The following is a 144,179-nucleotide window of genomic DNA, read 5'->3' on the forward strand; positions in this document are numbered from 1 at the left end:
AGCTCTTTTGTGTTCTGCATAGCCTCACAGAGGCGTCCTGGCTTGACAGCCTCCGTTTCCTCTCCTGTCAGAGAATGGTGATAATGCCCACCTACTGGCCTTTTTTGGTTAAGACTGAGAGAAGCCAGGGGATAGAAGATGGTTCAGTGTGTAAAGTATTTGCTTCACGCAAATGTGACTTGATTTTGGATCCGCAGAACTCATGTAAAGATCCAGACACAGTGGTACTAATTGGTAAACCCAGTGTTGCCAGACTCATAAAAGCTAAATCCTGGAGCTCCCTGGCCAGTCAGTGCAGCAGCATCAGTGAGCTGGAGGCTCACCTCAAAAAATAAGATGGGGAGCAGCAGAGGAAGCCATCCAATGTTGACCTCTGGTTTACATATGTGTGTTCTCATGTGTACACACACACACACATGCACACACACGCACACACATACACATATACACTGAACACACACCAAATAGAGGCCATGTGACAGTTCACTTTGTAATTCCAGCAGCCAAGGGGTGATACAGGGAAATCTCATTCACTAGGTCAGGCTGTGCTATAGAAGGAGATTACATCTTAAAAAGAAAGAAAGAAAGAAAGAAAGAAAGAAAGAAAGAAAGAAAGAAAGAAAGAAAGAAGGAAGAAAAGAAAGAAAAAAAAACTATGCTTGCAAATGGATGGTCTGGGCCAAAATATTATTACTGCCAAATTAGGGATGACTCTACTACTGAGTTAGGGATGACTCTACTTGTAAGCACATCCAAATGTCATTTGTTCATTTTCTTGTTTTTGATGACATTAATGACCAGGAAGCAGAAATACAGCAGTGGACAAGGAAGACAGAAGTGTCTGCTCTTGTCCTCTGGTCGCTGAGATGGACAAACAAAAGATATACATCTAGGAAGTGTGAATGGAAGGAAGAAACTACAGGGTAGGAGGGGAGCTGAGGCTAGGGATGTTCTAATGGAAGTGGTCCTAAAAGATTCCCCAGGGAGGGAAGAGGGCCACGTGGAAAGAGTGCAAAAGGCAGGGATGGGTGTGTGTCTTAGTCAGGGCTTCTTTTCCTGCACAGACATCATGACCAAGAAGCAAGTTGGGGAGGAAAGGGTTTATTCAGCTTATACTTCTATATCATTGTTCATCACCAAAGGAAGTCAGGACTGGAACCCAAGCAGGTCAGGAAGCAGGAGCTGATGCAGAGGCCATGGAGGGATCTTACTTAACTAGCTTGCTTCCCCTGGCTTGCTCAGCCTGCTTTCTTATAGAACCCAGGACCACCCGCCCAGGGATGGCACCACCCACAATGGGCTGGGTCTTCCCACCCTTGATCACTAATTGAGAAAATGCCTTACAGCTGGATCTCATGGAGGCATTTCCTCAAAAGGGGGATCTCCTTTCTCTGTGATAACTCCAGCTTGTATCAAGTTGACACAAAACCAGCCAACACAACCCCTATCAGCACGTCACAGATCTTACCCATGTTACTTACCATCTCTCTAGTGCTCATCTGTGACAGAGCAGTGATTACGAGCACCTTAGAGCAATGATTTCTCTGGGTGCTCTGCCTGCATGTATGTCTGTACACCACTGTGTATCTTCTGGAATGACAGAAGAAGGTATTGGATCATCCAGAACCGGATTTACAGCAGTGTGGCTGTGAACCCTTCTGCTGGTGCTGGGAATTGAACTGGGGTTCCCTGGAAGGGCAGCCAATGCTCTCAACTGTGGAGCCATCTCTCCAGCCCTGTGATTTCTATTTCAGTTACCACTGTATTCTCAGTGCCTAGAATCACACACTGTGTATTAATAGTAGATGCTCAAAGACGACAGTTTCCACATTTCCTGCTGAGCCTGAACAGGGGAGGTGGGAACAAAGGAAGTGAGCAGAGTAAGCTGAAGACTGCGCTATTCTGTTCAGCTTTACTACACTTGCACAAAGAACAGAGAACACCCATCAAAGCAAACCGCCGAAACTGGGAGGCACTGGGCATCTTAGAACAGAGAGCCCCAGCAGAAAGAGTGTGCATCGAACGAGAGAAAGGAAGAGAGGCAGGCAGAAGCTGCCCCTGTGGCATATGGTGGTCTCACACGGTGGCTCCTGCCATCTCCCCTGTGATTGGTTGTGATCAGTCCTAAGTGTTATTCTGCCTGATGAGGGGGTGTGTACCGGGGTGATGGCATCTCGTGTATCTTGGACTTGGCTTCTGTGCCCTGCGATGTTTGTTACATTAGCTCAGCCTCCTCCTCCAAGTTCCACACAGAACAAGCAGCTCTTATATCTTAGAAATGAAGTGACAGGAAGGGAGTAAGGAATGAGGTTGGCAAAGTGGAGTATTTCCCAGTGGAGCATCAGCAGGAAGCAGGGATTAGACTGTGTGTGTGTGTGTGTGTGTGTGTGTGTGAGAGAGAGAGGGGGGGGGGGAGGGAGGGAGGAGAGAGAGAGAGAGAGAGAGAGAGAGAGAGAGAGAGAGAGAGAGAGAGAGAGGTATTCAGGTACCCTAGTGTATGTACTTATGTATATAAACCAGACCCCTTCCTCTCTAGTGTTGAGGTTTCAAACACATGCAGCTGCTCCCAGCTTTTCATGTGGGTGCTGGAAAGCCAAATTCAATTCTTGGGCAGCAAGCACTTTACCCATTGACCCATCTCCCTAGTTCTTGTCTGTTTTTATTTGTTTATTTGTTTGTTTGTTTTTCACCTCAAATTGTGTGTGTGTGTGCACATGGGTGATATGTCAGGGGAGAAGGGGAGTACCATGGCATCCATGTAAGGGTCAGAGGACAGCTTTGTGGAGTTGTCTCTCTCCTTTTGTCATATGGTCTTCAGGTTAACAGGCTTGGTGGCAAGCATCGTTATCCACACACCTACCTGAATAGCCCTCAGTTTTGGTTTTTTGACAGATCATCATTGATTTCCATTTTGGGGAAAAGTCATATTGCCTTCATTCCCCCATAAATAATCCTGTGAACTTTTCTTTGGGCTCTTTCAAAACCCAGTTTTCCCCACCCCACAGCATCTGTTTTAGAACTGTGCCTGGCAGCCTACAGAGTGTGTAGAGTTGAAAAAGAGACCCTTTCTGGAGGACGGAGCTTTCTCGGCACATGGTGTGGGGGGAAAGAAGGCGTGTTGCCTGTGGGCCAGGACGAAGCCTCTAATCCCTGAAACTGGAGCTCAGTGCCGCTTGGCTCCTTGGCTGGCACTGTGAATAGTGTGAACTCATCTGTTTAGCACTGCACAGGGTCTTTTTTGCCTTCATCCACAAGCATCGGGGGAATGAAGTCCGAAGGCTGGCCGAAGCCAGAGAGGGATGCTAAGTGGAACTGTTTGAGAAATGGCTCCCACCTAAATTTCCTTCCAAAGCAGTGGGTTTTCAGTGTGAAAGTAAATTCTTGCCACAGGAAGAAGCCAGTTCCCAGCCCAGCCCACCGGGGAGCTGACCGGGCAGAAGGAAGCAGATATAAGGATGGAGAAGACTTGGTGTGGCAAATGGGAAAAGGAGCTGCTTGTGGGTATAAATGACTGGCAGTAGAAATTTTGCAGAACACATTGGAGTGGCCGACCTCCCTAGATAGCGGTTGGTATAGCCTTTCTTATTCAAAATCTGAACTTTGAGAAATTACAGATGTAGAGACAGAGCATTCTGCACAATTAACCACAAGAACTGGGATAAAAGAAGAAATGATCTGAACCCACATCAGGGTGAGCAGAGGAGGTGGGAGACGCAGCAAGCCAGTCATGGGGACGGACAATCAACCCACCCATTAGTTCCTTAGTCTGAAGGGCGTGGAACTCACAAGAGAATCCAGCTGCAGCTGCCCAGAGCCTACAGTAAATTTTAGGCCGTTCTCAGTACTCAATATAAGACCCAGCCATTCTCAATTAACCTTTGTCTTATCTTCAGAAATGTAAATTAAAGAACACTTCCCGGCATTTTCATAGCAGAATCTGAGTAGGGAAGAGCCCTGTAAGGACTGTCGCAGGATCCGGTTCAAAGTGGACAAAAGGACTCTGCCGGGACTATCCTGGCCTCTCCCAGTGCTACAGGGCTACAGTTCCAGGAGATCTAGGGATGGCTGGCTAGGGTGGCTTCTTGGAGTCGTCTAGGAGATGGTTTCTACCAGTGGCCTTCAGTATAGCACCTGGTATCGTGATCAGCTACTGCACTCCTGTGTGCATACAGCAGATGGCTGGGGCCCATGCCCAGGAGCTCTGTCCTTGTCTCTTGGCCAACACACTCTGCACATTATGTCTTAGCCCCATTACCACACTGTGCATGCAGCAGTTGAGGTGCTGAAAGGCAGGGTCTCGAACAATTTAAGTAAAGCTATTTTGATTTTGGCCAAGGAGAAGCTAAACAGATTTTCAGTTATTTCTACTGGTACGATTTGTCCTGGCCTCTCAGATTTTTTTCCTTTAAAAAATATTTATTTACTTATTTATTTGGGGCGTTTTGTTGGAGTTTGGTTTGCTAAGGCAGGGTTCCTTGAACTCTTTGATCTTCCTGCCTCCAACTCTCAAGTGCTGAGATTCTGGGGCTGTTCCACCATGCCCAGATCCCTCTCCATCTCAGCATCACCAAGAGCCTTGGTCCTCTTTTTCAGAAGAGTGTAAGTCTTAACTCTGCCTCCCTCCCTTTCCAGGTCCCCATTCACCATTGCTGAGGTGTGGTTGCTGTCTGTTCTTTACAATGTTCCTGCTGATGTCACTGAGTCCTTATTCATGTGCATTGTGGAGATCTGTGTTCTTAACTGTAGCTTCCCAGTGTCTCTTTTGGCAGTATCTTAATCATAAAAGTAGGTAAAACCCATGCAGGTTTGCCTTTCTTCTTTATTCCACGAGAGGGGGTTCCCTGGCGCTTTTGACTCTTAGATGTTCCTAGAACTCAGTTCTGAGACTAAGTGCTGCCCTCCCCCCTCCCCTTCCACAGGTAACCTGATGGAGGCATTTTCTCAGTTAGGGTTCCTCTTCCTAGATGACCCTGGCTATGTCAAGCTGACTGGAAAAAAAAAAATCTAACCAGGACAAGTATGGTATTGTTTTGTGTACCCGATTATGTCACTCAGTCCCCCTCCCCCACACCGTCAGAACATTTTCTTTTTAAGGAGGAGTAATGTTCCATTCTACACAGCACATACTCAGCCTCAGCCAGAGGCCAATAAGCAAAGTATGCGCAGCCAGTGCGTTGCTGCTGACCCCCTTGCACCAGTGGACGTTTGGGTCTTCTCCCCTTGGCCCTCGTGAATAATGAACTCTGGCTTCCACACTCTCTTCTACTACTACGTTAAACATATCCAGAAGTGCAGTGAGAATGAAGCTCCCTTTGCCACAATAGAGGGAAAACCATCTGCCTCCACTGCAGCTCCTTTGGAAGCAGCTTGCTGGTGTGAAGTTATTTTGCATACAATTAGCTGTCAGCTCCCAGCTCTCAACTCTATTTAAGGCTTTGCTTTAAAGTTTGACTTTTTTTTTTTTTTTTTTTTTTTTTTAGGCCTTTAGAAGTTTTTATTATCAAAATTCAGAAATGTCCCCATTCATCTCTCCAAAACGTTCTATTCTTGAACAAGGGTATCCTAAAAAGTCACACTAATATGCATATGTGAGTGATTATTCTCCTTAAGTAGCTTCAGGTTTGAGAACTAAAGAGCTTTGCCCCGTGGTATGGGAAATGGGTATGAGAACAGTGGGTGAGCCGGACGACCTTTGCCAGTGATTCCTCTCCCTATGGGGCACACACATGAGCTATTTTCCAATCTCTCTCTCTCTCCCCCTCCCTCCCCCTCCCCCTCTCCCCCTCCCTCCCTCCCTCCTCTCAGGTCCTCCCTCTGTCTCAAAACTTGCATAAAACCAGTAAGCAAACACAGTGGGTATTGTTATTCAGGTAACCTTGGATTTTTTTTTCTCTGCATTATTGTCTGAAAAAGAGAAAACACTTGTGAATATCTGCATTTTAGCTATTAATAAAACAAATTACTTCTAGCACACCTCACAAATGGTGGCCCACAGTGGCGTGGGCACTCTGTTTGACTGAACAGAAGGAAGGGCTGTATGAGAAACTAGAGCCATGGGCTGGGGGATGGTTCAGTGAGTCATGGACGTGCTACAAAAGTATGAAGACCCAGGTTTGGGCCCCCAGAACCCACAGAAAGCTAGATGCAGCAGTTCTTGTCTTTAACCCAGTGTTCCTGCGGTGATACGGAAGGAGAGACAGGAGAATCCCAGGAAGCTCACAAGTCAGTTAGCCTGGCTGCTCAACTGCAAACAACAAAGACAGCCTGTTCCAAACAAGGTAGAAAGTGAGGACCCACACCAGGGCTGTCCTCTACCTCCATAGCACATACATACATACCTGTACACACACACACACACACACACACACACACACGGCACATACAAAAATAAATGTGAATGATCATAAAAATCAATGTTGACACATAGAAATAACAAAGGGCTAAAATGGGTAGAGAACGGAGAGGGATGGAGGGAAAGAGGGAGGGAAGGAAAGAGAAAAAGAAAAAGAAGAGGAAGAAGAGGAGAGAGCCCTAAGTACCTAGTTTTTCTGTATATTTTCTGCTTCTTGTTTTAAGTGACATCCAACACCCAAAGTCCTGGTTATAATTCCCCATCACGGCTGTGGGAATAATGGCTATAAGGGAGGTCGTCTGGTGCACCGTGGCCTAGCATCTTCCCAAAAGCGTGCTTTTTGGAAGGATTAGCTGAGGAGCAGAAACCCTTCCCTATAGCGAACAGTCCCTTCCTGTGGTCCAGATATGAAGAGAGCTGAAGGGAAAGCAGCGCCACCTTTGCCTGTTTGTATTTCCTTGATGGCAAGTTCATCTTCTTCAGGATTCAGCTGCTCCAGCCTTCCAACACCAACCGATCCTGTCCTGGAGTTGGTTTGCTTGTCAATTCGGCACAAACTAGAGCTATTTGGGAAGAGAAACATCAGTTGAGAAAATGCCTCCATCAGATTTCTTATAGGCAAGTCTGTGGGGCATTGTCTTGATTAACGGTTGGTGTGTGTGGGTTCAGAGTACTGTGGGCAACACCATCCCTGAGCTGGTGGTCCTGGGGTGTGTAAAAAAGCAGACGGAGGAAACTGTGAGCAATAAATCAGTAAACAGCACTCCTCCATGGCTTCCTCTTCAGTTCCTGCCTCCAGGTTCCTGCCCTGACTTCCATCAGTAATGGACTATTAGACAAAATAAACCTTTTCACCCCTAAGGTGCATGCGGTCAATGTGTTATCATAGCAATTAAAACCCTAAGACAGAAGACAAATGGGTTTCTCCAGGCCTTCAGTACCTGCTTGGGATTTCTGAGGCATCTAGCTTCATGAACAGATCAGCTATTGGGTCCTCAGCATCTGCAGGGTTCTGACAGCCATTGTCGGACTACACAGCCCATATGCCAATCCAATAAAACCCCTTTGTGGTATATTCTATGTGCTCTGTTCCTGTGGAGAACACTGACTGACACTAAACTGAGAGAAGCCATCTAAATTGAGTCCTTCAGTGCCACCTCCTCATAGAGAGAGGGAACATTGGTTCAGGACCTGTTCCAGCTGGTCCAGGCGGGTGTGTACCCAATCTCCCGATGCCTAGCTTACTGGGTCACTCAGCTCCGCAGCCAGAACTCAGATTTTTACCTTAGTCGTTAATTTCATTCTCAGAAAGCACTCAAGAGAATTTAGACAAAGGACTTAATCCCTTACCTTCCTAAGCCATTTGCCTAGAGTCCCCAGTAAGAATCCCACAATTAAAGCCCTCCCTCCGCATGCTCCAGGAAAGCTAACCAATTAAGACACGGGAGAGAACTAGACAGGGTCTCTGACAGCCCTAACAGAGGGGTGGAAAAGTTTTGGGAAAAGGACCAGGAAGGAAGGTTGCTAGGGAGACATCCAGTCAGCCTCACCCTTTGCACAGCAGAAGAAAGGCAGAGGTTGTAGGCCCTGCCGTCTTGAGCAGTATGGCCGAGTCTCCCACCCCCATCCCCCACTTGCCATGCCCCACCTCTCAGTTGTCTCTTATATACTCTGTTTGCTCCCTTGCTCTGTTCTGCTCCCCATAGTCCTTCTGTTCATGTCTATTTGTCTGTCTCCTCGGGAGATTAAGTCACAGACAGGGAAACCGTACTGTAGAGTCAGAACTGCCCGTGATCTAAAATCAGCAGTCCCGGAGGTTGTTAATGTAACATTGTTGCGTTTGGACAGAGTCCTGTAAACAAACTATCAGTTATCAAACTCCACAGATAAGACTTCAAACTCAAAGTTGGATGTGTAGCAGCTGTCCTGTCTGTCATGTTCCTGTCCTAATTGCCAAGTGACTCTGAGTTTGAGCCTCTGCTGCACACGCCCAGTGGGAAGTCCACCTTCCTGATCCTGCCTTCACCTCGTCTGGCTCTCTGGAGCTCTTGCCGTGTTCTGAGCTATGGCCCAGAGTGGAGTCCTCAGGGCCCAGCAACGGACCATTGCACCAGGCCTGCCTGGCTGTGCGAAGACAAATGGATCTGCCTTGTCAAGCCCAGTTTTAGAGAGCTTGGCTGGGGCTCAGATCTCAGTTCTGGGAGCTCAGCTTCCTTGTTTGCCTTGCTGAGTCCTGCTGGTTCCCCGGGGGCCCTGGCTGGTACCAATTTCTCCCAGATGGCCCCAGCCTCTGTCCACTTTCATCTTAGCAGCTCCCTGCTTGTCTTTCTAGCCCATCCTACCAGGCAAAAACACCTTTTTCCTTCCTTTATGTTAGGAATAAAAATTTCTCCTAGCCCATGGCAAAAAGTAAAAAGTTGATCTTACAAAAGAAATCTTCATTCTGCCAAAAGGCCACTAAAGGCTAGGAACTTTCTCCAGAAAAAAAATCAGGAGACGGGGATGAGGGTGTGTGGTGGTGGTGGGGGGTGTGGGGATAGTGAGACCTACAGTGAGAACAAGTCACAAAACAATGCTCAATAAAGTGCACTGTCATTCAGGGAGACGTGAGACACCTCTCAGAGAACTTCTTCTGCATAGTAAATTCCCAGGAGACAGACAGAAAATAGAACCCGTGTGTGCTTCTGACAGGACTGGTTTCCACCCAGCATCTAAGATCCCTGAGAGGTTCTGCATCAGAGCATGGCTGTTAATGGCAACCAGCTGTGGTCTTTGCCTCTGTGCATGGACCAGTTTGTGAATGGAAGGACCGAGAGACCTGGAATGTGGTGGCAAAGATACGGGCTGAAAGGGAACATGGACAGTTAGTACGGCACAGTTACTATTGTCCCAATCACCCTCCAAGCTGGCTAAGGAGCCTGCAAAGTGATAAGGGGCAAAGTGTCTCGGTGCCCTTGCTTTCTTCGTGGTTTAGACTAACAGCAGCAAGAAAAGGATCCATGTCAACAGAAAGCCCTGCCCCTGAGCACTGTGCCCCGCTCCCCACACGGCTTCTGGAGCAGACTGAGTTGGGCTGAGAAACAGGCTGTGGAGTAGTGAAGGCACATTAACATTAACTTTAAGCACGCACAGAGATAAAAGTGGCAATTTAGAGCTAAGACTCCTCGTACAGAATCGAGGCTACAATGACTTCTCCCTCCCTTAGTCTTCTTTCACCTCTGCTGGGTGGTGACCTGTGACACTAGCCTGGTGACAAAGACAGGATCTGGTGGTCTAAAGGTACTGCAGGGTAGGAGCGGGGTCTCAGAATCATCCCATCATAGATAGGCATGGGGCCCAGAGCCTGTTTAAGAAATGGCCCTGCAACCCAAAGGTGAAGAGGAACTCAATAGAAAATTCAGTATTGGAACTTGGAAGGCCTTGGTTTCAGACTCCCACCGTAGTGTTTTCCCTACACTAGAACCCCGCCCCCATCACTGAACTGTACCCTAGACTGGGTCTCTGAAGTCTGTGCAGAAGGAGTGGATAGAACCCAGGGACCTTTCTTGGCTTGGGCTACATTGGGTCTGTAAGAATCTAGTGTGGAGCCCTGAGGGGGTCACTTCTGGTGAAGCACCTTGCCCCTTCCTCAGGACAATGAATCTACACAGGCCTCTGTTTTGGTTGGCTTTTCATTGAAACTTCAAGACCAAGAGTAACTTGAGGAGGAAAGGTTTTTGGGGGTGGGAGGGCTTACACGCCCCAATCATGATCCATCACGAAGGGAGTGAGGGCAGAAACCCAAGGCAGGAACCTAGAGGTAGAAACTGAAGCAGAGGCCTTAGGAGAACTCCCGCTTCCTGATTATCTCTCCATGGCTTCTGCAGTTTTTCTGCACCTGAGGACCCAGTCAGTGCCCCAGGACCTTCCATATCAATTGTCTATCAAGAAGAACTGACATATTTGCTTACAGGCCAACCTAATGGAGGTAGTTTCTCATCCACGGTTCTCTTTTCTCAGACAATTTTTCCTAGTGTCATGTTAAACAAAACACAAAAAACCAACACCACCACCACCACCACCACCACAACAACAACAACAAAAACCAAAACAAAACAACAACAACAACAAAAACCAAGACCCTCAAGACACCCATGGAGCTTCCTCTCTAGCTGCACTGCCAGCCCTCTCTTCCTAAGTCAGCCTCTCAGAGATGCCCTGCCTCCAGTGACTCACTCTTAGAGTTGGAGGGTGTACCCATGATCATTTAAATCAAATGCTAGGGAAACTGAAGCCTGGAGAGACCAGCCTAAGATCACATATATCATATCTGGGAGCCACTGGTCTGAGATTCGAACCCAGGACCCTTCCCCTTTCCTCCCTAGCTCACCATCTGATGAAGAGTCAGAATATTCTGCACAGAATCCCTCCTAGAGCAGTGGCTCTCAATCTTCCTTAGGCTGTGACCCTTGAATACAGTTCCTCATGATTTGGTGACCTCCCCCCCCCACCATAAAACTATTTTCTTCACTATTCCAAAACTGTAACTTTGTTAGTGTTATGAATCGCAATGCAAATATATGATATACAGGATATCTGATATTCAACCCCTGTAAAGGCTCGTTTGATCTCAAAGAGATAGTGGCCTACAGGTGGAAGGACCTGTGAACTACATGCTTTAGCACCCCCTGGAAGACAGCTTCAAATCCAGGTGTGGAGTCCCAGACGGTCTGTGTCAGAGTGGGTGTGGATGGCACCCCTGAAATAGCTTCTCACACACCACTGCCTTTGCTAACCCCTGGGCCCATGTCACCCATGTATAGAGTGTTGCATATAATTTGTTACTAATAATACAGTGCCCGATTGAAAGGATTATTTACTTCTTGAATAGAGCAGCTACAATAGCCCAGCTCACACATTTGCATAACAATCAGCTCCCTCAGCAGACCAGAAAGAGCCTTTAGAAACAGCCAGAGCTTGTGTTTTTTGCATTTTAGTTCTGGTGTTGGAGACAAGGTCTCATGTAGTTCAGGCTAACCTTAAACTCTCTTGCTGTTGCTTCCTGAATCCTCGGATTTCAAGTATGAGCCACCCCGCACAGTGAGTCTCCGTTGGCTTTGTTTTCTTTCAAACTTTTTCTTTACTGTTAGCTATGTGTTTCTATGTTTGCTATTGTATGTGTAATGGAGGTGCCTGCAGAGGCCAGAAGAGGGCACCAGACTTTCTTGGAGCTGTTACTGGTGGCTCTGAACTGCTTGATGTTTGTGCTGGGAACCAAACTCTGAAAGAGCAGAAAACACTTCTTTCTGGTAAGCCACACCGCCCCCCAGGCTCCTGACATTTCTGTTTTGTTTCTTGTGCATTCTAAGAAGTACTTTAACAGCGACCTGACCCTTGTCTGTAGGGCTGTCCTCTGAGGGCACCTAGGAAGAGCCCTTAAGCTTGCCAGCTCAGGAGACCATGCAAAGATGGGATTGGTCCGTGCTGCACGGTCACAAGGTCTGCTCTTGATTCCTCTCAGTTTTACTCCCTCAGGTGTAAACTGGGAATGCGAAATCTCCATGTGGTTGCTATGGCGATTAGATTACTCTGGAGTGTGTACAGTGGGCATGGACTGCCACAGGGCACCTGGGCCCTGCTGCTCTTGGAGCTAGCTGGAAAGGAAGGACCAGAAGCGACGTACCATTCCCAGTCACAGTGGCGGTCTTAGTTTGGGCTTTACTGCTGTGAACAGTCACCATGATGACGACAACTCTTAAAAGGACAACATTTAATTGGAGCTGACTTACAGGTTCAGAGGGTCAGTCCATTGTCATCAAGGCAGGAACATGGCAGCTCCCAGGCAGAAGTGGTGCTGGAAGTTCCACCTCTTGTTCTGAAATCAAACTGGAAGATTGGCTTCCAGGTAGCTAGGACAAAGGTCTTAAAGCCCATGCCCAGAATGACACACTTCCTCCAATAGGGCCCCACCTACTCCAACAAGGCCACATCTTATAATTGTGCCACTCCCTGGGCCAAGTACATTCAAGCCACACAATGGCCCTTTGCTGCCTTTGTCTTCTCGGTGGTGACTTATGGCTGAGGCTGGGCCCTTCTTTTCCTTTTCCCTATTCCATTACAGAAGTTTCTACCTAGCTCTGAGTTGACTTCAGTGACAAACCTGGCAGGGGAGAGCCTGGGATGAAGGAACAGAAGCCACAGCCTCAGCCCATGAGCCCCTTCTGCGGTGAAGGAGAGGAGTGAGCCAGCTCAGTCATTCAGGACTCACTTCGTCCTGCAGTCTTCCCTCCTCTCTTCTGCATTGCTTTCTTACCTGGGACGGAGAGCAACTCTAGTGATGTGCTGGGAACCCAGTGGGCTGGCAAATTCTCCCCTTCCCTGTTCTCCTGTCCTGCTCAACCTGCCCATCTCAGCTTCTCAGTGGGTGGCTCTGCCATTTTAGTGTGCTGATAGGCAAATGTTCACACTCGCAAACAACTAATTTTCTTATTTGCTGCACACTGGCCTCGGTAAGTACCCCAGTCCACATGATGTCTCAGGAGGTGAACCCCCACCCAGGCTGAGGGGCTTTCCTAGTGTGTCAATTCTTCATAAATAATGGTGGAGGCCCAGGGGGAAGCCACTGTCCTTGTTAATCCACCCCTTACATCACTGAACAATAGAGAACCAGATTCTAAACAAGCTAAGAAGCAGAAATAATGAGAGTTCTCAATATCAGATCGATATTCCTCAGAACACTGGGGCAGGGAGTTGACGCTGACCCTGTGGTGGACGCAGAAGAATGGCTTGGTCTGCGTGAGCCCCCTCCCCGCAGCTTTGGTCTCTTAAATAGCATTTGTTCCCTAGTCCTCTTTGTTGTGAAGAAATGCTATGGCTCTCACCCACCAGCAAAGGAGCTTCATTAGCACATTGGAGGCTCACATCAAGGGCAGCTCTGTCATTTGTAGGAATCAGGTTGTCTCTAATGATCCATTCCTCCTGGGGGTGACGTCCTTTGGACACAGACATTTTTCAAGTGGCAGTTTATCTGGAAATGAGAGGGTGACTGTAGAAAGCCTGTGGGATGATTAAAACTGCTTTGGTAGGAGTAGCATGGGGTACATTTACTGATGGTCGGGTTGTCCGTCAGTCTTAACACATCTGTTGTTTAATATCTTGGATAGTTGCAGACACAGGAGGAGGGATAACTCAGATACACAGAGTAATGTATGCCAGCCTTGTAGCTGACTTGGGGCAAGTCACAGAGGCCAACCTTCCTTTAGTAGTCAAAAAGTTCTACCTGAGGTTTGGCTAGCTTGCACCGTCCTTTCGTCTCTCTGTCATTCTCTCCCCTTCCTTCCTTTTTTTCTTCATCATTCCTTCCTTATTTTCTCTGTGTGTGAATGTGTGTATATGTGTGTATGCTTGTGTATGTGTGTATATGTATATATGTGTGTATGTGTGTGCATGTGTGTGTATGTATGTGTATATATGTGTGTATGCTTATGTATGTGTATATGTGCATATATGTGTGTATGTGTGTACATATGTGTGTATGTGTGTATGCTTGTGTATGTGTGTATGTGTATATATGTGTGTATATGTGTATATGCTTGTGTATGTGTGTATGTGTATATATGTGTGTATGTGTGTGTATATGTGTGTATGTATGTGCATATGTGTGTATGTATGTGTATGTATGTGTGTATATGTATATATTTGTGTGTATGTGTGTATGTCTGTCTGTGTGTGTGTGTGTGTGTGTGTGTGTGTATGTGTGTGTGTGTATCAGGGGTAGGGATGCTGTTCTGTGCAGATCAGAGAATAACCTGAGGTATCCTTCCTCAGGTGTCAGCCATTCAGCTTTTCTTGGCAAAGGGTCTCTCACTGACCTGGAACTCACCAAGTAGACTAGGCTAGCTGACACCAGGGACCTGTGTATCTCTGCCTCCCCAGCAATGGACCTAAAAGCATGTGTCACCATACATGGCTTTAAATAAACACACACATATAATATATATTATATTAATTCTTTGAGATGCTATGAAATGTTTAGATCATGTACATCCCCACTCCTCCCCTAAATCCTCCCTGATCCATCCCCTACCTCCTCACTCCCTTCATATATATAAACTTCTCCATCCCACTGACTCCAACTGTGCTGCCCATTTACCCAAGGGGTAGGACCACACACGGAGCTGGGTTGACCTAGGAAGAGCCATATCCTTAAAATAAACTGACTCTCACTTCCCCAGAAGCCACCAGCTGTCAATAGCTCCTCAGTGAGGGTGTAAGCTGATGAACCAGTCTCTCCTCCACCCTGGAATGTGGACTGGATTTTATGCAGATCTTGTGCAGGTGACCACAGCTTCTATGAGATGGTGAATGCAGTGGTCCTGTCATATCCAGAAGACACGTTTTCAGCCTGCTTTCCTGACCTAGCCAGCTCCCCAGCTCCTGGAAGTGTGTTTCTGTTACATTCTCTCTTCCAATATACAGCTACATGGATCTGAGCTGATCTGGCCCAGTCTGATCCTAATGCACCTGGAAAGATAAAGAATCATTCCCCGAGAAGAGACACCATAATCCCCTCACCCCTTGTGATGGTTTGTATATGCTTGGCCCAGAGAGTGGCACTATTTGGAGGTGTGACCCTGTTGGAGTAGGTGTGACCTTGTTGGAGTAGGTGTGTCACTGTGGGCATGGGCTTTAAGATCCTCATCCTAGCTCCCTGGAAGTCAGTCAGTCTTTCACTAGCAGCCTTCAGATGAAGATGTAGAACTCTCAGCTCCTCCTGCACCATGCCTGCCTGGATGCTGCCATGCTCCTGCCTTGATGATAATGAACTGAACTTCTGAACCTGTAAGCCAGCCCCAATTAAATGTTGTCCTTATAGGAGTTGCCTTGGTCATGGTGTCTGTTCACAGCAGAAAAACCCTAACTAAATAAAATTCACACCTTTAATAATGTAGACTTATTGCAAGATGGCTTCCATTGGGTTAAAAGTACTCTGACCCCAAGAATCTTTCTTGAGTGTGGTATTCTGAATAAGAATGGCCCCAAAAGGTTCAAAGATTTGAGTGACTGGTTACCAGGGTGTGGCAGTATTAAGATGTGTGGCCTAGTTGGAGGAAATGTGTTATTAGGGGTGGGCTGTGGGATTTCAAATGTTCAAGCCAGGCCCAGACTCTCTTGCAGCTACCTGCAAATCTGGAGGTAGAACTCTCAGCTCCTCCAGCACCACATTTGCCTGCCTGTTGTCATGCTTCCAGCCATAATGATAATGGACTGAACCTCGAAAACTGTAAGCCAGCCCCAATGAAATGATGTCCTTTATGAGTTGCTATGGTCATGGTGTCTCTTCACAGCAATGGAACACTGACCAAGATGCTGAGTTAGATAAAACTCTGTCTGCTTCCTTGGCAATTTTTTGGTCATTTTGAATGGTTTTATCAATTGATTGATTGATTGATTGATTGATTGATTTTATGTGAGTGCACTGTAGCTGTTTTCAGACACACCAGAAGAATGCATCTGACACCATTACAGATGGTTGCGAGGCACCATGTGGTTGCTGGGAATTGAACTCAGGACCTTTGGAAGAGCAGTCTGTGCTCTTAACCACTGAGCCATCTCTCCAGCCCTTGAATGGTTTTATTTAACAAGTACTTACAGTGCACTTTTATAAATATTTACTCATTGCATCTCATAACAATAACCAATATAGTGACAGTGTTGTAGTGATCACACTGTTTAAGTGGGACAATGAGGCTGAAGAATGGCTTGTTCTATGTGAGTTCCCAGCTTTGGTGTCTGGTTATGAATTACAGAGACATCCTTTAAATAGCTTTTGTTTTCTAGTTCCCCTCGTTTAAATGAATCTGTTTCCTAGCTCGCTCTCTTGTGAAGTGACGCCGTGGCTCTCACCCACCAGCAAAGATGCACGTTAGCACGTTGGAGAGGCTGGACAACTTCTGAGGTCACATGGCTTGTCATTCACACCCAGCTACCCAGTCAGAGATTTCAACTCTTAATGCTAAAAGTATTTACTATGACCTCAAATGGACAAATCATGCCCACTCCATTCAGTCTTTTTCCCTCACCTGGCATGCCTTCTGTGAGGGTTGGGATTCAGTGCCAAGTCACTGTTAGATGTATCAAAGCGTCTGGGAATAACACACGTCAGGTTAAGTTCTGCTTCTGACCAGGGAAGAGGGTTTACTAGCCATTTAATTTCCCTTTATACCAAGATGGGCATTGTTATGATTGAATTGTTACCCCTTTCAAAATTGTATATTGGACTCTGAACTCACAGAATGGGATGTTACTTGAAGGTTAGGTCTTTATAGAGATTATCTAGAAGTGCGATAACAAAGATGGATCCAAAACCAATGTGGTCTATCATAAAAAGAAAAAGTCTGACAGAGATGATCACACAGAAGGGAGATGAAGAGGCATGCAGAGGAGATGCCTTTCAGGCAGGAATAGACCCTTCTCTCAAAGCCCCCAGAAGGAATCATTACCCCCCCAGCATCTTGATTTGGGACATCTAACCTCCAGAACATTGTTGGTCTTCTCTGCTACTTAAGCCACCAATCTGTACGAAATTGTATTGCCATGGCAACCTAACATAGGGTCATAACCTGGACGATGGCAGCAGCCCAGCTTAGGAGCAGCGTGGTGACCTAGGGATGAGGGCTGGCCTTTGATTCTTCTGCTGGTTTCTCTGGCACTTTTTCTCCGCTTCTTCTCAAGCCCCATCTGTAGGCTCCACTCCATCCTGCCCTGACAAGAGGGAGTATAGTCTCTCCCAAGATGGCCTCATCAATGGTTCTGGTGCAGCTTTTGCACTGTTAGGAGTCTCCATCCCAGGCACAAGAGCTTCCCAGGGTGACGTGCAGTCCTGCAGAATATCAGCCTCTGCATCCAATCACCCTGGCTTCACACACCAGGGCCTGTGTTTTTCTTTTTTTTTTTTTTAAACAACTTTATTTTGCAAAACAAAGATAAATGTACAGATTTTAAACATTTTTTGCTTAAAATTATACATTTTTGTCAGTACTGTTTTTTCAGACATTAAAATAAATTTTACATAAAACCATGTGAATATGTTTTTTAGTCAGTAATTGATTTTTTCAAGGGCTTGACAGTATGCATTGAAAACCTACTAGTTGCAATAAGCGTAAAGTACATGCAAAACAAAACGCAACATGGAAATAGTCAAAGTCTTCTTGTTTTGTGAATATATGTATATTTTTTGTTTTCTTTATTTCTTGGACTTCATACAGTCTGTGAGTTGTTTCTGGGGGAGTACAAGCCTCTGGGGTTAGCATCCCACTATCAGTGACTGCATATTATGTCTGTTCTTTTGTGACTGGGTTATCTCACTCAGGATGATCTTCTCTAGATGCAGCCATTTTCTTAAGAATTTGGTTAAGTCATTGTTTCTGGTGGCTGAGTAGTATTCCATTGTGTATATGTACCACAATTTTTGTATCCATTCGTCTTCTGAAGGACATCTGGTTCCTTCCAGCTTCTGGCTATTATAAATAGAGCCGCTATGAACATTGTGGTGCATATATCTTTGTTGTGTATTAAAGTGTCTCTGGGGTATATGCCCAGAAGTGGAATAGCTGGGTCTTCAGGTAGTACTATATCCAATTTTCTGAGGTATCGCCAGACAGATTTCCAGAGTGGTTGTATTAGCTTGCAACCCCACCAACAGTGGAGAAGTGTTCCTCTTTCTCCGCAGCCTCGCCAGCTTCTGCTGTCATCTGAGTTTTGGATCTTGGCCAATCTGACTGGTGTGAGGTGGAATCTTAGGGTTGTTTTGATTTGCATTTCCCTGATGGCTAAGGATGTGGAGTACTTCCTCAGATGTTTCTCGGCCATTCGGTGTTTCTCAACTGAAAATGATTTGTTTAGCTCTGTACCTCATTTTTTAATAGGGTTATTTGATTCTCTGGTGTCTAGCTTTTTGAGTTCCTTGTACACCTTGGATATTAGGCCTCTATCTGATGTGGTGTTGGTAAAGATCTTTTCCCATTCTGTTGGTTGCCGTTTTGTTTTCTTGACGATGTCCTTAGCCTTACAGAAACTTTGCAATCTCATTAAGTCCCATTTGTTAATCTTTGACCTTAGAGCTTGAGCCATTGGTGTTTTGTTCAGGAAATTTTCTCCTGTGCCTATGTGTTCTAAGGTTTTCCCTACTTTCTCATCTAATAGTTTCAGTGTATCTGGTTTAATGTGGAGATCTTTAATCCACTTACACTTGAGCTTTGTACAAGGAGATAAGAACGGGTCTATTTTCATTCTTTTGCATGTTGAGTGCCAGTTGGACCAGCACCATTTGTTGAATAGGCTGTCCTTTTTCCATTGAATGTTTACTGCTCCTTTGTCAAAAATCAGGTGACCATATACATGAGGGCTCATTTCTGGATCTTCTATTCTATTCCATTGATCCACTTGCCTATTTCTGTACCAGTACCATGCAGTTTTCAGCACAATTGCCTTGTAATATAGCTTGAGGTCAGGGATAGTGATTCCCGCAGATGTTTTTTTGTTGTTGAGGATGGATTTCACTATTCTAGGTCTTTTGTTATTCCATATGAAATTGCACATTGATCTTTCCAATTCCATGAAGAACTGGGTTGGAATTTTGATGGGGATTGCATTGAATCTGTAGATTGCTTTTGGTAGGATGGCCATTTTTAAAATGTTGATCTTTCCAATCCATGAGCATGAAAGATCTTTCCATTTTCTGAGATCCTCCTCAATTTCTTTCTTTAGAGGTTTGAAGTTCTTGTCATACAGGTCCTTCACTTCCTTAGTTAGAGTCACACCAAGGTATTTGATAGTTTTTGTAACGATTGTGAAGGGTACCTTTTCCCTAATTTCTTTCTCCACATGTTTGTTCTTTGAGTATAGGAAGGCTACTGATTTGTTTGAGTTAATTTTGTATCCAGCCACTTTGCTGAACTTGTTTATCAGCTGTAGGAGTTCTCTGGTGGAATTTTTGGGGTCACTCAAGTACACTATCATGTCATCGGCAAAGAGTGATGTTTTTATCTCTTCCTTTCCGATTTGTATCCCCTTGATCTCCTTTTGCTGTCTAATTGCTCCAGCCAGGACTTCCAGTACTATGTTGAATAGGTAGGGAGAGAGTGGGCAGCCTTGTCGAGTCCCTCATTTTAGTGGGATTGCTTCAAGTTTCTCGCCATTAAGTTTGATGTTGGCTGTTGGTTTGCTGTATATTGCTTTTATTATGTTTAAATATGGGCCTTGGATTCCTGTTCTTTCCAGGACTTTTAACATGAAAGTGTGTTGCATTTTGTCGAATGCTTTCTCAGCGTCTAGTGCGATGACCATGTGATTTTGGTCTTTAAGTTTGTTTATATGGTGGATTACGTTGATGGATTTCCTTATGTTAAACCATCCCTGCATCCCAGGGATGAAGCCTACTTGGTCATGATGAATGATGGTTTTGATGTGTTCTTGGATTCGGTTTGCAAGGATTTTGTTGAGTATTTTTGCATCAATGTTCATAAGTGAGATTGGTCTGAAGTTTTCTTTCCTTGTAGGGTCTTTGTGTGGCTTAGGTACTAGGGTTATTGTAGCCTCAAAAAATGAGTTGGGTAATATTCCATCTGATTCTATCTTTTGGAATAGTTTGGCGAATATTGGTGTTATATCCCCAATAAATGTCTGATAAAATTCTGCACTGAACCCGTCTGGACCTGGGCTTTTTTTGGTTGGGAGGCTTTTGATGACTTCTTCTATTTCTTTAGGTGTTATAGGGTTATTTAGATGGTTTACTTGGTCCTGGTTAAACTTTGGGACCTTGTATCTGTCTAGGAATTCGTCCATTTCCTCCAGATTTTCCAATTTTGTGGAGTATAAGTTTTTGTAGTAGGATCTGATGATTTCTTGAATTTCCTTAGTTTTAGTATATATGTCACCACTTTCCTTTCTGATTTTGTTAATTTGGATACTCTCTCTTTGCCCTTTAGTTAGTCTGGCTAGGGGTTTATCAATCTTGTTGATTTTCTCAAAGAACCAACTCTTTGTTTTGTTGATTTTTTCAATGGTTCTTTTTGTTTCTATTTGGTCTATTTCTGCCCTAATTTTGATTATTCTTGCCGTCTACTCTTTTTGGGTATATCTGCTTCCTTTTGTTCTAGGGCTTTTAGCTGTGCTGTCAGGTTGCTGATGTGAGCTCTCTCCAGTTTCTTTTTGGAAGCACTTAGGGCTATGAGTTTTCCTCTCAATACTGCTTTCATTGCATCCCATAGGTTTGGGTATGTTGTGTTATCATTTTCGTTGAATTCTAGAAAGTCCTTAATTTCTTTCTTTATTTCTTCTTTGACCCTGCTATCCTTTAACAGAGTGTTGTTTAGTTTCTACGTGTATGTGGGCATTTTGTTGTCTTTGTTTTTGTTAAAGACCAGCCGTAGACCATGGTGATCTGAGAGGATGCATGGGAGTATTTCAATCTTCTTATATCGATGAAGGCTCGTTCTGTGCCCAATTATGTGGTCAATTTTTGAGAAGGTGCCATGGGGTGGTGAGAAGAAGGTGTATTCTTTTACTTTAGGATAGTATGTTCTGTATATATCTATTAATTCTAGTTGGTTCAAAGTCTCTGCTAGTTTTGCAGTGTCCTTGTTCAGTTTCTGTTTCCCTGATCTGTCCATTGGTGAGAGTGGGGTATTAAAGTCTCCCACTATTATTGTGTGGGGTGAAATGTATTTTTTGAGCTTTAGTAGAGTTTCTTTTATGAATGTGGGTGATTTTTTATTTGGAGCATATATGTTAAGGATTGAGAGTTCCTCCTGACAGATTTCCCCGGTAATGAGTAAAAAGTGTCCTTCTTTATCTTTTTTGATAACTTTTGGTTGGAAATTTACTTTATTCGATATTAGAATAGCCACTCCAGCTTGCTTCTTGGAGCTGTTTGCTTGGAAGTTTTTTTCCCACCCTTTTACTCTGAGATAGTGTCTGTCTCTGTCTCTGAGATGAGTTTCCTGTATGCAGCAAAAGGCTGGATTTTGTTTATGTATCCAGTCTGATAGTCTATGTCTCTTTATTGGGGAGTTGAGACCATTTATGTTAATAGATATCAAGGAATAATTGTTTCTGTTTCCTGCCATTTGTGCTTTTTTGGGTTGAGTTGTGTCTGTGTTTTTTTCTTCTTTTAGTTTTCTTGTTTAGGAGTTTTCTTGTTTTTACTAGGCTGTATTTTCCCTCCTTGTATTGGGTTTTCCACCTATAATTCGTTGTAGTGCTGGGTTTGTGGTCAGATATTGTGTGAATTTTGATTTGTCTTGAAATATCTTTGTCTCTCCATCGATGGTGATTGATAGTTTTGCTGGGTATAGCAGCTTGGGCTGGCACTTGTGCTCTCTTAAGGAGTGCATGATGTCTGTCCAGGCTCTTCTAGCTTTCATAGTCTCTGTTGAGAAATCGGGTGTGAGTCTGATTGGTCTGCCTTTATATGTTACCTGACCTTTTTCCCTTACTGCTTTTAGTATTCTTTCTTTACTTTGGGCACTTGATGTTTTTACTATTATGTGTTGGGAGGTATTTCTTTTCTGGTCCAACCTATTTGGAGTTCTGAAGGCTTCTTTTATGCTCGTGGTCATCTCATTCTTGAGGGTAGGGAAGTTTTCTTCTATGATTTTGTTGAAGATATTTACTGTGCCTCTTAGTTGATACTCTTCTCCCTCTTCTATTCCTATTATCCTTAGGTTCGGTCTTCTAATTGTGTCTTGTATTTCCTGGACATTTTGGGTTAGGAGCTTTTTTTTTTTTTGCATCTTCTCTGGCTGTTTTGTCTATGTTTGCAATGTTGTCTTCTGCCCCCGAGATTCTCTCCTCGATCTCTTGTAATCTGTTGGAAATGATTGCTTCTGTGACTCCTGGTTTCTTTTTTTGGTGTTCTGACTCTAGGGTTATCTCTTTTAGCGCTTTCTTTATTGTGTCAATTTCTGTTTTAATTTCCCTCTTCCATTCCTTTATTTCTTTGGTTCTGTTTTCCTCTCGTTCTTTGAGTTCTTTGAGTGTTTTTCTTGTTTCTTCTTTAAAAGCTTCTGAATCTTTTTGCTTTTCCTCCCTTTCTTGTTTAAGTAACTCTATCAGCGTCTTGAGGCATGATTTCAGGTCTGTGTCTTCTTTCTCTGGAGTGTTTGGAATTCCGATGTTTGCTACTATCGGAAAGCTGGGTTCTGGTGTTGCTAGATTGTCTTGGTTTCCTTGGAATATACTCTTTCGCTTTCCTCTTGCCATTTTGTTGTCAGTGATATGTTCTTGCCTTTCCCTTGTATCTGGTCTGTGTCCCTGGTACACTTTCCGTGTGCACTTCGCAGAGATCTCTCTACTCCCCGGCAGCCCAGGTTCCGGGTGGCAGCTGGACCAGGCTCCGCTCTGCGTCCTGAAGTTGCCTCCGGGTGGGAACAGAAGTTCCTAAGATCTGTTCCTGGTCACAGATGCTCAGCCTCTCCGAGCCACCTTTTCGGCTGGCAGGTGGGCCAGGCTCTGCTCTGTGTCCTGAAGTCGTCTCCGGGTGGGAACAGAAGTTCCTAAGATCTGTTCCCGGTCACAGTTGCTCAGCCTGTACGAGCCGCCTTTCCCAGGGCCTGTGTTTTTAATCTATGCAAGCATGGGACAAGTTCTCCAGCCAGATGTCAATTTTCAATTTCTACCCACATTTTGATTTCCTTTGGGGAAAACTGTTTCCTTACTGCTAGATATAATTTTAATAAGACAGTACATGCAGGTAGCCTGTTGCCCAAGGTATGAATCTTGTGATGGTTTGCATATGTTTGACCCAGGGAGTGGCACTATTAGAAGGTGTGGCCTTGTTGGAGAAAGTGTGTCACTTTGGGGGTGGGCTTGAAGACCTTCCTTCTAGCTGCCTGAGGATGCTCAGTCTGTCCCTGGCTTCCTTCGAATGAAGATGTAGAACTCTCAGTTCCTTCTGCACCATGCCTGTCTGGATGCTGCCATGTTCCCGACTTGATGATGAACCTGTAAGTCAGTCCCAGTTAAATGTTGTCCTGATAAGAGTTGCCTTGGTCATGGTGTCTGCTCGCAGCAGTAAAACCCTAAGACAGACCCCAAGTTAGGTCAACCGAGTCTACTTGTTCTTCAGTATCATGTGAATGGAAGCCATGCAGGCAGGCCTGCTTTTTTCTGCCGTGTCTAAGCCCAGTCTGGATGCACAGACTGGATCTTGCTTCCTCTAGTTGTCCATTTGTCCAGTCTGAGCCTTGACCTCAGCTTGTTTGACACTGAGACTGCGTGGTCTGATTGGCTTGATGTCTTGGACTCCAGCCGGTTTTCCACATTTCTCATCTGTGCGGACATTCTGTACCAGATAAGCAGCCACTCTGCCCTATGCCGCTGGGCACCTACCTGTTCTTGCTCACGACTTCCTGCTTCCCAGGGCCTTCCCTTGTCCTCTCCTCTACCAAGAATTTTTGTCTGTTCTCTGAGTTTGGAGACACTCATGGGCTGGGGGAACTACAAAATGGGGGGGGGAGCTGTTGGGGATCCTCTTACTTTTCTTACATATGCAAATAAAATATGTTAAAAGACACAGTAGGTTTTACTCAAAGTTTACAACCCTCTTCCTCGGCCTTTGTGAAGCTGGCTGTTCTTGTATTTCTCTAGTACCTAGCTGTTCAGGGAGTCTAAGAGAGCAGCTATCCACCCCCCTTTGAATCTCCAGCACCCAGTGTATGGCAGGTGCTGCCGCTACTGGGGTACCAGTGAGGAAATCAAGCTCTATCCTCCAGATGTTTAGGGACTAGTACTGCACTCCTTGAACAAACCACCCAGAAATCTTGGGGAAACAAAAACCCCACAGAGTTTGATTATGCAGATTGAGTCTGTGCCTAAACTCTGCATCTCTAACAACAATGACATGGATTTACAGAGTTAGTTCTCAAATGGAGTCAGGCCCCTCTGACTCTGCTTTTTTAAAACCCCAAGCTGGCCTTCAAGATGGTTCAGTGGGTAAACTTGCCACCAAGTGTAAGGATCTGATTCTATTTTCAGGACCCACATGCTGGAAGGAGGAGACTCTCACAAGTTGTTCTTTGATCTCCCCTCCCCACATTGTAAAGTGTGCAGCCCCCCAATTAATAAATAAGTGTAATAAAATATACATTTCAAAAGTTTTAAATAAATAAAGCCTCCTTGCCAAGGTCATGATGAATCAGAATCTCTCCCCTGGGCCCCTTGGCATCTGTTCCTAAGGGTTCCAGTGTGAAGTCAGGAGGAAGCGTCACTTACTTGAAGAGGCAAGTTATGATTGTTTTCTAGGGATGAAGTGACAAATTATCACTCAGTTACTCAAAGCACCTCAGATTCATCCTCTTCCAGCTCTGCAGGCCAGAGCACATGGGGTAGAGTCTTTGAGTCTGCTCCGAAGCATCTCTGATGCTCCTCCCTAACCACACTTCAAGAAGCCACCCTCAGTGTCTAAGAGTGACGGAGAAATAACACATAGTGATCAAGACAGGAAGCAAGTAGTTAGGGTTGTGTTTACCATATTTTGTTTAACCAAAAATTCCGTTGATTGCTGCTGTTTTGTATATATTAGGAAGAATTTTTTATCAAAACAAAACACTAGATGAGATGCATCTTAATTTTAGAGATATTAGAATATATGCAAATTATATATATGAAAATGGATGTGTTTGATGCAGTAAAATATATGATTTGCATTTTGTAATTAAAACTCACAGAAAGTTATGTTTACCAGTATTTATGATATGGACTGACAGGAGCCCTTTGAACCCCTTACTTGGTCACTTCTTAGCTGGTTCTGACTGTGCATGACCCAGAGAGATGTAACACATGGGGATGATGTGCTGTCCATTCTTATCAGTGGACTATTTTTTTATACTCCTATAATTTTTACATTTTATTGTCAGAGATTAGGTAATCTAGCTTTAAATCAATGAACTCCTCATAAAATAGACAAATGGCTTAAAGGTATCTCTTAGTTTGAAGTTAATACAAGCCTAAATGAGCAATCATAAAAAAGAAGCAACCGATATCCCTATTTCTGCTCCAAGTGCCATATCTGCTGGGTTAGACAGTAACGGTGAAAATCCAGCCACATTTGTAGCAGAGGACGGCCTTATCGGGCATCAACAGGTCCTGTGAAGGCTCCATGCCCCATTGTAGGGGAATGCCAGGGTGGGAAGACAGGAGGGAGTGGGTGAGTGGGTTGGGGAGCACCCTCATAGAGGCAAGGGGAAGTGGAGACTGAATAAGGGGTTTCTAGAGGGGAAACTGGGAAAGAGGATAATATTTGAAATGTAAATAAAGAAAATATCCAATAAAAGGGGATTTAAAAAAAAGAAAACAAAATCAGAAACACTTTTTGAAATGTGAGTTTTTATTTACTTTTATTAAGGATAAATGTCACCTTAAGGACCTTGGGGTATATAAAGTAATTGCTGTAATACACATTTGTGATAAATAAATCTACAGACCTGAGTTGAGCAAACCTGCCCATGTTGAAGCTACAGCTACACCTACAATTCTAGGGACCAGAGTTTCTGTCTTAGCAAACTGCTGACCTGCAAGGGGTAGGGGGAGTCTCAGAGACAGGAGGACCACTGGCGCTTGCTGACTCCCACCCCCACAGCAACTGTGAAAATATTTTTAGGTTTAGGGAGTCTCTGCCTCAAATAAATATACAGAGAGCCAGAGAAGACACCCAATCCTGTCTTTCAGACTCCAAGCACATGCACAATACATGCAACCCCTCCCCATCACAGGCACACCAGCACGCACACATAAATAAATAACTACATAAATAATAAATATATATACATAAATAAATAATCTTTTTGTTTGCTTGCTTGTTTTTTTCAAGACAGGCTTTCACTGTATAGCCTGGGATGTCCTGGAACTCATTCTGTAGACTGGGTTGGCCTCGAACTCACAGAGATCCACCTGCCTTCGCCTCCTGAGTGCTGGGATTAAAGGTAGTGCTACACTACCACTTAGTCAGTAAACCATTTTTTTAAAGTCCAGAGCAGATCATCAGTCTGAAGAAATTCCAGAGCTACAGGTAATATTTTCCATTTAAATGTTTTAAAAGATGTCGGTACGTACACATGAGTGCAGATGCCCACAGAGGCCAGAAGGGGGCGTTGGATTTCCTGGAACTGGAGTTACAGGTCGTCGTTGTGAGATGCCTGACATGGGTGCCAGGAACTGAACTCAGGAAGAACTGTGGGTTCTTAACCTCCGAGTCATCTCTCCAGGCCTTGTAAGTCTTTTCTTTCCCTTTCTTCCTTCTTTCTTCTTCCTTTTCTTCCTTCCTTCCTTCTTTCCTTCTCTCTCTCTCTCTCTCTCTCTCTCTCTCTCTCTCTCTCTCTCTCTCTCTCTCTCTCTCTCTCTCTCTCTTTTTCTAATCACCAGTACTCTAATAATCACTGGAAGAAATGCCTTCCCAGTGACTCCATAGGAATGTGTGAGAGCTACTGCAGGAAGCAAACTTGGGTTCACATTTAATCCTGAATACGAATATGTAAGTGGAAAACAAAAGCTGATGTTTAATTAGGATGTAATTATTCATCCATGGTGGGCTCCCAGCATTCAGTCCTGTTTTCATTAGAGGAACATCATCTCCTCATTAGCGACCCAAGTTGTGTCCCAATTTTGCCTACCTAGGGGCTGGTGATTTTTTTTTTCAAGGAGCAACAGCTGCAAGAAAGCACTGCTGTGTGCCCAGGGAGGGGAGACTGACTGGCAAAGAGAAGTGGGTTTTGGGGAGGAAGGCTGTGGGGTGGCAGCCCACAGCACTGAGAACGAGGGAATCTGAAATATTACATTGCATCCGGAATGTGGCCAGTTTGCTTATTAAATTAGTGTCAAAGCTGGGATTAAAAAACATTTTTTTTTTCTAATCTAATACAAAACGTTTTCATTACTCAGCAGCTTCCACAGTGAAGACTTCTCAGAGATCCCCAAGACTGAGTGAGAACGGCCCGTGCGTGCCCTACCTTCTTTTCTGCGGTGTTGGGTGATAGTGTAATTATGTGAGTGTAATTATGTACCTGCTCCCTTCCCACTCGACCGTGACCTCCCTGAGAATTCGAGCATGGCTTGTGGAGAGCTGTGGCCCAGGCCTGTGGAGCACTGGGCACATGCTCAGCTCGGTTAAAAGGACGGGTGATGACTGGGCTGCTGCAGTTCAGGTATTCTAGTGAAAACTATGAACTGTCCCATGAGTCTCAGTGCTGGCCTAGAAAGCTTTCCTTGAAGCAGAGATTTTTTTTTTAATGACATTGGTGCACCCTTGCTGGGGAGGGTGTGGCCTTAGTGTAGGATTTTAATTAGACATATGAATCTGATGGGATCCATGACTTTAGTCATCTTTATAGACTCACAGGGCTAGCAGGATGGCGCAGGGGGTTAAAGGTGCTTGCTGGCAATGATGATCTGACCTTGATCCTTGGGATCACATACTCACACATACACATGCCCACTCACACTCATAGCACACACGCAGGGCCACACAGTCACACACACAGCCACACAGCCACACAGTCACACACACAGCCACACAGCCACACAGTCACACACACAGCCACACAGTCACACACACAGCCACACAGCCACACAGTCACACACACACACACACACACACCTGCATTCATGTGATATCTGGTCTTAGTTCTTGTGGAGAAGAAGGGATGGGTCCAGCTCTGGCTTTGAGGTTATCAACAGTGCCCACCAGAGCACAGTGTGAGACGGCTGCTCCTCACCCCTCTGCCTCTGTTGTGTGCCAACCCTGCTCAGCTTCCCAAGCACAACGTGATCAAAAGTGTATCTGGATGTGAGACCCAACGTGGGAGCCTAACTAGCTGTTTTGGATGTGGAAGGCAGTGGCCAGCAGAAGGGAAATCCTCGGGCAGCCATTTCACTGAGAAGCAATTGGAGATGGTTGAACCCAAGGCAGACAGGAACAAGGCCTTGTGATACCAAAAGAATTGTTGTGAGTGGGAGGCTGTGGAGGGGTGAGCCTGAATCAACAGGTGAATGTTAGCAGGGGTCAATTTCTGCTCTTGTCAAGGAAGAACTGATAGGATCTGATGGAGGAGGCCGATCTCCCTGCCACTGACAGACTAGGATCTGATGGAGGAGGCCGATCTCCCTGCCACTGACAGACTAGGATCTGATGGAGGAGGCTGGTCTCCCTGCCACTGACAGACTAGGATCTGATGGAGGAGGCCGATCTCCCTGCCACTGACAGACAGGAGAGTGCCACCAGCAGCCAGTGAGGTGAGGATTTTAAGAACCTGGGTGTTCTTCTCAGCGTCTGAGTCTCAGGTAGTTCAGTTCCCTTTGAAAGGCATCTCATTTCCCTTGATTTAGCTCCAGCTTTCAGTGACCTTACCCATCCTGTCTGAGCTTTTGCCCTCAAGTTGAAGTCGAGAGCTTGCATAAGTAGGTTCTAAACAAACTGATGAGTTTCTGGGCAAAATCTCCTTGGATAATGCAGTGGGATCTATTCTTCTAAAATATGAAACAGGTAAGCACAATCGCCTTTATTCCTCCCTTGAACATCCCAGGAGCACCACTCTTGAAGATTGCACTGTCAGAGTCAAAGGCTCTGGAATTAATGCAGCACAATTTTCTGCCATTTGTGATAGATTTCTGGCCTTTTTCATGCATATGAAAGTCTCAGGCATGAGCAGAGGCGAGGCTCAAGGGGGAGGGAGGTTATTGCCACAGACTTGCTCCAGCCATTCCCCATTGTCTTCATCCGATCACGGCTTCTTGTTTTGCAGCGAATAATAATAAAATAAAAAAAAACGAGGACGAGCAAGAATGAAAACCATTGATGCCATATTAATGTCCCTTCAGCACGAACCGAATTAAAATGTTCTTCGGTTTCAGACAAAGGAAGAAGGATTTGGTTAAAGGCAAAAGAAAAAATTGCACTGTTTTATAGAAAGCATGTGTTGGAAGTGCTGTAACTTTTCTGGACAAACAAAAGGGCCCACTAGAGCATTCTCTCCGGTGCTGATCTAGCCTTAGGAGCTAGTGCTGCGCTGGCTTTGGGGGAGGGGGAGGGGGAGGAGGATGGCCTTAGAGTCAGGCCATCTGGATGAGATGACCTTGGGGGTAGAATGTGTGATGGGGATGAGCTTGGTTCAGATTCTTGTTTATCTGTCATTTGCACAGTTTGTCTTTCTGATTGGATGCCAATCCCATAAATCTTTCTTGACATGGTTGTGTTTTGATGGGGTATTTTTGCTTTTCGTTTTTGTTTTCTGTATTTTCCCTTCCTTTCCTCCCTCCCTCCTTCCTTCCTTCCTTTTTTCTTCTGTGTGTTTGTGTGTGTGTGTGTGTGTTTGAGCATGAAAACACACACTACAGCATACAGCATGTTAGAGGACAACTTGCAGGAGTCCGATCATGCCTCCATTGTGTGGGGCCCAGGGATTGAACTCAGGTAGTTGGGCTTCACAGCAAGCACCTTCCGCCATTTCTTCAGCCCTGCCTGATTTTGAACTTGCCATTGGGATTTCCTTTCCTCTGCCCACCGCATCACACCTTCTAACCCCAAGGCCATTTGACCCAGACGGTCTGGCCTAAAGCAGCCCCTCCCTCACCCCCACAGTCAGACACCAGGTAACATTCATTTTGCTGCGTCCTTCCACACCATTCCTCAGCTTGTTGACCTCGCCATTGCTCTAATCTTCCTTCTCCCCTTCCCCTCTTCCTTCTTTGGCATTTCCTCTTCCTCTAGCCCCATCTCCCCATTACCTGTGATGTCACTGAATATTGAACCAGGGCCAGCACATCCTCCAGCTCCCACCCCTGCACCTCCTCCCCTCCTCCCTTCCTCCCTTCCTCCCTTCCTCCCTTCCTCCCCTCCTCCCTTCCCCCCTCCTCCCCTCCTCCCTTCCTCCCCTCCTCCCCTCCTCCCCTCCTCCCTTCCTCCCCTCCTCCCTTCCCCCCTCCTCCCCTCCTCCCCTTCTCCCTTCCTCCCCTCCTCCCCTCCTCCCTTCCTCCCCTCCTCCCTTCCCCCTCCTTCCCTCCTCCCTTCCCCCCCTTCTCCCCTCTTCCCCTCCTCCCCTCCTCTCTTCCTCCCTTCCTCCCCTCCTCTCTTCCTCCCTTCTTCCCCTCCTCCCTACCTCTTCTCCTCTCCTCCTCCTCTTCTCCCCTCCTCCCCTCCTCCCTTCTTCTCCTCCTCTCTTCCTCCCTTCTTCCCCTCCTCCCTTCCTCTCCTACTCTCCTCCTCCCTTCTTCCCCTCCTCTCTTCCTCTCCTCCTCCCCTCCTCCCCTCCTCCCTTCTTTCCCTCCTCCCTTCCTCCCCTCCTCTCCTCCTCCCTTCCTCTCCTCCTCCCCTCCTCCTTTCCTCCCCTCCTCCCCTCCTCCCCTCTTCCCCCCTCTCCTCCTCCAGTGTAGCTCCCACATCCATCCTATAATTGCTCTCTGCGTTACACAGTTAACTGTCTCACCCCTGCCTCACCCTTCATGTTTGCCGGGCAAAATGCTAGTCCTGATTAAACCCAATTCACTGTCTACTACTCATCTACAATCACAACTGGGAAAAATACACACCCATATCGATTCGTTTCCTTTACATTTGTGGTCATGAGCCCCAGGGGAGTCCTTCGCGCTGGGGGGAGAGCTCCTCTTCTCACCTACTAGTTCTCTGGCAGGTTGATACCTTCCCCTCTCCCCTCCGCCTCCTTTTCTGGCATCCTCTTTCCACCCTCCGCTGATGTCCATCAATCCGCCTGTACGCCGTCTGCACGGTGCACTGACCTCCTATTTCAAGGAGTGAAGAACCCAAACCTCCATCAAAGGCCAAGCGCTGTGCTTGGAGCACGTCTCTCCCTCCCCTACCCAAAGTCATTGCTTCTGCGCTGACCCCTCTTTTCCTCTGCTTTGTCACTTTCTGCTCTTTGCTGGATCATGCTTATCAGCATGGAAAACACACCATAATATCTCCCATCTTAAAAATAAAGTCATCCCTTGGCCCTCAGCATCCACCCCATCAACAGCTTTCTCTGTGCCTCTACAACAAAGCTCCTTTGAAATTGTAATTACTGTTGCTATCTTCATGGCTTCACCTTCTCTCTCTCTGTCTTTCTGTCTCTTTATCTCTGTCTCTCTCACTCTCTAGTCATATGCTCCTTTCTCCATGGGTGGAAAGGTTGCTAAGGTCCCCCTTGCCAAGCTGAGCACTCAGATCTCAGGATCTCTGTTTGGGACTTCCCCTATACCCTTGGTTCGGTTCATCCTTTTTTTTTTTTTTTTTTTTTTTTTTTTATAGCTCTTCTCTCTCTCTCTCTCTCTCTCTCTCTCTCTCTCTCTCTCTCTCTCTCTCCTTTCTTTTACACTCCATATTTTATTCCCCTCTCGGTCCACCCTTCAACTGTTACACATCTCATACCTCCTCCTCGTCCTTGCCCACTGTCTCCACAAGGCTATGGAGCACTTACAAAAAGGGACCTATCACGACTTCCCTCTGAAAGACCCAACAAGCAGCTGAAAGAGTCAGAGGCAGATATTAGCACCCAACCAATGAACAGAAGCTGCTGATCCCTGTGCTTGAATTAGGGAAAAGCTTGAAGAAGCTGAGGAAAAGAGCGACCCTGTAAGAGGACCAGCAGTCTCAATTAACCTGGACCCCTGAGATCTCTCAGACACTGAATCACCAACCAGGCAGCACACACCAGGTGATAAGAGGTCCCAGAACATACACAGCGGAGGACTGCTGGGTCTGGGTTCAGTCAGAGACGATGCTCCTAACCCTCTGCTCATTCTTTAAATGATTATTCCAATCTGCTCCTAACATGTCTCACTCTCTTGCTCTTCCACCTCATGGGCTGCCTTGTGGGTACTCTTCTGCAGTGTAACTCAGCCAGAGCTCAGTCCTTGCTCCCTCACGGCTTTCCTGTGGGAAACACCATTGACTGATCGCCTATAAACAATGTACCCCATCTCATGGTTCTCAAACATGGGAAGTCCAAGATGGTGGCACCACAGACTCAGTCTCTGGGAAGAAGCAGGTTCTCATAGACTGTGTTTCCCAACTGGGTTAGTTCCTGGTGAGGAGACTGGCTGCTCTCTGAATTCTCTTTTAAGCTTTGATTCCATTTTTGAGAGTGTAATCTTCATGAATTTCTCATTTGCCCCGAATTCTACTCGGTAAAGCCATTGCCTTCAGGTTTAAGATTCCAGGATATAATCAATCCTGTATATCCCTCGAGAGTACACACACAGACTATGATGCCTTGGATGGACTCACTCAGTCTCATAGCTTTAAAGATCATCTCCCAGGTCAGATGTAGTAGCAAACTCCTGTATTCCCAACACTCTGGACTTTGAGACAGGAAGATGGTGAGTTCAAGTCCAGCCTAAGCTACATAGCAAGACCCCATGTCATAAAATAAAAACAAAACAACCCATCCCCTAAGATGATCATTTCTCAGATTATTATCACCAGTCTTGATCCTCTATTCTGTACTCCAAATATAAATACCCAGCCCCTTCCTGGTGTATCTGCATGGCTAGTGGGAATCTCCAACATCACACTTGCAAACTGAGGGTGTGGTTTCCACGCCACCCTTACTCCAGCAAAGCTACTCCCTCCCAAAAACCCCCAGCTCTGTGACGGGTATCACGGTGCCTCCTTTTCTCAGATCTGAACTCTGTGAGTCATTGTTGACCCCTCACATCCACAGTCTGTATTCAATTTAGCAGCAGCCTTTCCCTTTCCACCTTTAAAATACAGATGGTCCTTGTTCATCTCATATTTAGGCAGTCATGTTGGTGAGACTTCATGGGTTAGACATGTCCAAGTCAACAGGGGACAGGCCATGAAGCCTCAACCCTCCAGAAAGAACAACAGGTAGACAAGAAATGCTGAGAGCAGGAAAAATAGTCTTCCCAAGGAATAGCACACCTGTTGGTTATGTCATACCAGTAGTCATTCCCGAAAACATATATAACATGAATGGGCTATATTTAGGTATATATATGTATATACATATCTATGTGTATGTATATATATATTTAGGATATATATGTGTGTGTATATCTACACATAAATAATATATACATGTATATTATTACATATCCTAACTGTATATATGTATATATATACATATACATATACATACATATACACACATATATGTGCATAATATATATTAACTGTAAGCTCTATAAAAATCAAAATAAAAAAGGGATCACATACTTCCAACATACAGTGCATAGGATATAAATTAACATTTCAAAAGGGAGGAAAGGGACCATAATGGGGAAATACTGGGCCAAAGTAAGACTGAAAACCAATGAGGAAAAACTTCAGATCTCCAACTCCTTTTATCTTTCTTGACTGCAACACATTTCTTTCTCTTGGATGGGTTCCACTTGCTGTTAGTAGTTCTCCTTGGCAGGTGTCCCACAGCTCTGACAACCCTAACATCCTGGGGTCTCCAAGGCAATCCAGGCTTCACCTTCACACACACACACACACACACACACACACACACACACACACACACACACAAACACATAAACTCTCTCTCTCTCTGCCTCCATGCAGGAGTATCCCTGACACATGCCTGGCCTCAGAAGATTTTCTTAGCCATGGAGGAAGATTCTATAACTTCTTCCTTCAAAAAGCCACACTTCCAATAAGGTGATACCTCCTAATTGCTACTCCCTATGAGCCTATGGGGGCCATTATCATTCAAACCAACACAGGAACTTGCAGTTTCAGATGGTCCACAACCATCATGGCAGAGAAGACGACAGCAGAGAGGCAGGCAAGACACTGAAGCATTAGCTGAGAGCTTACATCTTGATCTACAGACATGAGGCAGGGACAACTGGACACAGCATGGGCTCTAGAGACCTTAAATCTCATCTCCTAATCCTTCCCAAACAGTTCCACCAGGTATTTAAACATATGAGCCTATGGAGGGGACATTCTTATTTAAGCTATCACAATAAGACAGAGTATATAACATTGTTATAGTCTCTGTCTCCCCTGTTCCCTATCATCATGCACACCACTAATGACCCATACGTCCTAGGTCTGTAGTTTACAAAAGTTATGCTCATCAGCATGGCTTGTAGTGAAACTCTTCAGGACAAAGCTGTACTTGAATACTTCACTCACAACAACAAGTTCTTGTGAGTTGGTATGAAACTATTTTAGGTAGGTGTGTGCCAGAAACAAATGTAAACAGAATATAAATAGAAGCCAAGTTTAGATGACACTCAGTGGCTAGCAGGGGGCCAATGGAATCATTTGGTGCCAAAGGAATCATTTCTCTATGATGATTTGTTACTTTTGGTTACTTTTGCAAGGATGAAATAAATTGACTCCATTTTTGCTCTTGACTTTGAGACTTGGTTTTAGTACAAAGCCTAGGCCGGTCTTGAACTTACAACCTCTCTGTTTCTGAGGCCTTGCAAGCCTCCAGCATGATTTATTTTGATCCTTATCGCACTGTTTTAAACAGAGGACTATATTTTAGTTTTATATCAATGTATTGAATTTTGAAGTTAGGGATTTTTATAACCTTCAAGCATCACACACGTACCATCTTTAGGTTTTGTCCTTCACAAGCCTTTTGTGATTTGTTCAGATGTCACATAACATGCTTAAGCCTTCCGGGTTTGTCCCCATTTTTCAGTCTCTATTTTGGAAACCTGTAGTCATTTTATCTAAAGAGAAAATGTTTTACCGTTCAAAATCTTTTCTTATCAGAAAATTCTCTTTCTTGTTTAGTTTTCCTTACTAGAAATTAAATCAGCACACTTAGAGCATTCTCTGTATACATTTTATTCCCAATCAGTGTTTTCTCTGTACTGTATTTCTTTTTATAATATCATGAAAGCAACATAACAGAAAAATTCACCACCTTTTATTTAAAGAGAGTTGAATCCGAATTACATTTTGAGGTAATATATCAAATTACCATAATCTATCCATACATCGTTAAATGATGCTTTCCTTATTTATTGCAAACCTTAGGCAGACTTTATTACCACTTGATTTTTTAAACTCTTTTACATATTTTTCTTGTCACACAAAGGTCTGAGAGAAAGAATATTAAATTCCAGCAAGAGTTGGCCCAGAGGACGAACTGCATAGAGAGCTACCTTGTGTGAGAAAACAGGCTAAAGGGAGAGAAAATACACAGAACATCTTCCTATGTTAACTCTGTAATCGCAGTTTGGGATATAACAGATATTTGCTCCCCTGGTGCCTTGGGGGATATACAAAAGACCATTTTTAAAGAAATGAAGGCACAAATATAGTCGGACCAGTTCGTCATAGCATGCCCACAGAGGCTGCTGCCGGAAGGGAGGCTGTGTGTGCTACACATACAAAAAGTTAGACTTCCGGAGCAGGCTGGGCAACAGAACAGAAGAGAACAGGACAGGGGCTCTCGGAGGTCATTACCTGGGAATGAAAACAGTACAGAATATGCTTTAGAACATGCTTTGAAATCAAAGGCCAAAGAAGCCTCGTCCCAAGCACAGAACCAGAAAGCACAATGATCCAATTTGTGACAGAGAGGCAACATGAGCTAGGCACCAGGGACCTGGGAAAGAGGACGCTCTCACGTGGAGTCACTTGCTGGCTACTTAAGACGCTGGGCTCCAAAGTCAGGTACTGATGATGGCATTCCATGAGCTCAGTGACTTTTGATGGTTTTGGTGGTCTTGAAGATAATGGTGTTTCACAGACTCTGGCTTTTGGTGGTTTTGGTGGTCTTGAAGCTGTCCCCGTGGAGCTGCCAGAGCTCATCAGAGCTTGTACTGCCTGTGACCACACTGGCCATTGAACAGTGCCAGGAACTAAGTCTCTAACTGCGCTTTATTCAGCAAGTTGGTAACCTAAGGTAACAGCAGGGTATCTTCTTAAACACACATCTCAGCTCCAGCAAGCAGATTATTGGGGAGCAGGGGGCGGGCCAGAAGCACCTGATCCTTTCAGAGCTCAGTCTTGCCTCTCTGCTCAGGTAGTCAGTCATTCACATTTCTGAGACGTGTGATGTCTGTGCTTTTCTTGGTATCTTGCTTTTCTTTGCACTATGCCTCATCCTGAGGATGTCTGGGCTTAGGCACTTCCAGTGCTGACTCTGGATCCAGTACCCACCTTGTACTCCTCCAGAAGTAACTGGTTTGTGTGGCTGGAGGTGAGAAAGTTAACTCTGAACAACAAACTGTTAGTATGTGCATGCTACCATACTAACAACATGTGTGTGCCTATTCTTTTATGCCCTGGGGAGTGGGTATGTCTTTATAATACAGAAAATAAAAGAGTGCCATCTGTGGCTTTTGTCCCATACCTGTGAGAACCTGGTATAGAAAGGTTGTGTAGAGGAAAGTAAATCACATCATGGCAGCCAGGACTCAGAGGCTGGGGAAGGAATGGGAGGGAGGGAGGGAGGGAGGGAGGGAGAGAAGGAGAAAGAGAAAGAGATGGGGAGGAGGAGGGTTGCAGGAAGAAGGGGGAGAGAATATACTTTCTAAAATGTGTTCCCTAGTGACCTACTTCCTCAAATGTCATCTCCAAATTCAGTTGCCTTCTAGTAATGCCATCTAATTATGAGTCCATCAATAGATTAATGCGCTGATAAATGTGATAAAGGTTAACACATGAGCATAATGATGTATATAAACAAAGTTGGACTACGCACTGCCATCTCTACTTTTCTACCCAGGCTCAAGGCACCACTGTCTCTCTCTGACACTCTAGTACCTGTCTCAGCAATGTCAGGGCTGCCAAACCTGTCCTGTACCATATTCAACAAAGACAGAGCCCCACATAGTTGAGGTTGGCCTCAATTTACTGTGCATCTGAGATTGGCCTTGAACTCTCGGTCTTTCCAACTGTATCTTAGTTAGGGGTTTTCTGCTGTGAACAGACACTGTGACCAAGGCAACTCTTGTAAGGACAAGCTATAACTGGGGCTGGCTTACAGGTTCAGTCCACTATCATCAAGGTGGGAGGACGGCAACCTCCAGGCAGATATGGGGCTGGAGGAGCTGAGAGTTCTACATCTTCATTCAAAGCCAGATAGGAGAAAACTGATTCCCAGAAAGCTAGGATGAGGGTCTCAAAGCTCACCTCCACAGCGACACACTTCCTTCAACAAGGCCACACCTCCTAAGAGTGCCACTCCCTGGGCCAACTATATTCAAACCACCACATGGCTGGGATTAAAGACGTCTGCCACCATGCTGAAAATGTAAAGCAGATCATGAGCACTCTTGTCTAAATTCAGATCCTTCCATCACTCGGCATAAATCCTTGGGCTCTCACTGTGGTCAGCTAGGCTCCTTTTCTGCTCAGTTCGGGCAGGGCTTTCTGCTTTCAGCAGCAAAGGCGATTGATCTCCCTCTGTGCTGGCCAATGTGGAACCACAGGCAGCTGTGAACACTTCCCATAAGGCTATAGCAACTGGGAAACTGAATTCAAATTAAAACAGATTTTTATATTTACCTACTATGCATGTGTGAACACACACACTCATGCCTTGGGACGTGAAGGTCAGAGAACAACTTGCAAGAGCTAGTTCTCTCTCTCTTCCCACCACCTTGGTACTAAACATTAAACTCAAGTCCCCTGGCTCGGCAGGACACCTTTACCTATTGAGTCATCCCACTTCTTTTTAAAAAGACGTTTATATTTCATTTTATGTGTGTGTTTGGACATAACTGTATATATGTTCACTGTGTGTGTTCAGGTGCCCAAGGGGACCAGAAGAAGACATCAAGTCTGGACTGGAGTTACAGGTGGTGGTGAGCCACACAGTGTGGATGGTGAGAACCGAACCCAGGTCCTCTGCGAGAACAGTGCTCTTCAGTGCTAAGCCGTCTAAGATGTTAAAATTGGATCCATTATAATTAGTTAAAATTTAAATAGCAACGCGTATCTATTTATATTGGACAGTACAGCTTCCTTCCCTGATTTTGCCTCCTGCCTTCAGCCATGCGGGTGCTCATGAACTTTAGCTGTAGCAGACCCCGAGTGCACACTGCCCTCTCACTTGACAAATACTATGGGGTGTATTCCTAATCCTTCCAACTTTGCCTTCTATCTTTTTCCCATTTATATATGTGTGATTGTGTGCATGTGCAAGAGCATGTATGTACCATAAGAGCACGTGCACGAAGGTCAGAGGACAACTTTTGGTAGTCGACTCTCTCCTTCCAATATGCGTGTTCCAGGGATCTAACTCAGGCCCTTCTACCCACTGAGCCATCCCATGGCCTCTTTTTCCTGTCTCTCATTAGGCTCCAGGCACACTGACCTTCTTGATGATCCTTGAATATTTAAGTATATTGTGCCCAGTGTACTTGGTCTTTTTCTCACTGTCTGGAATGTCTTGTCCTGGTTCTAAAAAAAAATGCCTCTCACTCTGTAATTTTGTTCTGGTCAAATGTCATCTCTTCATAAATGTTTGCTGAACATTCTACCCTCTAAGGCATTGCCTGTGGCTTCTCCATCTTTGTTCTGAAGCTCAGTTTCTTCACCCTGACATTTGTGATTGCCGGACACTGGCTCATCCTCCTTCTGGTCTACTAGCTTATAAACTTCTGAGAGCTGGACATCTGGGTTCACTCACTAGTGTGTATCCTATGCTGAGTTGGGGTTCAGTCACTAGCTGAATGTGCTCATTAGAGAAACAGGCCTTTCCCAAGAGTAAGCATGTAAGCAATGTTGTGTCGAAAAGAGACAGCCATTCAGAAACTCACAAGCATTGACTTGATACTAGTGTTGGGATTGTCTGTGATGGGAAGGAGGCTGCACAAATGCCTAAGGACCAGTGGCAGGCATTTGAACAGGGTGGGGGTGAGCGGGGTGGGGGTGAGCGGGGTGGGGGTGAGCGGGGTGGAGGGGAGCAGGGTGGGGGTGAGCGGGGTGGGGGTGAGCGGGGTGGGGGTGAGCGGGGTGGGGGTGAGCGGGGTGGGGGTGAGCGGGGTGGGGGTGAGCGGGATGGAGGGGAGCGGGGTGGGGGTGAGCGGGGTGGGGGTGAACGGGATGGAGGGGAGCGGGATGGAGGGGAGCGGGGTGGGGGTGAGCGGGGTGGGGGTGAGTGGGATGGGGGTGAGCGGGGTGGGGGTGAGCGGGGTGGGGGTGAGCGGGGTGGGGGTGAGCGGGGTGGGGGTGAGCGGGGTGGGGGTGAGCGGGGTGGGGGTGAGCGGGTTGTGAGTGTTAGCTACAGAGGTCTATACTGAGAACAGGAAGTAAAGGAAGAGAAGACTTCCAGAAGAACAGCCTGTGTTGGGGATGGTTTGGCTGGGCCTTGAGGGAGGCTATGGAGGCCCCAGGCAGACAAGAAGCATCCTCTCCCACCAGATATAAGGTTTCCTGAAACTAAACCACAGCTGCTCACAGCAGGCCATGTGGTCTAAGTCAGATTCTCAGGATCCCTCCCCGGAGCCCTCTCTAGTAGGCAGTGGCCCGTTGACATCAATGTCCTAACTGTGTCACCACACAGCTTGTCTCAGAGTTCTTCCTCTTGTCCACATCTGCTTGCTCTGTGCCCTGTCTCGATTAGTTACAGTTTTTTTCATGACAAGGAGCTTGGAGTCCCTTTAGGCCTTGGATCTAAGTTATGTTCTCCTTTCCAGCTTCACCTATAATAAAGCAGATATTTGATCTCATTTTGGTCTCTGTGTCTGATCCATAGAATATGGAAATATGACTCTCTTGGGGACCTTGACACATATAGATTCCAGTTTAGAATGCAACTTTTTCTTTTTTTTTCCAAAAATTCTTTCCCTCCCTCCCTCTCTCCCTCTCCCTCTCTCTCCCTCTCCCTCTGTCTCCCTCCCTCCCTCTCTCCCCCTTTCTGTCTCACTCCCTCTCTCCCTCTCCCTCCCTCCTCTCCCTCCCTCTCTCTCTCTTCCTTCTCTTCCTTTTCCTCTCTCTCTCCCTTCCTCCCTCTCTCTCTCTCCTTCTCCCTTGCTCTCTCTCTGTCTTTTTCCCTCCCTCCCTCCTCCTCCTTCTGTCTCCTTCCCTCTCTCCCTCCTCCCTTCCCCCCTCTTTCCTCTCTCTCCCTTTCCCTCTCTCTCCCTCCCCCCCTCTCCCTTGCTCTCCCTCTATCTCCCTCCTTTCCCCCTTTCCCCTCTTTCTGTGAAAATTATTTGTATTATGTTCATGTGCATGTGCAGGTGCCCATATATTTGCAGAGGTCAGAACAAGATGTCCAATGTCATCTTGCTCTGATTCTCTTTACCTTATTACTTTTAGACAAAGCCTCTCAGTGAACCAGAAACACCATTTTAGTCTGACTGCCCAGTGAATTCTAGGTATCCACATGGCTCCAATACCTCCCTCAACCTATTTCAATGCTGGGGTTGGAGGGACACTGTCATGAGTGTGGTTTTATGTGTGCTATGAGTTCAAACTCAGGTCCTCAAGCTTGCAGAGTAAGCATTCCTACTCATGAAACCATTTCAGCCCCAAAATGTCACCATTCCTAAAGTCTTCCCGAGTTCTGTGGACTCTCACTCCCTTCTCTAGCCTACTGTTCTTAGTACATAGTTGACAATGAGCTCAAGACACCAGACAGCCACGTGTCAGACAGCTAGTCCCTATAGCTTCCAGCCTCTTCCTTATCTGTTCCCTTAGCTTTCAGCTCAGAAGAGGGACTCAAGGAGTCACTCATAGAACAGATGGCTACAACTTGTGAGACAGGGCAGCATCTGTACTTGGGCAGAGTCCAAAGCCATGTTTTGTAAGGATAATAGAGACCCAGCCTAAAGGCTGGTGTATCCCATGCCCCCATCTTTACCCCTCCACTAGTTACTTGCCTGGCAATATTCAGCTCTCTAGGTAATGCTATTGGGGACCATCAGCTTTGGATGGAGAAAGTCAGCTCTACTACTTAAAATGGAGATGATAGCTCAGTGGGTAAAATGCTTGTTCTGAGAAAATGAGGGCCAGAGTTCAAATTCCCAGATGGGCATGGCTGTGGGTGTCAGTAACCCCAGCTCTGTAGGGCAGAGACAAAAGAATTCTAAGGAGTTCACTGGATAACCAGCTTAGTCAAAAGTAGCCTAGCCATTTTAGTGAGAGACCCTCTGTCAAGGCAACAGGGCAAAGAACAATAGAGAAAGATACTTATGTTCTGCTCAGACCTTTACACATGCATGGACATGCATACCTGTGTGTTCATGTGCTCATGCACATGACTCTGCACACACACACACAAACCTTGTACTATGGATCAAACAGATCAGCTATTACAAGACACATTTTTAGACAGCTGAATAACTTGATTATATATTGTATATTAGAGAATCATTGTGTTGGTTTTGTTGGGGATGATGATTTATATATATATGTGTGTGTGTGTGTGTGTGTGTGTGTGTGTGCGCAAAGTATATATATATATATATATATATATATATATATATATATATATATATATATATATATACACCTATTGTGTATATATCAGAAGTATATGCAGAAGAATTGACTGGTAAACTGATGTAATGCTTGGAATTTGCTTCAAGACTTAAAAATAAAGAGACGAGGGTAAGAGAAGAACAAAGCTAGAATATCAACATAGGCAAGAGGTTTGGGGGGTTCATTGTATTATTCTTGAAGCTGCCTTTGCACATTTGAAAACATTTATCAAACAGAACTCAGTTACTTGTTCTCTCCCCTCATGAATCTGTGAGGGTCACCCTCCACCTGTCGCCCTTTGCTCTATGTGCCAGCTCAGTAGAAACGCATAGACCTGTTAGTGCGACAGCTTCATTAAGAACCCTCAGACTCAACCTTACAGAATGAACTGATGCCAATGTCAGTAAGCTAGAAGAGACAGTTCTGTAAAGGTCAAAGAGATTAGGAGAGTCCAGATGAGGTCTTCTCCTAGACTAGGGCAGGACCTTCATCACAGTGAGAGCATTTCCCCACCACAGAAATAGCCACGTGAAACCATGGTAGATAAAAGCAGGAGCTTGAGGCTCTGGGTTTTGCTGGCTGTGAGTGGAATTTGCCCCCCTCCGAGATCTCACACCAGAGCCCAGGCCACACAGCAGTGGGAGTAATTAAACCAGGAAAGGTCATAGATCCATAATTCATGTCTAAAGGGCTCGATTTAATCATCAGCCGCCTCTCCACTTCTCCACTAGTGTCCACCTCAGTGTGGAGGGGACAAGGGCCACCACCTGAAGGCTGGATCCTCCCCCTAGAACGAATGGGCAGTTTCTGCTGTCAGTCTTTGCTATTCAAGTGCAGGTAAGCTGTTGCCCACAACAGAAGACTTTATCAAGGGCATGCTCTTAAATTTGGGGTCATTCAGTAGACCATAATCAAATCCAAGTGATAATCACACTGCTACCATTTACTGAGCTCTTAATATATGCCAGACCCTGTCCAGGAATTAGCCCAGTTCTAGTAAGTGCACATACAATCTTCATTTTACAGTTCTGGAAATGGAGGTTCAGATGGGTTACAGACATTGAATAAATCAAACAGGATTTGGATCTGCCTCTGAACAGCTCCCAGACCACACATGCTTAACCCCTTGGTGCTTCACCAATTAGAATTGTGTCATTGGAGAAGAGCAGCTTGCTCAACTCTTCTGAAACTTAGAGGAAGATGGAAGTGAGGATTTCTGTCTTGTTTGGAATCCTCTGCTGTTACTCAAGCTGTGGCCACTTGACACAGAGCCGCACCAACACCTCTGAAAGCAAGTTCTGCAGCCTCACAGGTGTCTGTGGCAATTGTCTCCTGGGACCTGGCTTGCTTTATGTCCACCGACTCTACCTGTATCACCTCACCTTCTGGGTCTGTACCTGGAGCACTGAGTGCTGCTTCTGGTCCCCAGGAGTCTTTAGCATTTGTCTTCCTTGTATTGCACGAGGCACCACTTGGCTGTTGCAGGAAAGCTTGTAGCAAACTCCAAAACAGCTCTCCTGGGGTCCAGTTGATACTTTGAGGAGTCAGCTTTGGTGCCACCCAGGTGGCTCATCCTTACTGTGGGCTGGACCCGGGGAAGGTCTGAAGTCACGGAACCTGGTCTTTCAGATCAGAAACATATCCAGAAATGATGGCAAATGTAGTACCTTCCCTAGCATTCTGGAGATCCATTGCCTAGTGCCAACTTGCTATGCAATGTTGAGAAAAGTCAAAGAAGTGGATTTTGGTCTTCACTTGGGCAGGGGAACTAAGAAATAGAACAGGTGTCCTGGGAAGAACATGGAGGTGGCTGCAGGTCCCAAAGTGACTCAGGTGGAAGCAACCAAAGCCATTGGTTCAGGGAAGATGCTTTCCAGGCATGGGGCCTATTGAGCAGCAACATCATGGAAGTTCTCCGGAGGCTTCTAGGGTCAGTGTCAGGACGCCACAGAAGGGCGATAGAGATGGGAGATGTCTGCCAGGCTGTGAAACTGAGCTCTGTAGGAAAAGCTCTAAGATACGCCCATGGTCTTCAAAGCAGCTGTTCTCAGCAAATGAGCAGCTTTAGGAATCCCAGATAGAAGAGAAAGACAGCTCCCACCCCAGCCCCCACCCCCACTCCCACTTCCTGAACTACTACACAATAGGCCAGTGCCCAGCTTTAGATACTTGGTGGCCTCTGCTCCCAATCCTGGCAAGGAAGAATTAGTTAGACTCCAAACCACCACTCCACACTTTGAAATCCTATCTTGGTTGACCTGCCCAGATGAAACTGGTTGAGTACTAGGTAATAGACACTGGTACCCAGCTACCTTTACAGGTTCTTGTCTGGGACAGTTACAACAATAGAAATAGCATACTCTAGGAGAGGCTAACCCAAATGAGGAAAGAAGATGCCAAAGAAGGAAGAAGAGAGCACTGGAGTGAAGGGTCATGTGGAAATATTATCTGGGCTATGGAATGGCCCTAACAGGGTTTGAGGGAGCCCAGGAAAAGCATTGCTCTAGAGCCCTTCACAATTCAGAGGCAGGGTGCTGGTGTGCAGTGGCCCTGAGCCTCCCAGGCCAGCACCTCCCTCTTCAACTCAGTTGCAATTAGAATGGCTTCTGGTAAAACAGATCCTTTTCCTTCGTGGCATGGTCTAGCATTTTAGTCAGATGAATAATGAAAGGCCCCGGCCATTCTCCCTCTTAGCCCCAGGTGGGCACAGCTGTGAAGAAACAATTGGGGTTTTGCAGTTTTCATGCACAAGAATATAAAGAGTTGGATAGAGACAAACCAATCCACCTCCTGATGTGTGGTGGCAGGCCGTCTGACTCTCTGTGGTCTCCCTGGGCTTTGGAACTGTGGCCTGCAGCCAGCCCCATACCTCCCCCCCCTTTCTGCAAGGGTTCTTGGAATCCTTGCCCTTCCCAAACATCTCCTCTGAGAGCTATTTCCTCCTTTCCTGAACTCTGAAACACCTATCCCCTGAACTCTGTTCCTAGGGGATAAGGTGGACTCCATCCACCATCTGGCTTCCTACTTACCAGAGCAGCTCACCCTGAGATAGCTCCCTTAGAGACAGAGACCTCTGTGATGGTCTCAAGAGTTTTGTTTTGTTTTAATTGGATTTTTTAAATTTACATTTCAAATATTATCTCCTTTCTCGGTTTCTCCTCCAGAAATCCCCTTTGCTATCTCCCCTCCCCCTGCTTTTATGAGGGTGTTCACCTACCCACCCACCTCTCCGCCCTGACATTCCTCTACACTGGGGTATCAAGCCTTGGCAGGACCAAGGGCTTCTCCTCTCATTGATGCCCAACAAGGCCATCCTCTGCTACATAGCAGCTGGAGTCATGGGTCCCTCCAGGTGTACTCTTTGGATAGTGGTTTAGTCCCTGGGAGTTCTGGTTGGTTGGTGTTGTTGTCCTTCCTATGGGGTTGTAAACCCCTTCAGCTTTTTCAGTCCTTTCTCTAACTCTGTCACTGGTGCCCTGTTCTCAGTCCCGTGGCTGGTTTCGGGTCTCAGAATTTTTAATCTTGCCCCATTCCACTTTACTAGGGATGCCAGGTTCCCAAAAGCTGAATAGACATCCCTAGGAAAAGCTTCAGAGTATCTGTCAGGTATGTTTAGGAATGTGACTGAGAAAATGTGTGTGCGTGTGCGTGTGCGAGTGTGTGTGTGTGCGAGTGTGTGTGTGTGTGTGTGTGTGTGTGTATACACTTGTGTTAGAGGAAATAATCACTCAGAAAGAAACAAAATACATTCCCGTCAAGCTCAGTGGCTGTTCTTAGCAACAAATACGGCTTCAGTCTCCCACCACGCATCTACCTGGCCTTGACTCTGGCTGTCTCTTCCAGGCTGAGTCAGAGTCCCATTACTACACTAGACAGGATCTTTTGGGTGGTGGGTCACTGCTGAGACCCTTTAAAATACTACCATTGCCCATGGCCAAGGCTACACACTCTTCACCCATGCCTCCGCTCTCTGCCTCTCTCCCAGTCCCACAGACACTTCGTTACTGTGGGAAGATTGAGAATCAAATGTAGCTGGTGACAGCTCTCTCCTGTGTATGCCCCACCCCCTGCTTTCTCTCCCCACATTACCCCCAGGTCTGGGAAGGAAGAGGTTGAGAAGAATGTGTGTGAAGAGAGGGAAAAGATCAGAGAGGTAGAAAGAAGGGGTGTTGGGGGAGGGTGGAGTGGGAAGGAAATTTTGCATTCCTCATTAGCATCGCTAATTGCACAGTAATGACTTTGTGTTATTATCAGAAATTTATCCTGGCAAACAGTCAGCTGCCCCAGCAGACGTGCACTTACCTCACAGCGATGGCTTGACACTCAAGAGATTGAGCAATTTCATCTCAGAAAGGAGAAAAAAAAAAAGTCCTGAGCCCTGCATTCTTCAGTATGTGCTGAGAGGTTCCAAACTGGTGCCTTCAGCTTCCTATGGGGGTATTACTCTGAGGTGGAAAGCCAGACTGGGGCCTCCTCCACAGCAGAGGGAGCCTGGGCATCAAATATCTTGGGGTCTGGGGTCCTGGCAAAAGGGTCTGTTGCCTCCTTTTTTCCAGAAAGCAGTTGTTTTGGCTTGAAACCTCCCCTCACTCTAGCTCAAATTACCTGCAAAACAAGGCAAGGAAAACTGAGAGTGCTCAAAACAATTCCCTTCCAATAAGCGTGCCCTAGTCTGCGTCTGTGAAACTGCTTTGGGAGTCTTCTTACACTCACACCCTCACTCTGCAGTCACAGGATCAGACCAGATGTGTGTCACAAAGGCTATGAAGACTGTAAGACAGATAAATCTTGATTTAAGGAATGCACGGGTTAGAGGTATGAACAGTGCAACTTGTTTAACGCTGTGCCAAAGGAGCACAGTGTGTGTAGTGGGAAAACAAAAGTAGACACTTGAGTCTGCTCCTGAACCTGCGGCCTAGATACCAACTCACAGAAGCCTCCCAGTACTGAGGAAAGGGGAACAGTCTCTACCCTCTTCATTCCGGTCACAAAACAACAGGGGCACCGAGAGGCTTAGTATCTTGCCCATGGTTGCATCAATATTATATCATTCATTGGTTGCAAAGTTCCAGAGCCTAGAGCAGCTGAGGAAGCATAGAAGCATGCAAGGTGGGGTGGGCAGGGCAGGGAAGAGGAGACCACAGCTCAGGAAGCCTGTGGAAGACACTAGGGTGTATGGAGGTGCACAGAGAGAGAGAGAGAGGGAGAGAGGCCAGGTCTGGATGGGCTTGGTGTGCCCTACTGGAGAGATTACTTAGTGGAGAGATTACTGGAGAGATAACTTACTGGGGTTATCACAAAGGACCAAGGAAGTGTGAGGAATTTTGAGGGAGGTTGACATGATCTTGTGATATCTGGTGGCATCTACCATGAGCCAGAGGAAAAGTACCAAAAGCCTAGACTAGGGCAGTGAGGATGCTAAGCAGAATCAGACAAGGCAAGGCTTCCCACTGATTGGCTGAGTGTGCATAGACAAGGGAGATGGAAACATTAGAGATGCTGGGGCTCTCTAGTTCAGATACTGTCTTTCCTTGAGGAGGAAGAAGAGCTCACAAAGTAAAATATATTTACCATGTGTTGGATGAGTTATTCAGAACTAGGAGTTTAAAATGCCCAAGAAGAAGCAAGGAGAGGGAGTCAGACAGAATGAGAGGCCCTTGGGTATGGGCTCTGGAGTGAGATGTTCCAACCAAGACTGGGTTCTAGGCTCGTTACTCAACATCTCTAAGCTTTGGTTAATAGAACTGCTGTGAGATCAATCAAGCAACAAACAGCCTAGACTTGCTTAAGGGCTCAGTGAATATTTGGTGCTATATGTAACATCAGTGTAATGTGTAGGATATAGTTACATTATATTTTACTTATTTCATGTATATGGTGCAAGTGCGCCACAGTGGTCTTATAGAGGTCAGAGGACAATTTGCAGGAGGTTCATTCCTTCCACCACACATGTTCTGGGGATCATACTCATGTTTTAGGCTTATCAGTAAGAATCTACCTGCTGAGCCATCTCACCAGCCCACCGCACTACTGTTGTTAGTAGTATTGCTAAAGGGCATAGCGTATAAGTCCAGCCCTTAGGAAGTGGAGACAGCGCAGGAGGATCAGAAGTTCAAGATCATCCTCAACTATGTACCCAGTTGAAGGCTAGTCTAGGCTAAACAAACAAAACTAGTATTGCTTAACACTAGGAGTTCTATAGGAGAAGGGTCCACTCTGTGCACAGAAATACAAGGAAGAGAGCTGAACCCTGGAGAAAATGGAAGGGTTGAGAGTAGAGACCTGAGCAGGGAAGTTTACAAAGAATCACATCACAGAAGTCTCCTGCTCAATGCAGACATAGGCATTTGTGTACTTCAAAGGTTGAAGAACTCATTTTAAATCAATTTCACCAGTGGCCTCTCTCCACAGCAATCTGGTGTACTCCCTCAGGATAGCAACCTGGAACAGAGCTCAGGAGTCTGCATACAGTGTGGTGTGTTTGAAGGTTGCCATGTTCAGGAAACAGCCAAGACTGTGTCTCAAGTTCTACACACTGGGTCTTAGTGAGGACCTTAGTAAGTCCCAAGAGGACGCAGATGAATAAACTTAAAGACACAGGCATGGGGTCTGGTCCTGTCATTACTTGGCTGTGAATCCAGGGTCTCTATCTCTCTGTCTGTTTCTGTCTCTCTTTCTCTCTCTCTCTCTCTCTCCTGCCCCAGGGCTGTCTGGTAGATGAGATTAAGTAATTAAGTAATAGACCTTACTCTTAGGGCTGCTGTGTGACAGTGTTGTACTAAACACCTCTCATTTTACAAACGAAGTATCAGTAAAGGAAAGAGGGCATCTCCACCAGTCACTATACTCTAGCAAACAGTAGAAACATAAATGCAGCCTGGAGTCTTGGATAGAATAAAGAATGTTATCCCACAGTGTAGAAGGAAGCAAAAATTTGGTAAACAGCTTTGTTCTTTCCGGGGGCTCTGGCCCCTTCATGCCATGGAAGACTTCAAGCCCTTAACTTGCTGTCTGGATTCTATCAAAATCAAGGATTAAGTCTTCCTTTGGCAGGCCTTTTCAAACATGTCACTTTAATTACTTTTGACACTTTATTTGGTTTTCTTTCTTTAGTAGAACAGCCAGAGTCTTGAGATTACAAACTATCTCCAGTCTCATTGGGGAGAATTCCCAACCCCAAGGTTGTAATCTTAGAAAAATCTGACCTAGGCCCGTTCCTGGAAGCTGGACTCTGAGCACAGACACATCCCAGGTGTACTAGACTCTCTAAGAGGGCCTCTGGAAAGCTCCAGCTTTTCCAGAAGTGAAACAGTCAAGTAAGTTTCGAGAAGGTGACCAGCCTAGGTTCCAACTCTGTCCTTTATCAATGATGTTGACTTTCCCCTAAACCAGCACCTGGGGGCAACTGGAATGACTAAGTTCAGAGAGCCCAGATCTTTGCAAAGACACTTGAGACTAAATCTTTCATTCCTCTATATAATTAATTTCTAAATACCTTTTACATGTAAGAAAGTCTGTTTTAAGGTATCATGACCTTTTAAAGGAACCTGAAAAACCTTACAACCCTACTTCTCTCAACATGGAGAAGGAAGAAATACTTCCATGTGCTTGGAAGGTCTGGGTCCAACTCTCTGCCACTCTCCAACTAGGGACTGACTGAATGATCACCTCACCTTGCAGATAGACTATTAGAGCCCACTGATCCTTCCTACTGTGAGAGTTGGAAGAGTTAAATTCCTACTTAGCTGTTTTCATGGACTAGCCTAGCCATGTTAGCCTCTGAACACCATGCCCCCTGGGTGCCCCTTTTATATCTGGGAAAGTACCTCAGAAAGCAGGGCATAGGGAAGGTAGAGAGAATAGAGGGGCGCCTCAAAGCTGCGTTAGATCTCCTGTAGCACTGAGGTACTAGACAAAGCACTGAGCTCCCTTGTGTTTAATTCCCAGTTATCTCTCCCTGCAAGTCAGACTACCCAGCTATGAGTGTCAGATGCTGCCTTTACCTCTCTGGAAGGGCTGGGGGCGGGGGAGGGGAGGATGGGGCTCCCTATTTAGAAATCGCACTGAGATGGAAAGATGATATGACACATCGGTTCATGTCAAAAGAGCTCACTCTTCCGCCTACAGCATTAGCAATTTCCTATCAAGACTCAAATTAAAAAAAATTAGGTGGTCCTCATTTATTTTATTTGTCGGGTAATTCAACTAGACACTGCTGTTGTGAGTAGGGTGGGTGCCTGCCCCAAGGGAAGAGCATGGGGGTGGGGAATGTGCACTTTGGCTATCTGGGGAGAGCATGGCAAGGGCGTAGGAGTGAGAGACCTTCGGTTTCTGCTTCAGATCTCTCATTCTGCTTCAGGCCCCTTTTCTATCCCAGTCTGTAGTTCGAGCAGCGTGGTCGGGGGACCCTACGGTGGGAGAGTAATAGGTAGATGTGAGTTGGGCATATGGAAAACCATCCTCTGCTTCTAGCCTTGATGAGCTCCTTTTCGCAAGGACGCTGAAGTCCAGAAAGAGGCTGTGACTGTCTCAGGCTTTATACTTCCCACATCCCCGTTTGGCATTGGGCCATACTTTTTTGTGCTCCTCTTTTTCTCTTCCCAACCCCTAAACCTGAACTCAGAATGGTCTTTCTCCACAGGGTTACATGGTCTGGCATTTGAGTGACAACCTGGGAGACTGAATCTGGTTTCTTCATATGGGAATGCTTTTAGATATGTTTGGGGGTTGGACTTGTGGATCCAGGCGTCTTAGAGATGCACAGGAGAGCTTTCTTCTGGTTTTGATGCTGGCTACTCATGATAGCGTTAGCAGCTGATGTCGAGGCAGGAAGTGAACAGTTAGGATGAAGCTTGTTGTAGTGTAAGAAAAAAATATTTCTTGGTGTCACTTTCTGAGTGTGTGCCTTTATAGGTATCTGACTTGGTTTCTTTGTATCTCCTACATCCGTCTCTGTGCCTGTCTCTTCTCTCTGGTCAGTGTCTCTGTCGTTTTCCTGCAGTTACTCTGGCACTCCAAATGTTCTAGGAGCCTGGAGCTCAGGCTTCTTCCTGCAGCCCTGTCAGGGCAGAACCTCTTTCGCTCTGTTAGGTTGAGAAATGCCAGAGACGCAGAGCTGCCTGCCGAGTGTGGAGGTTGGATCCGGGAACAATGAGAAATTATCTGTTAATTCTGAGCTCCTGCCACCTGCTCTGCTCCGAATAGGCTCCTCTGCCTTCAGTGGAGAGGCAAATTCCCCCACTCAGTGTAAGCAAAATATTGATTTCCCTGCATCGCAGGTCTGGGCCCTTGGAAAGGTGGTCCCGAGTTTTTTCATTCTCTGCAAAGGCAAAACAAGGCGCTTTGTTCTGCGAATGTCCCCAGGAACTCGAGAGGGGGAGGGAGAAATCGCCGCGGAGTGAGAGTTGCCATAAACACCAGCAGAGAGCAGCTCTCCATTTGTGTTTTACATAAACACAAAACCCCCGCTTGGGAAGCTGCTAATGAGAGTGTTGCCCGGGGCCTCGGAACTTCACTCTCTCCCTGGGGCTGAGATCTACATTGGCGCAGGAGGGGAGGATCTCGGGCGTCTGGGTTCCTCAGGTGGGTGGAAGGCAAGTGGAGGGGCAGAAGCTTACCTGTAATTGGAACAGCAACCCAGCACCACTGGCTGGAAGGTGGTCTGTCCGCGCTGCACAGGGCCCATGGGTCGAGCCTTTCTCAATCCCCTCTTCTCTCGAGACCCCACACTTCTCTATGGCAAGCTCTGGGGACCCGAGTGGAAGCTGTGGACCGGCTGTAATAGCTCCCTCTCCACTATCCCCTAATACAGTGCTCACAGGCTGATTGTACCAACCGAACCTTCAGCACCGCGGACAGAGACACGGCGCTGGTCTGGAGTCGGAAAGCCTCCAGGCTAAGGACAGAAGTCCCTCAGGCTGAGGCCTTTCCCTTGCTACCCTGGGCACTGGCCGCCTGGGGTTTGCAGCTATAAGGGCCAGATGATGAGGCTGATAAGTCGGTTCGTGATGGTGATCGCCTGGAGCTGCCGATCCGAATCTCCTCCCTCCGGCACCTGAGTCACAGCCCAAGCCACCTCCAATTAGCGTGTATTCGTGCACACACCAGCTGCAGGTGTAGGGACTCCGGCTAAAGTTTCTTCCCCTGATCCTACTTCGGGATCACACAATGATGATAGGCAAAGGGCGAGGGTCTCCTGTGATAGGCCCTTAGGGGGCTCGCTCCCCTAACAGTTAGCAATGGCTCCTAGATTTCCAGGCCTGGGTGAAGCATCCCCAAACTAACAGCCACCCTGCTTCTGAGTCTCACTTGAGTTCCTGAGGGGAACTCCTTTTACAGTCTAGCCTATTTAGTTTTCCGTCTTTTTGACCCTTGTTACGTATGCTTCATAGGAAAATATATTATTTCTGGTGGGTTTGGTCTGATGCATGGAGGTGAGTCTGGTGGGAACCGAACTCCTTTCTGAAATGCTCCCCACTCCTATTCGCCAGAAACTTTCTCCTCTAGTTGCCATGGAGAGAGACGGCCGCTGCCTCCAGTCGCCATAGCAACGTGCGGGTGCCTCGGACCGCAAGATTGCGGGGCTCTGAAAGTCTTCTTTACAGTTTCCCTTGCTCTGCCGTCTTGGGGTCTTACATCTCCAAAGCCGAGTCCCAGAAAGTCTGGCTAACGTCTCCCGTCAATTATCCTTACAAGGTCCTCCCGCCGTACAGTCGGGACACTCCTTTTATGTTGTGTGATTTTGATGCCCACTTGTGTGGCATGTGGCAGTTTCCCCAACGTTTTCACAAGCACCAGCACTACCTATATATTCCCAGAGAGCTCACAGAGCACCAGTAATCAGTACACCTCGTTTCCGAAAAGGAAAACTGAGTCCCAGAAAGGCCCAAGGTCACACCCGCCGTGATGGACCAGCTGGCACTGATACTGCATGATGTGGGACAGCGGGGTTGGAACCTGCCCGGACTCAGGCAAGTCCCTGAGTGTGGAGGGGGCGGCCGTGAGGCGCCAGACTTGCCAGCTGCCGTGGGATGCCACGTGAGGGGCGGGGACCCTGCGGGGAAGTGATTAAAAGCAGAGCCGAGCCTCAGGGGGCCGCTGCGGGGAGGGTCTTCTTGGGGCCTCTTTGCCCCGCCCCAGTCCGGCCGCGGCTGGGGTTCGAGCCACTGCTCCTCAGGCCTGAGTGTCCGGGGTATGAGCGGGGTTTGGGGGACCGGAGGGCCTCGGTGCCAGGCGGCGCTCGCGGTCCTGGCCTCTCTGTGCCGGGCCCGGCCGCCCCCTCTCGGGCTGGACGTGGAAACTTGTCAGAGCTTTGAGCTGCAGCCCCCGGAGCAGAGTCCAAGCGCGGCCGACTCAGGTACCGGGAGACCCAGGGACCCCTCCACTCCTGGTTTTTCATCCCGGTGTCCTCTCCTGCCCAAGGCACCAGCCTAAGAGCCCCAAATCCTTAGAAGTCTAGCTCAGAGTCCCAGGCTGGGCCAGTCCCCTGGCTCACCGCCCGCAGGGAGAGATCCCAAGAGGACCGGGAGGAGAGAACCCTTCTCCCGGGTCACGAATTAGGAGAGTCCTGAAATGCGGCATCTTTGGGACCTCAGTTTCCCTTATGTCTCTAAGCTTATCCCAGGGGCTATTGGCCAGGGGTCGGGAGAATGGAGGTGTCCGGGGCACGGAGAAAAGCCTGTGTTCCTGGGGCGGGGAGGGGGGGGGCGGGTAGAGGTTAAGGGTCCAGGGCCCAGGGTCTAGGGTTCAGGGTCCAGGGTCCAGGGTCCTGGGTCTAGGGCCCATCAGTGACTGGGTGAAAGCTGGCTGAACCACTGGGCATGGGAAAAACTTGCGTCTGCAGCTGGCACGCGGTCTTTGTGTCCAGGTCTCTCAGCAGCGAGTGGCTGCCTGCGTCTCGCCAGGGGGGGGGAGTGGTGAGGGGGGCGGGGTGGGGAGAGTGTCGTGGCGTACCCCCCCCCCCGGCACCCCTATAACTCGCTTCCTCGGTCTCTCTCTGACTCACTCGGACTCCGGGCGGGTGTTCAACTGAGCCGGTGCCTCTCACCGACTTTGCCAGGCGGGAACCTCCTGCCCCGGCCGCAACGACCCTGCGCCGGACGCAGCCCGGCGGCCGCCAACTCTAGGCGGCAGCCCGAGCCGAGTCGAGCTCACCCGAGCCGGTGAGTCCTGAGCCCGAGCCCCTCGGGGACCCGGTCCTGCGTGCAGCCGCGACGTCTCGCGGGAGTCGCGACAACAGGGGTGGCGTGTCGCGCCCTGGCGGCGGGAGCCGCGGGAGTGTCCGCGGCGTGGCAGCCGACCGGCCGGGTATGTACCTGCTGCACCAGTCTGCCGCCAAGCTCTCCTGCTGCAGCAGGATCCTTTGTCCCGTAATTAGGAGGGTACGGGACAGAGCAGTACGGGTCGTGTCCCCTCGGAGGGAAGGGCCCCGGGGGGCAGCCGGCGGGCCGGGAGCGAATGCGGCGTGGGGGGTGGGGAGATCCTGCAGAGACCCAGGCGCTGGAGTTCCTTGGAGCTCTGCAGACTCACCACCTTGTCCTAGACTGAGACCCCGACCAGGACTCTAGTGTCTCTGCGCCTGGGTTTAAGTGGGAGTCGCTTCGTGGTTCCATTTGGCTGGCGAGGGAAAGAGAGGTGGGGGGCCGTCAGAGGCAGAATGGTCCTCCTGCACCTCTCCAGGGACAAGTTCCCAGGGACCGGAGGAGGGGTACCCGGGAACAGGTGCTGGTGGGGTGAGCTCCCCGTGGCCTCAGATTCCAGAGCGCCTTTTCCATTTGAGGTTAAAGGTCAAAGATAGAGGTAGAGTCTGGGTTAGGAATAGAGTCTGTGAGGGAGGAGGGAGAGAGGCTAGGGGAGGCTGTGGTGTCCTCCTGGAGGCCGAATCCACCGTCTGTGACTGTAGCCCACCTCACTGTATGAGTCATTAGGGATGCCGCGCTCCCTCTGGCAATCTCTGACAGTGTTTAATCAATGGGTTGACGAATGCAGTAGAAGAGACCAAGATTAGACATAAAGAACTTTTGAGAGTGGGACAGTGATAAAAGTTGGCTCTGCCTCTTTGGGAGTCTCAGAACAGATTAGACAGACATTAGACACTGTTTCTCTGGTGCCTCTCCTACCCCATGACGTTTCCAAAACAGCAGTCCTCTCAAGTCAAGCAGTCACTTTCTACCTCTCCCCATTCCTAAGCTACCTTTCCATCTTTTCTTCAAATGCTCCATCTGCAGTCGAGTCTTCCCTTTGGGCCTCGAAGCTCAGAATATGGAAAGCCAGCATACATCTTTGGAGTTCTGCCTTACTACCTGTCCAGGGCAAAAATGTTGTGATTTGGAGTGTGCTCATGTGTGTGTGTGTGGGGGGGGTGTTGTGAGTGCGTGTCAGCAGGAGAAGCTGGTAGTCTGACTCCAGAAAGATCCATTTAATCTGAATGACGGGGCTGAGGAGAGTGAGAAAGGCTACCAGATGCCTTGAGAGTTGTTTGAGTTGTTACACCTACCCTGGCTCAGGGGAGCCTTAACGTGTTTATTGTATCTGTCACAAACCCCAAGAAATCCTAGGGCCAAGATAGGACAACAGATGCAGGTAGGCAGAGAGGTAAGATCACCACAAGAAAATGGCTTAGCTGGCTCTGGAACTTTGGGGATTTAGGTGAGCTCCATGTCTAGAGGAATGTGGTGTTCAAACCAGGGTGCCAGACCAGACCTCCCACCTCCCAGCCTGCTCCTTGCACCCTGGAGACTCCATCTAGGATCTGATCCTCCAAACAGCAATGATAGGTCTTTTCATCTGCACTTTTATGAGAATGAAAATAATGTATTGCGGGAAGAGTGTGCTCAGCTCCCTTCCCCATCGAATCTCCTTTTCTCAGCTTTAAAGTCCCTGACTCCTGGGATTCCTAGTAATACTCTGAATGTCAACAGTTGAGGCTCAGATTCCCCTACCATTTACACAGACCTGCCCTGCCCATAGGTCAGGGTCTGGGCAAGAAACTGCATCAGAAATCTCCATGAATCAGACTCTGATTTGGAAACATCTGTGCTGAAACTTTCCAACTAAAAGCACCCCGTCCCTTTCTCTAAGAACCCTGAGGATAAAAAGTCTGCTCTCTTCCTTGATGACAGACCCCATACTTGCAAATAGTCACCAACAGGCCTCTCCTTCTGTCATTTTTCTTGTGGAGGTGAACGAACTCTTTACGTAGTTCAAGTTGCAGTAGAAATCTAATTGTGTTCTAGAATGTGCAGGAGCCTGAAACTGACCCAGGCTGGCCCGGTCCTGGAGCTGTAGGCTGTTGTAGCCAGGAGTGGTTGGTTGCTCCCAGCCTACTATGCTAAGATGTATGTGGTGTTTGTTAGTTTTACTAATGATTCTAAAGATGTTCTGTGATTCAACCACCTGGCTTTGAAATTGGCCTTTTGCAGCCCAGAGAATGTCTCTTTCTTTCTTCCTTTTTTTTCTTTTTTCTTCCTGTGTGTGTTGACAAATGAAGTGTACAGTTCTCTAAAGCAGAGTCCCATTTTTTTTTTAATCTGAGGAATCAGACACTCTCTGGCTCCTTCTAGACGGAAGGAATGAACATTGTGTTTCACATTCATGGAAGAAACTTGCTAGCTACCTTAAACAACTAGAGGGATGCCTTTCCATGCCTTAACTTCTCTCTTGATTTTTTTGAGACAGAATCCAGCCCAGACTGGCCTCAAACTCATAAGAACTCTGTATCAACCATCTCAAAGTACAAATAAGCACCCAGAATGCACTTCAAGTGTCTAAAAGTCCAACATCTAACAGTTGCAAAACATTCTAGACGTCTCTGGAAGTTCTCTTTCCTGCTGGCTGTGACAGGGCCAAGTGGGGCTGATTGTTCTAGAGAGCTTCATCCCTTCGAGTTCTGTGCAGAAGCTGTGGTTTCTGTTCCTAATGCTCAAGCATTCCTCTGTCTGCTTGGCCCGTCGAGCTGGGGGTGAGATGTGATCAGGCCAGGCTTCTTTGGGGTGGTCTTGGCTTGAGCTCATCATCACATCTGCTGGTGGGGCCTCTAATTCTGAGCTTCTTAGGGCATACTCGGAGCTGAGCCAGCCGGGCGTCCGGTCCAGACTGCAGATTTAATGACACCTCATCTCTCAGTGCTCTCCTTGGGGCACTGAACTCTTCCCCATGAAATCCCAACAGTCCTCTCCCCTTGCTAGTTGCGGTTGTAAACTGGAGCTGAGAACAGAAGAGGGAGACTGGCTGATTGTACCTCATCTTCACTCCAGCCTGACTTCCCCATGCAAGGGGACCGTGGGTAGACAGGTACAGTGACCATCTGCAATAATAATAATAATAATGATAATAATAATAATAATAATAATAATAATAATAATAATAGCAGCTGAATTAGTGCCAAGGCTCTGTTCACCATAGCATTGTACATTAGCTTCCGACTCCTCTAATGAAGCAGGCACCCAGTCATAAAGCTTTGTGCGGCCATAATTAGCCCCTCATTGTTTCTCCTCATCACTGTTTTTTTTTTTTTCAGGAGCATTAATTCCTTCTCTGTTTGGACTCTGCTAATTATCCCCATTGGTAGGTAGCTCAGCCAGGCTCTCTAAAGAAGAAAAGGAAGCAATGACCTTCTGCTCCCCCCCCCCAACTCTGAATTTAATTATACCCACTTTTAATAAATTTACAAGCCACAGCGCGGCTTATTATTGATGGACCATGTCCGTTAGCCTCAGTAAGGACCAGCTACTGTTCTCTCGATACAAGCTCTCCCCCCACTTCTCTCTCTCTCTCTCTCTCTCTCTCTCTCTCTCTCTCTCTCTCTCACACACACACACACACACACACACACACACACACACAGAGAGAGAGAGAGAGGTATTCCTCAGGGATATCACCGGAGGACATTTCAGGAGCAACTGCTACTTGAAGAAGAAAAGTCAGAATGGAGGTTAGTTACAATCCAATTGCAGGGATCTGCCCGGGTTTAAAAAACCAGACCACAGAGTAGGGAACACCCTCCTCACCCTCTCCAGATTCCAGGTAAGAAATGTCTCCCCGACTCCGTGGTGCAGCTCTTGAGTCTGCAGCACTTCAGCCCCATCTCCAGTCCCTGCAAATGCCTGGTTCTAAAGCCCGGATTTGGGTATCAGAAAGCCCACATTCAACTCAGCTCTCACTTAACACACTGCACCCTTGAGAGAGTGAGTTAGTTCTTGTTACCACACTTCGCCTATCTGTGAGAAGTGAATCTGGATTTCTTCAGGAGCTGTAAAGATTAAATGAGATAATATAAAAGGCACAATGCTTGCTGCATAGAAACGGACAGCAAATACTACCATTAATATTAATGTGAATTCTCTTCCCTCTCTGGAGTCTCTTCCCTCTCTGGACTAAATGTTGTTCTTTCCTTGGTTTTAGACCTCTGCATCCTTATTGTCTGGTTTCTGAACTGTGGTTTATTTATGTCCGCATAATAAAGGATGTGAGGGAAACACACAGCCGGGTACCTATGGTTTTGAGGGCTAGCAGCAACTCCAGGCCCTGGGCCAGGCTTCTCTGATACAGGAGTGAACTGGGAGCTCGTCCTCTCTTTCCTAATCCTCTCTCCAGTTTGTCTTTTCAATTATAGTTTGTTAGCGAGAATGCCTGTGATGGTTACAAAATGGATTTCCCTGACACAGGAACCCATTAGAAAAACCAGAACAATAGCAAGTGATCAGAGTTGCTGATGAATCCTAACACCATGGATGGAGGGAGGAGGAGGGGGCCCAGTCCGTCTTTAGAGAATGAAGTGTCACCATGGATGATAAGCAGGCCCAGGGATGCTAATTAATAACTTATTATTTCTGAATAAGGAAGAAGGGCCACGGGCCATCACCCTACCAGACAGTCTTATTTAAGGTGACCAAGCAGGCCCTACCCTGATGACCTTTGGGGGGGGGGCTCTTCACTTCCCAGGAGGGAAGAGAGACCTGAGGCCACTATGCCACGTGGCTCTCTGATCCAGGGTCTCCCTTCTCTGCCCCAGAGGCCTTGCTGTACACAGCAAACAACTATACTTAATCACATAAAAAAAAAAAATCTTGGGGATGGTAGCACCTTATGTTTGAGGTACATTCTCTGCACTCCAGGACTGTGTTTAGTCCTAGCTTATTTGGTCTTTATAATGATCTAATGGTAGGAAGCACCATTAGAAAGCATTGTAGGTGGCAGGCATTCTGCAGACATCTGCCCAGGTGCCCACCTTGTGAAGTCCAGCTCCCCAGCAAGGATTAGAGCCACATGCCATTGTTCCAGACTTTATCCTTGAGCTTATAATCTCCAAGGCAGAAACAGATTGACCACATTTTTCCTCTCCCTGAGGTGCCTCAGTGGTCAGCAGCCATTGCTTCCCAAGTCAGATGCCAGTAAGCAGGCACTAGAGTCTGGATCTGTAGTGTCTGCCCAAAGGCCCACATGTTGCAAGCTTGTATCCTAAAGTGGGAGAGGGTGGAACTTTCCAGAAATGAGGCCTAATGGCAAGTCTTGCATTTTGTCCTTACAGGAGTATCAGGACCCCATTCCCTTCCTCCTTCTCTTCCTTTCTCTTGCTTCCTGGTCATGATGTAAAAAGGTTTTGTTTCCCCAAATGTCCTGATGTGTGATGATGAGCCAAACAGCAGGACTGAGAGAGCACATAGAGAAGTGTTTGAAACTGTGAGCCAAAATCAATGTTTCTCTTGATGAGCTGGTCACCCCAGGCACACACAACCACAGAGAGAGGCCCGACACACTAGGTGGTGAAGGCTGGCTGAGGTCAAGACCTCCCTGAGTTATTTTTTATTTATCCCTCTATGATTACTGCCTTTTCTGATTCCTCTCTTTTGTTCTTTCTCATCACCTTATGCCTCCCATATGAATGAACTCTCGATGTCCAGAATCTAATTCTCCTTGCATTGTCTGTCTGTGGGATGTCAAAGCCCAGGGTCTCCTAGCCCTGGGAGAAGATTCTCCAGGCACAGGATGGCCTTACTGTTCTTTCATAACCAATATCGAGTGCTGGGGACTAATTTCAATAATCCATACCCTCTGCCTTCTCTAAGCATAGCGCCAAGGAAACAGCAGCTGGAGGTCACATGGAGAAGCAATTGAATAGCAACTGCATGAAGGGGGGGGGGAGAAGAATCCCTGGTCTCTTCCCTACCTTTATTTCATTTATGAATTCATTTTTTGTTAAGCTGAACATTTAAATGCACTCTGTACTCTCTGGGTCCCCCCTCGCCTCCTCCCTTCTCATTAAAATTCTAATTATTACCAGAGCAAGTAAAATGTATGATCAAAGGAAAGCATGGCCTCAGAAATACCTTTTGTTTTAAAGTGACTCAGTGCAGAGAATGGGCCCAGAACAGCTGTAACAAAGGACAGACAGCCAGGCACTTAGAATATGGACATGCATGTCTACAGTAGCTTTTCTGATGTACCCAGAGGTTAGGGCCTTATAGAAACGGCCTCTAAGACATTTAGATTATAAATGTACAACAGAAAAAAAAAAAAAAAACCCTGAGTCTAAGAACTTCTGGTGTGTGTTTACCTGTCTCCAGGCTATATACATGTTCTACCCTAGTGATATTGCTGAGCTGTGTAGTTGAGGGTGAGCCCACCTGACTCGCTGTGTTAACTCTCTAGGACATTAACTTCACCTGTTTCATTAGAGAGGATTACATGATTGAATATATAAAAAAACACTTTAATATTGGACATAATGATGTTGAACAAATTGACTAAATCCAATAATAAAACACGTATTACTATCAACCTGTAAATGAATTCTTGACTTTATATAACATGAAAAATATTATATCTTGGATTTTTTTTCTCTTGGGGCACATGCACACCTTGCTGGAGACCTGGTTGGTACTCCAGAGCAGTAATTCTCAACCTTCCTAATGCTAAGACCCTTTAGCACACAGTTCCTCCTGTTGTGGTAACCCCCAACCATACAATGATTTTCATTGCGAGTTTATGACTATAATTTTGCTACTGTTGTGAATTGTAATGTAAATATTTGACATTTGGGATATCTGATATGTGACCCCTGTTTTGAAAGGGTTTGCTACCTACAGGTTGAGAACCACTGCCCTAGGGGTAAGACTCAGTACTAGTAGCTGTCAGCCACAGAAAAGCTCTGAAGTCTCTGTGGTGGGCTGAGTGGGGACAGAGGTGGTGGGAAGCTACTTGAAAACAATCTCCTTTTCATCCCTTTTCATGGAGGCACCTGGCTGTTGATCCTGGCAAGGACTGGACAGGGAGCCGGAAGGTAGTGGTGGCTCCCTGAGAGGGTGGGTGGGGTTTCTAACCTCAGGATGTAAGCTAGCTGTCCCTGAGATCTGGATACAGTAAAAGTATCTAGTGGTACCCAGGCATTCTGCCAAGCCTAGCTCAGAATGGAATCTGGCATGGTTGAACTTAATAAGAAAGAATTGTAATTCATTCATGTATGCCTGCTTATATGCTGGTTCATGAATGGAAGCATAAGGTCACTGAAACCTATACGAGTCTAGAGTTGAGACTGGGACAAACAAGCCATAGCAGCAGAAAGAATAGAATAGTGGATACCCGAGCCCTGGCCCAAGTCCTATGTCTGACTAGCCTGTGGCCTCTTGAAAGTCCCTCCACTAGGCTACCATTGTCATCTTTAAAATAACAGCCTTGTCTTTGTACTTGGGTAATTGTATATGTTCCAGGATTTGTAAGGCAACTAACAGCAAGGTCCAGAGGCTCCAACCTCCAGGTCCGCAGGGTCTAGCTAGACAGTAGAGAGCAGAGGTTGAGCTGATAGGACACATGCCTTCAGAGGGAGTCACCCATCTTCCCTGGGGCCATTTAGCAAGTCTTGGCCTCTTCTACAAAACTCAGACATGTAGGGTAGTGACAGTCAGGGACTTTCATAGCTTCTTACTCACCAGGTTAGCCAATCCAAATTCCTCAGCTGGCTCAACCCCAAGTGATCATGTAACAGTCCTGCCCAGCAAACCTCTGGCTCAGGGGATCTTGACATCTCCCTTAGGCTCAAAGACTTTGAGGATAGGAAGTGGGACAAGAGTCTGCTTACATGAGGAGACATATTACAGCTCTGTACCTGAGGAGACATATTACAGCTCTGTACCTGAGGAGACATATTACAGCTCTGTACCTGAGGAGACATATTACAGCTCTGTACCTGAGGAGACATATTACAGCTCTGTACCTGAGGAGACAGATGATGCAATTCTCTTCAGATAATGGGAATCCCTGGGTCTGGACAGGGGTGGGTTAAGGCTTGAAGTGCCTGCTTCCAACCCAGCCACACTGCTCACAAATACTAAGTTTACAGGAAAGCTTCCGAAGAGCCACAGAATGAAAGACAGTGATGGGAATCATTTGTATTTTGTACTTAACTTTGACCTATATAGACCCCCCTGTAATCAGATTCCAACTTAATACAAGAAACCAGTGAGCTTACAGTATGAAAAAAAAACAACCTTTAGAAAAACACAAGTCAACACATCTGCTTTAAGGGAAGTGAGGCTGCACTCCTCTCTCTGGAGGAAATTGGGGTGTTTATTGAATTCCTACTAAGTCCTAGGAAGGAACAATGAGGAGCCTGGAATTAGAAGCATGGGTTTGCCAGTACCGTCCCCTACCTCATCGACTGTGTGGGGGTTGTGTGAAAAAAAATCACCGTTGGGAGCTGGAGATAAAGTTCAGTGAGAGATCACTTGCCTAACCTGGGCAAGACTCTGGGTTGAAAAGAAAAGTAATATTCTGTTAGAAGTCTGACCACAGCAAGCACTCTAATAGAAATTCAAACAGCATACAAATATGAATACTTTAGGAATTTGCACATTTGTTTAGAATCCCATTTAAATCACTGTCCCATCTCTGGGCGCAAGCCAGGAGCAGTAGGGCAAGCTGCCAGTGTTCCCTATGCTGGTAAGAGGTGGGGGCAGGGTAATGTTAAAGCACCCAGGCTGTGGTGAATGCCAGGCTGCAGACAGTTGACAAAATGGACCATCAACGGTCCAAACCATCTCTTCTTCATGTGATGTGGCAGCTCTGCTCATTACCGTTCTTCTCTCTTCTTCCGTCTTTGTCCTTTCCATGTGCGCCTTTTTCCAATGCCTCACCGGCTTATCCCCCACCTCTGTGTGTCTCTGTCCTGCCCTGCCTGCCTCATGCTGAGGGCAGGCACCTCTGTCAGCCTCCTCGCCGTGGTAGTTATTGTGTGTGGCGTGGCCCTGGTGGCAGTTTTTCTCTTTCTCTTTTGGAAGCTGTGCTGGATGCCCTGGAGGAACAAGGAGGCCTCCAGCCCTTCTTCTGCTAACCCTGCTTCAGAGACCCTCCAGAGCCCCAGTTCCAGAGGCAACATGGCAGACAAGCTGAAGGACCCCAGTGCCCTGGGCTTCCTGGAGGCAGCTGTAAAGATCAGCCATACTTCCCCAGATATCCCAGCCGAGGTGCAGATGTCGGTCAAAGAGCACATCATGCGTCACACAAAGCTGCAGCGACAGACCACAGAACCAGCGTCCTCCACCAGGTGAATTGTGTTCTCTTCACTTCCTAACCCCTGTGCAGCATACTTTCCGATACAGTGTATCAAATAGAGTCCAGCCCCCGAGGATCAGGGTCCAGAGCAGATGGTGTCGTCCGAGGTGCCAATCAAGAAGGGGAGGCTGCATCAGGATAGGTGTGGTGAGAGGGGAAGCTTCAAGATGAGATGCTGGGCATGTGCTTAGCACGTGAGAGTGAACGTGAGAACACGGAAGACTAGACTAGAAGCTGGGTTGAGAGAGGAGAAGAGGAAAAACTTCAGACATGGGGAATTGTATATGCAAAGGGGCAGAGGCATGAAAGCTCCTAATGCATTAAGGGCTAGGTTAGTGAAGTCTTGTGGCTGCAGTGTGTTGTGCACTGGAGGCAAAGCAAGAGAGTCCAGGTTCTTTGAGAACAAGGATTTCTTTAAAGCCCTTTGAGTTACACACTTGGCAGCAGTTACATAACGTGGCCTCCTCTGATTCCAAAGCAACAACAGACATGGTGGCCGCCAGCTTACTCTAACTCTAGATACATCTTTAAAAGACATGAGTAGATGTGTTTACTCTCAGTTTGAGGATCTTGTAGATTCCTGGATCCCTGCAGTGTGACCCTTCAGGTTCACAGGCACCAATCAAAGGAAAAAACATGTAGTATTCAGAGCAGAAGCCAGGAATGAGGGCGCTAAGGTGCCACAGGTTGACTTTGTCTTATGGCTTTGGGCATATAGCCTGAAGTGAGCTATTTCTCACTTTTCTAAACTATACAACAGGGCAAATGACTGCCAAGGCAGTGCAGCGGAACCAAAGAATCGGTGTGACCTAACACGTTACTTATTGCACACCTGGCCCTGTGTTAAACACTTTGTATCTATTTTACCGGCACACAATTCTTTGCAGTTGTTACTTTTATCATCTTTATTTTTATAATGCAGAGAATGTAATCACTTGCTCAAAGTTGCAGGACCAAAATTAACCTATGTAGTCTATCTCCTGAGCTGATGCATTTAACTACCTGACTGTCTGCTGGATGCTAAATCCATCGTGATAGCGGTGGTGGCAGCAGCAGCAGTGGTGATGATGGTGGTAGTGATGGTTGTGGTGATGGTGGTGATGATGGTGATGGTGGTATTGGTGGAGGTGATGGTGGTTGTGGTAGTGATGGTGATGGTGGTTGTGGTAGTGATGGTGATGGTGGTGGTGGTGGTGATGATAGTGATGGTAGTAGTAGTGGTGGTGGTGATGGTGGTGGTAGTGGTGATGGTGGTGATGATGGTGGGGTGATGATGATGATGGTGAAGGCAGTGGGAATGATAGTCCTCCTCTTACAGAGGCTCACACTTTAATGGGGGAAGTAGTCATGCTTACTAGGAAATAAACCTAGAAAGCAGATGTCAGGAAAGCAGGAACAATGATTAAAACAATGGCTAACATTTATTGAGCTTGCTGTACAGCGGGCACCAATCCAAGTTCTTTACATATATTAAGACACTCAATGCTTCCAACTCCTTCATGCACAGACTGTATGAAGAGGGAAAAAGGCGTCAATGAGAATGGAAGGAAGAGAGCCCCACAGAGGGGTGAGGAGTCACCTGGGTTGGGTCTGCCTTTATCCCACTGTCCCCCCAAGCACTGACACATTTTTCTTGTGTCTCTTGTCCTCACCAGGCACACATCCTTCAAGCGCCACCTGCCACGACAGATGCATGTCTCCAGCGTGGACTACGGCAATGAGCTGCCACCCGCTGCCACTGAGCAGCCCACCAGTATTGGCCGTATCAAGCCCGAGCTCTACAAGCAGAAGTCAGTGGATGGAGATGATGCCAAGTCTGAGGCCGCCAAGAGCTGTGGGAAGATCAACTTCAGCCTCCGCTATGACTATGAGAGTGAGACCCTGATTGTACGCATCCTGAAGGCCTTTGACCTCCCTGCCAAGGACTTTTGTGGAAGTTCTGACCCTTATGTTAAGATCTACCTCCTGCCTGATCGCAAGTGCAAGCTGCAGACCCGGGTGCACCGCAAGACCCTGAACCCCACCTTTGATGAGAACTTCCACTTCCCTGTGCCCTATGAGGAGCTGGCTGACCGCAAGCTGCATCTCAGTGTCTTTGACTTTGACCGCTTCTCCCGCCATGATATGATTGGCGAGGTCATTCTGGACAACCTCTTTGAAGCCTCTGACCTGTCCCGGGAGACCTCCATCTGGAAGGACATCCAGTATGCCACTAGTGTGAGTACAGTCTTGTTCCCTTGGCTTCCTGAGCATTGGCAGTTCTGAGTTGAGTAAGATGTGTTCTTAGCACTCCGACCCTCTAGAGATACATAGGGAACTATGGAAACTTCTTAGTGACCCAGTTTACTTTGAGGAAGTCCTTGAACTCAGCCTAGATGGGATAAGTAAGGAAGGGAGGGAGGGAATTTGTGTCTTCTGATTTTGATTGTAGGATATAGGTGTCCTTGACTTGCTAAACTTTAAGTTGGTTTAGCAATCATGTTATACAATCATGTTATATATTCTTTTTAGTTGATGGTAAGTCTATCCTGAACTAGCCACTAGAGTCTAGTAGTCATTTCTATATTTTAGAAGCTTGGAATTGGTGATCAAAACCGGGCTGTGTTAGTCAGTGTGAACAAGGTTATGCTGAAGTAATGAACAATACTGGAAATTTCTGGCTTAAGGCAACCAAAGTTTATTTCATGTTTGTGTTACACATGCTTCACAGCTTGCCTGTGGGTTCTACTGGGCCCTGTTACCAAGGAACTCAAGGCAGCAGAGGCCCAATTTCAGTGTGTGTTCCCACAGCTAGACATAAGCACGAAGAGGCCACGGCAAGGCATGCAGCATTCTTTAAAGGTTCCAGGCAAGTGACATGAGGAAACTCACAGTTCACTACCTGAAACAAGACACATGGCAATTTTTACAGTCAACGAGGCAGGAGCACAACAACCCTGCCATGTCTGGAAGGAGGGCTTCAGCTACTTATGAACAGTACACAGCACAGTTCCTTGTTTGGAGCATGGTCCTCTCTTTAGTTTGGGAGATTCAGGAGTCTAAAAGAATGGCCCCAAGTCCACCAACCAGGTCTGATATTGACCTGCCCACATCACCCGAAATTGGTCCAGAAAGGTTTCAAAGAATCAAGGTTTAATTTTTTATTTTACTTACTTAATCTTTTTTTTTTTTTTTTTTTTTTTTTGAGGTTTAGACATCTAATTGTGTGTATGCATGTGTCTTTTGGAAGGGTAGTTTTTGCATGTTCACGGAGACTTGAAGAGGGTGTCAGATCCCTTGGAGGCAATTGTGAACTGCCCAGCATGGGTGCTAGGACCTGATCTTAGGTCCTCTGCAAGAGCAGCACACACTCTTAACCACTGGGCCATCTCTTCTGCCCCCTTCGAGTTGGGCTTTTAAGAGAAGGATATCCTTGGTAGAAGGACCTAGTGAAGCCTACCCAGGACCCCCATGGAGAGCATGAGATAACGAGGTGAAAGCATCCGGCGGATACAGCTAGGCTGTACTTCTTTGCACCCACCTGTATGGATGAAAGTCTGCAGAGGTATTAACCAAACTTCAACTGGCTTGGAGTGCTAACCGTGTGAGTGTCTTCCTGAATGTTTCTTGAATTGTACCTTATTAGAGATGAACACATGCATACAAACCTAATGTTTGGTTGCTTCATACTTGATATCATTATGTTGAATTTGTGAGAGGAGGTTTTGGGGAAATGAGCCCCACAGTGGTTGATAAAAATGTGGCATGTTCCTAGAGAAAGTTGATGGACCTTACTTTTGCCTTAGGAAGGCTCTCTGGGGCACTCCAGGCTCATGGTTGGAGATAGCGACGTTTCAGTACCTTTTGCCGCTTCACTTTCTTGAAATGCCATCCCCAGGAACAGCATAGACAGACAGCCTAGTCAGCAGACAACCTGAGGCTAGGGTTAGGGTTGGGCAAAACAGTAGCAGCATACCAGAGTAGGCCCAAGAGCTCTGCAGCATAAATCACTCTGAAGTTTACATCTGGCGCAGCTCTTCCCTGTGGTCTCATAGAGGAGCTTCATTATTGTGGCTGCACATGTGAAGGCTAACTCAGTTCTCACAGTGAGGCTGTGGCTTAGGGTGGGGAGCTCTGCTGACCAGGGACTGTGGTCTATTTTTCCCTCTGGGAGCCTCCTCTGTCCCTGACCAGAGTCACTGCCTCATAGCTTTGTCCTGGAATAGATGTGCCCATGCACACCCCTCGCCTGTATGTAACTTTCCACATCCGGGAATGTAGCTGACCCCACCCTGGTCCTTTAGCCAACCCCTCCCCCGCCATGGCCCCCAGCTTCAGAAGAAGGCGGGTCCTCACTAGTCAGTGTGAATAGATCCTTCATCCAATGCCTTATCCTGAGAGGACTATGAGGGGGCCAGGGTGAGGGTGTGGCTGGGATGGAAGGCAACATTTTGAACACACAGGAAGTTAAAATCAAACCCAAGAGACAGATGATTTATACTCAGTAGCTGCGTAGCAGGCCAGAAGATCTCCTCTTCTGATCTCAATCTCCAAAGCCATGACAGCAGAAGACTGCAGGGAAGAGCTCCAAACCAGAGCAATTGAACTAGGTGGGGAAGGGTGGAAACAAACAACCCAAGACAAGAGCCCTGGGATGCATTCTAGGTCAGGAGCAGAGGGAGACCAGCCCAGGCTTTTCCAGGTCTGCAGAGCCGGTTACCAGGCTCATGGGACAGCCTATTCAGGTGAGTACCATGGAGACTCTGCAGTCCAAAGCCTCGCCATTCACTGTGGGCCTGGAGAACTGGCTCGAACCCTGCAGACAAGAACTCAAGCAAGGCAAAGAGGACTGCTGCAAACAGGCTTGTTTTTTTTTTTTTTTTAAACCTGTGCTGTGATGTTGGCTGTGAAATTTTAATTATTTGGGGACCAAGGAGACCCAAGTCAAAGTCACAGCGAATGACTGAGCATTTGGAGTATATGAAATTCAGTAGCTCGTGGAGTGTTGGGGGAGCGGAGGCTGGCAGATGAGTGTAGCCAACAGCCAGGTCCTGTTTCTCCCTTGTGTCCAATTTTGTCCTCAGAGCTGTACTTCTGACCTGGGCTTGAAACGTCAGATTTCCTTCTCTGGCCCGGGTGATCCTTCAGTATGGCCAACAGCCCTGCCTTGACTTGCAAGGGCTCTGTCTTACTTTGATTCCCATTACTGTGATAAACACTGACCAAAAACACCTCAGGAAGAAAGGGGTTTATTTCAGCTCACAGCTTATAGTTCACTGTCAAGGGAAGCTGAGGCAAAAATCCAGAGGCTTGCTTTTCGTGGTTTGTTCAGTAAATACAACTCAGAACCCCTTGCCCAGTGGTAACACTACCCACAGTGGGCTGGGCCTTCCCATATCCATCATTAATCAAAAAAATGCCCCACAGATACACTTAGAGGCCAATCTGATGGAGACAATTTCTTAACTAATTACCACAGGCTCTGTGACACCGGCCTGTCTGCTACACTCCTGCCAGGCCAACCCACCTTTCAGAACCTCCCTGGAGGTTTCTCCTACCTTTTGGTGTCACAGGAACCACCTCTCTCATGTTTCCATGTCCCCAAGATGCATCTCCCATCACAGTCTGTATTGAAAATCTGATGGAGGATTCAGGAACAGCTGTGTCCATAGTTGACTTTCTACTGGAATTGGGTTAGCCTAGTGAGGTTTCCTGGAGAAATTCTGGTCATTTTTTTAATAGTAGGTACATCCAAACTTGGGAGGGGACATACTGTGCAGTCGCTCAGGGTTCAGGTACAGGTTGTTCTGGGGAAGTGAAGAAAATAACTGTCAAGCCGTCTACACTGGAACAGAGGGACAGTGAGTCACAAGTTGAGTGGGAAGAGAGGTACCATGAGCATGGAGGATTAGAAGGATGCTCTATGACCGTGCTCGTCCAGAAATGCTATCCCGGCAGCTCCTTGGGCTCAGTGGGAATCACACTGAGCTCTCACCTGTAGAACCAGGCTGGTCTCTTGCCCCAGGGTTCGAGTTGGTTAGAAGTAGCGAAGCCTGATGATTGTCTTACTTTCTCTCAGCCACTGAACACTGAGCTGGAGGCTAGTGACAGGGAGGTTAACATCTGGGTATTCTAGCTATGCTGATTGTAGACTGAAGTCCCAGGGCACCCTGGCCTCCAGCTGTGCACAGCTCTGGCTTCTGGGAGGATGAGAAGTAGGAAGACCGGATCCGCTAAGGCAGTTGGAGCCCTCAAGTCTTGCAGTAATTTCCAAGACCAGCCCTAGGAAAGAAAACAAGAGAGTTCATGACATCCATTTCAGCCAGGGGCATGGCTCTCCCTGATTCTGTGAACTTTACTCCTACTGGCATGGAGGTCCCTGACAATCTCTCAGGCAATCCTAGGGGGTTGCCGCTGTCTCTCCAACCAGAGTTCCTATTGATTAAACTCACTCAATTCTTCCCTCCTCCCCCTCTTACCCCTAGTCTCATTATTTCTATATAAAGCTGTCGATTTATCATTATAATAGAGCCACTGTCAGTGGGTCCGCTAACATCTCCATAGTCTTGTAGTTATTGTTACAGAGGCTTCAGAGCCCAGTGCATGCAACTACCTCTGTCAGCCACCGTCCCTGCTATAACTGGAGCCATGAATGTGTGGTATTGGTGGTGCCAAGGGACCTGGCTTTCTTCCTGCTTTCCTAAGTCTCGACCAGGGATGTGTGTGTGTGTGTGTGTGTGTGTGTGAGAGAGAGAGAGAGAGAGAGAGACAGAGAGACAGAGATACAGAGACAGAGAGACAGAGAGACAGAGAGACAGAGACAGAGAGTATGTGTGTATTCGGGTTGTCTGAGGTGTGGGGAAGTAAGGAGTAAGGATGTACAGAAGGGCTCCTTCTTCCAGGTGCCAATCAAACTTGTGTTGCATTCTACTTTCTGTACCAATGTGCGCCAAAACCTTGGGAATATCTAGACCATGACTCAGTTTTACTATCAACAGACTGGAGACAATTTGTCTTTTCTGGTCTACAATGTTAGTGTAATTCCTGAGCTACTCAGGGTGGCACTGGTCCCGAGCAGCCTGCTTGAACCCTATGTCTCTCCCACTGACTCAGCCTGTGGGCCCCTTTTTCCCCCCATTCCCAGGCCTTATTACCTGCTTCATTGTAGGCCACATGTCATGGCTGCTAATTACATGTTATTAGAAGACTCTCTTCCACAAACACTTATCCAAGACAAACATATTTATGCATATCCCTGTATGCATGCCCCTAGTACCAAACTCTCTATACACTGTGATAAAGTTAAATTTATACATTAACATTAATAACAATAAGTATAAAGCAGAACAATAATAACAGTATATCCCAATAAAATAGTATTAGTATTTCTGTGTATTAGGCCATTATTAGGTAAAATTAGGGTTGGTTAAACTCAAGGGCACCATACTATCCTGGTCTACTCTGTAACCAAGACAATTACTAAGTAACTAATGGTGAGATATACACTGTGGACACACTAGACAAATGGATAATGCAGGCCAGAGGTGAATGGTGAAGCATTTTGTTATGCTACTTAGAAAGGCATTCAATTTGAGACACAAATAGTTTATTTCTGGAATTTCCCATTTAATACTTTAGGTCTGTGGTTGACTGTGAGTAACTGAAACCACAGAAAGGCAAACCACAGATAAGCAGGGAGCACTGTATTCTTGTATTTCTTGGCTTAGCTGTATGTTTTTATGTGACCTTAAAAAAAAAAAGTGACTTGCCTTCTGAGCTGCAGTTCCAGAAAATTTGCCAACGTTCTGAGATTTTTTTCTTTCTTCAGCTTCTCAGCCTTTCCCACAGAAAGATTTCTTGGTCTTTTGCTTTCATGAAATAGAGTTTTGCTCATCTGTATGATCTCCACAGGAGCCTAGAACCTGGAATGACAGCCACTGGGCCCAATTTCTAGACATTTCTTCTTCACCCTTGAATCTCTTCATCAGTCCTTGTTCAGAGCCAGGGGTCCCCACCACAGCACCAAGCTTTCTCTCCAAAGGCATAGGCTTGCTCTGCCGTTGCTCACCCCTATCCCACCTGCCTCCTTGCAGACCCCCACCCTGGGGAAGCAGCTTATATTCCCTGAGCTCCTAAGGTGCCAAGAGCAGGTTCTCTCTCGCTCGTCCTCACCAGGACCCAGTGATTGTCCTCTGAGTGAATAATACACAATGAAGGTTCAAGGTAACTGACTCAGCCAGTTTCACCCAGGGACAAAACTGTTAAAACCAAAGTTTGAATCTAGGTCTTTAGTGGAAGAAACAAGTGCACTTACATCATTCCTGGGCACAGGCAGTAGACCCTGAAACAGTGGGACTCCTCCCGGGATTCAGGTGGTGTGTGGTGTGGTGTGGTTTCCCTGTGGTCTGGTTAGACAGCTTCATCTATCTCAAAATCAGACCATTTGAGGGACAGTTTATGTGCTGACGTTTGCCTTCTTTTGCCTGCTCCCTAGTGTCCTTCCCACGCACACTGGCTTTGAGGATCATTCCTCTCTGAATTAACAAATATTTACCTAGTGCGTTTACCAAGTGCTAACTTGTAACAGTTATTTCGTAGAGTGCTTGTTGGGTACTATGGGAAAGATTGCAAAGGAAGAGCCTCCCTTCAGAGTGCCCGGGGGGAAAGGAACAGCAGCGTGTACCTGGAGCATCCGTACACAGAGTGCACATGGCCAGGGACTAATTTAAAGGGCTTGGCAACACAGCGGTAAAACCGTGCCCTACTGCAGACAGTAGCGAGGGAGTGAACAGTCACCTCAGATTGGTCTGGAAAGCTTGCTAGAAAAGGAAATTTGAGACCAGGCTCTGATGTCAGTGAAGATGAGGAAGAGATAAATGGGGTGATCAGAAGTAGAGGAGTATGCTTACCTGACTTCTTTAGATTGGAGGGAAGATCTAGAGAGAACCTCTTTATACACATTTTGGTTCCCATTCACTGTGTAATAACCACTTGTAGAGTGATTGCTCTAGGCTCAGGCTGGGAATAAGACAGATTCAGCCCCAGTCCTTTCCTCACACCCCTTACGGTCTGATGGAAGAGGCAAGAAGGCCCTTCTGTTGTCCTGGAAACACACAGGTTCTCACTGGCCCAGCACATCTAGGGAAGGCTGGCCTCCAGGAGCAAAAGCATTCTGATTGTATTCCCTTCACATGCTGCCTTCTGAAGCCAAGAGACCTAAGAGTGTCCACAAAAGGTCTCTCAAGTACAGAACAAGAATCTTACATTGATCTGCCGTGACTCATTAAGTCACCCTGAAATGAAGCCTGCCCAGGACTGGCTGGCCAGCAGCTAAGGGTTGCCTTCAGAATGCCTGTCATGAACCTCAAGTTCCCAGGCTCCAATAGTGAGAGAGAAGCCTCAGGAGTCTGTGTCCAGCAGTGAGTTTTTATGATCCTCCAGAAACAGACCTGGGTCCCAGAATACCTGGACATTAAAGGGATGAGCGTAGCCTTTGCTCTCAGAGTTTGCACGCAAATGGAAGTCGCAGAAAAAGCAAAAATGTGACCAAAACACAATGTCTTAGATCAAATTCAAGGAAAATGGAAGGGAAGGGGGTAACAAAACTAGAGGGGTTGGAGAGAGAGCTGGGAAGTGAATCGAGGATCAAGACCAGAGCTCTGAGGAGCACCTCAGGATCAACATCATGGTGGAAGAAGTGGCCAATTACTGGACTATCTGTTGCTATTTATTTGGTTGGTTTTGTTCTTTGAGATCAGTTTATAATTATGTAGCCCTGACTTACCTAGAACCCACTGTATAACATAGGCTGGCATTGAATTTGTGGGTGATCCTCCTACCTCTGCCTGGGATTGGGATTATATCGTGTCTATTGTCTGGATGTGTTTTGAAGGGAGAAGCAATACTACCTGCTGGCAGGTTGGATGCTAGAGTCTAAAATTTGGGGGAAAGGGAAGAATTAAGGTCTCCAGTCTTAACAATCTATAAAGGACTCACTATTCTCTGAGTGGAGAAATCCTGGAGATAGGAAGGGTGATCAGGCCTCAGGTTTACACAGGCTATAGTCGAGATGAGTTTTGGACATTTGTGTGGAGATGCCAATTAGGAGGTTGGATATAGAGTCTAGAGTTCTGATATGGGGCCATGGTTGAAGAACTAAAGACAGAAGACAGTAAGTACACAGAACTAACCACAAAACCATGACAAGGGCCATCTTGGTAGAGCCTGATTAGGGAAGGTTACTCATGGGAGACATGACAGGGTATGCTATTGTAGAACTTCCTTGACATGAGATAGAAAGGCCCAGGAAGGTTGGTTTTGCAGTTTGTGCACAAAGCCATCTTACATAGGAGAAAGATAGGGGTGTAGGCAAGTCTAAAGGTATGAGTATCCTGAGCCTTTCAGTGCCTCTCAGGCCAAGAAAATCCATTCTCCTGGACTACACACCAAGGCCTAGAATTCCCCCTTAAATCTCCAAGTGTCCGAATTCTTGCATGCAGGAGCGATTGAGGCAGAGAAGAGCTTGCCAGAGTCCTTCAGGGCAAGCAATGGGCACACTGGTGCTCCAGATGGCACAGGGGGGACAGCTGCCCTGCATAAGCCATGAAGACAGCTTCCTAGTGCAAGTCCTACACTCGGAGCATCCTGAATAATTCACAAGGCTGGTCAGCCCTGCCCTGCCCTGCCCTGCCCTGCATTTTGAGCAGTCTCCAGTGGGCCCTATCTGCACCCTTTCTAGCAATCAGCTGAGTCAGAAGCCACAGGGCCAGCAGTGGAGTTGCCAGACTCCCTTGTTTACTTGCAGCTCAGTAGGAGCTGTGGCTGTCTGATTGCCTTCACTAGATGCTCATTTTCCATGCTGCTCCCTCAGGCTTAGCCCCATTACCCTCATTAGTCTCTGGCTGCACTGCGCTCTCCTTGTACCCTCCCAGAATGTCCTCTCCCTTGGACCAGTGGGAGGAAGCACCCACCCTCACTGGATCCCTTCTATCCTGAGCAGACAGACATTCCATATTGGAAGTATATGTACCTCTCCGTGTCTAGCCCTGCGGTTTAAAGCTAGTCAGGCTATCTCTTTTCTGAGACTGCCTGAGGGACCAAGATTCCTCAAGCAGAGAACTAGTCACAACCCACCAAGCTCCCAGAAAGGGTAAAGGAGTAGTAGTTACTAGAATTCCATCCCATAGGCAGTCTTCACTGGGATCCTGATGGTGGGTGTAGGAGGTGAGCCATGCCTATGAGCTCTACCTTCTGCAGAAGTAATGAGTGTGCACCAACTACTTCATACCCTTCATCCCCGACACTTGGGACCGGCAGCCTTTCTTGGGTACCTGGGGTTAGAGGTTTCCTATGTTGTGCTGTAAAACAAAGCTAATTGGTCCAGACAGGGCTGTGACCTGGCCTTAAGCATAATTGCTCAATAAGTGCTCTATTGGCCGTGGGCGTTCTTATTTCTAAAGTTGTCCTTTTGCAATAAGCCCTCCCTTGTAGCTTTAGAGGAAAAGGTCTTATGACTGCCTGAGGCTCAGAACAGTAAAACAGTTCCACTCTTCCTGTGACAAGTCCCTTAGCATCCACAAGCCCTGCTGTCTGCTGCAGAGCCCGGCTCCCACTGGCAACCACAGCACAACCCAGATTTACCTCCCCCTACTCTTGCATCTTGCTGAACCATAGAGCTGACTGGGTAAAGCCTACACTGCCCCGTACCTGGCCCTGTGCACCCTCATTAGTATGCTGTGCTTCTCAATGGTATAAATAGCTAATCTTTGCCTTACACAGGAATGAATGGGGCATCATTAGGCAGCTAGCTCCTGCACCAAGCCTAAGCTCTGCTCCTCCAGCGCAGGCATTCACCACCTCTCTGCCTTACCGAAGAGCACATAGCACTTGTCTCTTTCTTCTGTCACCTTGGAGGAATGTTGTGTGGCCCTCTGGACACTGTCACAGCTTTGTGTTGTATCCCCTGAATCAGCAACAGTTCAGAGACACCAGAGCCTTGGGGAAAACAAGTGAACAGAACAGCAACAGATTTGAAATACTGGGGCCATTTTGAGACAGACTTATCTCTTGTGGTCCACAGTGCTCTGTTCTTGTTCCTGGTCTTAGGAAAAGTCAAGGCTGGAACAGTCCTTAAAGATGATCTAGCTCAGCTTGCACCTGCCACAGGTTGCGTGTGCAACCTTTCCACATTAAGACTGTGGCAATCACGTGACTAGCCCAGGTGCCTGACTGGGTAGGAGACCTAGATCTCACCAGACCCCCCTTTCTGTCACCTGCCTGACTCTGGTTCCTCAGAGGGACTTCTCTTGCCCTGTTTGTTTTCCTAACACCCCACTTTTGTCCCGAGCCCCTCCCCCATCCTATCACTGCCTATACAACTAGAAGGCAATATCAGCAGGTAAAATAAGATGAAAAGAGAAGCCATTCATGGATGTGCCTTTGTGCTGAGCCAGCTAACTCCTGACTCAATACATCCCCTTGTGCATAAATATTAATACCTTGAGGGAGAAGGTGGCATATGACTACAGAGTCTGGGTCAGGCTGGTCCAATTGCTAGTATATTTTTATGGTAGTTGACAAATCATAAAAGCAGCAGCCAGTCCCCACTCAGCCCCCATGACCATCTTATTTTCATTCATCCTCATCAGCTGCCCCCCTGTACTCACACTTCCCTCTCATGTCTGACATCTACTTATTCTTCATGAATATTTCATTTTTTCCTTTCTAGACAAAGTCTTTAAGGTCTTGAGGGACTCTGTGGGGTTGTGCTGACACTCAGGGTGGAGTGATTTCCATGGGATGCACTTGGCCTTGGGATGAAGGCCAGTTGCTAGGACTGGAGGACCAGACATATTAAGGCCTTTAGCCTTCTCTGGTCAACATAGACTAGCCTTTCCATCAGTTTTCATGGCCTGAGAAATGCTAACTTATGTCAGAGGATGTCCACGTCTGCTGTTTGAGAGTTCTGTCCCACTGATGTTCTGAACTTGACGTAGTCTAGACATCACCAGGCGGCTTTGAGAACGGTTTCTAAGAATCATTGTATATTGTCAACTCGAGACATTTGGGTGGTGGGTGTGGAGGCGAGCTTAGGAGGAGCAAGAGGACAAACATAGGTGACTAAAATGTATGGAATCATGATTGCTGGTTTGGTGATGGCCCCTGAGACTCTCAGCCTTCTGAGTGTGACATGCTAAGTGCCAGAGACTAAGTGTAATCCTCAGCAGTTTCCATGGACAATGAACAGCCCGCTCAGGGTTACAGGTGAGCGGTAGGGGTCATCCTGGGTACGTTAACTTTCCTTTGACCTGCCTCTCCGGAGCTAGCTAGAAGAATCTCCCAAGATTCCTGCTTCTGCCTTGAATGACAACCTGTATGTTCACAGCCCCACCCCACTCCCCACTGTTGGAAATGTCATTTTTCTCTGCCTCAGAAGACCCTTCCTTCAGTGACCCCATCAGTGTGTTCCAGCCCAGCTCCACACACCCTTGTCACACCGAGTGGCAGTGTCAGCGTTAGTGTCACAGTGTCAATCTTGAGGAATGCAGCAATGGAAACAGTATTTACTGTACCAAAGCCTAGTGGTGCCCCCGACTGCCTGCCATGCCTCTCAGTGTGACCACACCCACCATCCTATCCCCGCTGCCCGAATTCCCCAGTTCCAGCTTTCAAGATTAAATACATAATGACACAAGACCCCTCTTTAAACGTCCAAGGGCACCTGGAATTTCTCTTCCCAGACTCAATTTTAGCCTTACCTTCCCATACCCAACCAAAACCCCAAGGCATGAAATGAAGTTGTTACCTATAGCCTTACCCCTGTTCTCTGCATCCTCCCCAGGAGATGCCTCTGCTTTCGAATGACATTCATTTCCTCTTATTACCTAAGCACTGTTGATTCTTGCAGGGCCATTTTCCTGCACATGGTGCAGGGGCCCTTATTGGGAAGATGAGTTCAACTGTACCTGAGACTGAAGGCAGGGGTATCTACTCCATCGCAGTCCCTCCAGTGCTACTGGTGGCTGGCTGGAAGTCAGCTAGCTCTTACTCTCCAGCTGAGGCCAGAGCAGGGTGGGGGTGGGGTAGGTAAGAAGAGACCTAATGAGGTCTTTCCTGGGGAAGCAGCAAGGCTATGAGGAAACCACAAATAAATGGGGGGGTTGGAGAGGGGAAGAGGGTACTGATGCCCAGAAATAGGCAGAGTTTCCAGAGAGAACCAAAGAATTTATCGAGGGAGGGACCTGTGAAGAGTCTCACCTCTGAGCTGGCATTTTCAGGCCTGGTTAGTTGATGGCCTGTGCCTACTGTCTTTGGGTCACCCTAGCACTCCAAGTTCTCTTTTAGATCACCAGGTAACTTCCAGGGTCACCGGGGAAACTCAATGGAGGGCTGGGGTCTACACCTGGACAGTTTCGAAGACAGAACATATGTCAGTGACCAGGATCAAAGAGAAACCTAAAAGGGACAACTCAGAAACCATTGGAGGTGGAAAATGATTGCCAGCCACCCTAGCACCCTGGTGAGCCTCCTTGAGCCCTCTCTGTCCTATTGGTATAATGAGAGAAGTTGTCTTTATCCCATCTGCACCAGACTAGCCAGGGGCCCCATCTCTCCTGGAGTCATGGTTGAGTCATTTTAAAGACACACTAGGCTCCGCCAACTTCGGAGGAGGAAAGCAGCTCTGTGGTGTGTCATGACAATGTGAAGCACATTTCTCTTCTGGAGAAGTTGGGGACAGGACTGGCGTGTGACTTGAGGCACCCGCTTGGAAATGCCGCCCCCACACCCGTCAGCAGCGGTCTCCAGCTGAGTCACTCCCAAGGACCCTGTGAGGAGAGCAACATTGGAAAGCGCCCTGCCTAGCCTGCCCTGAATCAACACGTTCAGTCAACTGCTGCTGAGGGGTGGCTGGCAAGCAGAGGAGTGTAGGGAGGGCCACAGGGGCCACCATAGTGCCCAGAGGCCACTGTGGATGTGGAGTTCTCTACAGCTAGCAAGCGAGTTAACATCTTGCAGGTGGAGGTTAAGGCGCTGGGTGGTTTTTAAGGGGAATTGTGAAGACCAAACTTTCTTCCTGTTTCTAGTGCTTTGGGGTAGGTTTGCACTGTGCCAGGAAAGGCAGGCTGTGAGGCTGTGGATGCCTTTATAATTCAGTACTGCTGACAAAGCTATTCCTTCTCTCTCTCTCTCTCTCTCTCTCTCTCTCTCTCTCTCTCTCTCTCTCTCTCTCTCTCTCCCTCTCTCTCTCTTCCCTAATTCTTTCCTACTCCCCACCCAAGGCTGGGCAGACACCCAGCTCTCTCCAGAAAATTAGTGTACCCTAAAAAAAATATTCCAAACTGATTTGGAAGAGATTTTTGTTGTTGTTGTTGTTGTTTTGTTTTTGAAATCAGAGAAACTCTGGCTGAACTCTGTTTCCATTTGATGAAATAGGGAAAAATAGTGAACATGGGGGCAGGTGTGTGCACACGCGCACACACACAAACACAAACACACACACACTCACACCCTTCACATTCATACCACATTATTGAATCAGTGGGAGAGCCCTGCTCTCTCACAGTGAGAGTCTACCCATTGTACTCTCTCCTCCCAGGGAACCCCAGCCACCTCAAAGAGGGGTGGTTTGTTTCTGCAATTAAGCACATTTGGAAGAAGGGAATTTCTAGGAGACCTTGTGTCCTGGGAAATGGGCATCTTATTAATAGCCAAGAGTGTGGTTTTAAGCATCACACTGCATCCACAGAGGGTTGTATCTCACGGGTGCTTTCAAAGGAGGAAACAATTACCCTACCACATCTTAGCCACAGGATGTTGATACAGAGGGCAAAGTCAGCCATGCCTTAATCAGGATCTGTGAGGTCTGAGAAGGGTTTTGGTATGGGGCAGACTCAGCGCCAGCCCCCAAGAACCTCTGCTGGGCATGATTCTGAGCCTGCCGTGCAGGCTTGAAGCTGTCCTTGCTTGTGTGGCCTCTAACAAATAGCATCCTCTGTTTCCTCAGTAACCAGATGTGGAAAACAACCACTGCCACGGGCCTGAAATCAGAGGACAGAAAACCTCAGTGAAAAAGTGGTGCTTTGTAGGCTATGGTCACGGTTTGTTGCTCCTGAATCTAACAACAGTGATACCTAATATGTTTATGAAGAACTTTCCAAAAGCATTATCTCATTTTACCTTCTTAATACAGCAAGAAATCCATTTTATAGATGAGAAGAGCTGGGGGAATTCCCTGGAGCCACATAGCTTTAAAGCGACGGAGCAGAGAAGCAGAATTGAGATCAGTTTCTCATTTGTTTATTTATTCACTCATAAAGCCTGGTTCAATAGCCCAGGCTGGCCTGGGTCTCACTGTATCACTGGGCTAGGACGGATCTCACTATATCACTCAGGTTGGCATAAGTGCAGCAATCCTCCTGCCTCAGCCCCATAAGTGCAGTGCCAAAAGATATGAGTCCCATACCTGTTTGAATAGTTTAGGTTCTTTAAAACTCTAATATATTTTTATCTTCCTTTGCCTCAAGGTAGATGGTTACATACCTATTTTAGATATTTTGGAAAGAAAGAAACAAGAAAAGGAAAGAAGGAGAGAGAGAGGAAAAGAAGTGAGGAGAAAGGAAAAGGTAGACAATATTTTTCATAAAATGCTCTGTTGTTAAAATGTCGTGTGAATGCAGTTGAGTCAGGGAGATGCTCTAGAATGCTCTAGAAAGAGGTCCGTACCTTTGATGTTGATGCATTAGCTGGATGAGACCTAGAAGTTTCTAGAATCAAGTAATTCTCAAACCAAAAAAAAAAAAAAAAAAAAAAAAAAAAAAAAAAAGCTCAGAAGGCGAGACTGGAAAGATGTTTCCTCAGTTGAGGACGTTTGCTGCTCTTCTTCCAAAGAACTGGAGTTCAGTTCCTGACACCCATATTAGGCAGCTCACAACTCCCTGTGCCTCCAGCTCCAGGAAATCTGACACCCTCTCCTGGGCTCTGCAGCCACCTGCACACACGTTGCATATACATACATGCACACGTGTACATTTAAGAATGCCGGAGGGAAGGTAATGATGTATTATGAAAAACAGAAAAAAGGAGGTGGACGGGGAAGGCTCAGAAGTGGGGCAGTGAGGCTGGGCTGGTGACCACAGTAGGCCATGGCTACTGTTCTCTTGTGATCAGAATTCTGAGATGGTAGGCCATTGGTCTCCTCTTACTGTATGATAGGGCTGAAGCCCTCTGAAATTCTATCTGGAGGGTCTCCTATAACCTCACAAGGAAACATCTCCAGCAGATAGATCCTTAGTGGGCAGGGCTTCAGCTGACTGCCTGGAAAGTGGGTGGCTTGAATCTACCTTTGAGATTCTTTGTACCATGCAACTTGAGTATCTTCTCAGGGACACAGCTCTGGGTCCCAAGCAGCCAGCACTGTCTCTATCTCAAGCTGAGGCAAGTATTTGTGATATAGATAATCCAGGAACAGGGATCACATCTTGCTATCAGTAACAACAAGCTAATAAGACATCCTTATGTTTCTAGCACGCTGCTGAATCTACAGTACCTCTTTACCTGTATTGTTTCACTTAAACTTAACAAATTTTTAGACAAGGCCTTACTCCAGTTCTGCAGATAGAGACAATTAAGCTGAGACTGGGTTGTCTAAGGTGCAGGAAAATAAGAGCCTTCATTTACTTTGTTGTCACTTTGTAGCTAGCACCCAAGACAATAACAAGATTAAAGATGTGCTTAAAACCTCATGCAACAGTAGCAAATGAGCGGAGTGAAGTCAGCTGGAGTCCTGCTGGGGCCTCCAGACTACAGACACACCGGCCTCCACACACACAGGCACAGGATTCAGTATCCATTAAGTAAAATAAACCAGATGCTAGGGGGAAAAAAAGGTCCTAGAACAGGAGACAATAGAAAAAAAAAACCAACACATTAGCATGGGGCAGTTCAAAGCTGAGCTTTTGAATTCTGAAACTTTATTCATCTCGTTAAGACTCAGTTTCTTCATCTGTAAAATGGGAGTAATCAGAGCCCCAAATCATAGCCCCAAATTAGCAAAGTTTCAGGCCAGATAGAGTGAAACTCTTTCAATAAACCAAACAAAAACAAAAACAAAAAGATTTTGTTTGTTAGGCAAGTGGTAACACACATCTGGAATCCAAGTGGCGGAGAGGTTAAAGCAAAAGAATCATAGCAAGGACAAGGCCAGGACAAGGCTAGGACAAGGCTAGCTTAATCTACAAAGTAGTTCCACACTAGCCAGGACTGCACAGAGAGAGCAAGCTCAGCAACAGATAAACAAAATCACTCATTTGTCACAACAAATCTTTGAGCTGGGTTTGAAGAAACTTTAAATTTTGTATCATTGTCATTATAACTAATAGCTATTATTATATATGTATGTATAGTATGTGTGTGTTCCTGCATGTGCTGTACACAGGTATGGAGGTCAGAAAGATAACGTCGTGGGGTTGGTTCTATTCCTCCATCTTCACATGTTTCTGGAGATCAAACTTAAGTTGTCAGGTCCGTGTGGCAAGGGCTTTCTTTACCCATTAAGGCATCTTATCAGCTCAAATGAGCTAGGTCTTGAAACTTGGTGCAGACCAAGATGGCCTTCATCTTGAACCTCCATCCTCAGCATCCTTAGCACTGGGATTAAAGTATCTCTAGACACTATGCACCCCCATGAGATTATCATAAAGGGATTTTTTATGAGCCTATGGAGTTGGTTGAAGGTGGAATGAACAGTAATCTTCAGTGCAAACCTTACAGAGCACCAGGCTGGTTTGGCAGAAGGGTTAAAGAAAAATGACGTGGGTTGGACTGTCTGGATTGGAGCCACGCCTCTTTAAAATGAGTTAACAGGCTAGTTAACTCAACATCTGTTTGTCTGCTCTTCTAAAGCAGATGCAGGTAAGAGTCTCTGTAAAGTCGTGTTAGGTGTTGCAGGAGAGGATCTACACCAGGCTCCTTACAGCCTTGCCCAGAGCATGCGTCAGGTAAACACTGGCTCTGAGCAATACCTTCCCTAACGTATGGGCCATCTCCCTTCTGTGTCTGAGGCAGGCAGTCCCTGTACTCCAAGCCACTCAACTTCCTCCCGCCACCCACTGGCCTTACTTCTTTGAATGTCTGCCAAAACCCTGAACTCTGACCTTGCATTGACAAATGTGTGAGACCAGAAAATAAGCAAAGAGGTTCCAGCATGAGAACTCCACCTAGCATCCCATCAGCTAGGCTGGTGGCCCCTCAAAGCTTCCTTCTAATGCGTAAACTGAGAAGGAATCTGTCAATTCTAAAACCAACGACCACAAACAGGTCTTTACTCTGAATCTGCAAACTGTGGAGAAGCCAAGCTCGCCCGCCACACAGTCTTTAGAGATGGTCAGTAAGATCCAGGTGTCACCTTCTTCTCAGGGACAAATGGAAGCTGGACACACAGTCTTTAGAGATGTTCAGTGAGATCCAGGTGCCACCTTCTTCTCAGGGACAAATGGAAGCTGGATACACAGTCTTTAGAGATGGTCAGTGAGATCCAGGTGTCACCTTATTCTCAGAGATGCATGGAAGCTGGAATAGAGCAGAATCTGGGCCATGGTCATAGATTTATAGAACACCTCCCCACCCCCCACCCCCAGCTCCCAGAACGTGTGATCTCCCCATTGCTGGGCTTTGAAGGAAGGGACTCGGGTCTCCGTGGAACCAGTTAGCACCACCCATTTTGGGCCCTTGCCTCCTAGAGGAAGAGTTACCTCAGCTGACACTGACAGGAGAGGTGGTGTGAGGGGAGAGGCAGATGGGGGTGGAGGAGATAAGAAGAGGTGATAGAGGAAATCCCAGTGGCTGTGTGGGAGGCCAGGAACTGCTGGGCTTGACTTAGGAGAGGAGCTATAGGGAAAGCCAGGCTGTCCCCCAGACATGAGAACCCTAGGAATAGCCAGCCTGAGGACCAGGGTGTAACCTGCAGAATGCTTACCTTGATGCCAGGTAGGGCTGTTTCTGAGCCAGTAGCTAGACATCCCATGCCCCTTCGGGGTAAAGAAACATGAGAGACAGAAGGAAAGATCTGAAATCGTCCAAGGAACTCAGGCAGCCTTGTCCTTGGCTCTGACGCAGCTCCACCTGGAACTCTGGGACTAGGGAAGCTGAGCCTGGAAAATTTTCCATGGCTGCTCCCTTCTCCACCCCCGATTCTCTTCTAGCTGGAGCCTCATTCCTTCACTACTCTGCCATTGCATCCAGTGCCTGGAAAGAAGGAAATAACCATTTGTGTCACCTGCTCACCAGTGGGTGCCATTAACTGGCTCTGGCAGAACATGCGGCCTATAATTTTTGGAGACATTACAATAATGGAGCTAATTTGGCATTTCATCATGTCCTCTCGGGCAGGCTCACAGGAGGGGGAAGGGAGGCTTGGGTCCTGCTTCAAAGCAAGTTCTCAGTGAAGAGCCCTGTCCTTCTGGTATCGTCAGGATTCTAAGCTCTTTCCCTCTGTCTGTATCATCCTCTTCTGCACCAACCCTTGTCTCATCCCATCTTCTACCTAGGAAGCCCCCACCTGCCCTGTCCTGCCCCCAGCAAAACAGCTGTTCCTTCCTCCCCCACATGCTGGCACATGCACAGGACACACCTAACCCCTCAGTAAGTGACACCACTGGGAAGCAGAAGCCCAAACCCCCTGAGCATCTTATCAGGTTATTTATGCTACCACTTCCCTCGAAGTTTACTCTACGTTCCTTCCCTCTGAATAAAGAAAAAGACTCCTCAACACACCCCAGGTCTTGAGCTGATTGTTTACAGTTAACTGTAAGTGTAGGTGAAAGTCACTCAAATGCTGGGCCATTTTAAAGTCAAGGGAACAGTTTCTTTCGGAGAAAACCAGATGAATAAACAGATACGGGACCCAGGAGTGGTGATGCATGCCTTTAATCCCAGGACTTACAGGATTATGTAAGGTCATCTTCTGCTGCACAGTGAACTCAAGGCATCTTGAGCTACATGAGACCCTGTCTTAGAAAACAAAAGGGAAAGAAATAGATGCAGGCTTTTAAAAGCATAATGGTACAATTGGGATGAAACAGTAGAAGGGCATGAGCATCCCTGGGAGCCCACAGCAAGGGATGGCTTCCTGTATTTCAGGTTATCTGGAAAAGTGGGGATGACTCTTTTGAGCTGAGATTGGAGGAGCTGATTGGTTAGTATTATGTTGTTCGAGACTACAGCAATCTCACTTTAAGGGAGTGAACTCCAAAAGTTTGACATCGTCAACTCTTCCAAGAAGCCAAGTAGGGACTGCAGACTATGCCCTTGTCCTTCCTCAAGACCTAAGAAAGCAACATCCAGCTCTGTGGGAGATGGGGAGGCAACGCTTGACTTGCTCAGAGCATCTTCACTAGTAGATGTCTTGCCACAATGGTGGTAGCTGCACCCCAACAGCTCAGGTGGGGAGACCTGTGCCGAGTGTTCCGGGTCCTTCCACACAGCTGCTACATGGTGATATGCTCTCAGACTCAGGGGTTCTGCCTGCTGCTAGAAGTTTCTTTCTGTCTTCCTTTAAAATAACACAGTGACCGGAACAATTTAGCATCTGAGAAAATGATGATGTCCCATACACTTTTCATAGGAAATGACAGGCCGAAGCCAGAGTGCCACACTAGCTGCTCAGGTGGACAGGAATGTCCTCTTGCAGTCTGTAACACAGGATGACATTGCTCTAGTCTCTCGTAAAGGGGAAACAGGCAGGGCAGACAAAAGGAGGACAACTGTTCTAAAGAAGCCTAGTGCTTCTTGCTTCCAGAACAACCAAAAATGTCACCTCCCTGGGTCCTTAGCATCCACGATTGTCAATGACCAGGGGCAGAAGGTGGGAGAAGGGAGCTGAAACCCGGGCAATCCTAGCGAAGGTTGGCAGGGATGATGAAGAACAGGCCTTCAGAGTTGACATCTGAGACCAAATCCAAATGTACCAGTCAGGCCTTAGCAACCTATTTATCTCCTGGGTCCCGAGACAAGGCGCCCATGAGAGTGGACCCCGCTGCATGAAGTGAAATGAATTCATCTTTTTGTCTCCGCATGATCCCTAGCTCCACAAATGTAAATTCTCTCTCTTTTTTTTTTTTTTTTTTTTTGACTTTGAGTTTTATCACTAAAAAAAAGAAAAATGCTGGGACTGGAGAGATGGCTCAGTGGTTAAGAGCACTGACTACCCTTCCCAAGGTCCTGAGTTCAATTCCCAGCAACCACATGGTGGCTCACAACCATCTGTATTGGGATCTGATGCCCTCTTCTGGTGTGTCTGAAGACAGCTACAGCGTAATCATGTAAATAATATAAACAAATCTCTAAAAAAAAAATGCTTAAGAGGAAGTAGAAGAAACTCCAAAATACTCACCAGACTGTCCTTACTCAGTGGTGCCTCTGACTCCACGGTTCTCAACCGGTGGGTCACAACCCCATGGGGGTGTCCAGTAACCCTATCACTGGACCATCGAAAACAGATATTTACATTATGATTCACAATAGTAGCAAAATTACAGTTATGAAGTAATGATGAAAATAATTTTACGGTGGGGGTCACCATAGCATGAGCTATTTTAGAGGGCCATAGCACAAGGAAGGTTCAGAACCTCGGCTCTAACTAGGGGCAATAGCTGTCGGTTTCCTGACTTCCCTAGCGCTTGCTGGAACAGAGACTTCTGGGCTCTCCCCACTGGTAAGAGGCGATTCTGATAAGTTCCAAATGTTCCCCATGCTGTTCATCAAAGAAGCACACCTGGGAATTATCGTACTAATTAAATCATAATAATTAAACGTCCCATTCTCTTGCTAAAATCGAACTCTCCAGCGTACCTCCTGGTGCACAGGTAGAGGCCCAGGGTAATACAGAACCAGCTGCTCCCCGCGGGCCGGGTCTAGCTGACGCTTCAATCACCAGTGCTCTTGGTGAGCCTAACAGGAGAGGCTCGTTCACCACTTCTGCTCTGCCTTAGTGTCTGATGCCTTTGGTTGTGTTGGTCCATGTTCTGTGTGACACTGATCCCAACAGGGTCTGAGCAGCTGCAGAGGCTTGTCTCTCCCTTTCCCTACAAACTGAGAATATGTTCAATAATTTGGGCACCTGGACCTTTCGTTCAGAGATTCTAATTCAGTGGCTTTTAGATTCCACTTGGGAATCAATCCCTCATCCCTTAAACAATAACAACAACAACAAAAGAATAAATAAATTAAAACTATTTCCATTTGTGCACACTCGAGCACATGTGTGTGTGTGTGTGTGTGTATGTGTGTGTATGTGTATGTGTGTGTGTATGTGTGTGTATGTGTGTGTATGTGTGTGTATGTGTGTGTATGTGTGTGTATATGTGTGTTTGTGTATGTGTGTATGTGTGTGTATGTGTGTGTATGTGTGTGTATGTGTGTGTATGTGTGTGTATGTGTGTGTGTATGTGTATGTATGTGTGTGTGTATGTGTGTGTATGTGTGTGTATGTGTGTGTGTATGTGTGTGTATGTGTGTGTATGTGTGTGTGTATGTGTGTGTATGTGTGTGTGTATGTATGTGTATGTGTGTGTATGTGTGTGTGTATGTGTGTATGTGTGTGTGTGTGTGTGTGTATAGATATGTGTTTGTGTATGGTGTCAATGGGCATGTGCATGTCATAGTGTGTATGTGGAGGCCAGAGGACAACTTTGTGGAATTATTTCTCTTGTCTTTCACCTTTACTTGGGTTCCAAGTTTATTTGGGTCATCAGGTTTATACAATAAGTGCCTTTACCCACTGACACTTTTTCCCAACCCTAAGTTCCCACTTCTTGAAGTGACCTTCATGCAGAAATCATGCCACTGGTGAGAAACAGCTGCAAGGCTCTACCCTGGAACTTTCTTTTATCCAGCACTCCTGAGAAGACCAAGGCCAAGGTGAAACAAATAGCTTTTCCAGTGACTGACTCTATTGATTTTTAACTTTACAGTGCTCAGAGATTGAATCCAGGGCTTTGCATTGCTAGGCAAGTGCTCTACCGCTGAGCTGCATCCCCAGCCTACTATCTACTGTTCTTTCTGTCACTTTCTTAGCTAGTCCAGGGCCCTGCAGTGTGAACTTGCTCACTGGTGTGGCATGTGGTATATACCAGGCAACATGCTAACTTAGTACTGGGACTACAGTGGTGAATAAAACATAGGGTAAGGACCAGGGTAAGACCAATGAAACAGCGGGAGGGGAGACATCTAAGGGACAGCCATCTCTGGGCTTGCCCGGAACTATGAGTGAGTATCTCACTAACCTTTATTTTAACAACTTTGCCTTTCTCTTATCCTGGTAAGTCCCTGTACATTAGACCATACGCCAGAAGGAATAGAGTGTGCAAAGTCCTGAGGCAAGAAGTCCCCACGCATGGGAAGAGCTAGGAAGAGTCTGGGCTGAAGAGTTAGCATTATCACGCAGGCCCACCAGGTCTTGATAAGAGTTTGGAGCATTTCTCCGAACGCAAATTGTGCTAGTTATTTTTCTTGGTGCTATGACAAAATACCTGACAGAAACGAGAGAGGAGGAAATTATTTGGGCTTACAGTTTAAGGAGATACCCCATTGTGGTGGGGAAAAGCATGGCAACAGGCTGTCCCATGGTGGAGAAAGAATACAGCAGTTGCTTATGACATGGTATCTACCAGGAAGCAGAGAGCCTGGGATGAATATAACCTCCAATGCTTGCCCCTTAACAATGCTCTTCCTCCAGCCCCCTCCTAAATGTTACACACACTCCCTAAAGAGTGTCACCACTCCTTATGTTCACTATGGGGTCACTTCACATTCAAATCACAGCATGAGGGAAGCCATTGGAGGGCTGAGCAGGTGCAGAAGCAATCCTCTTCAGTTTTTGAAGGGTGTTCTGACATCCAAGTGGGAATAAAGGGAATGCTGGGTAGGCAGGGGTAGATGTGCCTTGGCTTCCTGTGGCATAAGAGATGGGAAGAGGTGAGTGACTTAGGATGAGATGTGGAGATAGAATTCACTCAGCATGGTAAAGAACTCAGTATAAAGAGAAGAAGTTGGGTTCCAGAAAGTTTCTCATTTCTGGCTTGAGCACTGCGGCAGATGGAAGAGCCATTTACCAACGAAGAGAAAACACAAGAAACGTGTAAGTGAAAGACAGGTCAGCTCTGAGCATCTGTGGATTCTAAGGTTTCTGTGAGATAGCCATGCAGTTAATAGCATGCTATTCCTGTCAACCCAAAGCAGTGGTTCTCAGCTTTGCTAAGGCTGCGACCCTTTAATACAGTTCCTCATGCTGTGGTGACCCCACCATACAATTATTTTTGTTGCTACTTCATAACTGCTGTGAATCATAATGTGAATATCTGATATGCAGATGGTCCTGAGTGACCCTGTGAAGAGTTGGTCAAACCCTAAGGGGGTCTTGATCTGCAGGTTGAGAATTGCTGGTCTAGAGCCTAGGAGTGATGTTCGGAGGACCCATAAGCCCAGGAGCCGTGACAGTGATGGTAGTCATTAGCATCGTGAATGCCTGAGGGGAGAAGACACCCCAAGGCTGGGTGATGATGAAAACCCAGTGGGAAGAGGTAAAGTCTCTAGGAAGAGCCACAGAGGATTTGGGTAGGAATAGCCCATAAAATAGGAAGGGGACCAGAGAAGATTCAGCAAGACCAGGAGGTTCTGAAGTGAGAAAAACAGGAGACTGATAAAAGCCTAAACTTTCAGGGTGCCCAGCCCCAATTCTCCTAAGAGACCCTGGACTGAGAGAAGCTGTCAAGCATGCACCTTAGACCTGCGAGAGCTCTATTTGCCCCCTCGAGGCAACTGTTTGCAGAAACATTGCCCAGCCGCCCTAGAGGAACTGTCTACTTGGACATCTGTTCTCCTGCAGAGAGACCCTGACATCACAGCCTAGTGAGGGACAGAGAGTTTCGACCACTCACTGCTGAGATGCCACCTTCTTCACTGGGAAAAGTGATGGCTGTCCGAAAGCCACCTAGCAGGACAACATGCGGGCAGTTTACTCCTCCCTGCGACCCCCATAAGTCATTGATGAGGAACCAGCAGTGGAGCAGATCCGAGGGGAAGCCTCCTGCCCTGGCCTCTCTTGGACAAAGCATCTTGTGCTAAAGACCCTGGCTTTAGCAGACACTGCCTCCGTCCCTTTCGGAACTCCCCGAAACCGTGTTCTCCTCAAGTCCCCTTCCTCACACGCTCTATATCCCTTCTACCACCTCCACCCACCCTCTTGGAGTCATTAGGAAAAGAGACGCCTCCCCAGTGTGATTCTGACCCACATCTTGTCTAAAAGTGTGTGTAACTCTGAACCTCTTGCCAACGGCAGGTTCAAAGAGAGAGGCTGAAGGAGTTTCCTAGGTGTCCCTCACAGTGTCCAGATACTCAAATATTTGTCCCCCACTGATGTGTTCTTGTCTCTCTATGAGACAAGCACAGCCTGGGTGACCTCACTCTTCCTTCTCGCATCTCTGCTCTTCATGACTCATTAGCTCCTCCACAGCCACCAAGCTCTTGGTATCCACACTAAAGCAGAAGCAGGAGTACTGAGTTCCTTTAAGGCACCTCTGTTCTAACTATCATCTATTCATAACACTGCAAAAGCTTTGGGGCAGAAATGCACTTGTGAGAAAAGCAAGCAGGGAATTCTGAACAAATAGAACCTGCCCCAACATCCAGTAGGAAACACCAGGCAACTAGAGACAGCCACACAACAGACACTGCCCATCTTTCCACCTCTGCCACCCTCAGCTTTCTTGTTGGAGCCTTGGAAACCCAGGCTTGAGGGACCCAGGGAATCAAGCTCCCCCCACCCCCTGGGTCTTAGTGTTCACAGCAGGTGTCCCCAGTTGGCATCCTGGGAAAGAGTTCCCACCTCCTTGTCTCTCTCTCTCTCTGCAGGAAGCCAAGCCAGCCATGCGGGTGTGGGGCGTTCCAAGTGTCCTTCACCTCCCCCGACACCAGCTCAGTCATCTCAGGAGGCACTGTATCCTACTGCTGTTATCTTACATACATCCTGCCTCCTCGTTCTGGTATATGTCACGCTTGTCCCTAGCATGAGAACACACCCTTAAAGCAGGCCAAGAGGTCAGGGAAGATGACCAAGAGGTGGAAACAGCACAGCTGGCCTAGAAGGACAGTGTTGTCATCAGAAGCAGTGAGGCTTTATTTCAGGGAGTGGGAAGAAGATGATGGCACTGAGGTGAAGAGTTTGAGGAGGGGAGACAAGGCAGTTTGGTACAGTGCTGAAAGGGTGGGCTCTTGTGTTTCATATCCTAGGGCTGTCTGGGGCCACTTGTATTACCTCTGACATCAGTGTACGCATGTAGGGTGTGTGTGTGTGTGTGTGTGTGCTCAAGCATGTGTACCTGTGAAGGATTCAGCCTCTAGGAATGCCTGGCAGAGACTGTCTTGATTGAGTTAATTGATATGGGAAGACACACATTCCAGCTGTGAACGGGACCACTTCCTGGACGTGGATCCTGGATGCTCTATGAAGTGAGCTGAGCGCAGCTGCATAGCATTGCTCTCTGTTTCTTTACTGTGGATGCCGCGTGATCCACTGTACCAGGATCCTCACTCCCCTGCCAGAACGGATTACAACCTTGAACTGTGAGCCGAAACTGCCATGTCTCCCTTAAGTTGCTTCTGTCAGGGCTCCTCATTATGGCAACAGGATAAACAACTAAAATGGGTGGGTGTAGACACTACCCCATCCCATGAGGCTTTGAGTGCCGATGGAGCTTGAAGGGCATATGCACTTAGGACAGGATGTCATGTGGTTAATTCTCTAGAAGCATTCTGGTTCTGTGGTTGAGTGTAAGGTAACTGGGGGCTGGGTAGGGGGTGGTGTAAGGAAAATGGTGGAGGCTAGAAAGGAATCGAGGGCTGGCTCTGGAGGAAGCGTGATGCCATTTGATCCTGCAGGCAAGTGGTCTTCACCCTGGCCCCTAGGAGCTCCAAGGACGACACTGGAGGCTGAAGGTGGCAGCTCTGGACCCTGTGTCAGTCCTGATGTTCTTCTGTTGCATGTCTGAGCTTTTAAATAACATTTCACTTGAAGAAGAGGTTACTTGGGTATGCAAAACACATGTGAAAAGGGAAGTCACTGAAGGGTTTCCACCAAGAGAGGAGTGACGTTCTTGGCTCCAGAAAGCACAGATCTGATGAGTGGGCAGAGGGAGTGGGAAGGTAGCAGAAGCCCCGGAGACAGTGCCTTGGGAAGGGGATGCACTTCGGGGTCTGGGGAGACTTAGAGGAACCTCAGGTTGCTCTCTCCCTTCTCTTCGGGCCGCCCATTCTTTACATACCTGCTGTGAAAGTCTCCACCTGCTTCCATCCCTCCATTAGGATAATTTCTGAAGACTACCTCCATCTCTCCACAGCCTCCTCCCAGCCTCGTCCTCCTTCCTTGACACACCCAGGACAAAGGCACCCACCTCCCGTCTCTGGGCCCCAGGCCATAAGCTCCTGGCCTGATGCCTTTTCCCCAAGTGGTCTCCTTCCACTCTTGGCTCCTGTCACCTCCTTAGGTTTCAGAGCTACTCCGTGTGTTACCACCTTTCACCCTGCTCCCTGTCCTCCTGTCCTGTCACTGGCTTGTCCTTGTCCCTCCAGCCTTGGATGCATCATCTCTCCTTGTCTCTGTGCCCCACAATGCACTCACCCAGCTGGGTTTAGTTTTGTCTCACTGTCACACGATCCTGCTCCCTACCTGCCCCTACACACACACTCAGTAGCTGGAAGAGAGCCAGATAGGAGTTGTGTTTAGTGCGGTGTCTGGGGAGAAGGCAATGGTAACAAATGAGTTGGGAACAGAAGGAACCGATGTGGAGAGTCTCTCATTACTTGAAGAATCGGGGCAAAGGCTCATGTAACCAGGAGGCTCAGGGATGGGCCCTGTTCCTGCCTCATCAAGGCTCCATCCTCTCCCCTGCCACACCCTCTGGCCTTACAGAACGTCCTCATGCCCTGCAGCTCCACATGCCTGGAGGGTCTTGCTCGAGTCCATCTGGTAACATAATCCTTTCACTCACCTCTCTAGATCACGTCAAATGTCACGCACCCCCTCTGCGGAAGATCGACCTGAAACTTTTGCCCGAGATTAGTAGTGCTCTCTGCTCTCCCACATCTGGCTCACAGCTCTGTTACTGTGCCTGTATTGTTGCACAAAGCGGCACTGACTGCCTTCCTCTCCTCCATCTCTGTCAGGAGACTGCGACGGTTCTATAATAGTAATAATTACAACAGCGAATCCATACGGAGCACTCGCTCTGTGCTAAACACTAAGCCAAGCATTTTGCATGAATCACCTTATTTAATCTTTTCAATAACCCTAGGAGGTAGGTTGGATATTAGCCCCAAGTCCATGAAGGGTTGCATAAGTTGTATTACTCATGAATCAGAGCTAGAACTTGGTCCCAGAACTGCCTGATCCAATATCCTTATTTTCACCTACTGTCTGCCAGGCCCTGGGCTAGACATGGAGTAAAGAAACCAGATCCCGTTCCTGCTCTCCAAGGGCCTGTGGAGGTGAGGGACACAAGCATCCATCTTAGCATCCCCAAATTAATGTCCAAGTTGTGTCGTGACCCATGCTGTGAAGAAAAAGACATAGAAACCGGGGGCTCAGCCTAGCTTGGAAGGTCCAGACCTCAGCCTTGGAGGGCAGACCTCAGCCCTGAACCATAGGGCTGAGCAGAAGGATTATTCACTGCATGTTTCTTTACCCATCAGAGCCAATTTGGCTTCTGTCCTCCCTTCCAGGCTCCCTTGGCCCAAAGTAACTTAACAGCACTTCCTGGGTAGTGTCTCCAAGAGCCTTTTAGGTCTCCTGTGGCTCTCTTCAAAGTGTAGCGGATGCTTCTCTGCTGATGAGAGATTCAGACAAGCTACTTAATGACTAAGATACTAGAAGTGTCTCTAAGAGATGGGAAAGCAGCGTTCTTACTTTGCTTAGCCTGGACTCCCCAGGCAGACTTCGGGGCACTGACGCCACTCCTTTCCTGATTAGGAAGTAGCGCCGTGAGCCCTGCAGAAGAGCATTTGGGGGCTGTGAGGGCCGAAGGATTGAGAGCGTTTGGACTGCAGAGCAAGGTTGCTAGGATCCCTGGGATGGTCAACGGACACAGTTCAGCATCCTTGGATCATCTTGGACCAGCAGGTGGTAGTTGATAAATTAGATTCTCTAGGGTGAACTCTTAGGTCCTGTGACTTGCAGGATAGACCATCAAGTGCCATACTTTCATTTCACTGGTGAGAGTTCTGAGATGTAAAATGACCTGTTCAAGGTCACACAGCTAACACATAGCAGAAGGACTAAAGGCCTGAGTCTCTTGGCCTGTGGCTCACTGTTTTTTTGTTTTTTGTTTCCCAGTCAACACACTGTAGGATTCTTCTTCTTCTTCTTCTTCTTCTTCTTCTTCTTCTTCTTCTTCTTCTTCTTCTTCTTCTTCTTCTTCTTCTTCTCCTCCTCCTCCTCCTCCTCCTCCTCCTCCTCCTCCTCCTCCTTCTTCTTCATCTAGGGTTATATTAAGTGCATCAAGGAGAAAGACGTGCATTTATGATCTGTGGCAGGTAGCTGCTGTGGAGCCTATGAAGGCAACATTGCAATGGGTATGCCCTCAGAATCTTGCTGCCCAGGCACTTTGGACCCTGAGGCCTGAAGCAGGCTGCTAGTATGGGCATAAGCATTAGTGAATGGAAGACAGGCTGCATTTAGGACAGGTTTCTCAAGAAGCCAGTTTCCTGCTTCCCCTCACATAGTGGCAGGCTCACTCCCTCCCATCCTCAGCCAAGACTTCTAGCGGGCTACTTGTGAACTCAGACCAGCCCCATCAGCCTCTGGGTTGGTAGAAGGGGTGGAGCTGCTGTCTGCCACTTTGTGGTCACATCAGTGACCTCTTCCAAACTGGGAGCTCATTGCTAGTGTGCCCTAAGGCAGCCCCTGACACCAGGTAGAGATGAAAGCAATAAGACCCCAGCTGGTGGGCAGCCCCTGGTACCCCTGGTTTTTATTAAAGGCCAAAGTCTCAAACACTCCTAATTAGGATAAAAGGCTAGAGAGATTATAAAACTGGATGGAATCCAGTGACGGAGGTCAGGGGGAGAGAGTGAGCTGGCCCACCAGGTAGGACAGCTCTAGCAGTAGCTGCCTGGCTGTTTACCTCCCATCTCTCTGTTTACTCAGAATTAACCTACTTTGCTTTAGCAAATAATCCCGCCCTGTGTAGCCTCTGTGAAGTGGAACAATACTCCTTAGCCACTGAATCACAGCAGCCAGCAAGTCCAGGAGGCCGCAGCAGAAGGTGCTGGAACTGGGCTTTGTCTGATGGGGTTCTGAGCCTGTTCCCATTCTTGTCCGGGCCATGAGTAGAGGATGAAAGTCACCCCTGGGAACAGGGGCTGGGGAAGTTATACTGCACTACACACCCAACACTCACATGCCTCCAAAGTCTCCTGACAAGGGACAGCCCTGCAAACAGGGGGATCCCTTGGGTCAGTGCTCCCCCAGAGGGAGCCATCCTTGAAAGCTGGTCACAGAGACTCCATTTACCCCAGTGGATCTCATGTAGCCAAGGTCAACATGAGCAAGCCAGTTCCAACTCCGTGAAAGGGGTAGCTTATGAAAAGGCCACTCTGCTACCATAGTATGGGAATGATGGGGACGTGGTGACAACAACCGTTTTCTTTATTCCCTAGTAGAGGAGCCATAGGGACTCCCAGAAGTCTTCCCAAGGCCCTGCCTTGATCACAAGATGGATGCCGAGAATCCCTCCAGCCAGCATTCTTTAAGCTAAACTGCAATCACCCTTTCTTACCAGCGACTTGTGTGTGTTTTTTTTGCTGTCTCCAAAGCACAGTGGTTTGTAAGGCAGGGTTCCCACGTGAAAAGGGCCTTTTGTTAGTTACTACGTGGGGACTGGAGTGCCTTGGTGATTCCTATGCACGATTCATCAGATATGGAATTATCTAAACAAAAGGAAGCGGAGGGGAAGGATTTTAGCATAAGGAACTAAAGCTAGACAAGTTTTAGCAGGGCAGAGGTTGGTGTACGGAGAATGAGATGAAGAGATAAGAAAGCAACTGCTGAAAGCCCCCAAACAAAGAGTCTTGTTTCAGAAGCTCCATTAGGGAAGAGCTGAAGGTGTCTAAGCAGGGACATTGGCATATGAATGTCTGGCACTAAAGTACTTGCCAGTCATGCAACCTCGCGCAAGTCCTCAACATTGGGAACATCCATTTCCTCCGGTGTGAGGCAGGCATAATAGAAGCACCCACACTGCAGTGCGAGGCTAAGGCTCACTGTGAAACATCAGCAAAGGACTTAGTGGGCAAGCGAACAGCATAGGGCATCGGCTCCTGTTGTTCTACTTAGTGAGTCTGGAACAATTTCCGGAATGTTGGGCAGGATCAGACTTAGAGCTCTGTGAGGGAGATCAGGAGAGATAGACTTCTGTTTGTATCTGGTCGCTTCCATCAGAGATAGTATATTATCTGGATGTGCCGCTGACCACACAGATAGACCCAGCCATGGAAGGGGAGGGTGATGTTCCCACCGTGCCAGGGCATAGGGCAGCTTCTGTGTCTTCCTTCCTTGGGGAAGGGTCTAAGAGACATGCACACCTGAGAAAGATGGAAATCCTACCATCATCTTTTGGAGTTTGACTGGTTATGCCTTAATATGATGTGTACACATTGTGGGTATGGAGACTATATCCATTCAACCCTGGAACACATCTCCAGCAAGGACTCAGCAAATAAGAATGGACTGGCCCAGGCTGGAGAGATGGCTGAGTGGCTAAGAGCACTTGTTCTTGCACTGGACCTGGGGGATTCCCAGCACCACACGGGGGTGACTCACAGCCATTTGTAACTCCAGTTCTCGTGGATCTGACGCCCTCTTCTGACCTTCACAGGCATTATTAGCCCATTATCTGCCTAATCTTTTTTTCTCTTAATACTTTTAACTAACTTGGTTTGCTTTAATACACACACACACACACACACACACACACACACACACACACATATACAATCTATGGCCCTAATAAAATGTAATCTCCGTGAAGGTAGGGATTTTGTATCTTTGTTCTCCCCTATAAATCAGCACATATCAACACATATCAGATGCTGGATATTTTTTGATGAAATAAACAGGTAGAAGGACCCCTCTGGAATCAGAACCACTTCAAACTCTGGCCTCCTCTTCTCCACCTCCTTCTCCCACTAACTTACCTCTGGAGATAGTACTATGTCTTTGAATTGTAATCTGTCTGTACCCCCCTTGCCATAAGCAGGCAGAGAAAGCAATCTGGCGAGGTGCTATCTCATACAACAGATGGGTGTGCTTGCTGTCTCTCTAGAAACATGCTATGACTTTCTAGGAAGGGACATTTTCTGCTCAGAAGCTTCCAGGGATCCCTAGGCAGGAAGATTCTGGGGTAGGAGAGGCAATAGAGCGTGTGTGTATTTCCGAAGGATCATCACATTTAAGGGAGGTTGGCAAACCGGATGTGAGGCGGTTCATAAAGCACAGGATGGTCAGTGTACATCTGGCTGGTTGGCAGCCTGGCCTCAGCAGGGTATCAATTCTTTGCACGTCTACTTCTAGACAGGAAGATAGAGCCTGAGGCCAAGGCAGTCGGGTGGTGAAAGACAAATAGGCTGAGAAACAGAGCAGAAAAGAGTTGCAGATGTCCTGGAAAAGGGACGATCTGAGGACTGGAATGTATGTCCTGACCACATGACTGGATAGGGTCAATAACAGGTCAAGGACACATGAACTGCCAAGGGTCTGTAGGCAATGGCACCCAGAGAGCCAGTGTCCAGAGCAGAGTTAAGGAAAGGAACTAGAATCTGATCAGAAGCAAGAAGGAGGGGCTGGAGTGTAGTTCAGTTGGCAGGCCGCTTACCTAGCAACTCATAAGCCAGGCATGGTGGTGCAAGCTTGTAAGCCAGGCCAGTGCTCTGACGGTGGAAGCAGCAGAGTTAGCAGGTCAAGATCATCCTTAGTTGCAGAACAAATTTGAGCTCAGCCTCAGACTGGTCTCAAAATTTAGAATAAGAAGAGAAAGGAGAGGAGGAGGCACAGGAACAAGAACAGAAGGAGCAGGGGGAGGGAGGCATCATGGTGACCACCAGTCCCTTGGGTATTAAACATTTTGGACCCCAGAGTTCCCCACAGTCATTGCTTAGAAAGTAAGTACCCCTCATCTCCTTCTTTTGCAGGAAAGTGTGGACTTGGGAGAGATCATGTTCTCCCTCTGCTATCTGCCCACAGCAGGCAGGCTCACCCTCACCGTGATCAAGTGTCGCAATCTCAAAGCAATGGACATCACAGGCTACTCAGGTAACTCTCTTACTCCCGGGGTTAGCATCTGGCCTCCCTGAAGTCCAAACAGTAGGATTTAGGAGAGTGTTCAGGAAGAAAGGGCAAGAATTGCCCCTGTTCTTAGGAGGCAAAGTGCCTGCATCTGATTTCCACCTCTGCCGCCTCCTTGCTATATAAAGATGTGGTTTCTGTACTGATGCTCGGCCACTGTGTGGGCATAGATCTGCAATCACTGAATTGGAGGAGGAAAAGATTATTTAGCTTACAGGTTCAAAGGTTTCAGCCTAGAGTCATTTAACTCTCTGGCTTGTGGGCCTGTGGTAGCACGCTGTATCACAGCAGGGACACCTGTTAAGGGAACCTGTTCCCTCAGGTCACCTGGGAAACAAGAAGAGAAGGTGTGAGGTAAAGGTCTATCTATCTCTGTCCCCAGGAACCTAGAGTTTCCACCTTGATTAGCGCCACAGGCTGGGACCAAGTCTTCAATATTCAAGATCTTGTAGTAGTGGTTTGCTTTGTTGTAGTTTACTTTGTTTTGTTTTGCTTTTCAATCTGAAAAGTGGGCATGTTAACACTATTTGCTGGTCAGATCCAGAATATCTCTGTTAATCCATGCACTAGGTAAATACTATTCCTATTACTATTAGTCTTAGAGGGAAGGTAGTCTTCCCAGCTCCTACTGGGGTTATATGGAGTTTACATGTCAATGTTAGCAGGTTCACCCAGGCCTAGAGCAACAGTCTGTATGCTAAGCTAAAATTATTGAAATGCATTGGAAACAAAGTGCCTTTGTAGTCATGTGTGTGTGTGTGTGTGTGTGTGTGTCTATGTCTATGTCTTTGTGTGTCTCTTTGTATGTGAATGTGTGTGTCTGTGTGTGTGTATGTCTGTATGTCTCTCTGTGTGTGAGTGTATGTGTCTGTGTGAGTCTCTGTGTGTGTCTATGCATGTGTGTCTGTGTGTGTCTCTGTGTGTGTTTCTGCAAAGCTCCTACATTGGCCTTAGCACCATAGCAGCTGCATAGGAGTCCTGTGCATTCCCAGCCCTGGGGAGACACTTGTGTGAAGGCAGCTGCAAAAACCTGCAGGCCTGACATGTTACAAGAGCTTTGACTTCTCCAACAACAGCACATGCTGGAAAGAGTGTTTGTTTAGCATGAGCAAAACCCTGGCTCAGTACACACTGGCTCAGTGGCGGAGAGATGGTGATGGTGGTCCAGCTGGAAACCTCTGGGCCCAGGTTTGCCCCATGAAGATAGTGAAAGGTGTTTGGGGCTAGGAAACTGAGTTGGTTTTTAAATCCTTTCAAGTCTTTGCTCCAGCCTCTAACAGTTCCTGCAGTGCCCACTGAAGAAGTTCAAAAGCCTTCACTGAGAGCTCCCAAGCTCTTCTCTTAACACACACACACACACACACATGCACACACACACACACACACTCACATACACACACACATACCATACACACACATACACACACCACATACACCACACACACTCACATACTCACATACACATATACCACACACACACACACACACACACACACACACACACCCAGCAGCAGCAGCAGCAGCAGCAGCAGCAGCAGCAGCAGCAGCAGCAGCAGCAGCAGCAGCTAACTCACATCAGGATGCAGCAGAGAACATCATGAACCTCTGCTGACATGGGAAAAAGCTCTCGGGCAACAGCAAGCCAGCTTTCCCCAAATACAGCCAATGTAGATTTCATTTTAATACCAAAATAAGTGCACACGAGGATAGAAATTCACTAAGGACTCTCAAGGCGGCTGAGGGAAATAGGATTTTGCTGTCCCAGTCCCCGAGACTGTCTTCTCTGTTGTAATCAAATTGATGTGCTAGAGTGTGGTTTCTGAGTGAAGGCATGGGTAATAACAGGGGCTGCTGTAAATCAGAGGGTTTGGGGGGTGAAAGAATTGTTTTTAATGTTGAGTTCTAACCTCCTTCACAGCTTTTTCTCTTCCCTCCCTGGGTCTGGAATCTCGTGTTAAATCTTGGCTGGATTCTGTGAATGCGAGAGCCTTCTTTGCATCTGTCTCCAGAGCAATGCATGAAACACCATAAGCATTCATTAAATATGAACTAATGAATGAGTGAACGAACAGTGAATGAATGAATTTACATATAGCATACAAATATAACCCAAGGAGACGAAGCATGCCCAGGGAACCTCATGCTCTTTCATCTGTTTGTGAAGTTAAGGTTGTCATTGCCTTCAGCCCAGACAGTTCTGCCATTGGACTAACATGGCACCTCCTTAATTTCTGTTCTAGACTTACAATGGCCCTGGCCTCCAAATCCAAGGATCTTCCTATTCTCTTTGATCTAAACTAGCCCACAATCAACTATGTAAACCTATTTCCTAGAGTCATGACTATAAAAACAGCACAAGATAATAATAAATACCAATATGCTACAAAAGTGTAGGTTAACCCTTTTATCTCCACTGCCTCTGGTTTATATTGCTCTGTCTCTAGTGATCAAAAGTGACTTTGAAATCAGGCCTGGGATCAGTTCCTATGCAAATCATTTAATCTCTCAAAGCCTCCATTTTCTGCCTATAAAACAGAGATATCAATGATAAACATTTTACAGTGTTGATGTGAAGTAAACCTGATAAATGGCATTTCTTAGCACAGAGCCCGTTCCACATGCTGAATTCTGATGGCTCCCACACAATGAGGCAGAAGAGAAACAGACCTCAAAGATCATCTGGGGCCACCGTTTCACTAAAAGCCACAAACATTTCCCTGAAGCACCCTGGGGAGCAGTCATCTCTGATCTCTGATTAGCCTCTGGTGAGAGCTTGGTTCCTGCAGAAAGAAATCTCACCAAATGATGTGCACCAGACATTCCTTATAGGAATGGACCAAGTTGGGGAAGAAGGCAGTGGCTCATGAGACAAGAGGCTATGCCTGTGTTTCCTTTATGTGGAAATGTGTTTCTGAATGGAGTGCCTGGGACCAGGAATAGAAGAGGAAATTGCTGCAAACATAGTGACACTTTCTAAACCAATGTGTAGCTGGAAAGACTTGAATATTAAAGATGAGTCTTGGGCCTGACTCTCCCCCCCATCCCCCACCCCCTGCCATGGTGATCTGCACAGTGTCCTAAGGGGTAGCCATAGGGGAAGGAGCCCATGGAAACCAGATTCTCAGCACTCCTTCCTTTTTACCAAATGCTTCCCTGAGTGGGGGGTCCTGAAAGTATGTAGTCAGAGACAGGGTGTTGATTAAATTTCTCAGGGTCTCCCCAGTTCCTCCATCAACCCAAGTGTCCCCATGGCTAAGGCACAGCTGCCACAGGCGCGCTGGTGAGTCAGCAGCTCACTTGCATGTCTGTAAGAATACTCTCAAGGCTCGGAGCTTGGTTGGGTTCATCTCTTCTGTGTATAGTTTCTCTAGTTCCTACTCTAAGTGTAGCCTTCATCTGGCCTTCCCCCAACATGATGCCTAACAGTACAAGGCCTGGTGGGTGCTCAGGGGTCCAGGAGGTACCACCACATACCTCAGAGCTGTAGAGCCAGGGAGAGGCTACTTTGGCTCATTCGTCCTGACAGGTTCACATGAGCCCTGGCTTCTGGACAAGAAGGTGTCTGAGCACATAATGGTCTCAAAGCTATTATTGCCTGCAAGTTGTCCTTTTTCTTGAGCAGGGCAGCATAAATACTAATTATGAGGCGACCGAGACACCTGTGCTATGAGATAAAATAGGTGTCCCTTCGTTTGGATGAGTAGAAAATTTCAGGGTAGAAAGATGACCATGAAATACCCACTCAGAAAGCCGAAGGGGAGAGAAGATTAGACGGTACATGGATGCTTAATAAAAAGACATCTCTTTGCAGCGTGGAGAGAATCCAAGATCCCACTGAGAAATAAAATGTCAGCCAGCTGCCCAGAGTCTGGGGGGCGGGGGCACCTCACTCACTCTCCTGGTCACACTCTCTTGTTTCACTGCTAAGAAGTGACCAGGAAATGGCCTCCAGGGAAGCAATGGGTGGGGCCGCTTCCCTGCTTCCAAATGGAAATGAGATTACTGGGACAGTGGGGCCCAGAAGCATGTCTTCTAGGACAGGAGCCACATTGTGACTGATGCTGTGGCTTCTTTCTAACATGTCCCCTGGGTATCACCATGGCCTACTTTTACCCCCTTTATCCTATGGTTAAAAAGCTGGCAAGACTCCAGAGGAAATGATTCTATATACATAAAAGAATCAGAGCTCTTGTTAGCTTCATGGTGCTCTTTAAGTTCTCCAGCCAAAGAGAGTGCAGCTGAAATTTAGGGCTGGGAACTACCTAACCATTGACAAGAGTCTTGTCTAAATTGAGGCTAATTTTCCTATTAGCGACACACCATTAGGCACCCTCCCAAGTATACAAAGGTAGCTAAAGACTGAGTTTATTAGGTGTGGATCATCCTCAGAGACAGGTGCACTCCATAAAAAAGGTGACTTAATTATGTTAACCCACTGATCCCATCTGATGAGCAGCAGTAGGCCCAGGGATTCCATCTCTCTGTGGCAAATGCTATTCAAGAACATCTGTCTAATGGTGTCTCACACCTGTCATCTCAGCACTTGGAAAGGCTGAGACAGGTGGATGGTTGTGAGTTTGAGGCAGGCCTGGGCTACAAACTCACAGCAGCAACATCAAAACTCAGTTTAACCTCTTCTCTTCTTGCACTGCCTTCATGGACACAGATCCCTATGTCAAAGTGTCCCTACTGTGTGATGGGCGGAGACTGAAAAAGAAGAAAACAACCATAAAAAAGAACACCCTCAACCCTGTCTACAATGAGGCCATCATCTTTGACATCCCCCCAGAAAACATGGATCAAGTGAGCCTGCTCATCTCTGTTATGGACTATGATAGGTAGGTGCCTGCCCTGCGGGGTACGGTTACTTTTCTCCAACGCAGCACAGGGATCCTTGACCTTAGACCCATGGCTTGGGACCTATTGGCTTTAAATATGACCCCACTTAAGAAAGACACAGGAATTTAAGAAAGCACATGGACTACCCTCACTTCTTCCCTTTGCAGCCTGGTCCCCTTAGGGGTGATTCTGCCTGTCAGTTCTGAAATCATTCCCGGCTACCTCTTTTCTTCTACTTGCCACCGAGTGTCATCTTCTTTAAAATGCCTCTCTAGCATCTCTTCTCCCACAGGGCAGCTATGAAGCCCAGTCACTCTCTGCCGTAAGTCAGTCAGCAGACTCAGGATACATCTTCCTAGATGCTCTCCTGGTCTTCACTGCTGAAGAACCACTCCTGGTTTCCATTGCATATACCTCCCATAGTCTGGACCCCAGATCACCATCCTGCTAAATTGTCTCCCTTTCCTTCTCTTTTCTGATTCTTCTTTCCTAAGGCTTGCTCGGAAACATTTTCAGATACTCCATCTGCCATGACTCTTCTTTAAGGGTCATTTTGGCTGAAGGATACAAAAATCACACAATAACATCCCAACACTAGTTTTTAGCGCAACTTCTCAGGCATGGTAGGTACTTGACTAACATACTTGAAAGATGATTTGTGCTCTTGCTGAGTGTATAAACTATATCCTAGACAACAGTGGTATGGAGAAATAATGGTCGGAGCCGGTTGATTTCTTTCCAAGTGCTAGAATCTCCAGAGAGGTTGTAACATACCTCCCAAGTCAAATAAGGGAAGAGACACTCTTAATACCCAGTCAGGCCTCCTGTTACTGTTTCCTGAGATTGCAAATAAATTTGTAACCTTTGCTCACTTCTTTAAGTCTCTTACTTTACTTGAGAGGTTGGGCAAAGCCTCAGAGTCACTGGCAGGATAACACTCCGCCCATAAGCACTATGGTTCTGAGTTAAATGCGCTAGACAGAGTTCCATCCCCAAAAGGCTTCTCTTTCTGGGAGCATTTTGAAAGGCTACTGCTAAGACCTTTGTTTCCTCCCTCAGAGTTGGCCACAATGAGATCATAGGAGTCTGTAGAGTGGGGATCAATGCTGAAGGCCTTGGCAGGGACCACTGGAATGAGATGCTGGCATACCCACGAAAGCCCATTGCACACTGGCACTCCTTGGTGGAGGTAAAGAAATCCTTCAAAGAGGTGGGTGAGGTTGCCTGGCCATTGGCATGTTTACTGCATGGTGGCATGGGCTGGAAAATGGCAGGCGGCTGCTCTGAGTCCTTGGCCTTTTATGGAAAGGGGGAATGGGAGGCATTCAGTGTATAAAATGGTATACAGATGCATACAATGAGGAAGGAGATGAAGGCTGCCTGGCAAAAAGTTCCTGATTGTGAGCATTTTATGGTGATGGGGCTATGGATGCTGTAGTTCAGTTGGCAGACTCCTGGCCTAGCATTGCATGAAACCCTGAGTTCAGTCCCCAGCACTGCCTAAAGTTAGGTGTAACCCAGTGCTTGGCAGGAGGATTCAAAGTTTAAGGTCATTCTCAGCTTCATAGCAGGTTTGAGGACAATGTGGGTTACACAAGAGCTTGTCAAAAAAAAAAAAAAAAAAAAAGAAAAAAAAAAAGAAAGAAAGAAAGAAAGAAAGAAATAAAAAGAAAAGAAAGGAAGGAAAAAAAAGAAATAAAAACCAAAGTTCAAAGGCAATATCATGTTCTTAATGGAAAGTGGGAACTTTGAAGGAGTCTTCCCAGCAGTTCACTGTGCCAGGCTTGAAAAGCTCTCACAACGCTCCCCAGTCTGCTCTGTCCTGTAGGAATAAGCCCTAGAGGGTGAGATCAGAATTGGCAAGAAACTCTACCCCAGTTAGAACAGTAAGTTCTCTGAGGCTCCGACAGCTACCCCTTGGCAGTTCTCACCTCTTAGATGAGCTAGCCAACAAGCGTAGTCTGCCCTGCTGCACGCTGTCTCTTACCACCCCTGCCTGGGAAAGATAGTATGGTATCAAGGTGTCACACCTTCTAACTAAAGCTGAGTTCGGACCATGCCGGGGCTCCAATCTTGACCTCTCTGGAGCCCACCGCTCCTCTGTCAGTGGCAGCTTTGAGGACTATGTATGGTCCATCCCACTTGTGCCAAACCTCATGGATGAAGAAAACTCCTGTGATCTGTCAACTTGGTGGTCCCCAGGCTTGCTTTTCTTCAAGTGTGTTGGGATGCTGGGATGCTGGGATGCTGGGATGCTGGGATGCTGGGATGCTGGGATGCTGGGATGCTGGGATGCTGGGATGCTGGGATGCTGGGATGCTGGGATGTTGGGATGTTGGGTGTTAGGTGGCCAGTCAAGCCTTCAGCTTCCTTTTCAGTATCTCATATCCAGTCCACCCTAAAGAGCTGGATGATAATCCCTTCCTCTTAGCAGACATCCACTAAGTCTAGACAACTGTGCAAAATAGAAAACAACACAAAACTTCAGAGTTCTCTCTTCTGTCACATGGCCCTTCCCCACTCCGATCAGAAAAGGCATGGCACACCTGAGGTCCTGCAGACCCCTTCACTTCTCAGGGTGGGTACAACAATTCAGACCATGGTTTGAGGCATTGTCCCAAGAAGAAGTAAAGGCTTAGGGGATTAGATGTGTTGTAATCTGTTGGAGACAGTGGCTTCCAGGGAGTCAGACGAGTCGGTCAGTTTGCCTCCCCAGGCCCTGAGGCAGTATCAAGGACTTAGAAATAGGCCACAGATCCTGTCAACTGGGGTCTTTTCTTCCACTCTTGTGGCTGTGGCTTTTTAGTGTGACTTTTTTTCAGTCTCCTCCCTTTGTGGAACGCCACCCTCTCAGCCAGAAGGCACTCTTCATGGTGTGAGCAAGGTTTCTACTGCAGTCACAAGTAGGCATTGTTGAGCAGAGCACTAGCCACCCTGAAAACCACTCTGACGCCTCACCAAAGTACATGTGAAGTCAACCCAGGGATGGGGTGTAATGCCTTAATCTCCTCTTCTATTCTAGTACTGCAGAGACTCTTTAGAATAGAATAAGTATGTAACTAAATCAACCAGTTTCAGGAACTTTGGTGAACTTTGGGATGTGAGCTAAGAGGTCTTTGGCAGGCTGTGACACTTCACGGCCTCCGCTGGTCCTTGGTTTTCGGGTTGATAAATGAGAGGAAAAGACATTCTTATCTCAGATTTTCTGATCAGTGCTGACCCTCAGTGACAACGGGCCCAGGAGTGGAACCATGGCAGCTTCTCCAAGCTCTGATCTGGAATGGTGGGTCTCCGTTGCCAGGTCCTTCTGCCCGCCTCTGATTAAGAAAGAAACCACTGGAGTGGGGCTGGAGTGACGTGTAGAGCACCCCAGAATGATGGGCCTTGGTCCTGGAATCATGATAAGTGCTGTCTAATTAAGCCAAATAATTGATTCCAAGGGCCTTTTCTTTGAGAAACTCCAACTGGCTAGTCCAGCTGACAAAGGCAAGAAAGATAAAGTGGTGTGAAGCCCTTGAAAATGAATATTTGATGAGACAGTAACGGGAAAGTAACTGTATATGGAAAATGAAAAAGAGATTAAATTGATTCATATCCTTTGGGTTTACTTTTTTTTTTTTTTCTTGACCTGGCAGCATGGAGATCAGCCCTCCCCCACCCGCTCCCCTCCGATTCTCTGCTTGCCGGCAGATCGCTTCTCTGTGAGGAGAAGCTGAAATGACCTTTGTCCTGGCAACTTAGAATCTCGGGCAGTATACATCGGAGTGGTTTCTGCTGCCCCTCTTAACACCCACAGTTTAAGTACCTTTATGAAATGTGTCTACAACCTCTCCTGGCTAATATGGCCTATTTATTCTGCACTCCTGGGGTTCCTTTTGCCTGTATCTCACCCACCTTGCCTTCTTAGGGGCTCCATTTTGCTTGAAACCCAGATCTTGTATTTGAGTAACCCATAAAGAAATTGCCCCAACTTTGGGGATGATAAATGGCCTGATCTCTGCGAAGCCCTCCATGTTTGTCCCACTCAAGTGGCCCCGATCATCTATTTTTTTTATTAATCAGAACAGAGAGCACCACGCGCGTGCTCGACTGTTTGAGGTTTAAAACTAAGGTTGAGGGAAACAAATTAGCTGGAAAGGTATTTTTCCCTGCTGGGATCGCTCATGAATAAAAATCCATTAAGCTGAAGCAAGTGCCCTTCTCTCCGAGTGCTCCGTGTCATTGTTACCCACGCACACAGAAGCTGATGTGGCCAGTGACCTTATTCAAGGTGCTTCGTTAACAAAGGGCCATGTTCAGATCACCTGATGTAGATCTCTGGGATCTCGGTTGGAACATTACCCATTTCGGTATGGCAGAGGATCTGACTGGATCACAGCTGACCCAGAACAAGAAGTTCGCTGTGTGCTGCGACAGGTTTTCTGCTGTTTTAGGGCCACCTTGATGAGCCTGCTGGAGTCAGTCACACTGTCCATGAACCCCATCTCTTCCCTTTGTTTATCATCACAGGAAAAAGAATCAGGGGCTAGGAGGGGAGCCCTTCTCATCTGTTCCTGATTAACAGTTATGTTCTGTGTGACGGCTCTCTGGGCTGTAGTAGAAAGGACAAGGGTACTTGGTGTGGCCATTTCATGTTGTCTGCTCTGACTCTGCCTGTGGATCAGATTGTTGAAGTGGCATGGTTACTCCCGGAGCAGCCCGTAGTGACTGTGTGTGTACCTTGCACTAACTGAAGGTAGTAAGGGAGGAATGAGTTTTGCTGAATCAAAGAACAAGGAATCCTCTGTGTCACCTTCCGATTAAGAAACACTGGAATCAGATGTCACAGGGGCTCAAGAACCAGGCATTTATGTATCTAAAATATCTCACCAGGGAACCCCTCGGTTGTGATTTCATTCACGTGGATGCTGCAAGCGGAGAGACAGCCACTGGAGTTAGGAGTAAGTACCTGGTGTGCTCCTGAAGAGCTTAGGTTTCCTATTCCACTCTGTCTCTTTCCTCCCCTAGTGGGTGGTCCCATGCCAGCACAGTGGCACACAGTGGCAGGCTGGAAAAGAAAGGACAGTGAGTAGGGGAAGAGGAGACCCAACTGGGTCCAGGCTCTGCCCCTAGCTGCCTGTATCTTGACTTCTCTGTGTCTCTGTTTGCTTACTTGGAAGAATAAGAGGGTTAGACTGGGTGATGTCCCAAATTCACCTCTGGTTCTGACATGCTGAGATTGCTCAGGGCAGGCGCATGCCATGGCTGTCATCCACACCCATAGCCCTCAGCTGGTTGGAGAAGCCTTCAGTGTGCCTGCACGGGCAGTGCTAAGGAGAAAGCAGCCCTTGTGGGCTCTCCTTGGCCAATTCCATGTACTTACAATGCAGGTGGTGCGGACAGTTGGATGCTCTGTTTCTCCCACAGCTCAGCTGTGTCTGGAAATTGCTCAGGGAGGGAAACTGTCCTCCTGGATTCTACAATCATCTGAGTTCATGTTCCTTCAGCTCTGTCCCTCCACAAGAGAAGTCCCTAGGCCTCATGAGAAGCAGAAAGGGGCTGAATTTAAATTTGTAGTTCAGAAAGCTATCTTGCTTGACCACTTAGCATTTCTCTCTCTCTCTCTCTCTCTCTGTCTCTCTCTCTCTCTCTCTCTCTCTCTCTCTCTCTCTCTCTCTCTCTCTCTCTCTCTCTCTCTCTCTCTCTGTCTCTGTCTCTCTCTCCTGCCTTGTAGACAATGGTTCTACCCAGCCAACAAAACAGTGAATAAGCAGTGGACAGCACTCCAGATAGGTCAGATCTCTGCCCAGAGAGCATCACTTAGCTATGGCTAGCTTTGTCATCTGAAGAAGGGTTGAATGGATCCAGGCATAGGTCCAGCATCCTCTGCCCGCTCCTCCACTCCATTATGCCTCATTACATCATCTACTTCAACAGGGCTTGGGAGGGGTACTGGGAGGAGCTGAGGAAGGAGAAAGGTATTGGAAGAGTATAGAGAGAACGGGCTGGGCTGTGTCTCCTCACTTCCTACCCCTTCACAAGCTTGGTTCAAGTGCTCACAGGATGCCTTAAGACTGAAGAAGAGAGCCCCAATCAAAGCAGCGTCAAGGTTGTTTTTTTTTTTTTTTTCCTGTGCTAACAGCTCCTAAGAAATTACTAATAATTCATGACCGTAGGTTCTTGGCAGTAAGGGCACACACTGCTTCTCTTTGCTCCTAACATAATCTGATTTCCAGTGTATGAAAGATGGCTGAAGCACTCAGAAATGGTCCAGTCATAGCACCTCATAAACACACGTGTGTGCATACACACACACACACACACACACACACACACACACACACCCTTTTGTACACATATTGTAAAAGAAGCTGAACTTAGGTCTGCAGTAGATCTTTCCTGAAAACCAAGCATTCCAAACGAAGCTTATATCCGTATGTTTTTGCATGGCTGACAGCAAAAGTCTAGAAAGCTTACTGAGGCCCAGAGAGATGGGCACAGCGCATGAGCTGATGAGCTAAGGTGTCAATTCTGCTGGCAATTAATAACCAGGCTTTTCTCCTCCCCACAGTGGCAGGGCCGAGCTGCCAGCTTTGACAGTGAGAGCTCATGCCCATCTCCGAAACCACCTCCAACACCATGAGCTGCACGACCGAACCAACGGGACTCAGCAATGTTATTTTCACACTTGCTCCAGTGTCTAAACACAGTGTTTGTGCAGTCAGGGTGATGGCCAAGCAGCCGCCACGGCCTGCCAGCCCACGGTCTTCACTGCTCTTGTGCAGGGCAGGGCCCAGACACTTGTCCTGTGTGATCAGATCTGTCCTAGTCTTTTTTTTGTCTCCCAAGGTGACGTTTTTTGTGGTTTTTCACTTTGTTTGGCTCTACTGTCGAGAAAGAAATAAAAATTCAACGATTAGAGATACAAAGCGAAAAATGGAGAGCCCGGAAGCTGGCTCTGGGAAATACAATGTAAGATAGCAGTCTTTTGGGGAAAACCAGATGAAATCTCTGACATTCTGTGCCTCTGTCAAGCATTGGCCCATGGAGATGCACCAGAAGGATGGAGCTGTGGCTGTATGTGCCCTCCAAGAATGGAACCTATCAATCTAGGAGCCTTTCTAAGATGAATTGTTCTTCCTGGAAACTCTTCACTGCTGTGACACAGACAAGATGTGGTCCTCTTGTCCCATGTTGAAATAATGAGACTTCTGACATGTTTGTGACTCTGAAGGGGGGTCCATGTTCCCCTCTTTGTTGGCTTTCCCCAACTGAAAAACATTTTGATTCTTCATGGGACCTTAGTCACTTTCCTTAGGAACGATCCTCCTGAAAGTAACCACACCATATGTTTCCTGACACTCTACAGTTAATGATCACGTTTGTTTGAAAACAGGATCTTAGTTCTCAAAAATAACCTTCATTGTAAAGAAAGGAGGTGCATATGTTCCAGAATGATTCCTGTGTCCTACATAGCTTTATAATTCCACAAAGTACCAAGCAGCTGTTCAAAATGCCTAAACAGAACAAAGAAAAATCTACATAATGTACTCTTTTCTGAATGGGGCATTTTGAAATCCAAACTACAGTTTTGAGTCTGCCTGTCTGTGAAGAGCCTTCTCTTAGATGAACCCAGTTAGCCAGAGACTAGTTCAGCCCCACAGACTCTGGGACAATAACTCACTTTAAACTTTAGTTCTATAAATTAATAAGTATTCTGTGTTGTTTGTTTCGGTCACAGTGAGAGGATCTTTGCTTGTTTGTTTGTTTGTTTTTCCATTAGATCTCTACCTTAGGCCAAATTCAGTTTAGGAAACAAAATGAACGACTGTATTTATAATAGCATATTTCTGCAGAGTAACCAGTGGTCTTCCCCCCACACCCTGTACACACATGAAAGTGAGTTTCCACTCCAACTTGTGGCTCCTATAGGACTTGCATGAAGCAAGTCAGCTCGGAAACCCCTTCTTTCAACAACAGAATGTCAAGAACACAAAAGCTGTCTGCGTACCTTGTGTCTTACTCTTTACATATGCCCCATGCTATAGTTGTAGCTACTTAATAAAGTCACTGCTATTTTAAGTCAAGACCCAAGTTTCTCTGCTGCCCTAACTTTATGTAGTGTCTGTTAGCCAGAAGAATGACCAGATTGGACATGAGCCAATAGGCTGTTGTGGTAAGAGAGTGAGTTTGCCTTCCTTGACTCCACCAAGTATGCACCTTAGGCTAAGGGCTAGGGTGTAAAGATCACTTTTCTCTTCAAATATTTTACAGTTGGTAAGTCTTTCTAGCCAGGTAACGCCCTGTTTAGAAGTTCGCATGAGAGGTAGAAAATTCAAATGACGAGAGTCTCAGCAAACAAGTAACTTCATTGCGTTTCTTGACTCCAGATGGACCCCACTACAGTGACTGTCACAGCCACACAGCAGTGTAACTGGGAAGGGCAGGTTGAGTTTGCTGGTCATAAGGAGCCCAGGAGTTAATAAGTATGTCATCCTTCTAGAAGTGGGCTCCAAATGCTTACCCAGCTGCCACTCCGAAACCCTTAGGCAGGTGGGATGTTCCACTCTAAGACAGTAGAGAGAAAGGTGTGATCTGCCTGAATCATGTCTGAAACAGCTTCTATGTTCCAGATTCGCTTCTGTAAGTGAACATCCCAACAGCTTCTAGATACGGCACCTGGCTATGGCCACACCCCTCTCTCCGCCAAGTCAACCAAGTCAACTGCTTTAGCTCCACCAGCCTCAGGAGACATTAGGCATGGAAGCCCACTCCAGAAAGGCTTCTAGCTCCTGGGTTCCCTCACCCAAGTCCCAACAAAAGGTGGCCAGACCAATCCAACCTCATTCTGAAGCATGAATGATATGAACAGGCTTCTCCATTTATTCGCTAAGATAATCACAATAAGTGCAGAGTAAACTGAAATTCAAATTTGGCTCTTTGGTTGGTTTCCCCTGGTACAAGAAACTCTTTGCAGGTGGCAAGCTTTGCCAAAGTCATGACAACCAGGGCCATTTGCACATAGAGGCTTGCTAAGGACACCAAGTTCTCCTCTCCTTTATTTAGAAGTGTTTCTTGGCTGAGAGATGCTCCCCCTCCCCCTTTGCACTTACCCAGGATGTTAATTAATTGTATCATCATTTAAAAAATTATGTTGTTAATTACTGCTTTGTGTCTTCCCACCCCTGTCACAGCCTGGAGTTTTTATTCAATTAAACCTCTGTCTCTTGCCCATTTCTTTTGTCGTTTTATGTTGCTGGGATTTGGCGGGCAGCACATACACACACACACACACACACACACACACACACACACACACGACACAATAAACTTGTGGTTTTCTCTTCGCTTCACATAGACAGCCACTTCCCTAGTCAGAGATAGGCAGAAGGGCCATTGGGTGTCCCTCTGCTCAAGGGACACCTAAACACCACAACAAGCTCAGTCCTGCCTATCTCCTGTCAGGCCGAAGCTCACAGAGCCCTCGGGACAAGGGGCCTGGCTATTCCCTCTGCCACTCGGCATCACAGGAGCTCTTCCAGATGCTGAAGCCCCTGTGAGAAAATGGGTCGCATCCTAGCTGGAAAGCACAATGCTTTCACCCACCAGGAGAGTAATACTGCTAACTCTCATAGAGGTACAACTTGGCAAGGCCTTGGGAAAATTGTATCTTAGACTGGAGATTTTTAAAAGAACACTCTGACTTACCAGAAGTCCTCTCTGCTCACCTCTAGCTTCTAATTAATTTAAAAGGTGGCCTGTAGAGAGGCAAGAGGAAGTTATATCCACCTCTGCACAACTGCATCTAAATTACTGGCACTCTACAGGGAGTCACAGTGCTGAGAAGTGCTCTGGTGCCTAAGCAGGCTGCTGTGCCTTCTAGCATCTTCCCACCAGGTCAAGCAAGCAGAATCCACTGGGGCATTGGCTCTAACTCAAGCTTTACAGAGCAGCTGGGCTAGTATCCATCAGTACAGGTCGGGTTGCACTGCACTAACAACTTTCAGCTCTTAGCAGCTGAAAGTGGTGAAGGTATATTTCTCCCTCTTGGCCAACAGCCATCACGTGAACAAGGGGAGCCCTGCTCCATATATTTCTTCAGAGGCGTAAGATGAGAAAGCGGCCAACATCACAAGCATCACCAGTCACCATGCCCAAGGGAAAAGAACACAGGTATCATATTGGCTTATGTGCTCTAGCAAAGTGACACATGTCACTCTCCTTTACAACTCATTGCTAGTATTACCTGTATGGCCTCCCAAAATACACGAGGTTTCAAGCATTCTGGGGGAGAAGATGGGAAATATTTACTGAGTAGCCTTAGGGAAGGTGTGGAGGGTGTAGCTACTGAACGTTAATGCACAGAAAATATGGGAGCCACGTACAAATAGTGGATGGAGAAACCAGGATGCCTGTGCAATATGTGGTCACAGAGGGGCTGACAAACAGGGATGACAGTTGAGCTGAGCTGGAAGGGAAAGGGAAAAGGATTCCTAGTAGTGTCTTACACACCTGAGATTCAAGTGGTGTGCATCTTCCACTATAGCGGAGAACAGCAGAACGAGGGAAAATGGAGTCCAGTTTGGTCTGAACAAGCAGAGATGCTGGAGTGGAGTCTAGCAGACAGCTGCAGTTCCAGATGCAGCCTGGCAGAGAGGTCAGGCATGAGATGTTAATTACTGGAGGCTTGCATCTCGAGATGAGATACGAAGACAGAAGGCTGCCAGTGCTGAGTGGGTACCAGGAGGCAGGGAGGGTCTCAGAGAGGTCCTTCAGGAACCATCTGCATTCAGAGATCAAGGGAAAAGAAAAGCAGCTCGACCAGTGATGGAGGGATGGCCACAAAGCACAGATCAATGGCAGTGCTGGTGAACAAAAATAGATCAATCAAGGGCTCAGCAAGGTGGCTCTTCACAGCAAGCTTGGCCGAGGTGCTCACACAGGAACCATCTCGCTCATGCTTGCCAGTACTTTTCTTCTCCCTCTCCCCTCTGTCTACCCTTGCTTTGTAAAAACTGGTAAAATACACAGAACCAAAACCATGCCACTTTGATAGTTTGTAGGTAGCATCTAGCTGCCCTGTGCACAGTGGTCCGCAGCTGTCCTCACTACGGTCTGTCCACAGAACTTGTCTCATCTTGCAAAACCAAAGCCTAGTACCTTCCACTCACCACCCCCAGTGCCTAGCCAGCACCGCTCTTTCTGACTTTTTAAGTTTGACAAGTCTGGGTCCCCTCACATGAGTGGACTCCCAGAGTTTGCCATTTTACGGCTGGCTTATTTCACTTAGCATGTCTTCAAGATTCATTATGTTGCAGTGTGTGTTAGAACTTGCTTCCTTTTTAAGACCAATATTTCATTATGTGTAGACATGACATTTTGCTTAGGCATTCACCTGTCAGTAGGAATGTGGTTTCTTCTGCCTCTAGGCTATTGTGAATAACACTTCTTTCCACACAAATGTATTTCATTTCCCACTTTCAATTCTTATTTATATATGCCTAAAAGTAGAATTAATTGCAGTATTATAAAAACCTGTCTATTTTTTTTAACCACTATCCTTATTTCCATAGCAACAGCTCCACTTAACATCCTTATCCAGGGTACATATGATGTTTTATTTGTCCTCATCTTGGCCAGGGTTGTTTGGTTGTTGTGATGGTTGTGCTGTTAGGTGTAAAGTAGTATCTTATTATGGTAATAATTAATTAATTAGTTAATTAATTAAGGCAGGGTTACATGTAACCCAAGCTGTTCTAGAACTTGCTATGTAGTCAAAGATGACCTCACAATTCTCTTGCCTCTGTTGTGGGTGCTAAATTTATAGGCATTTGCCACAATGCCTTGTTTTCTATGGTGCTGACAATCAAACTGAGGCCTTTGTGTGTGCTAGGTTAGCCACAGTCTTATTACAGTTTTGATTTGCATTTCCTAGTAATTAGTGCACTGAGCATCAATGTGCTAATTGGCCATTTAGCATCTTTGGAAAATCATCTATTCAAATTCTTTGCCCATTTTGCATTGGCTGTTTGTGGTTGAGCTGAGGAGGCTCTCTATATATCCTGGCTACTAATATTCTGTCAGGTATATGATTTGCAAAATTACCTTCCATCCTGGGTGCTGCTTTTGTGAGGGTGGTGGGAAGTGCTTGTACCTGCTGGTGCCCAGAGGCTGGAAGAGAGTATCAGATCTCTCAGAGCTGAGCCAAAGGCATTCAGGTAGGACACCTGACTTGTTATGAGGGGATCTGGACTTCCATGATTGTGACAATTTTGTAGCCATTGCTGTTAATCTCTGAACTGTCTCTCAAGGCCCTACCATTTAATGCTGCCAATAATGGCAGTCAATACCCAAATGTCTTCAACTTCAATGACGTCCAGTTTGACTGTCGGGCTCTTCTGTTGCTTATGCTCTGACATCTGAGAAATCATTGCCAAATCCAATGTTTCTGCCATTTTTTTCCTCTAAGCATTTTTTTAACATGTAGATCTTGACCCATTTTGAGTTATGTTCTGTGTATGCTATGAGGTAGGTATCTACCTGTGTGAATCTCCACTTTCCTTAACACCATTTATTGAAAAGACTGACCTTCTTTATTGAAGAGTCTTAGTTGAAAATCATTCGACCACATTTCTAGTCATAAGCCCTCTCGTCTATTTGATGCCCCGTAGGTCCCTCTTTATGTTAGTGCCAGCTGTAGCTTTGTATTATGTTTTGAAATCTGAAAATATTATTCCTCAGATTTCATTCTTTTTTAAAGCTGTTTTGAGACCTGGGACTATAGCTGTATGGTAGAGTACCTGTCCAGCACCCATGAGGCTCTGGGTTTGACTCTCAGGACCACACATACATACATGCATTGGATGGGTTTTTCCATTTCTTTAAGAAAACTTCACTTATATTCTGATTGGATATATCAGTTATGGATTGCAATGCATCTGTGGATTGCTTTGGGTAATGCTGACAGGGACCCAACTCTTGGGGATATTTTTCTGTAACATGGTAAGGGCAATGCTAGGGAGACACCACAGAAGTGAGGCCTCCCTGATAAAGATTGTCTCTGGTCTGAGTCTGCTTTTCCCCTTAGGATATCCAGGCACCATTGAGTACCGGCTGGACTGGAAGGAATGAGGCTTAGCCAGGTAGATGAGTTAGACAGGATCTCAGTCATCATGAGTGTGGGAGAAAAAGCCTTCTCTGGAAGAGAGAGTTTTTGGTGAAACAACTCTCTTTATTGAGGGTGAACAGGGCTATATAAACCCTGTGGAGTGGGTAAGGGTTTGGGGGACAAGTGTGCATTATTGGCTGGTGCTGAGGAGTTGGGAATGCTTCATTTGCATGAAGAGCCAATTCCAGGTTCTTATAAGGAGAAAGTGTAATCTGAAACCTGGCTACCAGGTTATGTGACTATCTCAAGGGTAGCCTAGGTGTGTGTGTGGGGGGGGCAGTCATAAGGCTACAAGTGCTGGGACATACAGGCCCAGAGCAGGGAGGAAACAGTCCTACTCAAGCTGGTCTCAGGATGAGATTTGGACACAGCTTGTCCTCACTCTTGCTCCAAAACAGCTCCCCAGTTCTATGGCTTTCAGCCCCCACAGACTGCCTAATTCAGACATCTGCCCTCTAGAGATCTAGAGCTAAAACTCTGAAACCTCAGTCTCCTCTTTCCCACAACAGTGCTCTGCAATGTCCTCTTGGTCCCCAACATCAGTTATTCCCTCTGGGAGCTGCTAAAACGTCATGAGCTCACTCTCACCACATGCCACAATATTCAACCATGCCACATGCATGCGCTCTCATAGATGACTCTGGGAAGGCAAAGTCTGGCTTGCCCTGTAGCTGGACTGGAAAAAAGCACGGAGCTCAACATAAGTGGACACGCTCACTCCTGCATGTGTGACTCCAAACAAGACTTGAAGAAGAGACTGTGGGTGGTCGGAAAGATGGGGTTTGGGGATCTAGGGGAACCCCTTCATGCTGAGGCATTTCTCCAAGTCCACTCAGGCCCCAGCCATCCAGTATCTCCTTTCCCACAGTACCAGAATGCAATTCTGCTGTAGGGCTCTCGGCTGAAGACAATCAGCTCAGAAAAAAACAAGCTGTGGAGAGGCACTGGATGCATAACTTGACTCTGTTCCCTGGAGTAGCTCCCTTTTTGACTCCTGTAGATTGGGAAAGTTCGGTGAGACATCAGGGACTATCCAGGCACACAAAGAGCTTCCACATCGACAGGTGCCTCAGGCTTTCCTGAGACACGTAACGTTTCTTTGCTCTGTGACTTCTTCCTGCAATCTGTGCCAGAGCCAGGTTTGTCACGACCCCTTCAGACGGAGGCAATGAGGAATGAAAACTTGTGACTAGAAATTCTAAGAGTTTCTGGAAATGTGAGTCGCTGAGATGACAGGGGACTTGCTAAGTCATCGTTGAGAGGGACAGAGTCATTTTGTACGCTGGTCTTTCATCTCCCTGGAGAAATTACTGACAATGACACACAGCAGTTGAAATAGATTGTGAAATCAAAGAGCCACACAAGCTGCAGATAGTGCCTTCCTTAAATTCTCAATAACTTTCTCTTTCACACAAACACGCCCAACTCTCTCCCGCTGCAGAGAAGCCCATGTGCCTAACCCTCCTGCCTTTGCTCCTCACTCCCCTAACAATGATTCAAGGGTATAATTGAATTCTCCAGTTTATTGAATCCCAATGGCCACCTGCTATGCGATGTTGCTTCCTTCCAGATCTTCCTGGTAGGCATGGCTTCTTCTCTTTGATACCAATGTGTTTAGTAAACTCAGGAGCTAAAGGTCAGAAGACCTGGGTTAATTCCTGACTTCTTTGATCTTGCTATGGTTTGAGCATCCCCTCCAAAATGGTGGGAGGGGGATGGGGGTGGGGATGGTGGGGGCAGGGGGGAATAGGAGTCACAGCCTTAATGTATGCTCTGCAAGCTGGTCTCACTGAGCTGCATTCCCACCCTCTCCTGTTGGAATTTTGCTGCCCTCTTAATAGTATTAAAAGCTAAGACCTGGAAGAAATTATTAGATCCCTGAGTGTTGTGCCCTGATGATGATCTGTGCTGTCTGGGCTTGGGTTGGTTATCCTGAGAATGGATTCCAGATAAAAGCGGTCTGCTAGATTGTCTGTTCTACCATCAGTGGTCACCTGCCCTTCCATCACAATATGATAGTACAAGGACCTAAGCAAATGCCACCAACATAGTCTTATACTCCCTGGTTTCCAGGACTATGAGCCTAATACATGTCTTTTCTTTGTACGTCCTCTAGTCTGACATTCTGTTAAAACATCCAAAAACCGACTAAAATGACAGTCTTCTCCAGCGGATCCCTTAGCCTCTCTGAGCCTCATCTGCTTCCCCTGTAAAGAGAGTTTCTGACAGCAGCACTGCCTGCTCAGCTGAGCTTCTGGGGCAGGAGGGATGACGGATGGGGACGTACAGGCTGAACACACAGCCCCTTAGTCCCTGCACAGCCTCTACCCTTTGAAGGCCTCTTCCTACTCCCCTTTCACAGCCGGGCAGCTGGAGAACAAAGGGAAGAAGGCACAGCACTGAGAAAGGGTGGGAGGGGCAGGAAGAGGGAGGCAAGCAAGGAATAAATCAAGTGGCTCCGTAATTAATTTAGAATTACTTAAGTGTTGAGCATTAGAGAGAAACACAAGTGGTGACATTTAATGAATTGTCAGTCGATATCTCACTCATTCCAGCTGTCTCTTCAAATGTCAGCCACCTCACAGTTCCTTTTCCTCACACCTGAAAGGTGTGTGTGTGTGTGTGTGTGTGTGTGTGTGTGTGTGTGTGTGTGATATGTGTGTGTGTGTGTGTGCTGTAGGTATGGTTTATGTGTGTGTGTGTGTGTGCTGTGTGTATGATATGTGTGTGTGTGCTGTGTGCAGGGTGTGTGTGTGTGTGTGTGGTGTGTAGTGTATGCATGTGTGTAGCCTGGATCCACTTGAGCCTGAACCCCTCAGTGTTAATAGGAGGTGGAGACAGGGGGCTGCTAGTTTAGAGAAAGATTCTGCCTCAAAGTAATCGAGATGAGTGTTAGAGGAAGATACTCAACACTCTTTCCTGGCCTCTGTGTGCATAAGTATGGGGACATTTAGTGCCAGAAAACACACAAACATATCTCTGCCTTTCTGTCTCTGTCTGTGTCTCATCTCTTGTCTCTTTCTCTGTATCTTCCCCCACCCCAGCTTTGCATTTTTCCAGGGAAAACCTTAGCTGAACTCCTATGAGAGAAAGTCAGGCAATGGTTGCTCCAGAGAACTCTGAGCTCAGGAATTCCTATTAGGAGCTGACTGGCCCTTGGTTTGGTCCCTATAAATACCAGATTCTGTTTCAGAGACCAAGTGGGGAACACACCAGCTGGATTTTCACTTTAGGGAGATGTGAAGGCACATGGTACCCAAATGTTCTCCATCCAGACACCCCATACCTATCCCTGAAAGTGAGCTTCTCGCTTTGGGCCCCAGCTGAGAGCCAGTCTCTCTGACCTCACAGCCTTCTTGAGGTAAGGGGGAAGAAACAGCTTAGGCTAATCAGAAAGCTGGCTGGTGTTTGGCCAATCTGCAGATTAGAGTGGCCTGGACAGGCAGAAGCTTCAGCAGCCCCAGTGTCTGTACCGGAAGGCAGCTTCTCTGGCTTGAGAAGCAAAGGGCTGTGCTGCTCCAGGCCACTTAGCAGCTCAGTCTTAGGCAAGCACAGATGTTCTGGGAATACACAGTGACACGTAGAGAGCCAGTCACACCCTTCCGAGGATTGGCTTATATTCAGGCGTTCAGGGAGTCTACACGAGTCCCGCCAATAAAGTCAAATACACGGAAGCGCCCCTTCTTAAACACACTCAGGGAGTTGGGCCAAGGTGCATGAGCACTCACCTCATTGCCTTCTCTCTAGCCTGCCAACCAGTGGCTTATCACTAAAGGAAGCAGCCCCAACCTGTCCCCCTTGAGAACTCTCCTTAGGGGACTCTAATCTCCTTCATGGGATCCATCTTTGCTATCACCCCCAGCTCACACGCACTCCTACATTGAGAACCCATGGTCCAGTCCTCAGCCTCTCACTGGATCCTTTCACATTACCAGCTACCCTGTGGGGGACTGATCCACATCCTGGTTTAGTACCCAAATCCCCATAGGCCCTCAGATGTCCTGGTGCAGCCTGATCCAGCCTAGCCAGACAGGCCTCCCCTCTGTGACTCCCAGGGCACTGTCCCCATGGACTCACTCTTGACTCCCCTCCCTCAATCTCAGTGTGCTATGGTTATTAAGTCTTTCTTGTTCCCTTCATTCTTCCTCTCCATACTAATCTGTCTTGTGAAATCCCTTCTGGTTTATTCTTGCAACCTCCCTTTCGTGCCTCCTTCCTCTGTGCCGTTCCAGGAGCAGAGAACTCTAGTACCTTCAGTGGCTGAGCAGGTGGTATGGGTGTGTAAGGCCATAAAGCCAAGAGGGTGGCAGGCAGTGAGCACCTGAGAGCAAAGGCTCTACTTCAGACAGCCAAATTACTTTTTGAAAAGCATCACTGAGTGACTAGTCATGTTTGGACCTTGGATAATGACTACACACCCCAGCCCCTTCTGCCCTTACCTGGTAGATCAGCTACCATAAGACTTTAGCATACATTAACCTTTCATTAACCAAGAAGCTCTACTGACTGACTCCCTTTACCCACAGGAAGAGACCGGGGATAACTAATGTTTGCAGAGAGCTTTAAAAATTAGCAAAGACCCTTTACGAAGACAAGTGGAGGGAGAGGGGAATGGGAGTGGGGCAAAGTAATGGGATAACATTTCAGATGTAAATACAGAGAGTATGTAATAAAAATATTTTTAAAAATTAGCAAGGACTTTGTCTTCTGTGAAGCTGACATCTATTCAACTTCCATTCAAAGTATGTCACAGGTTTCTGTTTGTTTCTCAAGCCAGTGACCCCTCTACAATTGAGCTTACCTTTCACTACCCAAGAAACCCAACCCCACTCAGAGTTGGGGCCTTACTCCAGCCTCTCTGGGAAGCCCAGAAGAGACAGTTTCTCTGTCCACACTGAATCCACCCATTCTGTCTCTCTCTCACCAAACCTGTCCTCTGCAGGGATCCAGTCAGAGCCTCTCATCATCTGACTCCTTCCTGCTGCTGCTGGGCACACCTGGGTTCTGGAGGAGTCTGCTAAAGAGAAGAATCAAAAAGGGACAGAGGGGCACCAAAAAGGGACAGAGGGGCAAGTGCTAATTCTAACAGAAACGGTTGTGGCAACAGTGCTTAAACGGTGTGTGTACCTAACCACCAGAGAGCTCGGTGGGAACAGAACTCGCTGCCCACAGACACTGCAGTGCAACAGTTCTGTGTTGGAGCCCAGAAACCTGCATCTCAGCTCCTGGCGGATGGTTCAGATGCAGGGTCAATAAGGTCCATGTATCCAGGAACATCTGGCCTCAGAAAGTGGACTTGGATGTGAATGGTCATTCTTGAGAAGGCCATAACCCAGCCTCGGCTCCCATGGTGAAGGGCTCTGAACTCCTCCCAGCAGGGTAGGCACAGGAGAGTGAGTTTACCCCAGTCTTAGGGTATAATTACTCCTCCCACCTGACATCTGTCTGGCTGTCCTTGTTCACAGCATGAACAAAAGAAGATCTTGATATCCAAGCTGCCCACTCCAGAAGCTCTGGCCTGGTCCCTGAAGGTCACTTCCTGCTCTCATCAGTGGTCTACACCTCAGTCTCTATGACAGCAGGATGAGCCATCTGTGTCCCACGACCACATCCCTACTTCTGTCTCCAGATTGAGACAGTTGGTCATGATTGAGAACATCTGTTTATAACCCTGGCTGGAGACAGACAGGAACAAGAGAAAGTTGGAGCGAGCTGCCCTGGCCTGGCAGCTCCTTTGGCTACTCTCCAAGTTTCCTGCCTCCTCCAATCAATCCTCACCTCCCCACAGCCAACAAGCATTGCACAGGCTCCAAGCGATGGCTCCTCGAGGATTTTATAAAGCAAATGCTAGACAGTGAGGGACTGACAGGCATAGAAGGTAAAAGCGAAAGCAAGGACCTGGGCAGCAAGAGCGTGGGAAGACACTAGTTTTAGACGATGAGTCCAAGAATGGCAGTTTAGCTGAGCCTCCACCTCTCAGCCGTGAGAAACTATCTTGAGTTGCCCCAAAGCAGCAACCTCTTTCTTGAGCCCCCAGCTTTCTCCTGGAGAATGCCACACAGAAGCTCACATAGAGTACCCACCCTAACAGACTGCCAGTCTCTTTGTGTCTCTTCTCACCATTACTATTCTCAACCCCAGCACCTCTGACTCCTCCCCTCAGCCCAGTTATGCATCAAATCCTAACCATCTCGCCCAAAGAATGTTCTAGATTTGTTCTTATCACCTGGATACCTCAACGTGCCTTAGTTCGGGCCTCTTCATTTTGGCCTTGGGTAGTGCAAACATTTATTAAGGGGTCTGCAGATCTCTGCTGGTCCACTGCCTACTAAATAAATTCCCAGCTTAGTCCTCTCAGCCTTCCCAATGCTGAGACCCTTCAATACAGCTCCTCCTTGTGTTGTGGTGACCTCCAAACCATAAAATTATTCTTGTTGCTACTTCATGACCCATGGGTTGAGAACTGCTATGTTAAATGTTTGGAATTAAGCTGTCAGATCTATGGGGGAAGTTGACAGGGTTTCCCTGTCAGAACTCCATCCACTTATGTTCACAGTCTTAATTGGTGATCTCTCTGGGAGAAACGTCTAGTACTAGCTTTCTTAGGCTCTCCCTATGGCTGTACACACAGCACCCTTGAGCTCTGCATACTTCTCTCAGGCTGCATTCGCCAAATACCCATGCATTTCCACTCCTCCAGGAGTTCATTAAAACTCCAAGTGTTCCCTCAGTCTAGAATGTTCTTCCATCTTGCCTTTGCCTATCAAAGCCCATCTTTCTTATTTGTTATTGTTGAACATGGTCTGAGCTCTCTGATATTCATGGTTAGTGAAGTTTGGTGGCCATTGTGGTCATGTGGGTAAGTAGATCCTCTAAGAGATTCAGCTATAAGGAAAGACTGACTTTCTCATAGAGGTGAGCCCATTCTCAAGACAGTGGACTCATGACCCAATCCCCAAAAAAGATCCTCACCATTCACAGCTGCCCAGTCTTAAGACATTCAGCCCCCAGAATCATGAGCTAAATAAATTTACTTTCATAATAAATTATTAAGTTTTAAATATTTGGTATAGCAATGGGAAAATGAGCAAAGAGAATGTTCTTGCTCAAACATCCCTCCTATGTCTTCACAGAATTCTGTATTTTTCACATCAAAACTAATAGCTCCTTTGTGTTTCTCTCTGCATTTCATGCTTTTGTCTTTTTTTTCCTAGAGTATGATCTAGTTAGGGTCTCTCTCATCAGAGAGCTGCTTAAGAGCTGAAGTCTCCACGCTGCCATGCCTAAGAGCCTGGCATGGAATAGGTTTTTAGCAAATATTGTTCACTAAAGAGAACTAGGAAAGAATAAGGGATGACTTCTACAGGCCAAATTAGTAGCATCGTAAGCCCAACTTGCCCTGCCCTATGCACAGAGCACAGAGCACAGGGGTCAGGGGTCACTTTCAAGTCTCTAAGTGTTGGTGTTGCTCTTACGGTCCAGAAGCCACTTAGAACTGGGATGGCTACTGCCTACCAGTAACACTAATCCTCCCAGCTGCCGTCTGTTGAGTGATTCTGATGTGCCAGGCACCTTGCCCAGCCTTTTTGTACATCACTACAGTCACTTCTTCCATCGCCTGTCTGACAGTTTCTTCAGTGTCATCCTATCACATATGAGGAAGTGAGGGAAGTAAGGAACTTTCTAGGCCATGGGAGAAGCTAATTCCAACTCAGAAGAGTCAAATTCTAACCACTCCTCTGCCTCCACAAGCCGGGGCTCCTCCTCGTCACTCCCATCAGTCCTGAGCCAGATGGCAGGTTCATCTCCTGCCAGGGATACCAGAAGTCTCACAAATGAGACGGGGCCCCTGCAGAATGGACAGATCACTATCCATGCCTTTTCCCTGCTCTGGTCAAACTACAGGTTCCTTTGAAGACCAACCCTTCCCAGAAAACCTGGCTCTGGCCGCTGAGTGTCACTATACTGGTACAGCTTCTGGTTTATACAGCCTCCCTCCCTCCACAGGATGGTACCTGGGATATGGTACTTTGATGAAGGATGCTTTCAATATTCTGGCCAGCCCTACGAAGAGGACTTGAATATAAACTGGAACCAGTGGAAAAGGGTACTTAGGCAGGGTTCTCCTGATGAGAGGGAGGGATCAACAGGTCTAAGCTCAGAGACCTGGGTCCTGGTGTGCATTTGATTAAGTATCACCATTGGCTGCCAGGGATTGGGGGGGGGGGAAATCCTGGCTGATCTCTTTCCTTATAACCCCTGGTGGGAACAGAGAAAAGAAGACTGCCTGCACACCCCCCACCCCCAAACCAAGACAAAAACAGAGCAGCCAAAACCTAAGCCTCTTCTTCATGCTCAGCCTTTGATTACTAAAAAGAACAACCAAAGGAGAACAGAGAGAACCCTGGAAAGACAGGCTCTAAACTTCCAGGCAAACAAAAGGATCAGAGGAAGGGAAAGGCATGCCTGAAAATCAGTTAGGCAACAGCTTCCAGTCATCCCATCTAAATCCTAACGAGGAGCCTGTTCTGAGATAACAAAGGCCACTGCATTTAATGAAGGGTATAAATGGTAGAAATATGAGACAGGAGCTTTTGCAAGCTGTTAATGAGGTGGATGGGAAACCTCTAAAAATAAACCAGGGCAAGCTGAAAGGGTAATTAGGGGTGCAGAAATAAACAGAGGGTGTCAAGTTGAAAGAAGTTCGAGGCAAAGTCTCCTCCAACACGTCTTCGGTAGGTAGTGCAGGAAAGGGTAAGGCAGAGAACATAGTCAGAACACACATCCTCTCAACTGACCTTAGACTTTTAAGAATGGTAAGACACTCCTACTGTCTACAGCAACAAGCTACAGTCACCACGAAGCAGGTTCTGCCTTTTTTATCAGAGCATCCCCAAAGAGACCTGAGAAATATTAGGCGATGAGAAACCTCAAATGCCAAGTAATAAAAGCCAACCTGGTTTATGCCTCCAAACTGATTGCCAGCAATAGTGCTCATGTGTGTGGGTGCATGGCTGCACAAACACAGTTGCTTGTACCACACAGTCAACCCACACAAACGAATCCCCATCTACCTGTGGAGAGCTCCAGCCAAGGTCAGCTGCTTGTGAAGAGAGTGGGTTGTTACAAACCCTTGAGGTGGATTTGAGATGCTCCCATATGCCTCCCACCTCCCACCTCCCACCTCCACAATGTCTTTCTCCCCTTCTCCATTACTGCTGAAAATGTTGCTACGATAGAAAGCTGTTCCATGGTCAAGTACACTTGGGACCGTTCTTGGCATGCCCTAGTCTAGGATTTGTGTATTAATGTGTTAAGGACAGATGTCTCCTTTGGTTCAATTCAGTGTTTCCCAAAGGATTTGACTATGTAAAAAATTTCCCTCAAATCCTATTTACTAACATCCTTACCCACTCCCACTTCCAATTACTGGGTTTTCTCCAGAGATTCTAGAGAGCAGCGAGGCTAATGATGACGGATTGGGGGTCAGGGGGAGGACCTCCCCGCCAAGGGAAACGGGGAAACTCTATGGATAGACATCCCTCCATTCACTTTCTCTCTTTCAACATCTCTGCAAATGTCAAGTAATACCAGTTCTGGTGACTAACTACAAAGTGGTACTCACTTTAAGAGAACTGCTCCCACAGATTCTAGCCCAGGGCATGAAGCTCTGCCCTGTGAATTTTGAGTCCTTTCGGTTGCTAAGGAACTGAAAGATGGACTCGTCCCCAGGCTTTTACAGTTATTCCTGTAGGCTGTGTGACCCAGGCAAAGTAACTTCACGCTTTTTCATCTCTTTGCTCATTTGTAAAATCAGAGCAACAGCGGCCACAGCTACCTCACAGAGCTGCTTAGAAGGCTCGGCGGGATAACAAAGCCAAGTGTTTATGGTCTTGAGTGTACTTTGTAATACAGGGCGTTTATAATGAGCAAGATAAGAAAGTGTTTGTTCTGTCCACATTTTTATTAAGTGGTTTCACACACTCTCTGGGGCTTAGATAAAATGTGGATGGGTCTGGAAAATGTATGTTCATCTAGATCTTCTTCTTCTTGAGAATAAGAAAGCAGAAAGGCAATGAACTTCAAGAACTTCAGAAGACCTGGATACCGCAGCATCTGGCTAAGCGCGAGGCAGAAGCCCTGTCTCTTCCTCTCAGGATTTGCTTTGTTCTCATCCCATACCCCACCCCCTTCCTCAACTTTCTCACTCACTCACCAGATTTCAGAACCCATCTCCAGAGCCCCCTCTAGACTCCACACCTCTGTGCTCAGATTTAGAGAGTGTTAAGATGAGCCCTATTCATTCACAGCTCTGGCTCACCAGCATAAGGCCTCCATCCCAAATCCCATGGCTGCGGCACTACAGACCGAGATGCTTATGTGATACACAGAGTGATCCTTTCCAGCGTCCCTGGACAGGGCAAATAGTAGGAGTCTGCTAGTTTTTGGTCTGCTACTCGCTTGCCTGACATGTAGAACCTTTTCTCTGTAACTACTTTCAGGGATGCTCGTGTCCAACTTGATCACATTTGTAACTTCAAGCCACAGCTCTTCTCCCCCCACACAGCAACTTGAAGGTATATAGCCTGCTCTTCATTCAGAGGCAATGGGTGTCAAGAAGTCATAATAGGTCCATTCCTCTCTTATCCTGTGAGGTTCTGCACCTTTTTGTCTTCACTTTGCAAGGCAAATGATGAATTTAACCTTGGCCAGACCCCCAGCATACAGCACAGTGGCAAAAGCAGGGAGGCAGAATTTAGAACAGTTGTCTGCATCAGAAGGAAACAGAGAAAGGAAGAGCTCTTTAGGAACAAACAGCAGCAGCATAGTGTTTCAGCTCAAGTATACATTAAATACTATGGCTGCAAAGAGCCTTGGCTGGCTCTGCAAGGACAATGTCCTTGGGATACTGTCTGTTCTTAATAGTTCAAATAAATTTTGAGTACCATGCCCATAAATCCCCTGCTGTTTAAAATGTAGGATTAGCTTCCTCAACCTGATTTTCCTTCTCTTAGTGATGCCATATTATATGAGATATAGCTGACAGTCACGGGGTATGCCCCTTCCAATCTGCCTCTCATCCAAGGTGTAACCTTAGCTATTTAGTGGAAAGGACCTTATTGTCTATGAAAAGGCAGAATAAGAAATATCTTGGAGGAGCCTTTGAGGGTACTGTGTTCCAGCAATTTCTCCACCCCAACAGTCCTTTCTCAATGGCTCAAATATCTATCTTTGTCAATCAGGGATTTAGTGTTGGCACTAGAAACTCAATGAGACAGAAAATTAGGACTAGACCACAGTTTAGCAAGGACCATTAGTTTCTGAACTTGGTTCTCAGTAATCAGATAGCTCTAGCTCCAGACAGAATGAGCTTTTTGCACCAAAATTATATAATCACCATGCCCTTCTTATTTTCTGATAGACAGGCCTTCCAGATAAAACCCTGCCTCTCTTATGTAGCTTTTAGCTAAAGTCATAAGCAACAAATTGTCTTCTGCATTCTCTGTTAATTCAGTCACCAAGCCTCCTGTGGGTGTCCCTATGCATATGACCTGAGTTTTCAGTGCTTATATAGGTTTATTTTTTGTGTCATCACCAAAAACCACAGGCTGCAAACTTCCTGTCCTATAGTATATTTTTATTATATACAATTTCAGGGATAGCATAGGTTAGTGTTAAATTTTAAGGGTTTTTTGTTTGTTTGTTTGTTTGTTTTTGTTGTTCACTTGAAGCCCAACTTCTGGTACCAATTTCTGTTCTAATGAGAATTCTGGCCATATAATCAAAGATCTAAAGTGAAAAAAACTACATGCTTGTAATAGGGTTCTTTAAGTAACATACCTGACAGAATGGATATATATGATAAATGTATGTGGGATTTGTTAGAGTGACATATATAGACATATGATTTATAGAGTGGCTCTGGGCTGTGGTCTCTTCAGTCCAACAATGCCTATCTACTGATGGAAACTCCAAGAATCAAGAATCCAGTGGTTTTTCGGTCCCTAAAGATGGATGTCTTAGCTGGCCGTCAGTATGTGCCAAAATCCTGAGGAAGTAGGACCTAATGCCAGAGGAGGAATAAAATTCCAGCAAGAGCTAGGACAAGCAGGCAAAGAACAAAAGTTTCTTTCTTTTGTGTTCTTTACACGGGCCACCGACAGAACGTGTGGCCCAGCTTTAGGGGGGTTCTTCCACCTCAAACGATCTGGATCAAAGATGGGTGTTCCCACTTAAAATCACTTAATTAAGGAAAAGTTCTCAGAGGTATACCCTACAGTACTCCAAATGTAATATACATTAGAAGGTGTGTGTGTGTGTGTGTGTGTGTGTGTGTGTGTGTGTGTGTGTGTGCATGTGTGCGCATGCACTTAGTTGCATTTAAGGAATCAGATAGTGAAAGTCAAAACAAAGCCGGGTGTCTCCTCTTTCCCTGTCTCCATCTTTCTATGCCGCTCTCTTCCTGAGACTCAGATTAGTGATTTGGTTTCCAATCTTCTCCTTCCAAGTCTTTTAGAAAGGCAGGAAGGGTGACAGCCTGCTGCTTTCTCAGCAGTTTCCAGGTCTACCTGTGGTACCTGAGAGCTATCGAAGCCAAGCCTAAAAGACAGCCTCAAACCATTGTCTTGATATGGCTGGAAGTCCCAGGAAGTTTGTTTGGCTGAAACTCTCTGATTGACATCCATTTATTAGAACCCGACCACACAGATTGCTGGTTAGCCAACATACTGCTTGCTGTTGTTCTGACAGTTGTCCCATGTCTAGTCAGCACTGGCAGTCCCATGAGAGCCATGTAGTCTGTAATTCTGTCCTTTTTCTGCAGTTATAAGGGTCTAAGGATTCACCACAAAATATAAATAGCAGAATGCCTCCGTTTCTCTCCGTGCACACGTATGTGTTCATTTTATCTTGAATCTAAATGTCAACCAAACCATGTTATATCCCAAACTGAAATATCATCTCTCCATGTCTCAGCCCTCTTTCTCTGACCAGGACTGTGATTTCAGGAGGAGGCACCATCGACCGTGTGGTCATCCAAATATAATGAGTGCTTTGCCTTTTGCTGTTTCTTTTACTCCATGCCTTATATCTAAATAAACATCAAGTCTTATTGATTTTCCCTCCCAAGTGTCTCCTGAGTCCATCTCAGTCTGTGCAGCCCTCCAGCATTATCTTGGATCAGGCGATTAGACTCTTGACTGGTTTACCCGAGCAGCCTTCTAACTGATTCCTCAGCTCGCCTTCCTCCTGGATATTTTTCCTTTACAGCATCCAGACAAATCTGATTATGCGACCCCTTGCTTAAAAACCTTTCCATAGCACTCTGATGTTTCAGCCCCTTTATGATGTAACTTCTGCCTGCTTTTCTGGCCTCCCTGTTTGGCTTCAATTTTAGATGGCCCCTTTCTGAAGAATTTTTCAGCTCCCAGAATCCCACCTCTTTTGATGCACCATGCCCACACCTCTCCAGAAGTTCCTCCCTGATCTACCTTCAGCACACAGGAAGCAGAGGCAAGAAGAATCAAACATCACACTAAGTTCAAGACCACCCTGGGTTACATCAAATCTTGTCCAGAGAGAGAGAGAGAGAGAGAGAGAGAGAGAGAGAGAGAGAGAGAGAGAGAGAGGGAGGGAGGGAGGGAGAGAGAGAATTAACACATACAAAAGTGTCTTTTTATCATTATACTTGATACATATGCTATTAATATTGTAAAAGAAAACATTTACATGCACACATATATGTATAACCTGCCCCATGTCGGTACTTTTTTGTCATTACAGTGACTGCTCATGTCTGTGTGAGACCTTCTTTTTTTCTCTATGAAAGATACAAATAGTATTTTTGGGTCATCCCCAACGTATTTCAACCCTGGCACAATGTTAAGAAAAAAGTAAGAAAGAAACAACACGCTTATTTACTTAAATGAGCTTTAAATATTTTAAGTGTCTTGTTTGCTAGCAAGTGGCTGTGCTTGGTTCTTTTTGGGGAAGTCCCATAATTGGTAAGCAGGTCCCCATCTCTGGTAGGAGAAAAGGGTCAAGAAGCCCTATGATCTAGAGAAAGGTGTGCTGTGAGGGTGAAATCTGAAACCCTAACTCAGAAGATATTGAAGGTGTCAGAGAGACAATGGAGAGCCAGGAGCTTGTAACTGCCACTTGGACGCAAGCAAAGGGAGCAACTTTGTTCCTACCATTAATGTGGGTATCATGGTCCTTAAGTGGTGATTTATAATGTTCCTAATGGCAGTACACGTGGCTGGGGCTGAGTGGGGATTAGGTACAACACAGCGGGCTCGGTAAGTAGCTAAAACATCATTGGCCAGGGAAAGTTAGGTACAGGGTGACCTGATTTTCTAGAACAGCATGACAAGGTAGGCCAGGCAGAGGGAGGAAATCGAGGGTCAGGGTGGCTGACTAAATACAGAAGGGATTAAACAGCAGCCGCCCGTGGAGGGGTGAGGCTCGTTGGTCTCACAGCATCATTCATCTATCCGTATCCCAGTATCCCATCAGAGCCTCCCCACCTGATCAATAAGACCACCGCGATTGTTTTTTTATTATTATTACTGTCATAATGCTGGAAAATCAGAGCAGGTTGGTAACAAAAATGCTTCACATGCAGGGGTGGATAGCCTCAGGGGAAAAAGACATTAATGAAATTAGTTCATGTCCAGGAAACCCAAGCACTGGAAGGTTCGTGGTGACAGATGTATTAGCAGTTGTCCAGATAGGAGAAGAAAGGCAACACCAAAGACAAATGGCTTACCAATAGACAGGTTTGCCCGTAGGTAGATCTCCAGCAGGCTGAAGTTCCTCTGCTGGGTCCAATACTTAGGGCTGAATTCAAGCTTCCTAAATGCTGACATGGTAGTTCTACAGATAAACGTGTGCTTGCATAATTGATCTAACCACGAGTTAAATGTAAGGCCCGTGTTTCTCAGTGTGGTGCCCTCATCCTCTTTCCTATCAGCCTTTCCAGGGCTGATATCACACTCCTCACACGGATCTGCAAGCTCCATCCGCTCTGCCTGTCACTGTCACGGTCTCCATGCTGTCTCCTGCTCACCTCTGCCAGTCTTAACCATTTTCTCTCCTCTGGAGACGACTGTGAAGACCGGTTAGCCAGCCTCCACCTACTCTCTTGTCCCTTGTGATAGTGTGATATATACATTTTGTTTTCCTACCACAGATCCTGACTTGCAAATCCCGTAATAACCCTTGTTATGCTCCTGGATGGCTAGGACAATGGCCGTGTGGTTTTGTTGAGGCATGACAATTGTCGTCTCATGCTCACTGAAGCAGTTTCAGAGCAATAAAAATGGGGGAGTGTCTTTCTTTTACAGCATAGAAAGTAGTCTGGAACCCTAAAAATGACCCAGAGAGCATTGCTTTTCCCTCTAGCTCACTCTTCTTTTCTCTGTAAGGTGAGCCACTAAAGTTAGAATCTTCCTTCACACCAAAGTGCAGATGCTTCAGTCCTTCTTAGAAGGGGGAACAAAAATATCCACAGAAAGAAATATAGGGGGAAAGTTTGAAGCAGAGACTGAAGCAAAGGCCATGCAGAGATTGCCCCATCTGGGAATCCAATCCATATACAGCCACCAAACCAGACAATATTGCTGATCCCAAGAAGTGCTTGCTGGCAGGAGCCTGATATAGCTGTCTCCTGAGAGGCTCTGCCAGAGCATGACAAACACAGAGGCTGATGCTCACAGCCAACCATGAGAATGGGGTCCCCAGTGGAGGAGTTAAAGAAAGATTGAAGGAGCTGAAGTGGTTTGCAACCCCATAAGAACAATAATACCAACCAACCAGAGCTCCCAGGGACCAAACCACTATCCAATGAGTACAAATGGATGGACCCATGGCTTTAGCTGCATATGTAACAGAGGATGGCCTTGTTGGGCATCACAGGGAAGAGAAGCCCTTAGTCCTGCCAAGGCTCGATGGCCCAGTATGGGGTAATATCAGGGCAGGGAGGTGGAAGGGGTTGGGGGTGCCCTCACAGGAGCAGGGGCAGGGGGGATGGGATGGAGATTTCTGGAGGGGAAACAGAAAAAGAAGATGACATTTGAAATGTAAATAAAATATATCCAATTAAAAAAAGAAAAAAAAATTTCCCTTCACAAAAGAAGATCATAGGTCTCTTTACCTTAGAACTGGCCATATAGGGATTCTCTAACAGCAGTGCATGAGATGCTCATTTCAGAAGGGACCCTGCCCTAAGCGCTGGAGGAAGGAAGGCTACATGGACAAACTGAGAGGGTTCTGGACACATATCCCTGCCATGTTCCCTATAGTTTGTTAGCATCAGGTCCTTTTGTCTGTGTCCAGTCATCTTCCCACGTTGGCATCCATGTTTCAGTTCCACTTATGCAAAGAAATCTCTACTAAGCCCAAAGGACAAGGCTAGGAGAAAGTTCTGGGTGGCTGAACACGTGGAGGCTTACAGGAAGATGAACAGGAATTTGTCACTACCCCAACTCCAGGATGAGATCTTGGGCTCAAGATGCTGAGTAACTCTTTATCTGGTTGCTTCTTTGTATCCTTTAAAATATTTTTACATTAAAACAGTAACTGCCTTTCCACTGAGTTCTCTGAGCCTCTCTAGCAAGTTAACTAAGCCCAAAGAAGGGGTCATAAGGTCTTCAATTTATAGCTAGTTGATCAGAAGTTCCAAAAAAGGCCTTGGCTTGCAGCTGATATCCCTACTAGGGACACACCAGGCCGATAGCATTAGAACTGAACTAACTTAGAGGACTTCCCATTAGCACCTACTCCAGGAGTGATTGCTGCTAGCCAATGGAGGGAAGCCTATGGTGAATCAGTGAAGGATCGGTGTGAGTATGCCATAGGCAAAACCGAGTCTGACGTTTGCTTTGCTTTATCATATCAGACCCTGCAATTCATTATCCCCACACAACAGAGTTTTATCACAAACTATTCTAGGCTATGTTTAGGGGAAAAGGCTTTGGAAAGATGGTTCAACAGTTAAGAGCATGTTCTACTGTTAAAGAGGACATGAGTTCAGTTCTTAGCACCAACATCTGGTAGCTCACAACTGCCTGTAATCCAGATCCGAGGGGCCTGACACTTTATTCTTGACTTTGTGGGCTCTGTATCCATAAGCACACACCCACACAGCCACATACTTAAAAAGAAATTTAAAAAAAAAAGAAAAGAACCTCAACTATTAGGAAGAATCTGAAACCCCAGTTACTTTTTTTTATTTGTTTACTTGTTTTTGTGGACTATGTCAAAGAAAATCTCAGACATCATAATACATGACGTGAATATTCCTGCATTTTGTATCTCCAGCTTCTACAGGCTTTAACCTAAAACTTGTGGTATCATTGCACTTCATAAAATACATAATAATAATAATATTGAATACTGACCTCTATTGAGATTTCATGGGCTTGTTCTAGAGAGGCTTTATAAAGACATAATGAGATGGGACATCCTGCTCAGTTCTGTCCCTTGGGCTCTTTCATTCTGTAACAGCGCTCCTGTGTTTCCATGTCATTGTTCTCTTTGAAATATAAATTGAGGCCCTTTTTGTGATTCATAGATGTGATGATTGAGTTCTCCTGTCACTGTGAGGGATGGGCTTCTCTCAAACTGTGTTATAATGTCAGGACATTACTTGTCTGACATATATTGAAGGAAAGAGATAAAAGATAAATCATATCTGGTCAGTCTGGCCTTCATTCCCACAACAGACTCACCTTACAGATAGGATAACAGGTCAAACTCTAGCCACACCTCCAGCCCCACCTGATCAATCTATCACTACATGGACACCTCTTAACACTCTCTTATCAATGACTCAACACAGTCCAGCCCAACCTGTGTTTACCAAGAATTCTGTTCTTCCCTTTCCAACTCCCCAGAATGCATTATCCTCTCTGATCCTGTGGAAACGGCTCCCTGCCCAGGTGCCGATGGGAGATAGATGACTTTGCTGACATGTTATAAATTCACTCTTCTTCCCCCAGGCTGCCCTCCATCATGTCACTTTGTTCCCATTTCCCATGGAGTTTATTACACTCTAAAATCATATTCTCCTTAATGCATTTGCTTCCCTGCATAATGGGATGTTAACGGCTCCTTCACTAAATACTGGAAAAATAAATGTGAAACCATTTGTTTTTAAAAATCTACAAAGAAAATGGTCACAAATCTTTTCCGGGTTCTTGTGGTGTGTGTGTGTGTGTGTGTGTGTGTGTGTGTGTGTGTGTATGTGTGTGTCTGTGTGTCTGTGTCTGTGTGTGTCTGTGTGTCTGTGTGTGTGTGCGTGTGTCTGTGTGTGTGTCTGTGTGTGTCTGTGTCTGTGTGTGTCTGTGTGTGTCTGTGTGTGTCTGTGTCTGTGTGTGTGTGTGTGTCTGTGTCTGTGTGTGTATACTCACAGAGTCAAGGACATCAGGGCCCCTGCAGCTGGTGTTATAGGCAGTTGTTAGTCACTGGAGAGTGCTGGAACCCAATCTCTGGGTCTTCGGGAAGAGCAGTAAGCATTCTCAACCGATGAGCCATCTCTCCAGTCCCTAATTTCCATTTTTAAACTGAGGCTCTTTCACCAGTTTAAAGTGTCCAAAGAATTGCCCATCATCTACAATGGGCAGGACAACCATGGGCACTGCCCACATGTCCCCAGCAGGAACAGATTGCAATCCTGAGCATACTTTAAACCGGCAGTAGAAACCGAAAGCAAGTTCTGTCTCAAAGTTACACAGCAAAGTACTTAGCCTGACAGCTAGTCTCTGTCTACTGGCATATGAGCTTCACAAGACTCTTCCTCAGTAACACTGCATCACAAAAGCTAAAATGAAGGTCTAGCATCCCATAAAGATTGATCTATGGACGTGTCACTAGGTTCCCAGGCATGGCCTTCCAATAGGTGAGCTTATGCTTTGAGGTTCATTGAAGGTCCTTAGATAAACTGTCATGGCAACACCCCACCGTTTGATAGGATTGACACAAAGCTCGATTTCTTGTTTGTGAAAATAACGCTCCAAAGCTGCTCTCTTCCAGCAGTGACTCAAGGTCCAGGTTCCTTCTATCTCACCACAGTGTCCTCACAGGTATTATATGGTTTCCAAGGTTGCTGGAGAGGAAGGCACAGCTGAGATTCATCACCAGCTGAGAAATGACACAGCCCCAGGTGTGCTGTTTTGTTTTTAGCCAGAGCTAGTCTTGTGGACCTATCTGGAAAGAACTTAGAGTATTTTGTTGTCTTGCTAGTTTGTTTCTCACAGTACTTCTAACTGTGTAAACAAAGCACTCATCCTTGATGGTCAGTTAGCATCCTGCCACAGACTGAGAGGACTGGAGAGGCGCCTCAGTGGTCAAGTGCTCTTACCACTTGGACGGAGCTGGATTCCCAGCACCCACGTCAGGTGTTTCACAGCTGCCTGTAACAGTCCCAGGTGATCCAGTGTCCTGTTCTGGCCTCTGCAGGTACCATCTATACTCGTGCACAAACCCATACCCAGACGTAGACATATACATATAACTTAAAAATAAAGAGTTGTTCTCCAAGCAGAACTGAACCCAGACCTTGGACCTCAGCTAAGCGCAGACTCATCTCTCTGGGGATAGTTGTTGCTTAGTATAGCTCCCCTGAAAAGTCCCTGATAATTCACCAGAAGTCTAGAACCAAACAGCCACATCAGAAGGACACACATGCTTGCTCTGCCAAAAAAGATTATAGCCATTGGCATGACTGGTCCAGCAGTCAAGCATGGATTCCATGTAGTAAGACCCTTTGCTTTTACTCACTCTGGTGGGAGTAAACACCCCCACCTCTAAAAGCCCTGGTTGTGTCATCTTGTTTTGCTGGTTGATGACTAGTACAAAGTCACATAGCTTGCCAGGTGCAGAGCCACAGTCAGAACCCACTGTCCTGTCATTAGGTGCAGAGCCACAATCAGAGCCCACTGTCCTCACAGCCTTTGTAACACAAATATACAGGATTTCCACAAAGCAGTTGCTAACCCTGCCACTCAATCCCCAGCCATCTGCTCGTATACTCAACTCAAACTTAGCTTTCCTTGTCCTGGGGTCCTGAAGGCTTCCACATCTTCGCTATCATCCTTACCTTCTTCACTGAATCCTAAACCATAATTCCCCTGGGAAACTCCTAGCTTCCGGTCAGCAGTCTCATTCATTCTTCCTCTTTGAGTCACACCTGGACACTTTTTTTTCTATGCAGAATATTAGATCCAAGAGCTGTCTGGAGACCAAGGACCAAGTTTGCTGCCGCATCTCAGCAGACCTCTGTGTTCAAAGAGGAAACAGTGGCCCTGAGGGCTGCCGTTGCCTTGTAGTATGAAGAAAACAGGCTTTATATACTTTCTTAGTTGGGGTCACCACTACTGTGATGAAACATCATGGTCAACGCAAGTTGAGGAGGAAAGGGTTTGTTTGGCTTACACTCTCCTATTGCTGGTCATTATCAAACAGAGTCTGAACAGGAACTCAAGCAGGGCAGAAACCTGGAGGCAGGAGCTGGTGCAGAGGCCATGAAGGGGTGCTGCTTACTGACTTGAGTGGCCAGAAAAGTTCCTCAGCGAACAGAGACCCCCAGCAGTTCTAGAGGCTTCTCAACATCTTAACACTGCTCTGTGCAGAGTGGTTTGGGGTTGTTATTACAAGCGGCCTAGCTGGGGACAGTTCAACAGCAAGTGATTTGGCTTCTTTTTCAAAGCTGGACGCTGCTGTGCGGCTCAGCGGTAGAGTGTTTATCTAGCATGTATAAGCCCTGAGTTCAAACATTGCAAAACAGAAAGAAAACAAAAACAGTATTTAGTTAGGTGTCATATGTGTTTTCCTGTCACGCTCCAATTTTTATGTTTTTGTGCAATTCTTTTGTTTTTATTGTTATTATTATTGTAACGAGAGCAATATTTGGAAAAAAGATTAAAGTAGTTTTCTCTCTTGCTTCCAGTGGATCTGACCTTTTTTCTATGCTTGGTCCCAAGTACCCATCTGTCTGGGGAAAGATTAAATTGTTACAGAATGATGCAAAAAGAAATAAGAAGTTAATATTCTGCTATTGACATTTAAAATGAGATTTGTCTGCAAGGGACTAATCTTTGAATCCAGTCTATTACTCTGAGAGAGGGAGAATTGAGATTGTCTGAAAGAACAGGCTGAGAGGCACAGAAACTGGGCCCAATCTGTGACCTTAGGCAAGTTACTGAGTTTCTCTAAGACTTGGTCTCCTCATCTATGAAGTGGAAAAGCAGGAGTACCTAGCCCAAAGGGTGGTTTTAACAAACAAACAAACAAACATACCCATATAAAGTGTGCAATCAACAGACTCTTGCTTACTTTCTTTAGATGCTCTTGCTGTGACAGTTAGAAAAAGTGCTAATAACATAATGATATTCCATAAATACAGGCTACCCATTCCAGAACTCCATCTCCTTGCCCCTTAGTGTATCACACAGTGGCTCTTCGGGCACCAGTACAGTGAGAAAGCTAAGTCTACAGTAGATGCTATGACAATTGAACTAACAGGTGGTGACATCTGGAATATTGATTAGGTTAAAGGGAGGACCCATGAGCTGGGAGTGTGGCATCGGTCCCTGAGGTGGGAAAGGTGAGCTGAGCACAAGCAGGCGCCAGTGTCCAGCGCAGTGTGACCAGCTACCAGGATTTCCTCACCATGACCTCGAGACGTGAATCAGAAGAAGCTCTTTCTCCCTTAAGTTATTTTTGTCAGGGTTTTTTGTTTTTTATCACTGCAGCAGGAAATATGACAATACTAAGGAGGATGTGAAGAAAGTCTTTCCTTCCGGCCCTGAAAGACGGTAGGAAAATGAAGTGAGAAAGAGAAAGGCAGGAGAATACCCCTCATACACATCACACACAGAAAGCACATACCACATGGTATAACACACACACTAATACACATATACAACACATATCATATAATATAGTAAATACAGCCCATTTATCTCAACCTAATATGCATACATATCACCATATATGTACACATAGCACATACACCACACATCTCAAATACCATATATTGCATATGCCACATACATACCACACACCACTCCTCACATACTATACCAAACAAATGTCATAAACTGCACATGTACATGCCATGTACACATATCAGCATGACGTGTACACTGTGCATATACCACAAGTTATACATACCACATATACACAGGCATGTAGCAGACATCAAATGACATATCACACACACAATCCCATCCTACATGCTGTAGGACTGAGCTTCTGAAATAACCAGGATATAGAAAGCACCAAGGCTGTTGAGACTTCATGTGGCAAAGCCTGGTCAGGAGAACCACACAGCCTGCCGAACAGGAGGTCTAGTCAGTTTTCTTACACTTCTCTCAGTTCCCGATCCCTCCCGGAGCTGCAGCAGAGGAGAAGACCACAGAATAGGCAGGACACACGACACAGGAAATGATTATCAAAAATTCAGAAGACCCCACCCCCACCCCGCCAGCCAGAGACACTGAAGTCAGCCAGGGGATAATTTAGGGACCTGACCAAGCTGAGAGAGACCAGATCACAAGTCCCTCTACCTGCCAACCTCAAAAATGCATGCAATGACCAGGACTAGTGACCCTAGATGGAGCCCAGAGACTCCTGAAACCCAGGGCTCTGGCACATGATTCAGAAGGAGTGGACCAGCCCCTGTGAGTGAGGGGCAAGCTCAGAAGGCTGGGGGAGCAAGCATTTCTACACAGCTAGGTCGGCTGTATCCTACAGGTACTACTTAGCTTGTTGTCTTGTTGTGAACTGAATCTAGATTTTGCTGCCAGCTACCCCAAGGCTAGAGAAAAACTAGATCCCAATTCTCTGTAGATTTCTAAGGCATGAGTCTTGTGATCCTGATACAGCTTGTGCTGTTATTTTAGTGGATACAATCCTCAGTTTCCAGGAATTGCCCTCTTCACCCACAGAGCCATCTGACAAACAGAGGCCCCCTTCGGCCCAACAGATGATGTCTCAGAGTGGACACATGGCTCAAAGCCATCCGAACTTCTGAAAATTAGAGCCAAGGAAGATAAGCTATTTGATTCTAACACACAGTCATGTGCCTTTTCCAAAGCGGAGATTCCCACAGTGGGAACCACAGCTCCCTGCAGTCTCCCACCTCCCCAAATGCAAGTGTGTGTGTGTGTGAGCATTTTGTATGCAATGATATTTACATCTGTGCCATGCACTTTAGATTCGAGAAACACTATTTTCATGTAACTGGCTAAATCATCACTAGGGTTACTAAAAGTTAGAATACTGAAAGGAAAATGATTATTGTAAGATTCCCTGAAGAACTCTAATTTGGTATTCTGCTAAGAGCCACAGCTGGTGATGAGGAGCCACTCTTCCTGTGTGCAGGCCCACAGAGAGCTGGAACTCCTACAGCTTGGGGTAATGGCATATTACAGTCAGTGCTTCAAGCAGTGTTGTTTTGAATCAACTGTGAGCTTTGGAAGGTTAATGGCATTGGCCTTCAATTAAAATTTGCATTCACTATAAACTACTGCGAATTTGGTTTTATGTTTATTTACCTTTATAATTCTCGGTTTAATTTGTTATGGTTGTTTTATATCGTGATCTTTTGGGCCTATAATTTGTTAATGACTAGAGTTTGAAACCGTTATGTTTCAAACAAAGATCAGCCTGCCTCACTAATACATATGTGCATGTGTCCTGCTTTACAACTGGATTAATATGGTGATAATTCAAGTGGTGTGAATTTTTTTTTTACCTCTGAAATGCTGGGGTGATTGAAAGGTTTCAAAGCTTTTGTTGTTCTTCAGTGTGTCACAATGAAAAATCCAGGGTCTCTATTCTTGAAGGAGGACTCACTGATTACCTTAACATGAAGATCTACCCTGACCCCCCTTCTTGCAGACACCTCCTCAGTCAGGTAATAATGATCCTGTAGTCAGTGAGAACTACATCTACATGAAGATGGGCCCATTGGGTTATAATGGGGCTAACAAATTCTCACTGCACAGAGTGATCACTGATCTCAGTTGTCAACTTGATTGGATCTGGAGGAAACTAAAAGAGGCTGCAGGGCACAATGTCTGAAGTAGAGAGACCCATTCTAAGTGTGGCAGCCAGGACAGCAGGGGCCCAGGGGAAAGCACTGGCAGCTTTTGCCTGTTTGCCTTTGAGTCTTGCTGCTGGTTTATTTACTCGGATACTGCTACATTCCTATGTTTCTTTGCTCACAACAGTATGCACTTTGGGATTCCAACATGAACTGAAGGCCAGTGACTCTCCTCTCTAGGACTCCTCCAGGCCTTCAGCACCAGGTTGGGACTACCAAAGCATCAGCCTCATTGACCAAGTAGTTACCAGGTTCTCAGCCTAACTAGTATGAAGACAGCCAGCACATTATGTAAGCCAATCAATACCTCCTCTTTTAATATGTCTCCGTTCAATATCAGCAATCCTCTTCAGAAATGCATTTGTTTCATCTGTGTGTTTCCTCTAGAAACCCCTGACTAATACACACTGTTAGAACCCAGGCCAGATGAGTGCCCAGGGCACAACACCTGCTGCAGCCCTTCCCTCTCACAGACGGGCACCTACTGAGGGCATGGTCTTTGAATCTTTCTGTATTGTTTTCCTGGAAAAGTGAATTTGCATCAAGAGAAATATTGGTGGCCACATATTCTGCTCCCTGACCTCTTCCCTGTCTCCTTCCTGGGAACTAGAAAGCCGGGGACAGGTCCTGTTGTAAAACGTGCACCTCCTCATCTCTTAGAAGAGACCCTACTTCGGCACACAGGCTGCCTCTATACCCTGATTCCTGTCTTGAGAGAACCTAGCATTTTATCTTTCTCTGGTGCTAGGACCTGAACTCACCTTCAGAACCCCCTACCTTACTGTTTTCTTTGTGCCTGTCTGTCTGACTGACTTTTCATACACAGTGACTTTGTGGTGGCAATGTTCAACTCATTATTGGTAAATCTGTGGCATGAACCCACCTGCTGAAGTGTGAGGCCTTTTGATGTGTGCAGAAACAACCAAGAAATGAATGGGCACCTGTATTCAGTGTTTGTGACAAGGACCTTCCCCTAATGAATAAAAATTTCAGGGGACCAATCACTGGGCAAGGAGTAGGTGGGCATTCCAAGTTGGAGTAGGGAAAAGAGGAGGAGGGGAAGAGAGGAGAAGAAAGACTTGCAGCTTTTGGGGGACAGAGAGAGAGCTTGGGGTAGAAGAAGTAACAAACTAGAGTCCCTTGGTAAGATGGCAGATTCACCACCAGAGAATTAATCTTAATATGGCTTCCTAATTAGGATGTTAGTTGTTGTGTCCAGCGATTGAGTTACCTGCTGATTTTAAACTAAGCTTGTGTGGTGTTTTCCTTTATGGAGTGACTCAACTGAGTTCCAGAGAAAGGTATGGTGGCAGGTCACCTCCACCACTGCCACTTCCCACTTCCACCTCCTCTACCACCACCACAACCATAATTAAAACTTCCCTGAGATTGGCTCAGTCATTCAGTGTTGGGAGTGAGGGGAAGATACACAAACTAGAGTCACTTAAGAAGGAACTACAGTTAAGGAATTGCCTCCATGAGATTAGAATGTGGGTAAGTTCCTGGGGAAATTGTCTTGGTTTATGATTAGTAAGGGAAGGCCCAGTCCACTGTAGGTGGTGTCACCCCTAGGCAAATTCCATAAGAAAGCAAGCCAAGCAAGACACCCAGAACAAGCCAGTAAGCAGCCCTCCTCTGTGGTCTCTGCTTCAGTTCCTGCCTTGGGCTCCTGCCCTGACTTTCCTCCATGATGGACTGTAATCTGTAAACCAAATAAAATCCTTTCCTTCGCCCAAGTTACTTTTAGTCAGTGTTTTATTACAGGAGCAGAGGCTAAGTAGGCTACCTGCTGACAAGGACAGGTTCTCCTGCTCTTAAAACAATGGTGTAGTGTGGATTATTCTTTCTAAATACTTTAGCATCCTAATTGAGACAAAAGGCAAGAAAAGGAGCCATGTCCCACACTCACTTCTTGGATCACTGAGCACAGCCACGGTACCTCTAAAACCTCAAGACAATGGAAGAAAATTTTCCCTCCCTCAACAGGAAGCAAGGATGAAAGGAGGAAGAGACAGTCAGAGCCCAGACAAGAGCTGGTAGTGGCTTTGTTGGTGAGGTGGCCAGGAGCTCTCAGACTTGGTAAAGGGATGAAAACTGGGGGTGAGAGAGAAGGCAGAAAGGGACAACTTTCAAGTTTATGTAGCTTGAACTGAGTTCCAGAGAAAGGTACACCGCCACCACCTTGGTGTGGTGTGCCTCTCACCAAGAGAGAAAACACTGGGAAAAAATGTTTGAGGTGGGGTAGCTGTGCTGGAAATCAAGAGTTTCCCTCTGAACATGTGAAGTCTGAGAGACATTCTGTAGACAAGATGTCAATTACAGGCTGAATATGCCAGTCAGGAGTTCAGCAGAGAAGCTGGGTTTGGAGATGGAAATGTGTGAGTCACCACCATAAAGATGTTATTTAAAGCCAAGGAAAGGGTTAGAACCACCTACAGAGACAAGATGGATCCCTGCCCTTCCCTGCTCCCTCCCTTCAGCCCTCCACCATTCCGGTCATCTAAAATGCACGTTTAATCATGGCATTCTGTTTCAAATTACCCAATAGCACTCAAAGGTTTTTTTTTTTCCCTTTCCTCCTTGTGAGATGAAATTTTTACTAAAATTTTATTTAAACCGCAAAAGAAAAGCTGTGTTAACACGTTGTACATTGACCTAGTTTCTCCGAAGAAATTATATAGCACTGATTAAAAGCCAGTACAATATTTGGAAAGTTAAGGAGAAACAGAGAACGCAAAGAAAAAAAAAATAATGAAGGCAAGTGAATAATTAAATTATTGCAAATGTTTTGCTTTTAACGTTACTTTCTCAGAGTAACTAAAATAATTCATATACTTGGCTAAACATCTTAATTGCTTAGAAGGCCACTGGCTAACTGTGTGACCTTGTAAACCATGTTGACCACCTCTGTCTGCTCTTGCTTTTCCTGTAAGATGAGGATAATGATGTTTGCACTGGTTCTCTGCAAAGGTTGCTGAGAGGGCCAAAGGAGATAACGGAAATACAAACACCAGGACCACTTACCAGAGAGGGGGAGGCAGTAAGCTCCTTAAGTTGGGGAACTGTGACCTGCTGTGCTTCTGTCCTCTCTGCCAAGAAGAGTGGGTGAAGCTTATCGTGGGATGCTATCAGAGAAAGGAAACACACTGCAAACCTCAGCTGGCTTTCCCTCGAACAGTCTAAGATTAGGTCTCTAATGCAACACTATTCATGAGGTTATCTAGAATGGAGGAGCAGGAGACAGGAAGAAACCAAGAGACCCAATGCAGTGAAGATGGTGGAGGGACCCAGTCTGTGAGAAGCTTGTGAGTCATTTCTCAAACTGCCCACCACCTAAAAGGCAGGTTGCTGAACATTTATCTACCAGCTTCAGTCTCTCTCCTGAATGAGCTTGCCCTGGAGTATATTCATCAACCTCACCTCCCCAAATTGACCATTTCCTGTGGCTTTTGTTGATACTAAGAGGCAGCAGGCAAGATGTGCTTGGTGTGGAATCTCTTGGGTACTGAACCTTCCAACATGGCAGCAGCTGGTAGACAAGATGTGATGTGGTCACCCAAAGCTGCTTTGTACAAAACCCCAAACCTTTGAGCTGCCATTTATTGTCTGATACAGTTTGAACATTTTCCCCAAAGTTGATATGCTGGAAAACTAATCTCTAATATACAATAGTGTCATATTGCTATAAGAGATGATTAGCTTTTGATGGCACATGAACGAACTAATGCCATTGTCACAGAAGCGATTTCGTTATCCCAGGAGTGAATCCAATAACATATTGTGTTCAGTTCCCCCCTCCCTCCCTCTGTCTCTCTCACTTTCTCTCTGTGTGTCTCTCTGTTTCTGTCTCTCCTTCTCCCTCCCCCAACCCCACACACATCAGTCACTTGTTTCCTTTTGGTATGTTATGGCACAACATAAAGGTCTTTATCAAATGCAGCCCCTCAGCCTTGGACTTTTAAGTCTCCAAAAGCAAATAGACTTCTACTTTTTCCACATCACCTTGTCTATGGTGCTCTTCCAGAGCTTCACCAAGTGCATTAAAACATCTCCCCCAGATCTTTGGGGATCTTGCCCTGCTGTTGAGATGTGTTGAAGAGGCAGTTCCATGAGGCTCTTTCTGAACTCATATCCCTGCCTACCTTCCTGGGCCACAACTGCTTGGAACAAAGTTGTTCCTAGAACTCCCAACCTTTTTCATTGCTTGGGGGGGGGGGGTCTCTGCAACTATCACAGTCAGCTGGGTAACTATCAGAGGAAAGCAAGAAGGTAGCTCAGGTCAACACAACTCAGTAGCTGGTGTTGGTTCACACTTTGAGATTATGACCCCAAGTAGTTTATTTTAGGCATATTTAAGCACAGCACAGTTTGATGAAAAATTTCCTGATGATAATTAACTCTATGCTGTGTGCACAATAAAAT

The 144,179-nt window shown here is 46.7% G+C and overlaps 1 protein-coding gene across 3 annotated transcripts; it reads left to right on the plus strand.

Moving 5' to 3' along the window:
* Window positions 1-52,943: 52,943 nt before the first annotated feature.
* Window positions 52,944-109,123, plus strand: SYT6 (synaptotagmin 6; the record flags this gene model as incomplete). 3 transcript variants are annotated; one of them, XM_080916506.1, is made up of 7 exons in its annotated part: window positions 52,944-53,106; window positions 62,940-63,288; window positions 64,952-65,513; window positions 97,509-97,629; window positions 102,329-102,500; window positions 103,561-103,711; window positions 109,052-109,123. In XM_080916506.1, 7 exons carry the CDS (start codon window positions 52,944-52,946, stop codon window positions 109,121-109,123), a joined length of 1,590 nt encoding a protein of 529 aa, XP_080772632.1. The 3 variants fall into 3 exon arrangements, with proteins under 3 accessions (XP_080772632.1, XP_080772633.1, XP_080772634.1); XM_080916507.1 differs by lacking the exon at window positions 109,052-109,123 and adding an exon at window positions 107,374-107,391; XM_080916508.1 differs by lacking the exon at window positions 52,944-53,106 and adding an exon at window positions 53,788-53,911 and having other exon boundaries at window positions 63,023-63,288.
* Between the last annotated feature and the right edge of the window lie 35,056 nt (window positions 109,124-144,179).

Source organism: Micromys minutus (genome assembly GCF_963924665.1).
Source record: "Micromys minutus genome assembly, chromosome: 4".
Taxonomy (NCBI): domain Eukaryota; kingdom Metazoa; phylum Chordata; class Mammalia; order Rodentia; family Muridae; genus Micromys; species Micromys minutus.